The sequence below is a fragment of the Selaginella moellendorffii genome, unplaced genomic scaffold (genome assembly GCF_000143415.4).
Source record: "Selaginella moellendorffii unplaced genomic scaffold, v1.0 SELMOscaffold_42, whole genome shotgun sequence".
In the NCBI taxonomy this organism is placed as follows: Eukaryota; Viridiplantae; Streptophyta; class Lycopodiopsida; order Selaginellales; family Selaginellaceae; genus Selaginella; species Selaginella moellendorffii.
Genome location: NW_003314303.1, coordinates 1,513,946 through 1,650,829, shown reverse-complemented (window position 1 = coordinate 1,650,829; position 136,884 = coordinate 1,513,946). Strand labels below are relative to the sequence as shown.

At 45.9% G+C, this 136,884-nt stretch overlaps 19 protein-coding genes, 1 long non-coding RNA gene and 1 other non-coding gene across 31 annotated transcripts; 11 read left to right on the top strand and 10 right to left on the bottom strand.

The window, feature by feature from the left end:
• The first annotated feature begins 33,089 nt into the window (after window positions 1–33,089).
• Window positions 33,090–34,118, top strand: LOC9635838 (pentatricopeptide repeat-containing protein At2g13600). The gene has a single exon (XM_002979847.2). The coding sequence runs from the start codon at window positions 33,090–33,092 to the stop codon at window positions 34,116–34,118; it is 1,029 nt and encodes a 342-aa protein (XP_002979893.2).
• LOC112349769 lies at window positions 33,977–35,348 on the bottom strand. The gene is made up of 6 exons (XM_024684809.1): window positions 35,080–35,348; window positions 34,892–35,025; window positions 34,701–34,839; window positions 34,495–34,654; window positions 34,270–34,434; window positions 33,977–34,218 (listed from the first exon to the last, which is right to left on the bottom strand). The coding sequence occupies exons 1-6, from the start codon at window positions 35,318–35,320 to the stop codon at window positions 34,140–34,142; spliced, it is 918 nt and encodes a 305-aa protein (XP_024540577.1). The 5' UTR covers window positions 35,321–35,348; the 3' UTR covers window positions 33,977–34,139.
• LOC9635837 (pentatricopeptide repeat-containing protein At3g53700, chloroplastic) lies at window positions 35,282–37,326 on the bottom strand. Its single transcript, XM_024684808.1, has 2 exons — window positions 36,710–37,326; window positions 35,282–36,634 (listed from the first exon to the last, which is right to left on the bottom strand). The coding sequence occupies exons 1-2, from the start codon at window positions 37,322–37,324 to the stop codon at window positions 35,366–35,368; spliced, it is 1,884 nt and encodes a 627-aa protein (XP_024540576.1). The 5' UTR covers window positions 37,325–37,326; the 3' UTR covers window positions 35,282–35,365.
• A 55-nt stretch (window positions 37,327–37,381) lies between these two features.
• Window positions 37,382–37,454, top strand: TRNAA-CGC. The gene has a single exon. It is a non-coding gene; the product is annotated as a tRNA-Ala (tRNA).
• A 427-nt stretch (window positions 37,455–37,881) lies between these two features.
• Window positions 37,882–38,721, bottom strand: LOC112349773 (RNA-binding protein Raly-like). The gene is made up of 4 exons (XM_024684831.1): window positions 38,495–38,721; window positions 38,338–38,441; window positions 38,204–38,276; window positions 37,882–38,122 (listed from the first exon to the last, which is right to left on the bottom strand). The coding sequence occupies exons 1-4, from the start codon at window positions 38,547–38,549 to the stop codon at window positions 37,920–37,922; spliced, it is 435 nt and encodes a 144-aa protein (XP_024540599.1). The 5' UTR covers window positions 38,550–38,721; the 3' UTR covers window positions 37,882–37,919.
• An 87-nt stretch (window positions 38,722–38,808) lies between these two features.
• LOC9649581 (3-oxo-5-alpha-steroid 4-dehydrogenase 2) lies at window positions 38,809–39,911 on the bottom strand. Its single transcript, XM_002979702.2, has 2 exons — window positions 39,423–39,911; window positions 38,809–39,366 (listed from the first exon to the last, which is right to left on the bottom strand). Exons 1-2 carry the CDS (start codon window positions 39,768–39,770, stop codon window positions 38,887–38,889), a joined length of 828 nt encoding a protein of 275 aa, XP_002979748.1. The 5' UTR covers window positions 39,771–39,911; the 3' UTR covers window positions 38,809–38,886.
• Window positions 39,912–39,979: 68 nt separating this feature from the next.
• LOC9649580 (pentatricopeptide repeat-containing protein At4g02750) lies at window positions 39,980–41,377 on the top strand. Its single transcript, XM_002979846.2, has one exon. The coding sequence runs from the start codon at window positions 39,980–39,982 to the stop codon at window positions 41,375–41,377; it is 1,398 nt and encodes a 465-aa protein (XP_002979892.2).
• Window positions 41,378–44,133: 2,756 nt separating this feature from the next.
• LOC9635836 lies at window positions 44,134–47,118 on the top strand. Its single transcript, XM_024684841.1, has 2 exons — window positions 44,134–45,396; window positions 45,462–47,118. Exons 1-2 carry the CDS (start codon window positions 44,326–44,328, stop codon window positions 47,034–47,036), a joined length of 2,646 nt encoding a protein of 881 aa, XP_024540609.1. The 5' UTR covers window positions 44,134–44,325; the 3' UTR covers window positions 47,037–47,118.
• Window positions 47,119–61,936: 14,818 nt separating this feature from the next.
• On the top strand, window positions 61,937–64,199 carry LOC112349777. The gene is made up of 3 exons (XM_024684850.1): window positions 61,937–62,167; window positions 62,225–63,487; window positions 63,550–64,199. Exons 1-3 carry the CDS (start codon window positions 61,985–61,987, stop codon window positions 64,054–64,056), a joined length of 1,953 nt encoding a protein of 650 aa, XP_024540618.1. The 5' UTR covers window positions 61,937–61,984; the 3' UTR covers window positions 64,057–64,199.
• Window positions 64,200–65,360: 1,161 nt separating this feature from the next.
• Window positions 65,361–66,285, bottom strand: LOC112349770. Its single transcript, XM_024684810.1, has 3 exons — window positions 65,974–66,285; window positions 65,764–65,877; window positions 65,361–65,689 (listed from the first exon to the last, which is right to left on the bottom strand). Exons 1-3 carry the CDS (start codon window positions 66,283–66,285, stop codon window positions 65,603–65,605), a joined length of 513 nt encoding a protein of 170 aa, XP_024540578.1. The 3' UTR covers window positions 65,361–65,602.
• Window positions 66,286–66,495: 210 nt separating this feature from the next.
• LOC9635835 (copper chaperone for superoxide dismutase, chloroplastic/cytosolic) lies at window positions 66,496–67,990 on the bottom strand. 4 transcript variants are annotated; one of them, XM_024684854.1, is made up of 6 exons: window positions 67,703–67,990; window positions 67,492–67,524; window positions 67,365–67,433; window positions 67,173–67,307; window positions 66,890–67,107; window positions 66,496–66,837 (listed from the first exon to the last, which is right to left on the bottom strand). In XM_024684854.1, the coding sequence occupies exons 3-6, from the start codon at window positions 67,426–67,428 to the stop codon at window positions 66,604–66,606; spliced, it is 651 nt and encodes a 216-aa protein (XP_024540622.1). In that variant the 5' UTR covers window positions 67,429–67,433; window positions 67,492–67,524; window positions 67,703–67,990; the 3' UTR covers window positions 66,496–66,603. The 4 variants fall into 4 exon arrangements, with proteins under 4 accessions (XP_024540622.1, XP_024540619.1, XP_024540620.1 ...); XM_024684851.1 differs by having other exon boundaries at window positions 67,365–67,437; window positions 67,492–67,560; window positions 67,703–67,989; XM_024684852.1 differs by having other exon boundaries at window positions 67,365–67,437; window positions 67,703–67,989.
• A 1,985-nt stretch (window positions 67,991–69,975) lies between these two features.
• On the bottom strand, window positions 69,976–70,721 carry LOC9635834 (peptidyl-prolyl cis-trans isomerase CYP20-1). Its single transcript, XM_002979700.2, has one exon. It carries the CDS (start codon window positions 70,692–70,694, stop codon window positions 70,080–70,082), a length of 615 nt encoding a protein of 204 aa, XP_002979746.1. The 5' UTR covers window positions 70,695–70,721; the 3' UTR covers window positions 69,976–70,079.
• Window positions 70,722–72,100: 1,379 nt separating this feature from the next.
• On the bottom strand, window positions 72,101–74,107 carry LOC9649579. Its single transcript, XM_002979699.2, has one exon. The coding sequence runs from the start codon at window positions 74,105–74,107 to the stop codon at window positions 72,101–72,103; it is 2,007 nt and encodes a 668-aa protein (XP_002979745.2).
• A 226-nt stretch (window positions 74,108–74,333) lies between these two features.
• On the top strand, window positions 74,334–75,552 carry LOC9635833 (B-box zinc finger protein 18). 5 transcript variants are annotated; one of them, XM_024684859.1, is made up of 5 exons: window positions 74,336–74,669; window positions 74,748–74,844; window positions 74,928–75,043; window positions 75,095–75,319; window positions 75,379–75,552. In XM_024684859.1, exons 1-5 carry the CDS (start codon window positions 74,577–74,579, stop codon window positions 75,457–75,459), a joined length of 612 nt encoding a protein of 203 aa, XP_024540627.1. In that variant the 5' UTR covers window positions 74,336–74,576; the 3' UTR covers window positions 75,460–75,552. The 5 variants fall into 5 exon arrangements, with proteins under 5 accessions (XP_024540623.1, XP_024540626.1, XP_024540627.1 ...); XM_002979844.2 differs by having other exon boundaries at window positions 74,338–74,669; window positions 75,116–75,319; window positions 75,379–75,549; XM_024684857.1 differs by having other exon boundaries at window positions 74,348–74,393; window positions 74,435–74,844.
• Window positions 75,459–78,950, bottom strand: LOC9636205 (phospholipase D delta). Its single transcript, XM_002979698.2, has 8 exons — window positions 77,667–78,950; window positions 77,474–77,590; window positions 77,216–77,410; window positions 76,874–77,110; window positions 76,450–76,815; window positions 76,231–76,389; window positions 75,974–76,174; window positions 75,459–75,890 (listed from the first exon to the last, which is right to left on the bottom strand). The coding sequence occupies exons 1-8, from the start codon at window positions 78,834–78,836 to the stop codon at window positions 75,591–75,593; spliced, it is 2,745 nt and encodes a 914-aa protein (XP_002979744.2). The 5' UTR covers window positions 78,837–78,950; the 3' UTR covers window positions 75,459–75,590.
• On the top strand, window positions 77,029–77,493 carry LOC112349778. The gene is made up of 3 exons (XR_002993510.1): window positions 77,029–77,132; window positions 77,197–77,330; window positions 77,397–77,493. It is a non-coding gene; the product is annotated as an uncharacterized LOC112349778 (long non-coding RNA).
• A 1,378-nt stretch (window positions 78,951–80,328) lies between the features above and the next one.
• On the top strand, window positions 80,329–80,960 carry LOC9636204 (leucine-rich repeat extensin-like protein 3). The gene is made up of 2 exons (XM_024684862.1): window positions 80,329–80,492; window positions 80,552–80,960. Exons 1-2 carry the CDS (start codon window positions 80,329–80,331, stop codon window positions 80,910–80,912), a joined length of 525 nt encoding a protein of 174 aa, XP_024540630.1. The 3' UTR covers window positions 80,913–80,960.
• A 1,939-nt stretch (window positions 80,961–82,899) lies between these two features.
• Window positions 82,900–84,355, bottom strand: LOC112349766. 3 transcript variants are annotated; one of them, XR_002993508.1, is made up of 7 exons: window positions 84,242–84,355; window positions 84,107–84,194; window positions 83,928–84,044; window positions 83,742–83,837; window positions 83,562–83,681; window positions 83,267–83,513; window positions 82,900–83,116 (listed from the first exon to the last, which is right to left on the bottom strand). XR_002993508.1 is itself a non-coding variant. In XM_024684789.1 (6 exons), the coding sequence occupies exons 1-6, from the start codon at window positions 84,274–84,276 to the stop codon at window positions 83,022–83,024; spliced, it is 492 nt and encodes a 163-aa protein (XP_024540557.1). In that variant the 5' UTR covers window positions 84,277–84,355; the 3' UTR covers window positions 82,900–83,021. The 3 variants fall into 3 exon arrangements, 1 of the variants encoding a protein (XP_024540557.1); XR_002993507.1 differs by having other exon boundaries at window positions 83,267–83,492; XM_024684789.1 differs by lacking the exon at window positions 83,267–83,513 and having other exon boundaries at window positions 83,621–83,681.
• LOC9636202 (ent-kaurenoic acid oxidase 1) lies at window positions 84,247–89,021 on the top strand. Of its 2 annotated transcripts, XM_024684788.1 has the most exons (11): window positions 86,329–86,450; window positions 86,514–86,950; window positions 87,011–87,280; window positions 87,341–87,665; window positions 87,733–87,882; window positions 87,937–88,188; window positions 88,235–88,321; window positions 88,380–88,458; window positions 88,514–88,620; window positions 88,674–88,795; window positions 88,842–89,021. In XM_024684788.1, the coding sequence occupies exons 3-11, from the start codon at window positions 87,057–87,059 to the stop codon at window positions 88,933–88,935; spliced, it is 1,440 nt and encodes a 479-aa protein (XP_024540556.1). In that variant the 5' UTR covers window positions 86,329–86,450; window positions 86,514–86,950; window positions 87,011–87,056; the 3' UTR covers window positions 88,936–89,021. The 2 variants fall into 2 exon arrangements, 1 of the variants encoding a protein (XP_024540556.1); XR_002993506.1 differs by lacking the exons at window positions 87,011–87,280; window positions 87,341–87,665; window positions 87,733–87,882; ... (4 more) ...; window positions 88,674–88,795; window positions 88,842–89,021 and adding exons at window positions 84,247–84,467; window positions 84,521–84,737; window positions 84,831–84,997; ... (3 more) ...; window positions 85,533–85,694; window positions 85,746–86,001 and having other exon boundaries at window positions 86,048–86,450; window positions 86,514–86,655.
• Window positions 89,022–120,020: 30,999 nt separating this feature from the next.
• Window positions 120,021–122,132, top strand: LOC9636201 (ETHYLENE INSENSITIVE 3-like 1 protein). Its single transcript, XM_002979840.2, has one exon. The coding sequence runs from the start codon at window positions 120,116–120,118 to the stop codon at window positions 122,063–122,065; it is 1,950 nt and encodes a 649-aa protein (XP_002979886.2). The 5' UTR covers window positions 120,021–120,115; the 3' UTR covers window positions 122,066–122,132.
• A 17-nt stretch (window positions 122,133–122,149) lies between these two features.
• Window positions 122,150–124,860, top strand: LOC9636200 (CSC1-like protein At4g35870). The gene has a single exon (XM_024684804.1). It carries the CDS (start codon window positions 122,222–122,224, stop codon window positions 124,718–124,720), a length of 2,499 nt encoding a protein of 832 aa, XP_024540572.1. The 5' UTR covers window positions 122,150–122,221; the 3' UTR covers window positions 124,721–124,860.
• Window positions 124,861–136,884: the final 12,024 nt, after the last annotated feature.

Here is a 136,884-nt window from a genome sequence, read left to right as displayed (position 1 = left end):
AAATCTATCTCCGATCTCCAATCTTCACAAAAAGCTTCCTCTGGTGGAGGTATCACAGCTGAAGTCCATCCCCCAATGGTTTGGACAATGAAGAGGTATGAAGCTGATGAAGGAGTTGTTGCTACTCTTTCCATGAATTCTTCTGGTTAAGTCAATTCAGCAACTGTTTAGTGAGTTTAAGAGCACGCATTTTGATCTCCGGCGATCCACTGAATTCTTCAACCGTGACTGCTCGTAGCTCGTTTCCCCAAGCTGAGGTTCCTGGATATGTCAGCAAACGATTTCTTCCGTCAACAAAAGATCTGGCTCTGCTTTTAGGGCTACGCAGCAGAAGATAGCCGGTTAGCACGTGCATCTCCGCTGTCGAGACCCTTCCATTGCAGGAAAGCTCCAACTTCGCTCTTCACGAGCACTCTCAGAGATTCTCGTCGCTCGATCACGATGGAAGCGCTTCTCCGATCCAGCATGCAAGCACGCTGATCCCTGCTCGAGCTCTCGCAGCGCCGTACCTCGCGTCATAAACATCGTACTCGTCCACCGCAAAGAGCAAATCGTTGTCTCTCTGCTGCCACCTGTTTTAACTCGTCAAGATCCTCGGCGCAGTAGATCCAGTTCCTGTCCTGCTCGCCCTTCGCAAATGCCACGAGCAGTGCCTCTCTCACAGACGCTACGAGGCTTCTGACTTGCCGAGCCTCTTCTTCGCGCAAGCGCTGCTAGCCCGCGAGATGATCTGCGAGAAGTGCCAAGATCATGGGTCCCGACTAGCTCGATCGTCTGGGGCTGCGATGGACCTGTCGGGAAGCACAAGGTCCAAGTTACTAGCCACATCACATACCGAGCCGTTTCCATAAATCCTACATGGTATCAAAGAGGTAAGATCCTCATGGCTCACCAGTGCCCAAAACAGAACCGTAATGACGAGGATGAGTGAGAATGTTGTAGCGGCCAATAATGAGCCCGTAGAACAAAGTGAGGCAGAACACGTGGGGGGATGACTCCGTAGGGAGATCTGAGGGGTTTGTTACAGAGGATCGGGCGGCGGATCAGTGGGGACTTCTTGGGATGCAGCAGGGCAGCAATAGGCACAATGAACAAAGGCAATCAAGATCTGAGCACAGTAAGGGTGGGATTCCATGCTCCACCCACCTGGAAATTTCTCCCCCCCCCCAAAAAAAACTCCCCTCCCCTTTTTTTTAATGGTTACATGTAACCCCTTTTTTTATATGCCATGTAGGTTTACACATCAGCATTTTTTTTTCCACGTCATAAATGATTAGGGTGCCAATTTTGTTTGCCCTAAATTGAGCACACGGCTTAGTAATTCTTCTTTGGCCATTTCCCATGTTGTAGGGATTGTGATGAGGTATTTAAATTTGGTAGAGTTGTTCTTTCTAGAGGAGGAGGACATGATTTTAGTTCTAGTTTCAAGAAAACTCTTACTCATTCGAATGGTGGAGGAAGTGATTGCTATAATGCTTTCTATGCCATGTCCCGCTACATCTTCATTTGTTGAGAAAGTGATCACTAAAAAGAAGCTCCTAGGGTTATCGATCGATCGAAGCTCCTAGGGGCGTTAGTGTTATTTGTGAAAAAGAAAGATGGTTCTATGCGTATGTGCATAGACTACCGGTTGCTCAACAAGTATACAAAGAAGAACAAAGTACCCTTTGCCAAGAATTGAGGACCTGTTCGATAGGTTGGAAAAGGCAAAATACTTCTTGAGGATTGACCTAAGGTCAGGATACTACCAGATTAGGGTAGCCGAGGAAGATGTCGAGAAGACAACCTGTCGAACGAGGTATGGGAGCTTTGCGTTTCTGGTGATGCCCTTCGGGCTATGCAATGCGCCAGCAACATTTTCAGTGCTAATGAACCACATCTTTGTACCCTATCTAGATCACTTTGTGGTCATTTATATCGACGACATCCTGATCTATAGTGAGACGCTAGAGGAGCATGCTGAACACTTGGCGATGTCCGAAGAATAATTAGGCACCGACCCAAGGTGTTTGAGAAACTAAGGGAACACAAACTGTATGCTAAAGAGAGCAAATGTGACTTTGCTCAATAAAAGGTAAAGTTTCTCGGGCATGTGGTGGGCCAGGACGAGCTCAAGGTGGACTCAGAGAAGGTTCAAGCGATCCAAGAATGAGAGCGACCATCGAATGTAAATGAGTTGAGGGTGTTCTTGGGGCTATGCAACTACTACCGAAAGTTTATCAGACACTATTCGAGAGTAGCCTTGCCCTTAACGGACCAGATAGGAAAAGGGAAGATGGTGTGGACAGCGGAATGCGAGGCGACATTCGTCCACCTCAAAGGGAAGTTGAGGAAGGCTCCCGTGTTGGCATTACCAGACTTTGGTAAAGACTTTGAGGTAGAAACGGATGCTTCAGACTTTGCGTTGGGCGTAGTTTTGAAGCAAGACAACCATCCAGTAGCGTTCTTCTCGAAGAAGTTGGATAAGGCTCAACGGAAGTGGCCTGCCCACGAGAAGGAATTGTTTGTGGTGGTCAAGGCGCTCAAGGAGTGGCAACACTACCTTGGGAGACACTTCAAGGTTTACACGGACAATGTGGCAACGAAACACTTCTTGTCACAGCCCGACCTAAGAGGGAAACAAGGTCGGTGGGCCAATGCCTTGGCCGAGTTTGATTGCGAGATTTTGTACAAGCCTGGGAAGAGCAACATTGTAGCGGATGCGCTAAGTTGAAAAGTGAGCTTAAGGTTGGTGATATCCAGCGCAACAACAACCTTCTAGGACGATGTGCGGACAACATATGAGAACGATGGTCTAGCACAAGAAGTGTTGTTGAGGAATCTAGAGGCACGGGAAGCTCACCAGAGAGGTGAGCTGCCAACGGAAGAGAAAACGGGTTATGCGGAACGCAACAGACTCATCTATTACAAGAAAACAAGGGTGTATGTTCCAGAAGGGGAACTAAGGAAGGTAGCCTTAGAAGAGTGTCATGATGGACCTCTTGAGGGACACGGCGGAGTGCCCAAGACAATGGGCTTACTCAAGAGGAAGTACCATTGGCCAGATATGGCTAAGGACGTCCAAGACTATGTAAAGACATGTCCAACATGTCAGCAGGTCAAAGTCGTGACTAAGGCTAGTGGGGGTTTGTTGCAAAGCATCCCAATTCCAGATCGTCCGTGGAAATGTTTTACGATGGACTTCATCACGGGACTTCCCCCAAGCAAGGGGTTTGATGCGATATTCGTGGTGGTGGACCGATTTTGGAAAAATGGCACATTTCATACCCACAACGGAAGTGGATGCGGAAGGTGTGGCGAAGCTATTCTTCGAACAAGTGGTTCGAGTGCGGGAAAGGCCGGAAGAGATTATCTCAGATTGAGATAAGATCTTCACTAGCAGGTTCTAGAGGACTCTCTTGGAACAGTATCGCACCAAGTTGAAATTCAGCATAGCCTATCACCCACAGACAGGTATGGGGTATTAAGTCAAGTTGGTGGCACTAACACTTCTTGACAGACGAACAAACGGAAAGGGTGAATAGGCAGCTGGAGGATTATTTGCGATGCTATGTCTCGGGAGACCAAACCGATTGGGTAAGTCATTTGGGACTTGCGGAAATGTGTTATAACAACTCACCACATTCGAGTATCGGGGTGAGTCCATAGGAAGTCATCAATGGGCGAGCTATTGAAGGTCTTGTGGAACTCGGCGTGGCCGAGTATCATGGAGAGCTACCCGCAGTGGAGGCATTCATGGCGGAAAGACTCAACATTTGGAATGTAGTGAGGGATTCCTTGGAACGGCCTCAACAAAGGCAAACCAAGTACGTAAACCAGAAGCGCCGGGACATAGAGTTCCAAGCTGGGGAGAAGGTGTGGCTGAACACCAAGAACCTCAGGCTACCAAGTGGGATCAACCGAAAGTTGACCCAAAGGTAAGAACGCATGTATTCCTATAAATGAATTGATCTTGAGTTCCTTAAGCAGGTTCGCGGGGCCTTAAGAGATTGAGGCACGAATCGGTAAAGTGGCTTACCGACTCCGACTTCCTTGAGAGATGGGGAAGATGCACCCAGTGTTCCACGTGAACTTACTCAAGTCGTACTTTGAGGATCCGCTTCGCAAGGACCAAATAAGACCTTTACCTGAAGTTATCCAAGGGGAAGAGGAATACGAAGTCGAGGCCATCCTCAATGCGTGCAAGAGCAAGTGACAAGGACGTGAGGTGAGAGAGTTCCATGTGAAGTGGAAAGGATTTCCACACTGTGAAGAAACATGGGAACCGGAGGAGAACCTAGCGAACGCGCGAGATCTAGTGGAGGAATTTCTGCAAGGCAGAACTTTATGTACTTATGCAAAGTTCAATTAAAGTATCAATTTGTGAAGTTGAGCAATGGCATATGTTGGGAACCGAAGGCGCGCCGAAGGTAAGTTAATTAGCATGGGTTAGCTAGGTCGACCAGGCGTAGGGCACTATGCCTGACTCCCCGCGGGGATGTCGAATCTGTAAACGTATTCTACGGAGGTTGGGTTCAAGTCTCGACCCCATACTAGGGCGTGGTGAGGTGAGGAATATAGGACACCTATACTCCGTTGTCATGGGCTCTTGGCCGGGGAGGCTAACTTAGGCACATCGCTAAGTGGGGGGATGTCCCCGGAGACATGGTCAACAAGTCGTAGGATAAAAAGAGACGTTCGATGTGGGCATCGAACTTCTTCTATGGGTGGTGGAGTTGTAAGGAACCGACTCCTCGAGGTGTCGTAGGCTAAAGGATCCCCGAAAGCATGACCGAAATGACAAAGAGTTCATCGGATGGGACCAAGTCGAAGATCGAGTCCAAGACCGACTCTGAGACCGAGTTCGAGATAGAGTCTGGGATCGAGTCCGAGACCGAATCGGAGACCGAGTTCGAGACTGAGTTCAAGACCGAGTTCGAGACCGAGTTCGAGACCGAGTTCGAGACCGAGTTCGAGACCGAGTCCGAGATCGGGTCCGAGATCGAGTCTGAAATCGAGTCCGAAATCGAGTCCGAGACCGAGTCTGAAGTCGGGTCCGAGATCGAGTCCGAGGGGCCTTGGGTGGGAGTGAGCATGGGCTTGGGTGGTGCCGGAGGGGCCACCCAGGGAAGTGCTCAAGAGCAGCTCCCACTCCCGAAAGGGAAACCAACTACGGTGCTCCTGGCTTATGTGGAGTGGTGCCCCACTTGAGTACCTTGTGGCTCATTGGTCCTCGCCCTTCCTAGGGGCTTGGGCCTTCCCTTCGGGATGGAAGTGGGGGGGTAGAGGTACCCATACCAGGCCATTAGGCCATGGTGTTTCGCCCTGACATCCCGAAGTAAGTGCTACACCCAAGGTTTGGGATTTAGAGGGTCCCATGATCAAGTTTTGTTGTACCAAGGGGTGTTAGGAACTTGGAGGCTTGGTGTGCTTGGCTGCTTGTGCCTGCGGGGAGTGTAGCCGAACCTTAAGTCTAGTCTAACCCGGGGAGGGGGATTGGGAGAGATTTGGGAATCCATAGATGGATGGCTAACACTCTGTTGCCTGTGTAGTGAGTAGCTGAAACTAAGTAGGACCAAGTAGGAACTGGTACCATAGGCGAAAACCTTGGCGAGGGAACTTAGCACAAGCCAAGGCAGTGTTGGGCGGATAGACGAGGTAAACTGGCAAATTGGAAAGGAAAAATTTGTGGCTTACAAAAGGACTGCAGGGGGTTCCAAAAGTATAGTAGGGATAATGAGGTCCAGGAACCAGTCTTGAAGGAACTCTCCAGTGGTGCTTCCAAACTGACTTGTGGTTGAGACTGGGGCCGAGGGGCCTTGGGTGGGAGTGAGCATGGGCTTGGGTGGTGCTGAAGGGGCCACCCAGGGAAGTGCTCAAGAGCAGCTCCCACTCCCGAAAGGGAAACCAACTGCAGTGCTCCTGGCTCATGTGGAGTGGTGCCCCACTTGAGTACCTTGTGGCTCATTGGTCCTCGCCCTTCCTAGGGGCTTGGGCCTTCCCTTCGGGATGGAAGTGGGGGGGTAGAGGTACCCATACCGGGCCGTTAGGCCATGGTGTTTCGCCCCGACGTCCCGAAGTAAGTGCTACACCCAAGGCTTGGGATTTAGAGGGTCCCATGATCAAGTTTTGTTGTACCAAGGGGTGTTAGGAACTTGGAGGCTTGGTGTGCTTGGCTGCTTGTGCCTGCGGGGAGTGTAGCCAAACTTTAAGTATAGTCTAACCCGGGGAGGGGGATTGGGAGAGATTTGGGAATCCGTAGATGGATGGCTAACACTCCGTTGCTCGTGCAGTGAGTAGCTGAAACCAAGTAGGACCAAGTAGGAACTGGTACCATAGGCGAGAACCTTGGCGAGGGAACTTAGCACAAGCCAAGGCAGTGTTGGGCAGATAGACGAGGTAAGCTGGCAAATTGGAAAGGAAAAATTTGTGGCTTACAGAAGGACTAATGATCCATTGGCCGGATGAGGAGGGAATGAAAGAAGTTATAACTGGATTTCAGGGATTGCATGGATTCCCAAACTGTTGTGGTGCAATGGATTGCACTGACATTGCAATCAAGCTCCTAGGATCAGAGGATGCAATATATTGGTATGTTGGGGCAAACAAATACTACTCGATGGTAGTTCAAGCCGTGATAGACTTCATTCCTGACTCTTGCCAGATTCCTGACCTGCAAACCACATTCCTAACTCTCGAGACACTTCCCTATTCCTGACTCTTTGATTTCCTATATGATACTTGAGTCTTGAGCCACATTCCTGATGATGATGTGGCGCTTCCTCGACCTCAGCTATATTTAGGCCGTCCTCGATCCAAGAGTGGTGGAGCTTCATCAACCTATAGTATATATAGGTTAGCCTTGTTCCATTTCTCCACAATCTGAATCAACAGCAGTGTAAGGCCTTTTCTTTGTTTCCACTAGCTTTTCTCTTTGTCTTTTGCATTTTCCAGTCTTGATCTTGTTGGGGGTCTTGATGGTTTGATTCAAATTGTGTTTTTTCATTTTTTGCTTTAGCTCGTTTTGATTGTTTGACTACCTTTGCCTTTTTTCCCCCTTTTTTCTTCCTTCTTGCTAATGGAGTCTCCAAGCCATCCTAATTTCTTTGCCGAAGTCCTTGCAAAAATCTAGTCTGAGAATACCGAGCTGAAGGTGACCCTTCTTCGCATGTAACAGGAGCTTGCTTCACTTTCGGCTCAAGGATCCAGCAAAGTTCCTGAACCGAAAGTGAGTTTCCTGACGAAATATTCAGGCAAGCGTTCAAAGCTTTGCGGATTCCTGAACTAGATGGAGCTGATCTTCGCACTTCAACATTAGCGGTACCCCACTCCTGAGTCTCAAATTAGCGCGATTGGGACGTTGCTCGATAGTGCAGCTTTGTCATGGTTTTCTCCTCTTCTAGAGAAGAGCATGAAAGGGGTCGTGGTTCCGGAGTTGATGGATCTTCAATTGTTCAAAGAGAAGCTCGAAGCATGTTTTGGCGAGACGGATCGGGTTCGGGCTGCTACCACAAAGATGAGATGTCTCTCTCAGGGGTCTCGTCCTGCCTCGATCTACGCTGCAGAGTTCCAACTCCTTGCCTTGGACACTTAGTGGGATGAGCGGGCCTTGATTGACCAATTTCGTTTTGGCCTCAACAATGGTGTCAAGGATTTGTTGCTCACCATGGAGGATCCTAAGGACCTATCGGACGCCATCAACAAAGCTGTTCGATGTGACAATCGTCTCTTTGAACGTCATTAAGAAAGTTGCCGCACCGCTATTTTTCCATCCCAGACTCAAGAATCCCAGCTTGAGTCTTCGGGGCATACTCCTGAACCTACTACTCCGGTCCCGATGGAGATTTTTTGGTACTCCCCGACTCATTAGAGGGAAGTTGAGTCTTGCTAAGAAGCAACGTCGAATATCTTATAATCTTTGCCTCTACTATGCTGATCCTAATCACAAAGCAGCTGTGTGTCCCAAAAAGCCTCCCCGACTGCTCGAGTTCACTCTGCCTCAAAGTCCACCTCTGTTGCAGTCGGGAAACGACCCTGTCCAAATAGAGTAGGAGCTGTCTGTTTGGACTCCCCAAATAAAAATCACTTTTCTTCTTTATCAAGCTCCTCATCACCTTTCATCAAAGCCACCACCAATTCCTGCAACTTCTGCGTCCCATGTCTCCTTTCTTTCACCGGACAATCAGGACTCAAGGTTCTGGCGCTACTGGACTCAGGTGCAACTTCCTGCTTCATAGACATGGACTTTGCTGCCCGACATCACGTTCCTCTTTCTCCTACCATACGGGATCTAAGGTTGAAGGCATCGGTAGCCATTTTGTGTCTCCATCTTTTGGACTTAAGGAAACGTTGCCCGTTCGAGTACACATTGGGTCCACTGTCACCAATATCGCCTTCAACATCATCAACAGCAAGTCCTCCTCTGTGGTGCTTGGTCTTCCTTGGTTCCAACTACATCAGCCTCAAATCTGTTGGAAGGAATTACAGCTCATCTCTCCCACATCACCATCTCCCACGGCTTCCCCTATTGTTCATCAAGTCTGAATCAGGAAAAGTTCCCTAAACTCAAATCAAGGTTCTGTTCTTGACTCTACGAAGTTTTCACCCTCTTCTTTTTCCTCTCTTCCATCTTACACTGGACAGTATCCTTATCTCATCATTCCATTTAGTCGTATGCCTCCTCCTATCTCCACCATCACTATGAAAGAACTCCTTCATGAAGAACTTATTTTCCTTTTTGCTTTGCATGTTTCTCCTGTCAGTCTTCTTGAGAAATATCATGATTTTGGGGATGTGTTTGACAAGAAAAAAGCTAGTGTACTGCCTGTTTATCGGCCTTATGACTGTCCCATTGATTTACAGAAAGGAGCGTCACCTCCGTGGGGGCCTATCTATGGGTTATCCCCGTCCGAGCTTAAGGCCCTCAAAGAGTACATGGATGAGAACCTTGCCTTAGGGTACATTCAGCATTCGCAATCCCCGGCTGGAGCGCCTGTCTTCTTTGTCAAGAAGAAGGATGGGAGTTTACGGCTAGTCATCGACTACCGAGGTTTGAACAAGGTGACTGTTCGGAACTGATATCCGCTGCCCCTGATCTCGGACCTGTTGGAATGCCTCGGCGGTGCCCGCTTCTTCACCAAGATCGACCTCCGTGGAGCATACAACCTGATCCAGATTTGGCCTGGTGATGAATGGAAGACTGTGTTCCGAGTGTGGCCACTTCGAGTACACTGTCATGCCATTTGGCTTGACAAATGCTCTAGCAGTTTTCCAACACATGGCGAACGACGTCTTTTGGGAGTTTCTTGATCAGATAGTGATCGTCTACCTCGATGACATCCTCATCTACTCAAAAACTTAGGAGGAGCACGACGAACATGTACGCAAGGTGCTGGCGAAGCTGCAAGAACACGGCCTATACGTGAAGCTTGAGAAATGTTCCTTCGATTAGCAGTCTGTGGAGTTCTTTGGGTATATTGTCACTCCTGAGGGTATCACAATGGATCCTGCCAAAGTCAAGACTATTCTCGAATGGGAGCCTCCACAATCAATGTTGGACGTTCAGGTTTTCCTTGGCTTTGCCAACTTCTACCGCAAATTCATTGATCACTACTCTGATATTGTCCTTCCTCTTACGCATCTCACTCGCAAGGATGTTCCCTTCTCTTGGTCTGCTGCTGCCCAGTAGGCCTTTGACACACTCAAGATGGCCTTCAATTCTACTCCCGTCTTGATCCACACTGATCCCTCACAACCTTTCTTCATCGAGGCTGACGCCTCCAACTTTGCCATCGGTGCTGTGCTGTCTCAACTCGGAGCGAATCAAGAATTTCATCCGGTCGCTTTCCATTTTTGGAAATTCCAGCCTGCGGAGATCAATTACGAAATCCAGGACAAGGAGCTCCTTGCCATCGTGGATTTCTTTGGAGAGTGGCGCCGTTTCTTGGAGGGGGCGGGCCATCAAACAACAGTCTGGATGGATCACAAAAATCTCAAGTGCTTTGCCACTTCCCGAGTTTTGAGGTGTTGTCAAGCAAGGTGGGCACAATTCTTGAGTCGGTTTGACTTTGTTATCAAGTACAAACCTGGAAAGCTTCAAGGCCTTTCTTATGCTCTTTCAAGGCGCTCCTATCTCAGTCTCAGGCCTGGTAATCCTGCCTTCGATCAACAGGATCAAGTTATCCTCGGTCCTGATCGGCTTCAAGTTATGGCAATTTCCCTAGCCCCTCAGGACTCCTCCTTGATGGATGCGATCAGAAATGATCTTCAATCCGATGATCTCACCAGTATCTTCAGGCTGGACACCCAGTGACTCCCGACTGCTGGCAATTTGACGAGTTTGAGTTCTTAGATGGCTTATTGTACCGTGGGGAGCAGCTTTACGTTCCTGAAGGTGATGCTCGAAGGTTGGTCTTGATGGTGTGCCACGATAGGCTGACTGCTGGTCACTTCGGCATTGCAAAAACCTATGAGCTAGTTGCACGGGACTTTTGGTGGCCTCACATGGACGACTACATCAAAGCTTTTGTTACCTCTTGTGACACTTGCGCCCGGAATAAAGTACCTCGCCACCTTTCTTCAGGTTTGCTTCATTTCCTCGCGGTCCCTTCAGGTCCTTGGGAATCCATCTCCATGGATTTCTTGAGTGATCTTCTGAGTTCTGGAGGCTTCAACAACATTTTAGTCGTGGTGGATCACTTCACAAAGATGGCTCACTTCCTGCCGTGTATCAAGGAGTTTTCGAGCGAGGACATGGCAAAACTGGTATTCAGGGAAATTTTCTGACTTCATGGGATTCCTGCAGATGTGGTTTCGGATCGGGGACCTCAGTTCATCTCTCATTTCTGGCAACGGTTTTTGCAGCTGCTTGGAGTGAAGACCAACCTCTCTTCAGCATATCATCCTCAAACTGATGGACAGTCCGAGTGAACGATTCAGACATTGGAACAATTCTTGAGGTGCTTCATCAACTATCATCAGGATAATTGGTTCAATATCCTTCTCCTTGCTGAGTTCTCCTATAACAACTCTGTTCACTCCTCTCTTCGAATTTCCCCCTTCTTTGCGAACTCTGGCCGAAATCCCCGATTCAATCTCTCATTTCCTTCTCCATCTGAATCCTCTCGTTCAAATCCCTGCTCTGAGGCATTTGTCTCCAACCTCCAGGAAATCCACAACTCCATCTCCTTCCACCTCTATCGTGCTCAGGAATCTCACAAAACATTTGCCAATGTCCATCGTCAGGATTGTCCCTTTTACGATATCGGGGATAAAGTCTGGCTCCTCAGGCAAAATATCTCCACCACTAGGCCCTATCCAAAACTTGATTTCAAATGCCTCGGTCCTTTCCCTATCACTGCCATCATTAATCCTGTCACTTATCGCCTTGCACTTCCCTCCTCATATCAAATTCACCCTGTTTTTCACTCCTCTCTCCTTGAGCCTTATATTCTTATATTTCCAGTCCTATTCCAAGTCGGGTCATTCCTCCGCCTCCACCAGTGCAGCTCGAGGATGGGTCTAAGTACGAGGTTCAAGACATCCTTGATTCCAAGATTTCACGGTCTAAACTCTACTATTTGGTCGACTGGAAGGGTTATGGACCTGAGGAACGCACTTGGGAACCTGCGGACAACCTGATTCATTCTCCTGACCTTGTTCAAGACTTCCACTGCCGCTATCCTTCTCGTCCTAGTCCTCATTCTTTTTATCCATCTCCCATCCCTCGCCGCTCATCTCATCCTCCTCTTCGTTCTCTTTCACGTCCTTGTTCCACTCGTTCTTGAGGAGGGGGTGCTGTCAGGAATCCCCCAATTATTGCCACATTCTTGACTCTCGCCGGATTCTTGACCTGCAGACCACATTCCTAACTCTCAAGACACTTCCCTATTCCTGACTCTCTGATTTCCTATACAATTCCTAAGTCTTGAGCCACATTTCTAATGATGATGTGGTGCCTCCTCGACCTCAGCTATATTTATGCCGTCCTTGATCCAAGAGTGGTGGAGTTTCATCAACCTATAGTATATATAGGTTAGCCTTGTTCCATTTCTCCACAATCTGAATCAATGCCAGTCTAAGGCCTTTTCTTTGTTTCCACTAGCTTTTCTCTTTGTCTTTTGCATTTTCCAATCTTGATCTTGTTGGGAGTCTTGACAACAATAGGGATAGCAGGTAGTGTTCCAGATAGATGAATTTGGAATTCTAGTGGTTTGAAGAAGGCTTGGATTCAGAAGAAGCATTTATGTGGTCTAGTGTACCACACAGAGTTTGGGGACATTCCACAATATATCATTGTAGATGGAGGATATGACTGTGCTTTACTAGTTTTGGTCCCATATCCAAACAGGTTTCATGGCAAAGAGTAGTACAACTTCCTTCATTCTTCTACGAGGATTGTTGTTGAGTGATCTTTTAGAATTTTAAAGAGGCAATGGAAATTGCTAGCTTGGAAAGGATTTAAAGGTCATCTAGGCATCCTTGCAAATAACATCATGGCTTGTTGTGTGCTACATAACTTAATGATCACAGGGAATGATAGGTTCATGGAAGATTTTGACCCCGACAAATTTAACCATGATGCAGGCTACCTTCCACAAAGGTCTCTTCGTTCAGCTAAAGATGGCATAGCATTGAGAGACACAGTGGAAAAGTTTATAGAGAGCTTAAAGTGACAATACTTTTGTACTTTATTTACTTAAGAGTGACAAAAACTAGACATTTTGGTGTTGATCCTCTTTTAAGATCCTGCTGCATGAGACTTGTGCTACAGTAAACTGGCAGCTTAGAAGAACGGTGAACACAACAATGGCGACACACTCTCCAGCTGATGGTTTATGTTGAGCTCCCTCTGGTGATTATCAGTATTGAGGCTGGGTGCTCGCGCTGGAATGTAAACAGTAAACCGGCAACAACAAACGAAAAAAAAAAAAAAACTATTACCTGTTTTGGTTTATGTCAAGCTCTCGCCAATCAATGGAAGAATTCTTTCTTCTGCTTTTTTTTTGTACCTATTCTTGATCCGCGAATTTCTTTTTGTCTATTGATCCCAAATTGACACTCGCCACTGGCGTTGATTGGTCGCTGTTGCTTTCAGCAGATAAAATGCTACTACCATCTTCATCTTCCTTCCTAAGAGATTTGCAAAGATTAGAGAGTGAGCGAGTGGCGGTTGAAGTTAGTTTAATAACAAAGTGAGTGGTGTGGATGAGCCAAAGTGATGATTGATCCAGAAAAACCAGTTGAGCGAGAGTGTAAATACCTTTGTGATTGATTGATCCATCCATCCATCGGTTGCTTCCTTTAGCAAGATCACGAGTGATCACCACCTGTAAGCAGCATAAAAACAATGGAGGAATTCTTTCTCCTGCTTTTCTATTTGTACCTGTTCTTGATCCAGCGTTATAGTGATATCATGGACCAGCTGCAGCGAAACTGTCCATGGTTCTCCTCAAAATGCTTCTTCTTTTAGATCCATTCCAGATCCCTGGCAAGTGACACATCGGCTCATGGCTGTCCGCTTACAAGAATAGAACAAAAATGAAATTGAAATGCAAAGCCTACGTGCAATCGCCCAAGGATCTAAAAATACCTAGTATTCCCAGCGATTAAAGTTGCTCCTCCTCTCGCGCTTCACTGCCTCCACAGTTCCCTGCTCCATGAAAAATGGCATACCCTAGATTGATCCAGCAACGCTCCACCATAATCTTTAGAATCCATGCCTCTTCTCTGTCTGCCGTTCCTGTCCTAGCTTTCTTGGCCACCACCGGCACCGCTGCCTTGGCAAGCTTCACAGCCTTGAATGCCACCGATCCACACAGGGATGCCATAGCCATGAGGAAAACAAGACGTGCGAAACCCCAAAACTCTAAAACACTGTGTTAAATAAGTGTAACTTTAAAATACAAAGTTTGCAATTCTACTTCTCCTTTGTCACAATTGATTCCACAAAAGCTTGCCGCAGCAATCGAAGTTCCTCACACATCATGTGTGTTCCTTGCAACATCATTGCAACTCTCCTATCTGCAGTAGCAATTGAAGCTTGGTGGCGTCGATCATCAGCTGCCTCCATTTTTTCCATCATTTGTATGTTGCTATCTCGAAGTTCTTGCATCATTGCTTTCCTTTACTTGTCACTTCACTCAAAAAGACCATCAGATCCCTTTAGAATGCACTTGCATTTTTTCCCTGTAGCAATTGGAACTTTCTTCCCACTGACTTGTGCTTTTGGAATGTCCTCATTAGCATCTCTAGGATCTTGTGTCTCAAATATAACATCTAGATTTGGATCTGCAGTTGCATTTATTTCTGAAAAAAAGAGAAACAAAAATCAATCAAAAAATCTAAATGAACTTACCATAGCCTGGTGACTTATTTGCAATTGTAGAACCCATAGATGTATTAACTCGGTGGCTATTTGGAACATTAGCTCTCGACCGTGTCATCCACAATGACATCTCATTATAGAGGCCTTCATCAAATGCACGAGGAAGCTTTGTATCCTTCTTCATCCATGTAGTAAACTCACCACTAAAGTAAGATGGTTTCCCTAATAGGATGTTGTTCTCGTAATCGCTAATTTGCCTCCACTTTTTTGCAAGCTCATCCCATTGTGACTTATATTGCTTTTGTGTGCGACGAAATCCCTGTGAATATAAGATGCCAGAAATGTGTCATCACTTCTATGGTCTTTTCATCGATTTTCTACAGCCACCGCCTTCTCAATCCTTCTCTTTTTCCATCTTCTTTGCATACTAAAGAGCCATGTTTTCATTAGTAGACCATTTTCTTTTTTGTTCATCATTCAAAGTTGGTTCATTCTGGGAAAACAAATTATGAAATCAAAAAATAAACATAAATAATATTTATTGTACCTCTGGAATACTTGTTGCTCCATCAAAAGAGATAGTTTTTGGAGGAGGTAGTGATAATAAAGTTGTGAAAGAGGAATTTTCAATTCCCCCACCACATTCAAAACAAAGTAGGAAAACAATTGGAAAAAAATATTTAATTCGATGAATTGAAATTAGCTTATTGTAGGGATACTTGGAACAAATCCAATCATCAGGTTGAATGTAAGAATGCTAGGTTAAAAACCATTGTAAAATTTTACTAAACAAAAGAGAAAATAAAAAATACCTAGATCATAGCTGCATTTAGCATAGATCCCATGCTAGCACTAAAAGAAGAGCCCTCTCCTCCTTGGACATTAAAAAAAACAAACAAAATTCTAGAACTACAAAATTTCATACTTACATGAGTTTGAGCTATTGGTGAATTAAAATAAGAGCCAAATTGTGACCATAGATGAAGTGAGGGTGAGCAATTCTCCATTTCTTACAAACTTCCTTCTCAAATCATTATAAAAATCCCCCCTAAAACCCTCCAAGAACTCACACGTCCACATTGCAGCAAAATTAAGATGGGTCAAATTTTTAAATGATGTAACAATTTAACCACGTGGCATTATTTTATTTGTGCATTTTACTAGGTTCTAGGCTCTAAAAGAAATTTACAGAGGCCCCCTTCCCCCCATTTTTGGTGCCATGTCCTTAGGGTTTTATTTCTCCCCGGAGCATGAAACCCCGCCCTAAGGGCTTTGACCTGGTGTGGACTCTAGTAAACCTTGCCCGGGCTTATGCCCATTTTAGACCCGCTACAACGTGCAAAGGCTCTAGCTGTCTTTACTAGAGTGGAGAAAGAGATCCGCGACCGGAAACGCCACGAGCAGCTTTGCCCACAGTGTAGGCGCGTGTGCAGTGCTTGTGGACGCCCTTTCCCCGCGTCTCACTCCCGTCAATAAAATTTCTGTTTCTAGCACTAACTTTAGATGGCATCTTCTTCCGCTGCCGTAACCCCAGCCAAACTGGGATGTTGGCTGGGACTACACAAATTCACAGGAGAAAACTTCGCAACCTGGAGAACAAAGGTCCAGCTCATCTTGATGGCAAAGGATTGCTGGACAATCGTGGACGGCACCGAAGCTGAACCAGCTGAGCCCGCTCTCCAACCAGCGTGGAAAGCCAAGAATAGAGGAGCCGTCTCTGTCATTGGCTTAGGACTCGGGCGACGAGTTCATCCATCTGCTGGATCTCTCGAAGACCGCTCACGAGAATTGGGAGTCCTTGGTGCAGGTGTTTGCTGCGAAAGCAGCAAATGCCAAGATCATCCTTACCCAGAAGTTCCTTTCTCTCCGGATGCAGCCAACAGACACGATCGCATCGTACATTGGCAAGCTTAAGGGGATGATGCAAGAGCTTAAGGAGGCTGGCGCCCCTGTCTCGGACGATTATGCCAAAGCTTTCCTTCTCTATTTGGTTTCTTCTGAATCAGGAAAGACCCTAGACGAGCTCTATTCCAATCTCTTGGGAGAAGAGCGCAAGCTTCTGGAGCGAAAAGCAGGCACGACCTCCTCAGATTTGATCAGGCTTTGTTCTTCGGCAAGAAGTCAGGAAATGGAAATGCCAAGAAGCGTGGGAATTCTCGCGGCTCCTGCGACACCAACACCTGGCTCCACCACAAATGGAAACAAGAAAAAGAAGGGGCCGTGTACCTACTGCGGGAAGATGGGGCACATAGAGCGAGAATGTCGAGCTAAGAAAGCAAACACCCAATGGATGCTTACTCAAACAGAATCGTTGCTGATGATGGCCGTGGCCTCGTCACCGGTGTCTGGTTTAGACGTCCTCTGGTTGGACAGTGGTGCTTCTTACCACATGACTCTTCGTACAGCATTCCACACTTTCCATGAATTGCTTTCCCCAAAACAGGTCTTTGTTGGAGACAAGCGACCTGTCGACGTTGAAGGCCGTGGCATGGTGCAAGTCAAGTTGCCCGATGGATCTCTCAAGGAAATACATAACATGCACTATGTGCCCGGTGCAGGCCAGACTGTCCTTTCGGTTGGCGTCGCCTCCGATCAAGGGTTCTCGCTCACATTCTTTGCAGAAGGATGTACTATTTTTGGAGCAGAAGGCACCACCGTGGCAACTGGAGTGAGGTACGATACACTCTATCGCCTCAACACAGCTTGTTTATCCAGGGACATACATGCTAGCGCTTCAAGGCCAAGAGACAATTCATCTTTGGCATGCTCGTCTCGGGCATGTAAATGAGAAGGATCTCCAGAACCTTGCTCGCAGCAAGCTAGCTGATGGCATTGCATTTCCATCTGGACATCTGGGACTTTGTGATACTTGCCAACTTGGCAAACATGCACGCCATCCTTTTCCTCCCCGACCCTTGGAAAACCAGGCCACAGCATTGCTTGATCTTATTTGCAGCGATGTCTGCTATCTTCCTGTAAATTCCCTAAGTGGGAAGAGGTATTTTGTTTCATTCATAGATGATCACTCACGATACACAGTGGTGTGTTTAAATCTGAAAACCTTAAAATTTTCAAAAGCTGGGTGTGCTACGCACAGATGGAGGAGGAGAATACATTGCACAAGGATTTCTCGAATTCCTAGCCGAGGCAGGAATTTCTCATCAGTATATGGCTGCTTATACACCACAAGAGAATGGTGTGGCTGAGAGGCTTAACCCAGCCACCAAGGGCAACGCTCGGCCAGGATCTTGTGCGCTTTGGTTGTTAGCTCCTCCTGGAGGAAAATTCTCTGGAGCTGGGAGCACCTCATCCAGAACCAAAGAAAGATCCACAAGATCAGTTGAATGGCTTGAAGTACCTTTGAGGTCTCGATACAGCTTTTGCTCGTTGAAAACACACCAGGTAATGGATCTCCTCCTCACACGCCACTTCTTGCACCTCCAGGAGCCTCTACTGCTTCCACCAGCAGTCCTGCTTCTTCAGCTGAGCCCTTGCATGCTGCCATCGTCGACGACATTTTTGAAGGCGATGAAATATTTCATAAAGCATCCACCCAGACCGTTGACCCCGTGATGACTCTTCCACCTCCACAGGTCTTTGGTCCACGACGCTCTGGACGTGTAACCAGGCCTTCAGTCAAAGCGCTTGAGGCCATTGCCTAGGAACCACGACAGAAAGGATTCTACTGGGCAATGCAAAGCCCTCCTGAGCCTCAAGGATATATGGCCATTCTTGCCAGTCCTGACGCTCAAAAGTGGCAAGAAGCCATGCAAGATGAGTATTCTTTTTTGCTTAAAAATGATACTTGGACTCTCATGCTATTGCCACCAGGAAGGAAAGTCTTGAGCTCCAAGTGGCTCTTTAAAAAGAAGTACAAGGCAGGTGGGAGTGTGGAGCAATTCAAAGCCAGATTTGTCGCTCGTGGCTTCACGCAAATTCAGGGAGTTGACTATTCTGAGACTTACGGTCTGATAGTTAAGCTAACCACCATCCGCTTGCTTCTGGTTTTAGCAGCTGAGCTTGATCTTGAGCTCCATCAACTCAATGTGCGCACAGCATTCCTCAATGGAGGAGGTGTATGTGGCACAGCCTCAAGGTTTTGTCCTTCCAGGCCAAGAACACCTAGTGTGCCAGCTGCATAGAGCTCTCTATGGGCTGAAACAAAGCCCTAGGTCTTGGTATAACAAGATTGATGGTTTTCTAATTTCTCTTGGCTTCATACGCAGCTTAGCCGATGGTAATCTCTACATCTACTTTGAAGGCGAAGGATTTCTCTTCCTAGCGCTTTATGTGGACAATACCATCCTCACTTCTAACCAAGTTTGGCTTATTCACAAGATTAAGACATATCCCTCTGCAAAATTCGAGACGGCGGACCTTGGTGAGCTGCATTACTGCCTTGGAATCCAAGTACGACGCAACAGGAGACATGGGATTCTCGAGCTCTCTCGAGAAAAATACATCCTGGATGTACTTCAGAGGTACTCTATGCTCGACGCTAATCCACTCCTATGCCCGCAGGCCTTAAGCTTTCTCGAGACATATCACACTGCCGAGGAGGAGAAAAGCGCTGGAACTCTCTACCGTTCGATGGTCGGCAGCTTGATATATCTCATAATTTCAACAAGGCCGGATTTAGCCTACCTGGTAGGCTGTGTGGCAAAGTACTTGGAAAATCCATCGCAAGAACACTTTGCTGCTGTTAAGAGAATCCTGAGGTACGTTGCTGGAACTAAGCACTACTCTCTTCAATTCTCCAGAGGAGAGAGCTCCACCATGAGCTTGGTTGGCTTCTCTGATGCCGACTGGGTGGGAGATGTAGATGACAGGAGATCAACGACAGGCTATGTCTTCCTCTTGGATCATTTTGCGTGCTTGGCAAATTTGCTCAACAGGGAAAGGAAAAATGGAGGAAAGCCAAGGATTTAAGAGATATGGTATTCAATTCTGCCATATTAGATAACCATTAAATCTAATTTGAAAATTCTAACGTAAATTTTAAACACATAAGGACAAATCTGATAGGACACTGATTTTTAATATAAATATTGTAAAGGTATTGGAACAATAAAAATAAGCTCTACTTTTAATTTCATGTTATCATGTAGTTTCATTTTTTAAGCAGCTAAATTTAATGACATTTAATATGTGTTATCATAAAATAAAATAAACTTTTAAACTTTAGTTGTGAGTGCATGGAATATAAAAAGGGAATACAGAAAATGTGCATATCAATTACCCCAAAAACCCTATTATCCATCACCACTATGATAGGCCTCTATCCTACCATCGAAAGTTGATAAAAATTTGATTGAAGCATTGCCGGCACGAGGGCCACGTGATTTGACAAGTTACCATGAATCACCGAGAATATGGGCAAGCTTGCATTGGCCTTGAATCTAGTAACTGCATCCCTTCCAGAGGTCAGGACTCTTTGCACGTATTAGCTCTAGAATTACTATGGTTATCCGCTTATATACAGGCGTGAGTGATTTGGATTGAAACCAATCTGACAGCTACCAAAATCCCATTACGCTAATATAAATATATAGTATTATAGCCATACACTTAGCCCTCACATCATCCCCTCCTCTCAGAATAATGGAAGACCATCATAGTTCTCTTGTAGAGAGGCCGAGATTTAGAGGAATGTCAGGAGGAGGCATCAGTGGATTTGTAGATGGTATTAACTGCTTCTGATCCCTTTGTATGAAGTGTTTCAACCTCTGTACATGCACAATCTTTGGAGGATCTACCTGTTGGACGTCATGCTAAACTTCATAAACTTGTGGTCCAACTTGCCGCAACACCCGATATGGTCCATTCTACTGCGCAAGGAGCCCCTTAGATAAACCACGTACCGTAAGATGGGGAAAACGAACTAACACCAAATCATCCACTTTGTACTCCGCAAGTGGATGATGATGCGAGTTGTAGCGCCATTGTTGTCCCACTTGTACGCAGCCTAAGTGTTCGGCAGACTCTACTCAAACAAGTGGAAGAATGCTCGTCAAATATTGATCCTATGACCTAGCATCGGCAGCTCATGGCAATCGTGAAGATAAACCCAACTTCGTTAGTAATATTAAATCATAACTATATAAGAGTTTATATGGTGAAGTACCAATAGAACTCTACACCCTAGTGACATATGCATATTGAAGAGACAGCAAATAACCATCCCAATCCGAATGTTGAAAGTTCACATACTTCACAATCATCCCTTTGAATGTCCAAACGAGCCATTCCACTAGACCATTTGATTGTGGATGATAAACACTTGTGAAAGTGTGGCGTATCCCCAACTAAGATGTCAAAATATGAAATGCCTCAACCATAAATGTAGGACCATTATCCGAAAGAATCAGCTCTGGACAAGAATGTTGAAACACCACTTGATTAAGGAGGAAGTATCCAACAGTAGTTGCAAAGGCACTAGCAAAAGCACCAACTTCCACCCAACGAGTCAAGTAGTCAAAAACAATAATAATATACTCATTGTCAGCAATCAACCGTGGAAAAGGTTCCATAAGATCAAATGCCACCAACTCAAATGGACGGGAAACTGCAATTGACTCCAATCGTCCTTCTGGCATGAGGGGGAGTATTACAAGCTTGGCACCAAACGCAGATATGCACATACCAGATAACATCATGTTGCATCTCCGGCTAATAGAAAGACCTACACAGTTTCTCGGTTACACGACGATGTCCCATATGCCCACCTAGAATAAGAGGATCATGGTAGGCATGAAGAAACTGCAGAATAAAGACAGAAAGCACCACCAGCCGTAAATGATCATTAGGATCTGTCCCACAAAATAAAAAAGGCCATCTTCAAGGCGATATTGAGAATGTAAATGCCAAAAAGGCAAATTATCAGCAAGTGATACAGGATTCTCAAACCCCTCTCAAAGCCTTCAAATCCATGGCTCAAGCTTTTGAGCCTTGCAAACCTCATCAAAAGAAGGTAGATCTTGCTCTGTGCCTTGTGGACACTGAACATCAAGTACAACAACCGCCAATGGCACAGAATCCTTGTATAAAAAATCCATAGATGTTGGAACAATAGGCTTGTCAAAAACATGAGAAAAGAGTGGAAAAGGAAGACGAGCTCAAGAAAGGGCATCAGCATCAGCCATAGAACTCCCTGGGTAATGATCAACATCAAAATCATATATTTGAAGCTTCAAAGCCCACCAAGCAATACGACCAACCAAGTTCTTCCACTTCAATAATGAAGTAACGGCAGTATAATCACCTTCAAGTAACGTCCAAGAACCATGTAGATATGCATGAAGTTTCTCAAAACCCTAGATTGCTGCTAAACACTCCTTCTCTGGTGTGGAGTAGTTAATCTCTGCTAGTTGTAATATACAGGTTATATATGCAATGGGATGGCACTAACCAAGCACGTTGGAGAAGGGTGTTATTTGGAAGTTGCAGAGTCCTTGGGCATGTGAACATCTTGTGACAAAGCCTGATGGGAGTATTCATTTATGCATCGACTATCGTCCATTAAACGAAGTGACAATCCTAGATGTGTACCTTCTTCCTCGCACTGCTAATCTCTTGGATCATCTAGGGCAAAGTCATTGGTTCAATAAGCTAGATCTTGCTTCTGGGTACTGACAAGTATCGATGGCCGAAGAAAATATTCCTAAGACTGCTTTTCGTACACCATTTGGATTGTACGAGGTTTTAGTGATGCTGTTTGGTTTGAACAATGCTCCAACAACTTTCCAGCGGATAATGGATGAGGTTCTTTGCGATATGCCGGAGGTGACTGCTGACTTCATTGATGATGTCTTGATCCACTCGAAGGGGACGTGGGAGGAGCATGTTTGTGATGTTTGTAAAGTGTTGGATCGGCTACAGGACGTTGGTTTAAAGTTGAAGCGGTCAAAGTGCGTATTTGGGTCTAAAGACACAACTTATCTTGGGTACCTTATTTCTCGTGAGGGTTTGCAAGTTGATCCTGAAAAACTTGTGGTTGTTCTAAAGTTCCCTACTCCGAAGTGTGTAAATGATGTGTAGTGCTTCTTGGGCAAGGTGCAGTATTTTGGTTGCTTTGTGGATCATCTTTCTGATTGCACTACACCATTGCGAGCATTGTTGAAGTCATCAATGTCATCTTTCATCTGATCTCCAGATTGTGAGCGGGCATTCGTGGATTTTAAAGAGCTATTGACGACTCCTCCAGTTTTAGCATATCTTGACTACACTCGACCTTTTATTTTGCGCATGGATGCTTTTGACATTAGTGTTGATGCAAGAAAGCTCGAGTGTACATCTCCTTAACGTTTGTACGTAAAAGTTTGATCTCTTTGGGTGACTAACGATGAACAGGAACCTTGATTGGACGAGCACCCCCGGTTGGAATTGGATGACGCAATCTTGGCCCCAGATGATAGGTCAAAGTCAAAGAGATCAGAATACTCCTTCATGAGCCGGCCAACTGCTGCAACACAAAGATTGTCGGAGGGATTGGAAAAGGAGAGAGTAGAACAAAACAGAAATATAGGAGGAAATAGTGGGGGGACAAAAGTAATGAAAGCAGAGGTAGAAGTAGAGGGATGAAGAGGTATAGAAGTGAAAGGAATGGATGAAACAAAAGAAAGTATGAGACAAGGGGGAGAAGCCTCAAAGTCACACTTGGCATGATTGCGCTGCAACCAATTCATACCAAGGATGAGATCAAAAGCTTGACTCGGCACCACTTGCAAGGACTGCAACTCAAGCTTGAGATCGCCCACACGCACAACCAGATCTGCCTCATCCCATGCACATGCATGTGTATGGCTGTTGCCATAAAGAATGAAAACTGGTTCCGCCGCACAACGCAAATGTAAATGGCAACATGTGGCAATAGGTCGAGCAATAGAAGATAAACTCAAACCTGTATCAACTAACACAAAGAGAATAATAAGAGATCTTTTATTATAAAAATGAGCTTGGAAAATAAACATTGGATGAACCGGTGCTGAGTGAACCCCTTGATAATACCCCTGAAAGAAAAATGAAGGGGTCACTGACTTATTCACACAAGATCCCTCCATTACTCGCGCAATTCCTCATTTTCCAAATGCATCGCGGTGTCTAGACCTTCCACTGTAGCAGCACTAACAAGACATTGTTGACGCCAAGGTCTCCACCCAGGAAATGGAGGTTGCCAATCTGGAAAACACCGACAACACTGATAAGTGTGCCCAACTTTAGTGCATGCCCAACAGCAAATGTCACAGCCACGACCACGTCCTCGCCCTTGTCCTTGGACTCGAGCAGCAGTAGCATCAACCTCCATTGGAATATGACCATTGCTTACAGAAAGAGGAGTGGAAGGATGTGCAGTGAGAAGTGGAAGAGGCAACGTCTCATCACGTTGTGCCAAGCGAAGAGCATCGTCAAGGGTGGTTGGAGCAAGTGTATGCACAAGTCCGACAAGATTTTGACGAAGTGCTGGCCATGACATTCCTAGCTTGATCTGCTCTGATATATTTGGCTCCGCACGAAGTAAAAGACTTTGGAAACAAATGCCAAATTGCATCACCAACTTACATAGCCCTTGGCAAAGATGATGCAATTGTTGGAAAGCATCATCACAATTTTTAGCATGTTTAAATGTGTGTTTGAAGACGTCCGAGAGAACCCTCCAATCCCCACAAGTGGCTGCGCTCAAACCATTGTACCACTACAATGCCATCCCTTAGAGACATATGGGAAATTCATGCAAACGTTGAGCATCATCCCAAGAATGATATGTGGCAATCACTGTGAAGTGATCAAACGAATGGTACACATCATCCCCAGGATTCTCATGAAAAAACTCCGGCCGAACGCGAGGATTGGCACCAAGAGTAGGAGTTGTACCACATGCTGTGAACGCTACCATCAACTGAGTTTGGTTATTCAATTACAAGTGCATAGCATCAAGCAATTGTACCAACTACTATTCTAGAGTCAAAGGAGGAGATTGTTAATTTGCCATGAAGATGAATGAAAAGGAAAGAGTGAATGAAGAGGAATGACAAAAGCTAGAAGGAAATAGAGATCTAGACAATGCAAAAAGCTAGATCTAAACCAAAATCTTAAAGGGAAAGAACAAAAAAAAGGAAATGGAAAAAGCTAGATCTAGATGATGCAAAAGCTAGATCTAAACCAAAATCCCAAATCCAAGCACTTCTTAAGGACAATCAAAAGTGCCTCTTGCCTCCACCAATATAAGTGCATGGAATATGGAAAGGGAATAGCATATCAATTAGCCCAAAAACTCTAATTTATATATAAGAGCGAGTGGTCCGGATTGAAACCAATCTAATGGCTACTAAAATCCCACTATGCTAATATTAGTATACAACATCGTAATTGTCACATAGTGAATTAATTATAAATTAATCTATAGTTTTAATGCCAAATAGATAATTTATCTTTTGTTCTCTTAGAATGTTATCTTTTAACAGTAAAAGATATCATCTCAAATTCTGGAGGAACTTCAGTTTGAATAATTTAACTTCTTTGGAAAAGAATTATAAAAAAACAATTAATTTTACAAAAAATTTAAAAATAAAAATTATATTAAATTTTAAATTTCCATACTTTTTTACAAGCTAAAATCAACTTAAAACAATAAAAATATTGTTAAAATCAACTCAAAACTAAATCAAATAAATTGCCACTATGTAATCAACTAGTAACATCTTCCACAATGAAAAACATGCTTCTCTTGTCCAATATCTTAGGTACACTTTTTTTTGGGCAACAGTTTTTTGGTTGTAACATATCATGTATTGCTCAACCCTTTAAATTGATTGGATATATAGTACCAGCATCTGAAACATAATATGCCTTGAGTAAACAGCATGGGTGAGTATAACATTGTACATGCTTAGGTCAACATGAAGTTGATAAGCACATAGATTGCTAGTTTGCTCCAAACCAAAACAAGAGCAAGTTCTGTCCATGAGGATCACGACATAAACATGCTTGTAGTTAAACACCTCCAAACTGGCTAGTTAGATACAATGGAAATAACCATGATTACATACTTCAGTTTCCACAAAAGTCATATCTTCTAAATCCTCAACATCATCTTATGCTTTGGTGCCTTCACACAACTATGCTCAGTAAACCAACCCCTTAACTTCATCCACATAACATCCTTGAAAGCAATATGAGAAACAATTCAAGATTTTGGATTGTTTTGATGTAGTTTGATTTAATGTGGTCTTTTAAAATAACAAAACTTCATAAAGGTATTTTTGTAGATTCTTATACATTTTTAATTTTTATTTTTTAAAAGAAATACCTCAATGATGGGAATGCCCATCAGTCACAACAACCTTTCATGTGGTGGTGATCATTTTGGGCCACTGTCACCACAAACATACATACATACACAGATAGATATGACAAACATCTAGACCTATGTGCAAACTTACACAGGCTTCATTCCAGCTTGAATGAAGCCTGTGTAAGTGACGAGATGGTGGTATCGAGGAGTGGACGCGTTGTGGATCCTCTTTTGCCAACAAGCACCGGCCATCCAAGTGACTCCAGCCAGCAGCTAGCTGACCAGTTCGAGCGCAGAGACCCACCAGGCAGGATCATCGGCCATGTTTTGAAAGCTCCATCCCCACTAGAACACCCCAAGCTGGCCACAAGGACGAAGAACGCTCACAAACGCTGAATGGATCAAACACCACGTTGATGCCGTCATCCTGGCAATGCGACAAGGCCGTGATCAGCGTGTTCCAGGCAATTGGATCTTTCTTCCGCGATGGCAGCAAACATCCGCTTGGCTCCAGTCGTATGCCGGCTCCGGGCATATGCTCAGACGATGGAGGAAACAACTCTCTCGGCTTTGGCATTTAGAAGATAACCAATTCCACGTGATTGATTGAATTCCGGGAAAAAAATGTCATCGAATCAAAGATTAGCTTCGCTTTTATCAAACACCCACACTGGGCATATGCTGTAAGAATGGCAGTCCACTAAACTTATCCGGTATCGCATCAAATTCATTCTCCTTTTACCTGATCATTGTGTTCCAGGCTACAATGTTCTTGTCTCCCGTAACAATTCATTCGCTCCTGATAGCCGTTTTGGCATCGCAGTGATCATGTTGTTCCACAAGGAACGATTCCTTGCTGATCTCTCTCTTGCTTCTTGCAAGCTCCCACATCTTCCCCCAAGCTCCCACAAGCTCCCAAATCTGATTCATGGATAGCTGCTTGCTGCAAATCGTCACTCTGCCAAATTCGTAAATCCCTTTTCCACCGGACAGATCCCTGAGGATCTCGCCATGAACTCTTGCTCCTGTTGGTACTGCACTTCTCAAATGACCATTTCATGGAACAATTCAGCTGAAATGGTGGTTTTGTAGGTTGATGATTATACTTTAGTGTTGGAAAGCTAAACGTGGCTATACGTCACAATCTTTCACATGGGACTGACCGCTATGCCACATGTGGTGTGTCCCCTTGCTCCTTGGACTTTAGTCTGACCAAAAAAAACATTGACTATTGTCATTTGAATACAAATAAATAAAATTAACTGGTAGCTACGTTGTATTTCCCAAACACTAGAATCATATTTATAGAGTGAAAAAATCAGATCCCACCTGAGATAAAACATACAATATGTATTAAAATACATATGACTTGTTGTATATAAACATAAAATGTCTTTTTCTACTAGTGTATTTTGATTTTACTGGTCACTATGACAAGATTATGATTTAAAACGGGTATTTGACCAGAAAAATAAGGCAAAAAACCATGTCCTGGTCTTATGTGCGTCCTTTTGAGTAGCAGGTCCACGAGGAGGCATTACTTGAACCATTTTTAAAACAGTTTTATAAAACTTCGTGCTTCAGTTTAGATCCCACGAGACACAGGCCATAGCCATAACGTTTAAAAAGTGATACTTCGGGAGTATAGATTTCCAAACCCAAAACCCAAACTCGCAAGAAATCATGTCGAGTTCTTCTTTCCTTGTAGCATTGCTTTGCCTATCCATTGGGAGGTTAGTTTCTGTTGCTTCCGCTGGAGAAGAGGACTCGGTTTCTATCTTTCAAGTCACCGGTACGTAACTCAAGTTTAATTGCTGGGCTTACAGTATATCTGCAATGCAGATGGCAAGTTGGGAGGATATCCTCAGTGGGTATCCTTCAAGATCACAAACCTGGGATGAGACACCTTAGAAGTGAAGAACTCCTTCTTATCATATGGAAAGTGGTATAAGTACCCAAATAAGCACAATGATGGCAGCGCACCAGGTGGGATAACCATTGCTGCAGGAGCAACCTCTCCCAACCCGCCATTTGCTGCATGTGGAAGGCAAGGTTCTACACTCTAAGATCATTGAAATGCCAAACAAAATCCATCTCCAATCTCCGATCTTCACAGAAATCGTTGTCCGGTGTTGATATCACAGCTTAAGTCCATGCCCCACTGGTTTGGACAATGAAGAGGTACCTCGCAGACGAAGCTGATGAAGGAGTTGTTGCGACTCTTTCCATGAGTTCTTCTGGTTAAGCTATCTCAAATGTTTAGTGAGTTTAAGAGCGCGCATTTTGATCTCCGCGATCCACTGAATTCTTCAACCATGCCTGCTCGTAGCTCGTTCCCCAGTGCTTCGGTCCAAGCTGAGGTTCCTGGATATGTCAGCAAACGATTTCTTCCGTCAACAAAAGATCTGGCTCTGCTTTTGATATCGATTTCTTTATGACAAAACATGGGTACGTACACGTCGAGGTAGATCCTCACAAGATAGCCGGTTAGCTCGCGCATCTCCGATCCAGCACGCAAGCACGTCGATCCCTGCTCGAGCTCTCGCAACGCCGTACCTCACGTCGTAAACATCGTACTCGTCCACCGCGAAGAGCAAATCGTTGTCTCTCTGCCGCCACCTGTTTCATCTCGTCGAGATCCTCGGCGCAGTAGATCCAGTTCCTGTCCTGCTCGTCCTCCGCAAATGCCACGAGCAGTGCCTCTCTCACAGGCGCTACGAGGATTCTGAGTCGCCGAGCCTCTTGTTCGCGCTAGTGCTGCTAGCACGCGAGAACCCGACTAGCTCGATCGGCCATGGCAATCCATCGCTGTTCAACATATACTTGGTCTGCTCGATCTCACCTCTCCAAGTCGAGCTCCGGCAAGACGTCCCGGGACCAGTCCCTATTGAGCGAAGCTGTAAGCCAGAGCCCCCCAGGAGAGAGCGTCACAGCCGGGCATTCTCTCCAACACCACTCTCGCCAAGTCGGCTCGAGCACAGAAGCTCGTCCACCACACGACGTCTCTCCTGGGCATTCGATGGGAGACCATATTCGCGTCACCGTTCTGCGCGTAGGCCTCGAGCATCACAGTCCAAGACACTGTCGTGGCGTCTTCCAAAACGCATCCTTGACGCTCCGGGCATCGCCTCCTCGTTCCTGGGAAACGTTTGCAGTAGCAAAGTCCGGGACACTAGATCACGACCAAACGGCATTCGATGGAGGTGGTTCAGCGCGCGCTCCAGATCGCTGGACTGGGTGAAAGCGTTGCGAAAGTTACCTCGTCCGCTTCGCATTTCTTCTTTCTCATTGAGAGAAAGTAACAACACCTTGGACCACCGCTGAATTAGATCCTTCCAAAGACATACCATATATACATTATTACGAACATTTAGATCTACGTGCAAACTTAGGTTTCATTCCAGCTTGAAGAAAACAATAACTCCTACAGCAAATTTCTCTTTCAAAGTGCGACTGGTGCCAGGCGCTGCAAAGTCCTTCGTGAGGATAACAAGAGTGAAGAAGAGATGCCTTGGACATTTCAAAGATATTTATATCTTAATTTTTCCAAGAAGCATCAGCATTGAGGATGATCTCTGAACTCCAGGAAAGAACCAATCACTCATAAGTTTTTGTAAAATTATAAAAACTACTTCTACTGAGGTATACGTTGACACAGAGGACCATGTGACGAGCTACGGGCGACCTAGATATGGGAAAGGAGAGCATACGGTGACGAGATGATGGTGTCAAGGAGTGGACGCACTGTGAGCAGCCAGTTCTGCTCATTGTGGATCCTCTTGACTCATCCGGGACGTGCTGGATATGAGATCCTCGGCAGCTAGTTGACCAGATCAAGTGCGGAGATCCACAAGGCAGCACCCAACGCTTGGACTTGGTGATCGTTGGCCATGTTTCGAAAGTAGCTCCATCCCCACTAGAACAGCCCAAGCTGGCCGCAAGCACCAAAAACGCTCACAAACGATCACGGCCTTGTTGTATTGCGAGGATCACGGCAGAGACACCATCAACGTGGCGTTTGAGCGTGATCAGCGTGTTCCAGGCGATGAGATCTTTCTTCCCGGGATGGCAGCAAACATCCGCTCCGCTCCGGTCGTATGTCCGCTCCGGGATATGCTCCGACGATGGAGGAAACAACTCTCTCGGCTCTGGCATTTAGAAGATAACCAATTCCACGTCACGAGGCGTGCTCGAGAATTCGTTCGAAAAGACATCATTGAATTCCGAGGAAAAATGTAATCGAATCAAAGATTAGCTTCGCTTTTACACCGGGACTAAACTATCTGGCATTGCATCAAATTCTCTCTCCTTTTCAGTATCTTTGACCTGAATGTATGCCTGGAGCATTGTGTTCCAGGCTACAATGTTCTTGTGTCCCATAGCACTCCGGATAGCCATTTTGGCATATCCTGCACAGCAATCATGTTGTTCCACAAGAAACGATTCCTTGCAGATCCCATGTGATCTCTCTAATGCTTCTTGCAAGCTCCCACATCTTCCAAACATCTGGATTTTCAAATTCATGGATAGATTGTGCAACTGCTTGCTACACAATTGTCACTCTGCCAAATTCGTAAATTTCTTTTCCATGCGACATGGTTTTGCTGCAAAATTGGAGGATCTCACCGTGAACTCTTGCTCCCGTTGGTACTGCATTTCTTAAACAACGACCATTTCACGGAACAATTCAGCTGAAATGGTGGTTTTGTAGGTGACGATATATCTTTTCAATTTTCTCCTAAATAAAAATTCCCACTCTAGTGCTCGAAAGTTAATACGTCGCAATCTTTCACGTGGGACTGACAATTATGCCACACATTACTCCTTGGACTTTTAGTCTAAACCTTTTGAGTACGAGGAGGCACTAACCTGTTTAAAAAATAGTTCAAGTTTTAAAACTTTGTGCTTACGCATAACCATTTTTAAACATTTAAAAAGTGAGTATAAATTTGCAAGCCCCAAACCCAAATTTGCAAGAAATCATGTCAAGTTCTTCTTTCCTTCTAGCATTGCTTTGCATATCCATTGGGAGCTTAGCTTCTGCTGCTTCAGCTGGAGAAGAGGACTCAGTTTCTATCTTTCAAGTCACCGGTACGTAGCTCAAGTTTAATTTCTGGGCTTACAGTATATCTGCAATGCAGATGGCAAGTTGGGAGGATATCCTCAGTGGGTATCCTTCAAGATCACAAACCTGGGACAAGACACCTTAGAAGTGAAAAACTCCTTAACATTTGGAAAGTGGTACAAGTACCCAGATTAGAACGCCGACGCGAGTGCACCAGCTGGGATAACCATTGCTGCAGGAGAAACCTCTCCCAACCTGCCATTTGCTGCATGTGGAAGGCAAGGTTCTCCATCTGGGACTACAGGTGGATTTGACATCTATACGAAGGGCATCAAAGTTGCCACTATACACTTTGATTGTCCATACATTGGCAGTAATAAGCTGTCTGTCAGCGATTCCTACAAGAATTGTATTGTGCAGCTTCCGTCCTTTTATACTTCCGGTCCGCTGGGAGACCTTGTACTCAAAGTGGTGGCACTAGTTTAAGCCTCCAAGAGTGAAGCGTAGCAAGCTCCATTGCCAGTGGTCACACTGGTGCTACTTTCAAAAGTATATGTGGTGGAATAAAATGCTATGCTCCTGGGTTCTCATAATACTGAAATACACTCTAAGATCATTGAAATGCCAAACAAAATCTATCTCCAATCTTCACAGAAATCTTCATATCATAGCTTAAGTCCATGCCCCAATGGTTTGGACAATGAAGAGGTACCTAGCAGATGAAGCTGATGAAGGAGTTGTTGCGACACTTTCCATGAGTTCTTCTGGTTAAGATATCTCACGATTTGGCAAATGTTTAGTGAGTTTAAGAGCACGCATTTTGATCTCCGCGTCGAGGTAGATGCTCACTACAGCGGAAGATAGCCGGTTAGCGCGCGCATCTCCGCTGTCGAGACCCTTCCATCGCAGGAAAGTTCCAACTTCGCTCTTCGCGAGCACTCTCAGAGATTCTCGTCCCTCGATCGCGATGGAAGCGCTTCTCCGATCCAGCATGCAAGCACGCCGATCGCTGCCCGAGCTCTCGCAACGCCGTACCTCGCGTCGTAAACATCGTACTCGTCCACCGGGAAGAGCAAATCGTTGTCTCTCTGCCGCCACCTGTTTCATCTCGTCAAGATCCTCGGCGCAGTAGATCCAGTTCCTGTCCTGCTCGTCCTCCGCAAATGCCACGAGTAGTGCCTCTATCACAGAAGCTACGAGGCTGCCGAGCCTCTTCTTCGCGCTAGCGCTATTAGCCCGCGAGATGATCCGCGAAGCAGCCACTACGTCATGGCTCCCGACTAGCTCGATCGTCCGGGGCGGCAGCTCCTTGAAAAGCAAGCGCCAAATCTTCCCGCTTATCGATCACGCAGATTTTCGACTCCTTGAAGCGTCACGCGCACATTTCCAGAAAACCGCGATCTTCAAGAACCCTAATGCCGCGATATAAGGGGCCAAAGGCGACCGTTAGTTTGTTCGTCCAGAGATCCAAGTTCCCCATCAGCGACAAATGGAAGGAGCGAAATCTCCTCCACGCCTACCACTTCTGGCCGCGGCGAACCGGCAAGTCCCTCTTCGAGCAGCAATTCCTTGGCGAGAAATGGATCGAGCGCCCCATCCCAGAGATCCAGATCAAGCGCCGCATCCGAACGCGCCGCCTCCGCCGCCAGGGCGCCGCTGAGAAGCTCCGCCAGCTCCTCCGCCGCAACCCCCCAGACGGCCGCGAGACGCTCACCGGCCCGCGCAAGCTCAACCGCGCGGAGTTCGTCCCCGGCGACCTCGCGCGCCACATCCGCGCCAGCGGCGACTCCCGTGATGTCGCGCGCACCCGCGAGCTCCATGATTACGTCCTCGCGAGCGATTTCCACCACAGCACCTTCCTCGCCAACACGATCATCGAGGCCTACGGCAAATGCGAGAGGATCGACGACGCCATCGCTGTCTTCCACGCGATCCAGCTCCCAAATCTCTTCTCCTTCAACATCCTCCTCTCGGCGCTCTTCCAGAACGATCGCGCCGGCCACGCCGCCTCCCTCTTCGCGGGGATGGGCCGCCGCGACATGGTGACGTGGAATACCATGGTCACCGGATATGCCCAGCTCGGGCAACCCGACTCCGCCACCTCGGTCTTCCACCGCATGCCGTACCGGGGCATCGTCTCGTGGACGGCCATGGTTACTTCGTACGCTACCAACGGACGGCTGCATCGCGCGAAGGAGCTCTTCGTTTCCATGCCCGAGAGGAGCGTGGTGTCTTGGAACGCGATGCTCCAAGCATTTGCCCAAAACGGGCATCTTGACGAGGCGAGAGATCTCTTCGTGGGCATGCCGGAGAGGGATGTGATCTCCTGGACAGCGATGATCACTGCGCATGGGAGCTCTCTGCGAGTAAACTCCGCGAGGATCTATTTCGATCGGATGCCCGAGAGGGATACAGTGTCCTGGAACGCGATGATCGAGGCGTATGCCGAGAACCGGCAACCCGATGAGGCGCGGCGGATGTTTGATCGGATGCCACGCCCGGATGATAGCTCCTGGCCGGCGCTCATCCGCGCCTACGGGATCGCGGGCTTTGTGCTCGAGGCCAGGATCATCTTCGAGAAATGCCCGCGCCGGATCGTCTACGCCTGGTCGGCGATGGTGGCGGCCTACGCACAAAACGGCGATCTCGACCGCGCCACCCAGCTCTTCGAGGATATGCCCGTCAAGAACTCGCGAGCCTGGAACGCGATCATCGCCGGCCACGCTCAAAAGGGCGATCTTGTCCGAGCCGAGAGCGCCTTCTCCGTGATGCCGAATCCAAATGCCACCTCCTGGAACGCGCTGATCCATGCCTACGCTCGATCGAGCCAGCAGCACCACGAAGCGATCCATCTCTCACGGAGGATGATCTTGGCCGGGGTCGATCCGGACGACGTCACCTTCGTGGGCCTCTTGAATTCGTGCAACCATGCCGGACTGCTGGAGGCTTCTCGGCAGATCTTTCTCGCAGTCCAGGAGCAGCACTTCGAGGAGCCGACCGTGGATCACTACTGCTGCTTGATCAATGCGCTGGGACGAGCTGGGAGGCTGGGACAGGCCGAGGAGCTCGTCGCTTCGATGCCTTTCTTGCCGGATGCTGTGACTTGGACGACGCTGCTCAACGTTTGCAAGCTTCATGGCGATGTCGAGCTTGGAGCTGTGGCGGCAAGGCACGCTTTTGAGCTGGACCCGAGGTGTCCGTCGCCATATCTGTTGCTCGTCGATCTGGAGACGCCACCGCAAGCGCTTCCGGAGCCTGTGTGCTCGAGATTCACACCCAGGACGAAGACGAAGGCTGTCTACTTTGGAACTGGTCGTAAGGCTAAAAGCTATAAGGAGATAAAGAACAGGAAAGTCCAGGAGCATGACATGAAAAAGCAAAGGATGCAAGACTTACGGGAGGTTCTGAAAAGTTGCAAGAGCTCTGATCCACAGAAACTTCACACCATGCCTTGCTGAGACTGGAGATAGATGAGTGGATCAATTGACTCCACAGAGACTCCACAGCATGCCTTGCTGCGGCCGGAGATAGCTGCCGAGAACCATAAACGATCCATGCCTGCAAATTCCATCTTGTAAAAAGAATAGCTTCACAGGAAAAGAGAGGTACCTGATCAATGGAAGGCCAGCTTCGAGCGCCCATCGCAGCAAAGTTGGATAGAGCTGTCCCAAGATGTATATATGAAGATGAGCTGCTCTCGAGTATAATGCAATGGCAGCTTCTTCGTTTGTAGCAATCACATAGCCACTGCGAACAAAACCCGTCGTGTATCCCCTGAGCCACAAAGACAAAGCTTGAGAATCTGGAAAGGTAAAACTTTGGCACTGTTCTCACACTATAGTTCCGTCTTTGATGACCACTAGAACACTGCCGTTTCCTAATGCTCGAAGCTGCACGTCTCTGATCTGAGCTTCACGGTCGTATCCCAGCGTCTTCTTGAAGAGCTTGGAGCAAGCATCCACGTCGTTCGGCTCCATCTCCCGGACAACATAGCCTGTCAAAGATGTAGTAAGTGTAAATCTTGTATAAAACTGGACTACCAGCTAGTGAGATGCCAGCGATGTTGGCAGCTTTCTCGGCTTGGTCTTTGCTGAGTGAGCCGTGAAAATTACTCCAGAACTCCACGGGACGAAAGCCGAATTTCACGTACAAGGAAAAGCTCTTCGTGTTCGGAGCTCCCTGACGCCCGAGAGAAAACCGTTTTGAGAAGCCAGAGTCAAAAGTTGCGAACCTGAACCAGTCGTATAGATGCTGCGCTTGTGTTGCGGGATTTCTCCAGCAAGCTCAAAGTGATAGCTTTCCCCACACCTTTGTTTGCTGTGCTAGGCATCACCGAGACAAGGGCCAGAGAATTCACCTCTCCTCCTGAAACAAAGGCTTGTGGTTTAGATTCCAGATTCCAGAATTCAGCAACTTAACCAAAAACGATGAATCCCACACCGATGACAGCTCCCCCTTGGACGGCCACAACACCAGCTGAGCTTTCATCTTCCAGTCGACCTCTGACTGCTGCGATGGCTACTTCCACACTTGGAAAATCGACCTCCACAGCAGCAGCATTTGTAGCACTGTTTATCTCCAGAAACGCATTGTATAGAACGGTCGCAGCAGGAACTAGATCTTGCTTCACAGCTTCTCTGATAGTAAAGTCAGTAGCCATGAGAACGAAGAAAGAACAAACCCTTAAAAGTGTACGGGGTCAGCGTCATGCATTTTGATCCTTTCTTCCTGTCACCGAAGAATAGTCTTCCAGGCGGCCCGACTTCTCAAGTCCAATTCTCAGTGTCTCGTGCGTGATATCATTTGGCTCCAAGAAACTGGGGTCTCGAAACAAATCGATGGCTTCGTCGATTCTTCGCGCAGCACAGAGACCTTTGATAACTGTGGTGTAGCTCACCACGTCCGGCTGGATTTCTCTTTCTTGCATCTCCCTGAACAACACCAGCGCGTGCTCCACCCTGAGTGCCTTGCACAACCCTTTGAGCAAAACGTTGTAGCTCACGAGAGTTGGAGCGTATCCTCGGTCCACCATCAGGTTGAAAATCTCGCAGGCCTTTTGAGCAGAGCCTCTGTCGCATAGAGCGTTGAGAAGCTTGGTGTAGCTTTTAACATCCGAGGGAATCCCTGCTCTTGCCATCCAGTCCAGCGTTCCACCAGCATCCTCCAACCTCTTGTCTCGGAGAAACCCGTCCACCAGCGTTGCGAAAGTTACCTCGTCCGCTTCGCATTTCTTCTTCCTCATGTAGAGAAAGACGTCCACTGCTTTCTCCATCTCGCGAGACCGGCAGAGATTCGCGATAACGCAGTTGTAAGTAGAGACGCTGAATGGACACCCCACGCTGATCATCTCGTCCAGCAAAGCCTGAGCTTCTGTATCCTTCCTGGACCTCCAGAGTCCGTTGATGACGGTGTTGTACGTGATCGTGTTTGGAGCTGGCTCCATCTCTCGCATGAGCTGCAAAGCGTCGTCGGCTCTTCGAAGTTTGCAGAGCCCGCTGATCAAAGTGTTGTAAGTGACAACGTCTGGCTTGCATCCGCTATCAATCATCAGCTCTAGAATCCCCTTGGCCTTTCTCACGTTGCACACCTCGCAGAAACTCGCGATGACATTGTTGTAAGTCTCAGCCATCTCCGGAGGACGTCCACTCCTCACCATATGATCCAGGAGCGTTAAGGCCTCGTGGATCTTCTGCCTCTTGCACAGCGACTGTATCAGAGGCTCGTAAGTTGGCACGAGAGGAGGAATCGAGGTCCGTGAAACTAGAACGTTGACAAACTTCCGGAGCTCTCGATCCCTGCCAAGTTTTAGAAACGCAGCGATGAGCGTCGAGTACGTGAAGAGATCCGGCCAGCAACCTCTACCTTTCATCAAGCTCAAGATCTCGAGAGCGCCATCCACATCCCCCGACTTGCAGTGTCCCGAGATGATCGTGTTGTAAGCAACCACGCCGGGACGAATCCCCGAGTCCCACATCTGTTCCAGGAGCTCACGAGCACTGTCAAACCTCTCAAGCTTGTGGAAAACATCGATCAAAGTGTTGTAAGTTACCTCGTCTGGATTACACCCAGCCTTTCTCATCATCCGGAGAGTCCCAAGAGCGCCATCCAAATGCCCGGCTCGGGCAAATCCATTCACGACGCTGTTGAAGATCACCACGTTCGGAGCCACAGCTCCGCCAAGGATCATCTCCTCGAGGAGCTCCAGCGCGGCTTTGAGCCGCCGCGCCTTGCAAAGTCCCTCGATCACCACTCCGTATGTCACGACGTTTGGACGGCAGCCTCCAGCGATGGCGGATTTGAGGAGCTCGTAGGCTTCTCCATATTTCTTGCTCTGGAAGCACCAGTGGATCACAGCGCTGCAAGCTATCACGTCCCTGGCCTGGAATTTCTCTTCCATGAGATCCAAAACCCTGTGAGCGGCGTCTAGATCCCCGCCATTGCACAGCTCTCTCACGACGAGCCTGTACGTGGTCTTCCGGGGCGGATCGCGCGCCCTGGACAGGAGATTGCGCGCTTTCTTGTGAGATTGGAGGCAATCCGCCAGATTCTTGGACTCGTCGGATACGATCTGGAGTGGCAGAGCTGTGCGCTTACCAGGATCGGCAATGACGTGCTCGCGCGCGGCCGCATTCCAGCGCGTGATCGCCTGGACGCACGCCATCATTCCTAGGGTTCTAACGACACCACAAGATGGAGGAATTTAAATTGGTTATCACGATTTGGGGATGTAGCTCAGATGGTAGAGCGATCGCTTCGCATGCGATAGGTAAGGGGATCGATGCCCCTCATCTCCATTATCAACTTTTATTCTTTTAAAAAACCCGAATCGTGCTCTTAAATTTCCAGGTGGCCTTTTTTGTTCTTTACGCTTTTTGAGTAGGAATTTTTTTTTTAAAAATAGCAACAATTTATGACTTTTAAATACTCCCATAAAACAACAACCGACTGAAGAATAATTTTTGTGGGGAAGGACTTTTGTGACACTGATTCATAAAATCCACATACAACTGGCAACTACTAATGTCATTATTACTAAGATTGCAGGTTTTAAATTAGTTGTTTCACCCCATCCATAGCGATCTCAATAGTAGTGACATGACATTGGCAATTGCCAGTTTTATATGGATGTTTTGAATGAGTGTTGCAAGAATCCCTCCCCACAAAAATTAATTTTTTCATTCTTCAGTCACGGATGTTCAAATTTCATCTCCAGACGAACCCTAATTCAAAGAAATATGATCGATTGGAAAAAAAAAAATTTACAATTGTCTTCGCCTTCTCCTCTTCTTGCTGTTCTCCTCGTTGCTCTTTAGAAATCCAAGTAGAAGTAGCACGCCCCAGAAGCACCATCCCCCAGCTCCCCATCCTCCGCCACCGCCGCCACCATCGCCACCACCGTCGTCCCCGCCGCCGGGGCCACCGCCACCGCCATCGTCAAGCTTGGGGACGAAAGCTTCCTTCGCTGGCGATCGAGACACAAAACCATCGATAAGAAGCCCTTCTCTACCATTCGACACGAAGAACACAAAGAACAAACGCTTACATTGCATTGGAGCCGTCTTGGAGACGACAGCCGACTGGTTTTGGATTGTTTGCTGCTGGGCTTCACACGTTGCCTAGAAATCCCAAGAAGTTTAGACAACTTTCGACCAAGAAAAATCGATCAGTCACACATACCCTCATCGCGCTGCAAGTGGTTGTCACTGCTAGAGCCGAGACATCGAATTTGCGGTGACCAACATGAATTATCCTAACGCTACTCCCAGTAATAGCCGCTCCTACTGTAGATTTGGATAGAATTGCAGCTACTGAGGAAATCGAGGAAAAGACTTACCGTCGGGAGCTCGGATTTGCTGCGCAAGAAATGGGGACGCAAGCACGGCCGACATAGCTGCTGGCCCGCCCAATCGAGAAACGAGTGCCACAAATGTAACCGCCCAAATCAGCAAGGAGTGGAGCCGCTGGAAGAAATCATCCCCTCGCCGCGCGCCAAAGCGATTCCTTCCTCTCCTCTGCCTTCTTCCCTAAAATCACCATAAACCCTAAGCGAATATCCTTTCTCCGGGCACCGACAGATTTTACATGTGTTAAGCAAATAGCTTCCTGACGTGGCACCGACAGATTTTACACGTGTTAAACACGTCACCCTAAACGAATATCGCTTCTTGATGTGGCACCGAAAAATCTTACGTGTAAACCACGGCTGACATGTCACTGACACGTCATTTACAGGACAAATGGAATCAAAGCCTTCCTCTCTCTCGGGAAGCCATCGACTTTCTTGAGGTACCATCGCCGGGTGGAAATGCTTCGCGAGGTGAGGTAGAAGGCGACGAGCATCACTGTGGCGGCGCTGATGGCAGTCTGGGAGATCATCCCCAGGCCTATGAAATCGATGATCTCGAACAGATAGTGCGGGCACGCGACGAGATCGAACAATCCGCCGTGAGGAACCACGTATCTCGGCTGCTGCGGGGAGCGGCCACTTCTCAGCTGGGCGAGCAAATCGTGGTGGTAGAAGTTCCCGACGATGCCGACCACGAAGAACACACACCCCAGGAACATCAAGTCGATCTTGGGCGGTGCCAGATCCTCCGCGACTCGCTGCGCGTAGAGGAGATTGGCCGTGGAGGCCGTGTAGAAGAACACGATGCTCAAGCTGGACAGGAGCTCGGCATTGCCGGAGTACTTGTGCACGAACAGCACCTGGATGGATCGAAAGATCGTCAGAAAGTGTGACCAGCTTGGAGAGAATCACTTGCCTCGATGACCCTCTTGGAGAAATGGATGCAAATCGCAGCGGTGAGCACCAGGAACCTGGGACTAGGGTGAGCGTTCTTGAGGAATTCCGGGACGGGCGATGGGAGAATTCCCATGGTGGCGCTCAAAACAGCTCCTGCCAATGCCGCCGAGGGGAAATAGAAGAGAAACATGGCGATTCTGCTGGGGATTTCGCCTAGCGGACTCTTCCCCTCGGCGAATTTGGAGTACCTCAGACCTCCTCCTTTGAGCTCCAGCAATCCCATGGGAAGAAGCGATGCCAATCCGATCACCAAGACGGCGTAGAGGTAGGAATTCGCGGCATACTCCTCGAAGAACAAGAGAGCCATGAAGAGAGAATGAGCGAATGAGGGAATAACCTAGGCTACAGATAAATTTTTTGTTCCTCCCGTGGGAAGCCAAGTGCTGGCCACTTGGCCGCTTGATCGACCACCGTTGATCCTAACAATGGACGATCATCTCGGGCTTTGTTGACCACCGTTGACATTGCGCTGACCATCGTGGACTAACAATGTGAGACTCCATTTTTTCGGCGCCTATGAATGTTGCGCTTCTCGCGAATCGTCTCCGGCAAAGCACGAGTCTCGTGGACACGACTCGGATCCACGCGATCATTCTTGGGGCGGAAGAGTTTAGATCCGATCGTCTCCTTGCGAATTTTCTGATCGAGGCTTATGGGCGGAGCGGAAGCCTGGCACAGGCGCGTGCTGCGTTTGATTCCGTGAAGCAGCGGAATGTTTACTCGTGGAACTTCATGGTGTTGGCTTATGCCCGCAACGGGCATCTTGATGACGCGAGGAGGCAGTTTGATGCAATGCCTTCGCACGGGGTTGTTGCAAGCACAGCACTTTTAGTTGCGTACTCGCAAAACGGTGATCTTCTTCAGTGTAGTCATATTTTCAAGACGATTCAGCAAAGCTGCGTCGTTGCTTGGACCGCTATGCTTTCTGCAAATGCGGTGAATGGGCTTCTCGAAGAAGCAAAGCGTGTTTTTGAGAGAATGCCTGCCCGTGATGCTGTAGCGTGGGACGCAATGTTACAAGCCGCTTCTGAAAACACAAACATTCTGGAAGCAAGATCACTGTTTGAGAAAATACCACAGACCACTCTCGTCTCGTGGACCTCTCTCATTTTCGCAAATGCACAGGCAGGAATGATCAGAGAAGCGGGGGAACTATTCCAGAATATGCCTCAGAGAAACGAAGTCTCGTGGAACGCCATGGTTTCGTCTTACTCAATGCTTGGAGACGCAGATAGAGCTGTGGAATTGCTCAAAACTATGCCCCATATTTCAACCATTGCATGGACGTCGATAATCACAGCAAATGCCGCATCTGGAGACCTTGGAAAAGCTAAAGCCGTGTTTGATTCCATGCCCGAGCACAACCTGGTAGTCTGGAACACCCTCATTGCGGCCTACTGTCGGGCTGGGAATCTCCGAGAGTCGACAAAGATCCTTGGCAGGATGCCGGCGTGGAGCACACTGACATGGAACGCCGTGGTTGCCGCATGTGGTCACCACGGTTACACCGCGGTTGCCGTGGGGCTATACCACAGCATGGAACTGGAGGGGATGAAGCCCGATGCGACCACGTACGCGGGCATTTTGACTGCCCACAGCCATTCTGGGCAGCTCGAGAGCGCTCGATCCCATTTTGTGGGAATGGTTGCCGATCACGGCATTTTGCCGAGCTTGCAGCACTACTGCTGCATGGTTGACATTCTTGGGAGATTGGGGCGGCTGGAAGATGCCCAAGACTTGATCGATTCAATGCCTTATTTGCCTGACCATGCCGTGTGTGTGAGCTTGCTTGCTGCACGCAGGAGCCATGGCGAGATTGGATCCATCAATGCGCCAAAGTGCAATGTGAGCGAAGACAAGAGCGCTCCCTACATGCTCTTATCCACGGCTATGCTTCAGTTGACATTTTCTTGATTAAAAGGAGGCTTCGTCTAACTTTGAACTTTGCATTAACGAAAGCTGGAAGAGAGTCCGATACATTTCTCCAATTACCAGGCAGATATGTAAACTAATTTTTGGAATGTCCTCTTTCATTGCAATATTCAGAAGACAAATATAAATTAGCGTAAAATAAAATGAACATATACCATCTTTAGCCATCAAGATTGCTAAACAAACTGAAAGGCTGATATTTCCTAAATTAAAATTGAAATCCAATATGAATTTTATTCTTAGTTCTTAAACATATTTGTTTTATTTCTTTTTTGAGTACTCACAACTGAAAAATTATAAACTATGATTAATAAACACGTTTTCACTCCAGTCTTAAAAGTGTAAAGCATAACAAACAAAAACATAATGAAATCTACAAAGATTTTTTTTAATATTACTTGTAGTAAAAGTATTTATACAAGAAATTGAATTTGACATTAGTGATTTTGATATTTTAAATGTATTAATAATAAATATTATAGTAAATACAATGGCAAAGGCAATTAATACTATACCAAATACTAAACTTCCAAAAGGTTAAAGTTTACATGGAACTTTAAATGTTGAAAAAAATACCACTAATGCATATGCTGTTTTTATTCTAGGTACAATTAATAATGAAAGTGGTTCAAAAGTAGGAATAACCATAAAAAAAATGTATTATATATGTTACTATGAAATAATTATAGTGATATAGCAACTTTTGTAACTTCATGTATAATTATAAAAAAATTATTTTATATTTACTAATTTATTAGAAAATAATATTCATATAGACCATAAATAATAAAAATCAGTATTAGCTGTAATAGTTTAAAATACATGCTAATAAGTGGTTCATTTAGTATGTCACATCAATATTTATTATATCAGCAATCTTCAGTATTTACAAATAAAAATATCTAATTGATGTTTTTAGATGATTTTAATTATTTAAAAAAATTATTTTATAGTTGTCAAAAATTATAAATAAATGTATTAAGACTACAAGAACATGGAAATTTAGATTTATGTTTCTTTGATGAAGAAATTATTTATGTTTTTTGCATATATCCTAGTATTATCCAGACTTTATATTTAGTTATGCAAAATTATTGAAACTTTTTTACATATCAAAAAACATTAAGAATTAAATCAGCATTAACAAATACTTTTTCTTAATATTAAGTTGATAAATAATTTTAAAATTAGTTTTACCTTAATAAAAATATTGCATATCCTTTTTCAGATGTTGACATAATTCTAGAGCTTGTCACTAATATACCCTTCCAACCAAGTACAAAAGTTTATTTATGTGAAATTAAATGAATCTAAGTTCTTTGAAGGAAAAAAAGTTTTTTAGTCCACTTATTATTAGCCAATCTAAAAGTATATGATTAGGAATTACTCATTTTGTCAACCCCTTGAAAATAAAAAAAAGGGAAAGTTTTCATCTTGAAATAAATTTTGTACTACATAAACAAAGCTTGCACTCAACATTAGGGAAAAAGAGGAATTTAGATGGTGTAAAATTTAAAATCTTTTATTCAGTGGCCATAAAATTTAGAAGTAATTATTTTTATTCAAAGATTTTAAGACCTTGAATTTATGTATTGCAAAGATTATAGTTAGTAAAATTAATTTTTATATTTTATATATCAAAAGACATTAAATATTACACCGAGATCTCTTTCAACAGAAAATAGAAATATAAATTTACATAAGCGGTATCAACTTTTTTATCAACTACTATAATACCCATATTTCAGTCAAAATTCACAATGACTACCACAATCATCAAGGGCTTCAAATAGTTTGGGTTAGTATTATGTTTGTGAGATTTAATATAAATTCATGTACCCAAGAAATTGTATATATAAAATATTTTTATATTGAATATAAAAATCTAGTATTATTTTTGCATGCAAATTTATAGAATATATAGTAAACTTATGATTAAAAACCTTTGGTCTGTAGGCTTATAAAATAATCTTCTTTGTAAATAATATTTAAGCGAACTAAAATTGTTTCAGTATTTTATCATGAATTTATTATTTTGGAATCAAACTAATATGTTAAAGCTGCAAAAAACTTATGTTTTTTTTTTCTGGAATGCGTCTTAAAGCAGAAAAAACAATACAGAAAATGCATCAGACACCAAGATGCAAAAGAGGAAGTGATTTAATATTTGCCTATCCTTGCCATGCTGAGCGTCAAGAACCCAGATCCTCACAATTTCAAGCCCCGTACCTAAACCCATTACATTACCACCCTGTTGGTTTAAATGTTGCAATTGTCCATATGAAGGAGAAATATCTTGCACACAGCAATATATAACACTTATGATCCTATGACTCCGAGCCACCTTGAGACCCAGTACTAATGCTACATGGTCAGCCATATTCAATTGTGAGCTGTATGACCTGGGGCAGAGAAAGAGCGTGGTGTTTGTGTCTAGAATTCGTTGTTCTATGGATGTATGTATGACATGTTTTGTGGTCAAGCCAGAAACGACTAGAGCACTTGATCCATTCGTAAAATTTCCTCTACTGTGAAGAATTCTCAATTTCAACCTGGGAAAGATTCCTTTTACCATCCATCGCTAGTTCCTCTTTGACCATGATAATAACTGACAATCAAAAAATTTCTTCTAGATACTTTACTTTGGCAAAGTCAAACTTGGGTGGCGCATGAGAACGTCCGGACATTACACGGTGGAATAAAATGGCTCCTTTTCATTGACTTGTTTCAACCACTGATCCACCGCAGCCCCTCTCTTTTCTCTCTCGCGAGCGATACCAAGATGGATTTTTGATGTGATGGGCAGCTGGATCCACCCCAGCAATCGCCTTAAATGCCGCGCCACTCGCCGGGAGCGCTCGCTGGATCGCGAATTTGGGCAAATCCTGGTGAGATTCCCTTTGATGCTTTGTGAGTAGCTCCTTGCGCCCATGAATCCCTACGAGGTCTCACAGACCTCCTCCGACACGATCCAGTCGCTCCTAGACACCGCCCAAAAGCTGCGAGGGTGGAGCGATGGCGGCGGCGATGTGGGCGGAGCTGTGGCGGCGGCGGAGAGGCTCCAGCAGAGGCTAGCACAGCTCCACCAGCTCCATTCCAGGTCATGGCACATCCTCCGCCACAACAACGAGCACGCCGCCTTCGTCATGGCGCGCCTGGAGAGCATGGATGTTCTTTGCGCCAGGCTCGTCCCGGCCATGGACGCCGCTCGCGCGATTCTCCATCGCGGCAAGATCATCGCCCCGGAGAAGAGACCATCCTCCTCCATGTGGTACGTTCTTCGCAGGACTTGCTTTTCGCGCGGCGGCGGCGGAGGTGGCGGTGGATTGGCGGCGCCGCTGGAGGCGCTATGCGAGGAGCTGGGCATTTGGCTGGAGTACCAGGAAGGGATCTTGGAGCTCCTCTCGTGTCAGGCATTTGGAGCGGCGCCGCGGCTCCACGCATCCACGCTCGAGGGGTACCAGCCGCTGAGCAAGCTCACGAGAAGGATTCGCGAGGAGCTATCTTCCAGCTCCCAGCACAGCGTGATCATCGTTCACGGGCCATCCGGCGTGGGAAAAACCTCCCTCGCGGCGTACATCGTCGCGAATCCTCCCCAGTGCTTCGCCGATAGCGCAGTGGAGATTCGAGTCGGGAAAATCGCTGGTAGCGATCGCCGGCTGAAGAGCAAGCTAAAGTCACTCCTCCAGGAACTGAACTGCCAGAAGGAGCTTCTCCAGAGAGCTGGGAGCTCCCAGGATTGCTGGGCGCTGCTCGAGGAGGTGGTGGCGGAGTCCTCCTACTTGATCGTGCTGGATGATGTGTGTGACAAGGAGATCGTGGACAGGATCATCCAGTTGAAGCGCCATAGCTCCAAGTTCCTCATCACTTGCCAGGATAGTCCGGTTCCTTGCGTGGAGTCCGGCTCGGTGGCCTCGATCAAGCTCGGCTTCCGCGACACGGCCTCGGTTAGCCGAGGCGTTCTACGGTTCCACAGTGGAATGCCGGAGAAGAATCTCCCAGTAAGTATACACTTCGCCAACTTTCTTTGTGCTTTCTTTCTCACTCTTGTTCTTCTTTCAAACAGGCTGTGGCGAGCAAGCTCTTGCGACACTGCAGCCACCATCCACTGGCAGTGGCGATTCTCGGCGAAGCTCTGCGAGGATCGTGGCGGCGGGCGGAGTGGAACGCGGTGGCGAATCACTTGGAAGTTTGCTCCGGGAACCATCTCAACTGGCTGGCGGGAGTGATGAGCACGATCGAGCTGAGCACAGTGGGACTCAAGCACGACACACACGATCTCTTCACCTCGCTCGCTGCGATCTCCTGGGACGAGCCAGTCCCGGTGGAGTGCCTCCAAGCTCTCTGGTCGGCGCTCGGGAAGGAGAGCCCGTTCTTACTCCATGCTCGAGAGCTCGTCCGCCGGTGCTTGCTCAACCGGACACCTGACTTCCTCTTCTACGACGTCCATGATCTGGTGGTGATGTTCTTGGAGCGGAAGAGATCCAGCGCGGTGGATGCGCTGCTCAATCTCGCCAAGCCACACACCCGGGCAGTGGCGGCTCCCTGGCTGCTACACTTCGGGAGCAAGGAATCCAAGCAGGCCGCCGCTGGAGCTCTCCGCGGGATCCTGGTCCTGGACAGTGATGATCTCCACGCGAGCTCGCTGGCGAGCATCGTGGACGTGGTCAAGGCTTGTTCGAGCAAGGAGGAGATTCGCAGGGAGCTCAACGCGATCGTGGGTGCCGAGATCGTCAACCTCTTGTTCCGTGCTTCGTCACCCTCGGCCTACGCCTCCATAGCCAAGTACATCGCAGCTTGCTTCGTGGAGGCCGACTACGAGGAGTTTGGACGCGGGCTTGTGGCGTCCGGGCTCGTTCACAAGCTCCGGACGCTCCTCTCGAGCAGCGGAGCTCCGGGGATCAACATACTCGTCAAGAAGGACGCGGCGGATGTTCTAGCCAAGCTCGCGAGCGCCGGAGCTGGATCGAGCAGCGGCAGGGACAGATACGTTTGCGAGAGTTTGATCCGAGAGAACGTGATGGGCGAGCTGGTGCTGCTACTCGACGCTCGATCGGGGTGGCTCCACGATGGAGTGCTTAACGCGGTGGTGAAGGTGGCGGGGATTGGAGACGCGGCCATGGCGCAGCTCCTCGAGACGGACATGCTGGACGAGAAGCTGCCGGAGCTGCTGAGGAACCGCAAGGCGGTGGTGAAGTCGCGGGCTCTGGCGGCGCTCGTGGCGCTCATGAAGATTGGTGGAGCTAGAGTGGTGGAGAGAGTGTTGGGCACCGGGATTTTGGAGGAGCTCGAGGCGCTGCTCAATTGCCCATGCGAGGAGGTCCAGATGAGCGCTTGCTTGGTGTGCAAGGAGATCTTCTCCAGGGGATCGTCGTCTCCCGTGATCCTGGAGCAAGTGCTCAGGAGCAAGGTGGTGGAGATTCTCACGGGGTTGCTTGGAGACGAGGTGGTGGTACTGAGGAGCCGAGCGGTGGGAGCCCTCCAGACGCTCGTCCAGGCGAGGGGAAGTGCAGTGGCAGATCGAATTGTGAGAGCTGCGGGTGTGGAGAGCATCCAGAAGGGTCTCGAGGTACTGCCCAACGAGGACATGGGCGTGTACAAAAGCTTGCTCAGGTCGATCGTGGGATCCAGAAAGAGCTGAAGTTTGCTTCATCGTGTAAATCAATTCTTAATACTTTTTGTTTTCTGAGAGTGAATATTTAAATTATTAACATTTTTAAATATCTCTAAATTTGAGTATAAAAGGTGCATCTGCTCAAAGAATTTTAAAGCATTACATTGCTTGCACAAACATAATTACTTGGCATTTTTATTTAAGAACACTTTCACCATTATATGGTATGAAGTTAAATGTTTTTTTTAACAAAATTTGCTTTCATCATTATATGGCATGGAATCAAATGTTTCTTTAACAAAATTTAAATGTTTTTGTGTTTGGCTTTCTGTGAGTGCTATTCACAATTTCAAAGGGCTTTATAAAAGTAAATATTCATATTCTTTAATTTTTAGACTTATTAATATATAATTAGTTGTTGGAATGTTCAAACTAAACAACATCACTAAGAACTCGTACAAATTAAATAGTGTATGAAAAATAATTTTAAGAACATCCTCCTTAATCATTGACATTTGTTAATATGTAAAAACCAAATTTAACTTAGTGAACTAATGACTTTTCCTAAATGATTTAGATTTAACTTAGTGAATTGATAACTTCTTCTAGATGATCTAGAAAATTGGTAATATGAAGTAGAGGGTACACATCTAAAATAGTCATTATAAACTCTTGAATCTGAACTTCCTAGAAAATCATTTAGCTCAATATTATTTGAATTTAAAGATGTTTAACCCTAAGTATCCCAAAACCTTTAATCGATTACAAAAAAGATGCATTTTTATTCATGGGCTATTTTTTTATATATTTGAACTTTTATAAATCATTTCTTGAATTATTCTCTTTAGTTGCATACAATCATATTGTTTAATAGACAATAGTCAATGTGAAATTAAATATTCCTATTAAAATTATCACAAAATAAAATTCACACATTCAAAAACTCTAAAACTTTTGGATAGCACCCTTCTCCAATATTTCTTTAACATTTGTTTATAAAATTTTGATCTCCTTTAGTGTACACCAATTCTAAGGGCAACCAACCAAAACATGCAAAATGAGAATAAGGTGATTTTAGTTAGAGTTTCCAAGGAATACAAACATCTCTAATTAGAATAGAATGACATATTTCAATCTTGGCCCTAGATGATAGATCAAAGTCAACATATTCTTTTATAAGTTAGTCAACCACTGTAACATAAAGACTATATAATAGATCTAAAAAGGGAATAAAAGAGCAAAAGGTAAACACAATAAAAATGATGAAACCAAAGGTAACAGTAGAAGAAAGAAGTGGAATATAAGTGAAAAGACTATAATGATAAGTTCATATTTGGTATTTCATATTCCCTCATTTCTTTTTTATTCCTCTCACTTATGTTCCATTTATTCTTTTTAAGAAATGAAAGAGTAAGAAATAAGGGGGAAAAACTTCAAAATTATACTTGCCATAATTACACTATAATCAATTCATACTAAAGATGAGATCAAAAGCTTAACTTAGCACTACCCTAATGATTGAAATTGATCATCCATATACATAGTTAGGTTTACTTTATCTTACACACAACTATGTGTATAGCTATTGTCTTTGAGAAAGAAAATTGGCTCTACCATATAACACAATTATGGATGGCAATATGATAACAGGTTGAGTGATACTATATTGACTAATATAGAAAAAATAATAAGGGGCCTTCTATTATAAAAATGAGTTTAAAAAATGAATATTAGATGAACTAATGCCAAATGAACTTATTAATGATACGAGGTCATTAATTTATTTGTGCAAGGACCCTTCACTATTTATGCAACTTCTTGTTTCCCAAAAACATTTCTATGTCAATACTTTCAATCACAACAACACCAACAAGTTCTTAATACCAAGGCTTCCACTCAAGAAATAAAAGACATTAATCTAGAAAATACTAATAATGCTAATACATATAGCTAACCTTATTATATGCCTAATAATAAATATCACAACCATAACCACATCTTCACCTTTGTCCTTAAATATATGCAACAACAATGTGAACCTTCATCAGAACAAAATTACCTCCCACAAGAAATGGAGATAAAGTATATATAAGGTGATATTTAATAGTGTTATACTAGTTAAAAAGCATTGTTAAGAGTGGTTGAGACAATCAAATCTCACAAAATGTTAATTAAGTGTTGGCCACAACATTTTTAACTTGATTCATTTTGACATATTTAGCTCTACATGAGGTAAGAAACTAGAAGTAAATACAAAATTGCATAATTGACTATAATATATGCCACAAATAACGACAAGGGACTTGATAACTTATATATGTCTACTTAATTTAAAATAAATTTTATTTAATTAAAATTTATATAGTATAATTCTGATTAAATAAGTAAGCTTTGATTTTATCAACTTTAATATAAAAATAAACTTAAATTTTAAGAAAATAGTATGACTTCACACAAACCCTATAAAATCCTAGTAAATCCTCTTCTTTATAACTATTTACATTTTATAATTACGAACACATTGCATACATCAATGCTTAATTTGCTTAATAGTAGTATTATTCTTTTTTGTATTATTATTAATCCATTTTATTATTTTGTAATATAATTGCTACTATAGAAGTTGATATAAAGCTAGATGAATATTCTAGGTATAAAGACAAACTATATTTTTCTTATATGCTGAAATAAAGTTTCATAAAAGCTCCAAATAGTGCCTATAGCTTTTCCCTCTCTCATGGCTGTACCATATATTTCAAGATTCAAATTTATTTTACCTACTATACCTTGACCTAATGGCATTGTTGTATGACCAGAAATTTTAACATTTATTATTAAAAGTAAATTTGTAGTAATCCTAGTTGTAGTATTTGAATTTATAAGATCTATATCCTCTGGTCTAAAACCAATTTCAGGTGCATTAACTAAAGCTGCATATAAGAATGACCTTGTATTAAACTCTATAATAAGCTCTTTGATTAACTGATTATGTTTCTTGTCCTAACTATGTTATAATATTTACAATCCAGCTGTACTCTTTCATACTTTGAAACTCAACTTAAAAGCTGTGCCTCATCATATTTATGTCAAAAGTTTATAAGTATAAGCATGTTTAAAACAAGATTAGTTGTATTGCATTAATAAAATAAACAAGAATATACTAGGAAGTGTTTAGAAAAGTTTATGAATTATAAATATGTTTATAAATTATAAATACAAGATTAATCTGAATAAAACCGTAAATTGGTAGAATATCCTAAAATATTCAAGCATATTCTAAGTATAGTCCCTTCCACCTATATTTTTTGATTGAGCAACAACTAAAGATAGAAACTTTATGCTTTAATCATTAAACATGGCAATAATAACCCAACTTCTAAGAATATATTTGCTTTTAAAAATGTTTATCTATGCAGGCTATACTTATTTTTATTGTCAGAAGTTTCCATTAAGCTTTGCCACATGGGATTTTTTTTTTTTTGCTCTTGTTTTCATTCTCTCGACTTCTTCACTCAATGCCGCTAATGTTGCTTATAATTTCACTCACTTTCACTCTAATTTTTTTCTTGTGCTTTGGGTGAGATGATATTACATCACACATGACAAACTTTTATGGAATTAATTTGAGCATTAAGTGAAGGTTTGAGACTCAAAAGGCCAAGATTATTGTGTATGGATTTTATGTGTTTTATAGCAAACAATGTCTTCCAATGTGTAACCTTAAGTGTCATAAAAATGAATGGAGGCAATACAGTTCTACCCAGCCAAACAATTTTCTTATGGAGAATTTATGGTGTTGAATTTCTTTATATTCTCAAAATTAAATTCATTTAAATAAACCTTTTGTATTTATGTAGCGCATGTGATCATGGGATGAAATTTGGATATACTATCACCGTGGATCCTTGGAACCTTGGGGGATAAATGGGGATAAAATAGTCACTAATGGCTCTCTCATTAAGCAATTGCCCCTTTTCTAGTTAACTTAAGGGGAAAGAGATAGGGTGTGCTGCAGTTGGTATTGGAGCAAATGGCATAAGTGTGAGACACAAAATCCCTAGGCCCCAAAGTGGAGCCGGAAAGGGTGCCACGTGGTAGTGGCTGAAGCGAGAGCCAAACGAGCGTAACACGTTTGGACCAAAAGCTCCGACTTGAAAAGTCAAGAGCGGGAGTGGAACTCCCAACGAAGTGCTCGAGGAACGAGCACGAAGCGAGCAAAAGGCGAGGCTCCAAAAAGGGACCCGAGTTGGAGTCCAAAGTGGAGTCCGAGATGGACTCGAGTTGGAGTCCGAAGTGGAGTCCGAGATGGACCCGAGTTGGAGTCCAAAGTGGAGTCCGAGATGGACCCGAGTTGGAGTCCGAAGTGGAGTCCGAGATGGACCCGAGTTGGAGTCCAAAGTGGAGTCCGAGATGGACCCGAGTTGGAGTCCGAAGTAGACTCCGAGATGGACCCGAGTTGGAGTCCGAAGTAGAGTCCGAAGTGGAGTCCGAGGTGGACCCGAGATGGACCTGAGTTGGAGTCCGAAGTTTAGTCCGAGGTGGACCTGAGATGGACCCAAGTTGGAGTCCGAAGTGGAGTCCGAGATGGACCCGAGATGGAGTCCGAGATGGAGTCCGAGATGGAGTCCGAGGTGGACCCGAGATGGACTCGAAATGGAGTCCGAGATGGAGTCCGAGATGGACCCGAGATGGAGTCCGAGATGGACCTGAGATGAACCCGAGATGGAGTCCGAGATGGAGTCCGAGATGGAGTCCGAAGTCGAGACCGAGACTGAGACCGGGACCGAGACCGGGACCGAGACCGAGACCGAGACCGAGATCGGGACCGAGACCGAGACCGAGGCCGAGGCCGAGACCAAGCCCGAGCCCGAGTCCAAGTCCGAATCCGAGTCCGAGTCCGAGTCCGAGTCCGAGTCCGAGTCCGAGTCCGAGTCCGAGTCCGAGTCCGAGTCCGAGTCCGAGTCCGGAGCCTGAGAGGGTGAAAGCCCAAAGCGTTCGTCTCCCAGACCCTGGGGGGTTTGGTGAGCTCCAAAAGTATAGTAGGGGGAGGACTGCAGTGGAGCCAGTTTGGCCAGGAAAGGCCAGTTTGGCCCAGGAAGGCCGGACCCAGTGTTGGGTGATGAGCTGCCCACTGGGAAGTCCAAGACTAGGGTGAACACGGACCGACAAGCGGGGTAGCTTGGTGAAGTGTTCAAGAGCCGGCTCTAGTTCCCCCGGGAGATCGACTGGCCGATGCTCCCAGTCCAAGTGTGGGTGGCACTACCTACTTGGATACCAGGCGTGGCTCAACGGAACCTCGCTCTAAGCCCATGGATAGAGCACCTAAAGGCGATAGGTGGGGAGAGTACCCAGGTGGCTCGCGTAAGGCCACAGTGTTCCGAAATGTCGTCCCAAAGGCCCAGACTGTGGAAAGGAAGAGGAGCAGTCCTCTGGGGTAGTGACCAAGGACACAGTCGTGTGGTGAGGAAGTCCCAGAGGATTGTGGGACTTAGTGGTCGGGCCTGTGGGTCTCGATCCAGTGGCAGTGTTGGCAAACACGACCAGGGGCAGAAAGGGACTTAGTGGGGACTGACAGAGGGATATTGGGGAAGGCTATTCCCCTTGTCGGTGGGCATCCTAAGGATGCTAAGGAGTGGATTTGAGATGACCACTCACGGATGGTTTGCCTAGTCTTGGGGAGCCAAGACTGTGATGCAAGTGGTATTGGACTACCAGTGTGGCAAAGGTGATTGGGCATGGCCTTAGCGTAACGGGTTGCTATGTCGGTGGTACCTTTGAGTGTCGGTCATGGGATCGGACACATGGAGCACTTGGACCAAGTGCAAATGTTGAGTGGCATGGATGCCATTCTCGGGGCTAGCAAGTCCCAAGTCCTGGATTGGACTTATGGAGGTTGTGAATGAGACTCCTCCAAGTGGTCAGAGGTGTGGTTAAGTGACTAAAGTAGAATGGAAAATTTAGTCGCTTACAATTTGGTATCAGAGCTGTTCCTTAGTCCGACTTTTATTGGTGCTCAAGTATATCACCACTAGTGTTGGCATCGGAAGGTCTGAGGAGTGGGCCTATCCTTGAGGAGTAGCAAGTCAGGAAGACATGGCTCTCCATTACAGTTCATGTGTGAACTTGTAGACGAGGTGGTGGATAGAAAAGGGCCAATAATGGAACTACTTTGGGATCTTGGGAACAGTGCAAGGTTTTCCTCATTGAGTTGAGGATGTGATCCGGATGAGCATTTGTCTCAGCAAATTGGCTAAGTTTGTTGTGGTAAACAACTAAAGTTGGGATCACGGGAAAGATAGAGACTCCAAAACAATAAAGGAGTCACAAGATTATCCTTATATAGTTGAGGTTGGTGCTCATGAATGTGAGACCAAAAGTAATGACCGTGGAAGGTCAAATACGGAAGAGGACTCAAGTCTTTGAAATGGTAGTCGGGGCTACCTCTAATAGATGCTGGAACAACCCCAGGAGTTGGGGGTGTATTAAGTGGATGAGTTGGTGTTCTCATCACATGGACAAGTAGTCCTAAGGGGCAAAGGTTGCCCCCAGAGAACAAAATCAAGTGTCGGAGTAACACTTGTGAAAATAGTCCTTTTGAGTAGGACAGGAATGCAAGAAGTGTATTCCAATGAGCTAGTGCCTCACAAGTAGAACCTTACGGGTCTGTGGATTAACCAAGTCGAAAACTGCTGGATGACTCAAGTAGAGTCAACGGGTGGTCCTAAAAGGACTGATGGAAGCATTTGGACTGAGGTGTGTTGTACCCCACAAAGGATGGGGGGGGATCATAGGATCCAAGGATGAGAACAGAGGGTATCTCATCAATGGCAGAATGTGCCATGCTAAAGTTATGGGAAAGGTGTTCCCAGAAGAAAACAACTTTGACATAAAGTTGTGTGTGACCTCTATGGTGTAGTGCTAACGAATGGTTGGCATAAGAAAGAGCGGTGTTGGTCTTGGCAAAGACTTAGACACGAAGTTGAAATGTCATAGAGGTAGGCTCGTGGAGCCGATGGTGTGGAGACACCAAATGTGCCAAGGTGTGATACCTTGAGGCTATGTTGGTGGGTTCATGAGAACCCCTTGCCAAAGGAATCCCAATGGAAATGGGAATAGCATAGCCTAAGTTGCAGAGCATGCAGTTGGAGTGTGGTGACCCAGATAATGATGGAGGTGTGAAAGCACCAAGCAATGAGTTGTAGGACTTGACAACTATGAGGCAACTAAGCAAGAGGTGCAAAATAACTGGTTAAACGGGTAGAAGGTAGCTACCCAAGACTTCTTAATAGCATAGGGAAGTTGGATATACCCTTACGAGGGATAAGTTGCTTGTGTTGCGATATAGTAAGTCAATGTCATAAAAGGAAATACTCATTGTCAAGAAAGCCATCATTGGGACACCCGGACACTCTAGAACACCAGAAGGTGGTGTTTGATGTCGCGAGGGCAATGGATAAAGCCCAAGGGACTAAGTCCCTAGCGAATGATGGATAGAAGGTGCTATCCAAATGTCCAAGGTTGCGGAGACAGGAGAGGACTGTCTACCCGAGTTGGACAAAGCCAAAAATGGAATTTTGGCAAGGCTAGTGATGGGCATGTAAAGGCCCATAAGCAACAATGTAATCCCAGTGTGTAGGATTATAAGGTGAGCATACCCGGATTGAGGAACCACTCCCTAGGCTATTGGGTAGGTTCATCCCTAAGAATACTTGCTAAAGCATGATAGAAAGTGCAAAGCTATCCTCCTGGTCTGGAGGAGAATGACCGAAGGAAAGGTGTGAAGCCAAAGGCAAGTAGTATTGGGATGGAACTGAACCATAGAAATCAAAGGGCATATCCAACAGTGGTTATGAATGTTGGGAGTGGAGAATCAAGAGGGTGCTCGAGAATGTTGTTGCTAGCAACCGTGATGCCATGGAGAGTCTAAAATATGGAATTGTCCATGTTAGACTATATGGCAACTATAAAGTTTGCGAAAGGGGAGGCCTTAGCAAGCTAAGGGACAGAGTTCCTTCAAGGTTCCCAAAGACAATTCTAGGTAGCGTAGTACCTAGAAAGGCCAAGTGTAAATGGTTCATGGAACGCGCGAAATCAGAGTGGCGCAGCAGAAGCGTGGTCTTGAAGCTTGCCATGAGGCAAGGTTATCAAAGTTAGGGAAGTAGTTCCCGAGTGTTCAAAGAGAGGGCTTTGAAAGAAAGTCGATGGTCAAGGACTTTCACGCTTATGCAAGAACCATGTTACAATGGTCGGAGGACTTGCCAAGTGAGATTGGCACGTCGGGGGAACAAAGACCCTAGTTGAAGGTGATAACTTCAAAAAGGGTGGGCCATGGGGCCGAGCATGGAGGAGTCCATGCATGATCACAGACATGTCAAGTGAGAGGACTTGGCAGTGTGGAGGAACTAGGTTCCTAAGCTGTGATCTTTAGCGCGCTTTAAAAATAAGTTGGTGCACCGGCGTGGGGAGTCACGCCAGGCATCTTGTGTGATGCCGTCCGTAGATGCATATACGGAGGTTGGGTTCGAGTCCCGACCCTCTAGTGCTTGGGTTCGAGTCCCAAATCACTAGGGCGTGGTGATGGTTTGGAATATGAGGACACTCATATTTCGGTGGTCATGGACTCTCAGTGGGGAGACTGGTTTGGGCACACCGCCAAGCGAGGGATGCCTCGGAGTCATGATGCACGGTTAGATTGCTTAGTGTGAAAGCTCAGCATATCTAACTTGAACGCTTTGGTGCAAGTGGCACCAAGGTCGTGGTGAGTGAGATGGGGACACCTAATCTCAGTTGCTATGAACCCTTGGCCGTAAGGGCTGGCTTGGGTGCACCGCCAAGTGTGGGGGATGCCCCCGGGGTTATAATCAACAACTTGGAGGTCTAGAAGACCAAATACCTCTTGGCAACTCTGTTAAGGTGCCAAGGTGAGATCACTAGGTGATCTTATGGCCAGATAAGGACAAGGTCCTTGGTTGGCTAAGGAATGAAGTTCCTAGTTCAAAATGTTGAAATTGAACTGTTTAAGGTGGTGTGGCTTGGTCGTGGTGACCAAGTGGGAAGAGCACCTAAGGGAAATAAACTATGTCCGTGAGATGGCATAGTGAGTCTGAGGAAAGTAGTCTCTATAAAAGACCATGGGAGGGTCACGAAGTTGGGCCGTGGATAGAGCCCATAGCAGAAGATGCTAAAGAGACGTATTAGGGGTGAACATCCTCCGGACTTGGCAAAGAAGAGTCTTTGCTATGGAACCAAAACAATACCTCAAGGAGGGAGGTAGAGATTCGATGTTGCTTGGTGCAACAATCAACGGATAGGAGCAAAAGATGAGTGGCCAAGATAAGGCCGTGGAATCCCTTGGAAGGAATCCAAGTGACAAAGTTAGGCGAGGAACACTAATGTGTTGGACGCTAACAAGTTGCGGGAAAGGAAATGTGTTTCTAAGGAGGGATTCCGAAATGCTCCGATTTGGCGAAAGTGGAAACTCCAAGGGAGGGAGCGGTAAGGTAGCCAAATGATAGGGCCATGAACAGCCCTACCACAAAGTATGATAACTGGAACTTTGGCACGAAATAGAAGAGAGGATGATGGTGCCCTCGAGTAGAGAACTTCCTAGGATGGGAAGTGGAGTTGCACAAAAGGTGCAAGGCAAGGTGTCGGAGACACCTAGGAAATTGACTCCAAGAAGTCAAAATTCAAAGTTCCAAAGTGCGAAAGTTATATCGATGGAAATTGAGACTACTCGAGAAGGAGTAGTGGGATTGACTTAGAGAAGGGTCTCTAAGAGGTTTAGCGAGAACTAAACCAATAAAAGGAGAGAACCACTACATGTGGTCCAATCAGTCTCTAAGTTGGAGAGACTACGCTCCTTAAAGGATGGACAAGGCATGGTGAGCCTTTGGTGTCAAACCATAGACAAAGATTGGCTAGGTGCCAAGGATGGAAATGGTAACACGTGTGGGTGTTACTTTATGAAAGGGTTTACCGTTCGATGAGGACATCGAACTTCGTCTATGGGTGGTGGAGTTGTGAGACACAAAATCCCTAGGCCCCAAAGTGGAGCCGGAAAGGGTGCCACGTGGTAGTGGCTGAAGCGAGAGCCAAACGAGCGTAACACGTTTGGACCAAAAGCTCCGACTTGAAAAGTCAAGAGCGGGAGTGGAACTCCCAATGAAGTGCTCGAGGAACGAGCACGAAGCGAGCAAAAGGCGAGGCTCCAAAAAGGGACCCGAGTTGGAGTCCAAAGTGGAGTCCGAGATGGACTCGAGTTGGAGTCCGAAGTGGAGTCCGAGATGGACCCGAGTTGGAGTCCAAAGTGGAGTCCGAGATGGACCCGAGTTGGAGTCCGAAGTGGAGTCCGAGATGGACCCGAGTTGGAGTCCAAAGTGGAGTCCGAGATGGACCCGAGTTGGAGTCCGAAGTAGAGTCCGAGATGGACCCGAGATGGAGTCCGAGATGGCGTCCGAAGTGGAGTCCGAGGTGGACCCGAGATGGACCCGAGTTGGAGTCCGAAGTGGAGTCCGAGGTGGACCCGAGATGGACCCAAGTTGGAGTCCGAAGTGGAGTCCGAGATGGACCCGAGATGGAGTCCGAGATGGAGTCCGAGATGGAGTCCGAGGTGGACCCGAGATGGACCCGAAATGGAGTCCGAGATGGAGTCCGAGATGGACCCGAGATGGAGTCCGAGATGGAGTCCGAGATGGACCTGAGATGGACCCGAGATGGAGTCCGAGATGGAGTCCGAAGTCGAGACCGAGACTGAGACCGGGACCGAGACCGGGACTGAGACCGAGACCAAGACCGAGATCGGGACCGAGACCGAGACCGAGGCCGAGGCCGAGACCAAGCCCGAGCCCGAGTCCGAGTCCGAATCCGAGTCCGAGTCCGAGTCCGAGTCCGAGTCCGAGTCCGAGTCCGGAGCCTGAGAGGGTGAAAGCCCAAAGCGTTCGTCTCCCAGACCCTGGGGGGTTTGGTGAGCTCCAAAAGTATAGTAGGGGGAGGACTGCAGTGGAGCCAGTTTGGCCAGGAAAGGCCAGTTTGGCCCAGGAAGGCCGGACCCAGTGTTGGGTGATGAGCTGCCCACTGGGAAGTCCAAGACTAGGGTGAACACGGACCGACAAGCGGGGTAGCTTGGTGAAGTGTTCAAGAGCCGGCTCTAGTTCCCCCGGGAGATCGACTGGCCGATGCTCCCAGTCCAAGTGTGGGTGGCACTACCTACTTGGATACCAGGCGTGGCTCAACGGAACCTCGCTCTAAGCCCATGGCTAGAGCACCTAAAGGCGATAGGTGGGGAGAGTACCCAGGTGGCTCGCGTAAGGCCACGGTGTTCCGAAATGTCGTCCCAAAGGCCCAGACTGTGGAAAGGAAGAGGAGCAGTCCTCTGGGGTAGTGACCAAGGACACAGTCGTGTGGTGAGGAAGTCCCAGAGGATTGTGGGACTTAGTGGTCGGGCCTGTGGGTCTCGATCCAGTGGCAGTGTTGGCAAACACGACCAGGGGCAGAAAGGGACTTAGTGGGGACTGACAGAGGGATATTGGGGAAGGCTATTCCCCTTGTCGGTGGGCATCCTAAGGATGCTAAGGAGTGGATTTGAGATGACCACTCACGGATGGTTTGCCTAGTCTTGGGGAGCCAAGACTGTGATGCAAGTGGTATTGGACTACCAGTGTGGCAAAGGTGATTGGGCATGGCCTTAGCGTAACGGGTTGCTATGTCGGTGGTACCTTTGAGTGTCGGTCATGGGATCGGACACATGGAGCACTTGGACCAAGTGCAAATGTTGAGTGGCATGGATGCCATTCTCGGGGCTAGCAAGTCCCAAGTCCTGGATTGGACTTATGGAGGTTGTGAATGAGACTCCTCCAAGTGGTCAAAGGTGTGGTTAAGTGACTAAAGTAGAATGGAAAATTTAGTCGCTTACATGTTGTCCCAAAGGCCCAGACTGTGGAAAGGAAGAGGAGCAGTCCTCTAGGGTAGTGACCAAGGACATAGTCGTGGGGAGAGGAAGTCCCAGAGGACCGTGGGACTTAGTGGTTGGGCCGGTGGGCCTCAATCCAGTGGCAGTGTTGGCAAACACAGCCAGGGGCAGAAAGGGACTTAGTGGGGACTGACAGAGGGATATTGGGGAAGGCTGTTCCCCTTATCGGTGGGCATCTTAAGGATGCTAAGGAGTGGATCTGAGATGACCACTCACGAATGGTTTGCCTAGTCTTGGAGAGCCAAGATTGTGATGCAAGTGGTATTGGACTACCAGTGTGGCAAAGGTGATTAAGCATGGCCTTAGCGTAACAGGCTATTATATTGGTGGTACCTTTGAGTGTCGGTCATGGGATCGGACACGTGGAGCACTTGGACTAGGTGCAAGGGTTGAGTGGCATGGATGCCATTCTTGGGGCTAGCAAGTCCCAAGTCCTGGATTGGACTTATGGAGGTTGTGAATGAGACTCCTCCAAGTGGTCGGAGGTGTGGTTAAGTGACTAAAGTAGAATGGAAAATTTAGTCGCTTACAATAAGTTCGATTCCCATTGATTAATAGCTACTTAAAAATATAATATACCCTTGAGCAAGGTATATTTCTACCCCTAAATTTAAAATTATACATATTAAGCATCTATACGTATGTCCTTCCTCTTGTGTGGAGTATCCATGGATGAAGGAATCTACCGTGGGACTGCAGTACAGATAGATGATTAATTGCCTCACATGGAATAGTTAATCTACACAATGGAAAAATTGGTAGATTTTGTGCAGAAATGAAGGTGTTAGTTCCCTTTGGCTCAGTAGGGGTTGTTAGTTAATAGTCTATAAGAACATTGACATCTCTGAAAGGGGGGTGTAGTGTATGTGATCATGGGATGAGATTTGGATATACTGTCACTGTGAAGCTTTGGAACTTTAGGGGATAAATGGGGATAAAATAGCCACTAAGGGCTCTCTCATCAAACAATTGCCCCTTTTCCAATTGGCTTAAGGGGAAAGAGATAAAGTGCGTTATAGAGGGTAAGTATAGCACATGTGATCATGGGATGAAATTTAGATATACTTTCACCGTGGATTCTTGGAATTTTGAGGGATAAATGGGGATAAAATAGCCACTAAGGGCTTTTTTATCAAGCAATTGCCCCTTTTCCAGTTGCCTTAAGGGAAGAGAGATAGAGTGCGCTACAATTTAGCTAAGAAGATTCTAGTATATTTTTTATTATTCCTAATATTTCTTATTAACTAAGGAACTTTATATTAAGGGTAATATTCATTATTAACTAAGGCTTCAAGTGATAAAATAATATCAAATTCAGTCAAGCTAAATAAATCATGACTTAGATTATTACTAGAAGAAAATTTTAAATTATGGAATATCATTGGTTTATTTTTATTAATATAAAATCACGTTCTTATAGTAAACAATAATAGTTAAAATTTCTGATTGCAGGTTTTGGAGGGATGTATTCCAAAGGGAAATGGGTGGCCTGACAAAAAAATGTATTACCATGCAAAATTTATGATATTAAAACATATGTATATTCAAATTGTTGTAACATATATGTGTGACTTAAAAAATAATTTTTTCAGCATAACATTTTTTCAAGGCATGTATATATTAGATTTATTCACATATAAAATTTCAATCCACATCACTTTATTGCCATATCAGCATCCTCTTCATTTTTAAGTTTGGCAAAAATTGCAATAAGATGATTAATCTATCAACTTGGTGACTAAAAGCCCACCTAAAATAAATGTCATGCCAAAAAAGTGTTGGCTATAAAACTCTATGCTATAGATGATGTTCACTACCCATTATACTGATGTTATTATTGCATTAGAGCTCTCAATTATGTCCTGGGGCATTATGGGTGTTAATTTAGAGTCTATTATTAAACTTTTATAGTTTTTCCATGTTAGCATGTGAATTCCATATTATCAAAGAGTGATGACTAATCTCTACCTCAGAATTACAAATGCCACATCATGGCACTCAAGGTCTTGACCAAAAACCATGCCAAACTTTTTAAGCCACTAAATGTAGCCAATTGCAACCGTTGATTGCAGAATAACCTGGTAAATATCAATTTCTTCCTACTGAAATATTTTTGCAAGGTTTGGGCCGGCCAGTGGTGTGAGTGACACCTGTCTGCTTGTGCATCCCGCCCATGAGCTCCCGGGTTTGTGGAGAAGCAGAGCCGGCTACTGACCAGCAGCAACAAGGAGAGGGGATTGTGAGCAGCAGGCTGGCAATGACATTGGAGGTGGAGGAGGAAGCTATGTGCTCAAAACATAGCTTGGGGAGGAGGATGTGTCCAGGGTTTGGGAATGCAAGCGAGGAGCTTGATGATCACTGGGAGTTTCTTCAAGCAAGTTTTTCTTCCTCAACAAGAAGAGGTGATCATAAAAAGAGAGGCAGCAACAGGGATCTTTGTGGGATCTTTGTGGCATGGGGATGTTCGTGGTGGTCAGTGGCCACCCAGCACCAGAGATGGAGACCCAAGAGCTCCAGGGTTTGTGGAGAAGCGGGAGAGGAGCGACCAACATGGCGGGGAAGCTGTAAGTTAGTTCTTTCTCCTCTTTGTAGAGATGCTTGAGAGTGCTTTAGCCACAGCATGTAGCTCTTTAGAGACTGGTGGTCTAAGTGTTTGTTTTCTATTGGCCTTACAGATTGGAGTGGGGTCATGGAGCAGGTTGTGTAACTGGAATCACTCCTTGCATAACCTTTGGACGCCTGGCCGAGACCGTGTATAACAATCTAAAATGTAAGCTCTTGAGTTTTCTTCCTTGCTTCTTGCTTTCTTAACGCGAGTTTAGTTTTCTCAACCTGACTGTTTAACAGGTATGTACTTGAATATTAATTTGAATAACTATTGTTTCATGGTCTTGATCGATACTTCTAGTAGTTTCGGGTAGTTTTTCGTCGACGTCTTTTTGCTGGGGCGTGTCAGCGTTGGCACGGCTCTTTTAGGGTTCATTGGGGTGCAAGGGAGGCACCAATGGATTTCGAGCTCAAGGCCGCCAAGGCCAAATGGGAGAGGGAGCAAGCGGAGAAGAAAGAGAGGGCTAGGGCGCGGCTGGAGAGGGAGCGGAGAGCTCGCGAGGCGGCGGCTAGGCAGCACGAGGCGATCGAGGAAGCTCGGCGCCGGGCCCGGATCGAAGCGGCGGAAGCTGCGCTTGCGGTAAGTCCTCTTCTTGATCTCTTCGGATTTCTCATTGCGATCGATGCCTGGTACTAGGCCCAGCGGCAAGACGAGGAGGATCGAGAATTGGGGGATGGGGTTCGATACAGCAGGGTTCTTCGAGCTTTCAAGATTCCTGGCGATGGCGACAAGATCACGCTGCCTGCCGCGGATTTTGAGGTACTGGCGTCCCAGAATGCCATCGACAAGGGCCCGATGTTCTTCGAGATTTCGAACAATGCGAGTTCCAGCCAGATCGCGACGACGCACGGCGGGGTTTTGGAATTCACCGCGGAGGAGGGATTCGTGGGGCTGCCTTGGCACGTCTGGAGCAACGCGGGTTTGCTCGAGGGTGACGAGCAAAGCAGTGTGAGAGTTCGCTACGTAAGGCTTCCCAAAGGAAGATATGCCAAGCTCCAGCCGGAGAGCCCCGACTTTGGCGACGTCCCCAATCACAAGGCCGTGCTGGAGACGAAGCTCCGCCATCACGCAGCTCTATCGTGTGGAGACGTCCTGAGCGTCAGCTTTGGGGGCGTGGATCACAGGCTCCTGGTGCTGGAGCTCAAGCCGGCCTCGGCAGTGTCGGTGCTCGAGACGGACATGGAAGTGGACGTGGATGCGCCGCTAAAGGAGAGCTTTCCTGGGAAGATTGTGCCACTTCTCATAGGCAAAGCCGAGAGTGGTGTAGTGGAAGAAGGCCAGTACAGGTACTACAAGTTCAGCGTCGATCAAAAGCTGGCGGATGCTGCGAGCAAAGACGAGTTGGAGCTCTTGATCCGGCTGCAAGTTGGTGGCGGTGGTGGCGATGCCGACGTCTATGTTGCTGCTCATCCGGTGATTTTTCCCTCGCGAGATGAGCATCAGTGGTCGTCACACGACACGGGGACGAAAGTTATCAGTCTAGCAGGCGCGTCGGTGCTTCCAGGAGTTTACAGCATCGCGGTGTTTGGATTTAGAGGCGTGTCCAGCTTCACGCTGGCTGTGGAGGGGAGGGAATCCAGAGAAAAGCCAGCGGCAGGTCACAGAGTTGGAGGTGCTGAGGCGAAGATGGTCCAGGATGGCTACGAGACTTGTGGCAATTGCAAGCAGATGATACCATCGCGTACGCTTCCGCTACACGAGGCCTACTGCATCCGTCACAACGTCCCGTGCGGCTATCCGGGCTGTGGGATCGTTCTTCGGCGGGAGGAGGCGGGCCAGCACGTCCATTGCCCGGGTTGCGGTGAAGCTTTCCGGCAGGAGGAGCTCCAGAAACACTTAGAGGTGTTCCATGTCGCTCACAGCTGCGACTGTGGAGTCGTCTTGGAAATGCAGGCCATGGTAAGCACGAGAACTTTTCTGTTTCTCTTTTGCTCACTTTGAGAATCTTCTTCCAATCTCAGGTGAAACACAAGGCTACCGATTGTCCACTGCGAAAGATTACGTGTAGATTTTGCGGGGACGTGGTACAAGCCGGGGGCGATGCCAAGGATTTGCGAGACAGGCTAAACGGGTTGAGCCAGCACGAGAGCAGCTGTGGCTCGCGGACGGACGAGTGTGACGTTTGCCACCGGGCCGTGATGCTGAAGGCCATGAATTTGCATCGAGCAGCAGTCCACGGTGGTGCTGGAAGTCTTAGCAGCGGCCCAAGAGAAGAAGAAGAAGAAGAAGAAGAATCCACCAGTGAGAAGTGTCCGATTTGCGACAAGATCTTCGACGGGGTGACCGCGATCAACCGGCATTTTGAGAGCGACCACTTTGGTCCGAGCAGCATTCCAGCAAAGAGCTCGCCGCCGCCGCCATCGATCCCCTCCAGTTTCCGGCAGTCTCTCTCGGTTTTGTGCCCGATTTGTGGGATGGCCGTGCACAGCGAGCGGGATTTGAGTTCTCACATCGACATGGTTCACTGAGAGCTAAGATGGTGGGAAAATACGTCGATTCTTTATAAAAGGAGTGTACCTAGTTAATGACAAGATTATAGGACTGCTTTGTGGTGACAAACTTAGAAGATATCCTTTTGATCTATTGAAATAATGACGCATTCTCATCATCAGGACAACGTTGTATACATAAACATACAAGTATACAGGTAGTGGACAAGTATACATACACATTATAAAATATATACCAAGAATATACTTAATTAATTTCAGCTTAAGACAAACTATGGATATACCAGATTATTTTAATTTAATTAAGCTTGATTATTGAGCTTGAAGCTATCTATTCTTGGCGTTTCTCTTCTATATGTAAAGCGCATTACGAATAGTATAGAGTAGTATGACTCGCGGGATCGTTTTCAGGGCTCCCGACTGGGCGAAGGAGCATTTACAAGCTCGCCGAAAAGCACTCTTCAAGAAGAAGAAAGAGGGGGAAGCAAAGGTTTTGAAGGGCGAAGAGCAGCAGCAGGAGGAAGTTGAGGTTTCAGAGGAGGAGGAAGAAGAAGATTGTTATGACTATGTCAGCATGGGGAGCAGCGACTACTGGTCATGCTACTTGCGCTTCATGTTCATCGCTGCCCACAAGATGGTTCAGCAGGCTGAGTGGGAAGCAAGCGAGGAGGAGAAACTCAGCCCTGTGAGGCCCCCCAAGGCGTTGGTGCTGAGCACCATTCTTCGAGTGTGCTCTCCAGACTCACGCTCCATCCCGATCTCATCACAGACGAAGCTAGTCCTCAAGTTGCTGCCTATGTCTTTCCCTCGCTCTCCATCGGACAGCCACGGTGACGTGGATTTGGAGCTCTGTTGCAGCAACGAGGAGGTGATCAGCCTCCTTGCCGCGGCTGGGCTTGGTCCCTTGGTGGAGTGTTGCCGAGATCACCAGCGGTTTGTGAACGTGATGGACAGTGGGCTGATTAGCAGGATGGCTGCTCTCCTCAACAAGCTGGCGCCTTTCTTCCCTGTGGTTAAACAGGACCTGGAGGGAACTCCGTATGTGGGGCACGACGACGACTTGAACCTGGATGCATTTAAGACTCTTGAAGAGGTTCGCGAGGCGTTCAATTTTCAGTCCGAACTCGGCATCGGCTCTACTGCCCAAGTTGAGTAGGCTTTGATCAGATAGATTCTAAGCTTTGAGCTTGTTTGTTGCTTTTCTTTTTAGAACTTAATTCGATTTGCGCAATAGATGTTTGCAAAGAGGCTATGGAGGCAAGGAAAGAAAAGGTGGCGGGGTATATATTAGGGTTCATAGATTCTTTTGTCTTGGCTTTTGGTGGAAGAAAGATGCTTGATTATCGAGATCGCAAGGAACAAAGTTTTCCTTTCTCTTCCGCGCTTTTCCAAAGCGACAGGAGAAAGCGTGGAACCCTCAAAATGGTCGCGAGATGCGACTCTACGCAAGAGAGAGAGAGAGAGAGGAAAGAAAGAAAGAGAATTTTTTCTTCTCCTCTCTTAACTCACGAGATTCGACCCTACGCAAGAGAGAGAAAGAAAGGAATTTTTCTTCTCTCTTAACTCACGAGTGAGAACTCCTCGGCCTCTTTCTCCCAAGAATTCCAATGCAAGAGCCGCGCGATCTCACCTCCACGCCCCGGCACGCTGCCTGTATGAAAATCGCGCGTTAGTTTCTTGCTGGAAATCGCTCGATCCGATCGCGAGAGGGTACCAAAAACGTACCACGCAAGCGCTGGTGTAGGTGTGGCCATCGATTCCACACACCGGCGCGCGCGAGGAATCGGCGCACACGCACGCCACCGGCCTCCTGATCAATCCCACCGAGATCCTCTCATCCTGCCAGAGAAAGACCGAAAGAAAGAACCAAGAAATGGAACTTTCCAGAGATTTAGCCGCTGCATGGCGCTCGATCGCTAGCCAGAATCCCCATACCTGGACGAGCGCATCGCAGCGCGTGGACAGCAGCGCGAGCGCCATCACCAGCTGGATCGCGCTCCACCGCATTGCCCTCCCCCTACACGCGCATCGCTCCGCCAAAATCCTTCCAAGAATTCGAGAGATGCGTGGGGGATTCGCGGAGCTCGGATTCTTCCCGTGAGATCTAGCAGCGAATGCGGTGCCGCGCCGACGATCGAAGAAGGGGAAGAAAAAAAGAGTGAAGAACAAGGTAGCTGTCATGTCCAAATAGACGGCATATTCTACACTCGCCACGGAATAAACTGTCGCCGGAGAATATGCCGTCATCTCCTCGCGCGCGCGCCCGTACAGCCGTGAAGGCAAGAAGGTGTCGTACTGGGTTAGTTAAGATCTTGTCCCCCGGAAGCACGGAATCCAAATTACTATAGCCAAGGTACCACTCGATCATAGCTAAAGTAACACTATCTCCAATTTTTTCGATTCACTTAGCAAGAACTTCACGATTCCCAGATGATAGTTCTATCGCAAGATCATAGCTACGAGAATTTTTCTTCTTTCACGATTCAAATGATAGTTCCATCGCAAGAGCACAGGTTCCTGTACTAGTCGATCATAGCTACAAGAATTTTTTTGTTTGCAAGAACTTCACGATTCCCAGATGATGGTTCCATCGCAAGAGCACAGCTTCTTGTAGTTCTCCCCGACTCCAGCGCTTCGAGCAATTACGGCGGCGGCGATGCCGTGGACGGATTTGTCAGCGGTGGCGTAGATGGCGAGAGCTCGGCCGATCAAGTCCGTGACTCGCAAGCCGGTCTTTGTTCCTGCGAAGTCCGCCCGCCCGGTTTCGTCAGCTACAAGAGCTCCAAGATCTCCAAGAGGCTGGGACAAGTTTCCAAATGAGTCGAGACGAAAAAAATATGTTTTTGTGTACCTCGGTGTCTTGCTGCTGAGGATTGAAAATGGCTCCGGTGCTCGCAGCGCCTCTGGTGAGATCACCATATGTGTTGATCGACCAGCCGTGAGCGCCGGGAGTCAAGCCGGTAAAAGTAGCTTCGATGCGAGCAAGCTCCATGGAGACTTGAGCGAAACGAACCACGCCATGGATCTCGGGGCCCTTGAACTCTACGACCGCAGCAGAGACTCCAAAATCTACACAAAGAAAGAAAAAATCTCACGAGGAAATCCACTAACAACAGCTCGAAAGCAAACTTCACCTTCCAAGCTTCCTTGTCCGATGAGCCTGGCACTGCGGCCGGTTTCTTCGAGTGCCGCGGAGATGGCTTTCACTGGAGCCGTGCCGAGAACACGGACAACCTGATTAGACAGATCCACGGTCACAGCTTTCACGCCTGTACTGCGAAGAAAACGAGCCACTTTAGAGAAAAAAAGAGAGAATTCCAGACGACCTTCCAGAGGCTCCAGCTTGCCGCGAACCGACTTGACACAGCCCTCGCATTTCATGTCCACCATATACTCTGTCTAAGCAAAGATCAACCAATTTCCATCCCCTGATCGATCAAAAACCTCTCTCACCAGGAGCTCCGGCAAAGTTTCTCCTCCTGTGGCCTGTGACAATCGCGGGGCGAGTGAGAAATGGATGATTTAGGAAGGCCATGCAAAGAGTAGTACAATGAGAAATCACGACACAGTCGTAGTGGTACTACTACGAGCTACTTTGTACTACACGCTAATGTCGACATCGTGTCGAGGATAAATTGCGAAAAGAAATGCGATAGAATCTTACCCCTGATACCGAAGCGTGCACTGCCTCTTCCACGGGCGAGCCCGCCGCCATAGCCAGAGCTACCTTGGAAACCCTCGCCTCGATTCTACTGCCAGCGCCAGCGCCAGCTTTCCCCACTAGATTCGCCGGCGCGAGATTCCCAGGCGGTGAGCTCGCCACTCGCGGTGCTAGGGTTAGGGAACCCCCGAGAGCAGCGGCCATAGCCAACGATCTTTCCTTCTTTCTTCCGCGAAAGCACAAGAGTTGTAAAATTTCAAGAATATTTCTAAGCATCTTGACTTTCTTTGACTTTAAATGTAAAATTCAATATTGGTGTTTACTTGGCAATGAACTAATGAATTAATGTATGATAAGATAAGAAATTAATGAAAAAGGGATTAAGAAATGTGGTAATGTATTTCCTGTTTTCCACAATTTATATAATCAAAGACTTTTTTTAAATAATAGTAATAATTTGCTACAGGTTGCATGTAGCAAATGTTTGGTTTGCTTAATAGTAGTATTATTCTTATTAATTAATCTAATTGATCAAATAAAGTTTACAATTATAAACATGTTTGTAATTTATAAACACAAGATTAATCTTCTGGCAATTAAATTGTAGAATAAAAAAGAATATACTAGAACAGGTTTAAGAAAGTTTATAAATTATAAATACAAGGTTAATCTAAATGAATAACAACCGTTAGATGGTAGAATATCCTAAAATAATTAAGCATATTTTAGGTATATTCACTACCAACAGGTTTGCTTAAGCAAACCAACAAGTTGCACTAGTTAAAGATAGATATTTAGTAGAAAAATAAATAATAGTAATTTAAGTTTCCAAAAAAAAAAATATTTATATGATATGCTACAAAACAATTGTATGTGACACTACTGTTAATACTTGTGATATATAATATAGTTGAATTTTTATTCAACAATTTTTGAATTGATCATATGTGACAATTAGTTTTATAAATTGTATTTTATAAGATATAAAAATAGTTATTTATGATAAACTGCCAGGAAATAAGTAATCCATACAAATGTTTTTAGCTACATTTCCTCTTTATTCATTTCTATATGTTAAAAACTTTTATAAAAAGTAAATTTTAAATAATAAGTGGTATAGCTTAAAATATGTGATTTTGTTTTGAATAGTGATTGAGAAGAACTTTCCAAATAGTAATTATATTTACACAAATAAATTAGGGATTATTTTAAAAAAACTATTTAACACTCTTTTTAATAAATATTAGTTTGAAATCAGTTTTTTTAAAGTATAGATGTTCCCTCCAAGATTTATTATCATGACTTGTGACTCTATAAAATACTTAAATGAAATAGTTTTTTTTCTATCTCCTCATTTGAAATTGACTTTGAAAAAATATGAGAATAAATCTAAATTTGAAAATTTGTTGTAAATTACTTCATAGTTTCCTTCTGTATTTTATAAGGTTGTTATTGAGTGAATATTTATATCTATTTTTATTTGATTGAAATTAGATAATAATGAATTTTCAAAATTTTGTGTTCAATTTGGTAAATTTGATAAATTCTAGAAATATAATATACCCATTAGTAATGTATTTTGTCCAGTTCACCCGCTTATTGACTGACATTGTCTTTACACAGATTTATTCAGAAAAACCAGAGTACCTTCTTCCATGCTAAGTGTGAGCTCCAACCATGCTTCAAGATGGTGGATCTCGGCCCTGCTCATTTTTGCTTAGGCATCGAGATCTGGCAAGATAGGCAGCACAGCTCAATTCCGCTCTCCCAGCAGAGAAAGGGGAGAGATCCTAGCTAAGTTTGGTTAGTTGAGCTGAACAAGGCTGCTACCCCTATGGAAGTTGTGCTCCATCTCAGCAAGACACAAGACACTCAGACACCTGAGGAACAACAGATGCATCACATTCCTTATTGCCAGATGGTGGGAAGTCTTCTGTATGTGTGGACGGCTTGAAGTTTGAAAACAAATGAGATTGGTATTTGCATAATCTGGCTTTTTTGAGTGTCGCAAAAGTGGTGCATACTTTCTTTTTAAATTCTAGCTCATTGAAAGTGTTAAAAGTGTGACATTTTTCACATGGATCTTGAAGCACAATTTTTGCATGGCTTTGGGTGTACTGAGGCCAAGAGCACATTTTTCACATGCGAATGGATGTCCTGAGCAAAATTATGTTATCTAGGATCATAAGTATTTTAGCAATTCACCTCATACTCATTCATTCCTGCATACCGTTGTTTATACAAGGCCTCAGACTCATCCATGACACCAGACTGTAAACACAACTTAAAATGTTAAACATGAATTAATAGTTACTAATAAATCTTACAAAACATTCGAGGGATGATTCCCAATTTTTATATCAAAGAAGAGAAGAGCTTATCACAGTGGAAGCTCGCCACTGTCGGCTATGGTGACTTTGGATTTGGGGGCGCCGCTTTGCGACCCCTCCGCCTCGACCTTGTAGACAATGTCCATGCCGCTAATCACCTTGCCAAACACGACGTGCTTGCCGTCGAGCCAGCTCGTCTTGACGGTGGTGATGAAGAACTGGGATCCATTCGTGTTGGATCCGGCGTTGGCCATGGACAGAACCCCCGGCCCCGTGTGCTTGAGCTTGAAATTCTCGTCCGCGAACTTGGTGCCGTAGATCGACTCCCCGCCCATGCCATTGCCGTGCGTGAAATCGCCCCCCTGGATCATGAAGCTGGGGATGATCCGATGGAACGCGGAGCCCTTGAAGTGGAGCGCCTTGCCCTGCGATCCAGTACCTTTCTCGCCCGTGCACAGCGCCCGGAAATTCTCCGCTGTCTTGGGCACCGCCTTGCCGTAGAGCCCCATGACGACGCGCCCCGCCGGCTTGCCGCCGATCTCCACATCGAAGAACACCTTGTGCGTGATCTCCTCGAGATTCTTCTCCTGCTTCTTCGCGGCGGCGGGGGAGATCCACAGCGCCGACAATGCGAGCGCCAGCGACACGATCTTGAGAGCCTCCATCGCCGGAAAGCCCTCCGACCTAGCGGTAGAGCCCTAAAAGAGCTCCAGCCACGTCTGTAACCAATAACAACGCGCCACGTGGACGGCCTGGCAAATCATTGCCCACCACGCGAGCATACTGTAGACGGCCGGATGCGCGCCACGTGCACGGTAAGGATATGCGAACCTCCCCCCAGAGATGCTTTCGTGCACCGTTTGGAAGGGCCGTCTTCGCATTTAACGGGGAGATCTCTGTCGTCCAAGCGCCTGGAAAGAACTCCTGGCTGGATCGATCCACCAGGGTGGTTGCCGGGAATCGCAGCGCTCGCGCCCCTCGGCGCGATCGATCGCGCTTTCGCGACAGATCATCGGATTGGATTGGTTCCAGAGCTTTCGATCGACAGGGCAAAGGGCGTTGAGAATTTCTAGAGAGGAGAAAGAGGGGAAGAGGAGAGCCGAGCGCTTGGAGCAAGATCATGGCAGTAGCAATGTCACAGGGGGGAAGTAACAACAGGAACACTTTCTATGATCCATTCTACAAGACGAGCCCGACGAGGAGGAGCGCCGCCAAGCCGCCCACCGCCACCGCCACCGCCACCAATTGCTACGACGATTTCAGCGTCTTCAACCATCTCCACTTCCCCAAGCCTCTCAGCCCACCGCGGCCGCCACACCCATCGCCCTCCTCCTCCTCGACCTCCACGGCTCCTCCTCCTCGCCCAGCATCGTCCGGGACGGCCATCGCCGCCGCCACCATCGCCAAAACCGAGACTTTGATCGAGCAGCAGCACGAGATGGTGGTGTGCCGGGTCTCGTCCGCGGTGATTTCCAGTGGTGTGGTGGTGGCCAAGGCAAGCGAGGAAGGCAAGTGAATCGAGGCTGGAGTGATCTTTGACTTTGGTTTGGTTCTAAAGTTTGTGTTCTATCTCTCGCCGCTCGCTACGCTCATACGAGTTTGAGATTCGTTGTTACTGCTGCTGTTGCTGCTCGAGTAGATTGGAGAGCCGTAGTGTAAAATCTTCCACGAAATTTATATCAAAATCGCTTTTTTCTTCCTAGAATTTGGTTCTAAAGTCTGTGTTCTATCTCTCGCCGCTCGCTACGGTCATACGAGTTTGAGATTCGTTGTTACTGCTGCTATTGCTGCTCGAGTAGATTGGAGAGCCGTCCACGGCAGCCCAGTGTAAAATCTTCCACCAAATTTATGTCAAAATCGCTTTTTTCTTCCTCGTTTGTCCAAGTTCTTGTAGAATTGTCAAGCTCGGCTCCTTTCCAGGAACTTGGGTTTGTCAAATTCTCATTCATCTCGCGGTTTTCTCCGAGATTCTCTTGCCTTGTCTTCTCAAATCGCGCTGTTGTTCTCGGACATTCCTTTACGGGAAGGTTCTTTCTTCCAAAGTTCTCGGGATTCTGTGAACAGTTGTTTCTCAGGTTCTCAGGATGTCAAAGTCGGCCCCCTTGAGGAGCTCGTCCACGAACACGTCCAAAAACTCGCGCTTTTGCTCCCCGAGCACGCAAAGGAACTCTTTCTCGATGAGCAATCGCGACTTCTCCGAGATGGCTTCCATGCCCGGCGATGGCAGCGCGCTCTTGGCGAGAGCAACCATCTCCCGGACAATCCCATACCCGGGACACGTCGCATGCAACGCGGCCATCATCTGGTACGCGCTCACTCGCGAGCTCAACTTCGCCGGACTGTCCGACGATCTCTCGAGAAGACCGGCCCTGTAAGCCAAGTAGTACGACGTTCTCACCCAGTCTCTCTCCACCGGAGAAGCCAAGGTGGCGATTTGATCCTCCACTTCCACTGCAATCCTTCGCAGCTCCTCCAGAGCCTCCGCTCGATCTTTCCTCTTGGCTGCTTCTCTCATTCTTGCGTGGAAGCACGGGAACTCCGGCCTCTGAGCGTGCAGCCGAGCTTCCACCCGACACCGGAGACACTTGCAAGTGAATCCCCAGCGGCTGTCCGTCCAGTACATGCGCTCGTCCAGCGGCTTCTTCACGTCCATGTAAGGGAGCGTGAGTTCTTCCTCGGCTCGGATGTTCCTGGCGGCTCTCACGAACAGCGCGGTTCCAACCATCTGCTGCGACACGTTAGGGACGCAGGAATGGTTGATGAGCGCCGGGAGTGTCCACAGTCCCATCGGACTCTCGGGCTTGTCCTCGATCTGGAAGGCGTAGCTCGAGCAAAGCTTGGCAATGGCGGGCACGGCGTCGAACCAGATGTAGTCTTGCTGCTGGTCGTGGATGAGAACGTTTGTCGGCTTGAACAATCCCATCTCCATCGCCAGCTCGCTGTCTAGTCCCAAGAACTGGAACAAGCTCTTCCTCGACGTCAAGCACTTCCTCATCAACTTTGCCGGCAAATCCTCCCGCGGTGCCACTGCCGCCGCGTTCCAGACGAGCAGAAGCTGCCCGGCTTTGATCTCCTCGGTCGCGAACAAGCCCCGGCCTTTCTCCTCGTCGGCCGCCATTCCCATCCTCACGGGGCCGAGATAGTCGCCAACTTCGGGAGCTTTGCTCTTGCCGAGGATGAACTCTCGCAGCTCGTAGTTGCCAGTGTCTCGCTGCTCGATCAACCGAGCACACCGCTTCATGGTGTCGTCATCCGCGAGGCCCGATCGGTAGAAGCTGTCCAGCGCTGCTCGGAACTTCTGGAGGCCGAGAAAAAGTTGGCCTTTGAGGAGGTACGTGTGCCTGTGAGTGGAATCCACGACGTGTGCTCGCTTGGCGTCTTCGAACGCTCTCTCGTAGCAGTTTAATCCCAGCCATGCCTGGCAGCGCTTGGAAAGAGCTTCCACCTTGTTCTTGTATCCCTCCTCGTCGATACACCTCGTGAGGAGGTGGATCGCTCGGACGTAATCCTTCTTCTCTAGAGCAGCCGACGCTTCTTCCCAGATCTTCTCCACGGTGAGACCATCTGGAACTTCGATCCCCAAGAAGTCGATGTACATGGGGTTGTGGATCTCGATGATCACTCTCCCTTTGGCCGTGCACAGCGCTCGCGGGTGCTTGATCTTCACTCTGGCGCCCTTGGGGAAATGCATCCTCACCTCCTCCACCGTGGTCGATGACAGCGCGAAGTTACTCACCAGCAAGTAGACGAAATCGCCATCGCTCCTCTCGGCGATGGCGCTCGACACCCGCATTCCATCCTTGATGATCCCGGCGTCGCGGGAGAGCGTCCCCAGCAAGCTCCGGCCACTGAATTCCACCTTGTTCTCGCCATTCTTGACCTTGGCCGCCTCCTCGGCATTCTCCCGGAGCGATTTCTGGATCTCCGCAAAATCGATCGGCCGAAACTTGAGAAGATCTAGAATCTTTTGCTTGCCTAGAGCAGGCGGACCAAGCACTGGCACTGGATCTTTCGACCTGTGCGGCGCCATTCCCGCCTGGGAGGCGTAGAACCTCCATATCCTCCCGCGAGCTCTCATCCCCGCCCTAAAACCCAGAACCCTAGTATACCCTAACCGTCCACGTGTCAGGTGGAGAATCGCTTAAGGGTAAAAGATATCCGTTTCAAATCAATGGATAAGAGCAAAGATACCTACATTTTATGCCTACGTCAGCTGCCACTTGGCGGGTCCGTGACCACAGATTCGCGATGCCCACGTGGGACCTATACTGGTGGCCGAAAAGCAGCCTGGGGAGATTAGGCGGTAAATAAAGTTTCGCGAGTAACAAAGAGTAGGGTTTGGAGATCCGGGCAAGCGCTGCGAGGTACGATCGATCGATGCTCTTCGCGGCATTACCATTTCCAGGTCGAGATCGTGGCGACGAGGAGCGCTACCGCGAGCTAGAAACGCTGTGAAGAATGGCAGGGATTTTGATTTGCCGCAAGAATGTAGCGAGAATCCATTGAGATTGAGTGGATTCTCGCGGCTAGAGAGCTGTAGAAGAATAATGCGGACCTTGTGCGATGTCTGCGAATCAGCTCCAGCCAGGCTCTTTTGTGCGGCAGACGAGGCTGCGCTGTGCTCCAAGTGCGATGAAAAGGTGCCTCTTTTTCTTTCTTGCTTTCCTCGCTCACTCTCGCGATTGGAAGAAACTAATCTCTTGGTTTCTTTCTTTCAGGTGCACGGATGTAACAAGCTAGCTAGCCGCCACGTTCGTTTGCAGCTCGCGGAGGCACGAGCGGTGCCTCGGTGTGATATCTGCGAGAGCGCTCCTGGTAAAGTCATCGAAAGCCTCACTTTTTCGTTTTTTCTTTGGGGTTTTGCCTTTTGTTTCTGGCTAAAGTGACTTGGCTCGTAGCTTTTTTCTACTGTGGCATTGATGGAACGTCACTGTGCTTGCAATGCGACATGGATGTACATACCGGAGGGAAGAAAACGCACGAAAGATACCTCATGCTGGGACAGAGGGTGGAGGTAATCACCGGACTTTTAGCTTCGCGGTAGTTGTTTGACAGTTTCTTACAGCTTGCTACTTGTAAATCTCAGCCTGAAGATGCTGGTGTACAATCAAACGATCACCGCGGACAAAACCATTACCACCCGACTAAGAGGATCGCGTTGACGAAATCAAACAACAGTGATGCTCCCGCCGTTGCTATAGCCGTCGGCGATGCCGATCAATCCAAGGGCGACACGCACATGATTGATCTTAACTCCAGGCCTTTGCATTTGCAAGGCCAACCGGCAAAGGTAAGCCCGCTAGTTTTTGCGTAAGTCTTACGAGTTTCTATCTTGTGTGCTCCATCCAGAGCACGAAAAGTAGAGATTCCGGAAGCAGCGACGACTGCGCTGGAGTAGTTCCTGAGATCACATCAACGGCCAAGTCGTGAGACGTTTTCTAAAGTTGTGTATTTGTATGACATGGCAGCTGTGCAACATTTCAGTACAGGAAAGAAATCAAAAGAAGTCGTCGAACGGTACAAGCTATTCACAAAAATGTTTCACATTTGAGACCAGTTTCTCATCCAGTCAAGTTGTCGGGCAAGTTGATGGAGTGCTGGCCGAGAACTTGACCAGCAACGTCGGGAAAGCTCTCGTTGCCGGCGATGGGCTTGATCTCGCCGTTCACCTGGACGCTCATGGGATAGCTCATAAGGTGGCCCTTCATGTCGGACGGCTCCTCGGACACAAACTGCTTCCAGTTACCTTGAGCAATCTCGTTCACTTTGTGGACGCATCTTATATCAGAGGGATCGTTGAACAAAGCTGGATCGAAGTCTCCGAGGTGCTCGGCCCAGAGAGAAGCTCGGTATCCATAAACCTGGACAGAGAATACAAGAAGAACAGGAGGAACAGGGAGCGTTGCAGTGACAAGCAAGCAATGAGAAAGAACTTCAAAGCTACCTGGCCGAAAGGATGGGAGTGTTTCTTGTGAGCCCAAGTATAGTGGGGCTGATAAGCTCCCATGGCAAGCTCGGTGTCCCTGGAACCGTCCATGGAACGCTGGTTGATGTTGGCCGAGCCGATGATCACGTACTCGTCGTCGACGATCATTCCTTTGGAGTGGATGTAGATCATGAAGCGCTTGTACTTTTGAGCGTACCACTGGACGAGGAGGCGCAAAGTTCTCAAGAGTTTTTCGGGGAAGAAAGAAGTGTTACCTGTGTGGATTTCTCGGCTGGTGCCATGGTTCCTGGTTCGCTTCGCTCCTCCCGGTTTGCAAGGCAGTAGAAGTTGAGATAGTCCGTGGGATGGTTGCCACTGCCAACTTCGTTCAAGGCCTGTGCGATGATCTTGTACATCATCTTCATCGTTTGGCTCTGATCCAGCATCCAAGTCAGTGACAACGTGAAGAACACTCGAGAATGGGATTGTTTTACCTGGAAGTAGAGGATTTCCTGGACGGTGGCACTGTCAGGGACGCCCTCCGGCCACATTGGAATGACAACATAGACGGCGAACGGGTCGCCACTTCTGATCTTGGAGGCCACCTTGAGAGCGAGCTCCATGGGGATCATATGAGTCGCGCCACCCTTCTTATAGTCTGGCCAGGCATACGACGAGCCCAGGAAGTACTGGTTCTCGATGTAGATAAAGTGCTGGGCCGAGCGAATGCGCTCCACGTACGCCGTGTGGATGCTCGTGTCGATGGCAACGTTTTTGAGCGTCACCAAGTTTTGCTTCTGGCAGTCTGCTGGTTCTTTGGGAAATCCTTTCACGGATCCAGAGTCGATGGAGCGAAAGACCTGCATCACACGACGTGTAAGTTCGTTCTTTCTCTAAAGCCTTCTCTTTGTCACTTACCTGGACGTTCCATGTTTCAGGATCGTTCAGCTCCGTGACCATCAAGGCCTGGTCGCCATCGTTTGGGCTGAGAATCCAGGAAATCCTGTCGATCTCGATCATAGCATCCTCGTGCCATGTCGCGGCCTTTCTCCAGCGCTGAGCAAAGTTTGTGAGCACGTCGTACGCTGCCGGGCCGTCTATCCGGCAGTGGAGGTCGTGCCACGGCTGCCTTGGACCACCATGATCGATCGTTCCCTGGTTTTCCAGCTCAACCAACGTAAGCATCGAGCAACAAAGAAGCAAAAAAAGTATGCTTTTCTGCTAACACTACTGTAAAGAAGGATGTGTTCTTTTGCTTACAGTGAAAGTCGGGTTGTGGTAGTCGTCCCTGTGGATGCTGCCAAGCGTTTTGAACAACGGATGCTCAGGCGTGTCGTATCGTCCTTGCGCGAGGTCCAGCCCACCTATGAAAGACGTAAGCTTACGATTGTTTCCTCGTCCTTGGCTGTCGACAATAACGAGCTTTTGGTGGTGCGTGTAGAACGTTCCGACAACCTGGGAAAAGATCGAGACGAAGAGTCAAAAGGAAAGAAAAAGACAAAAGCCGCGAAGTCTCACCCTTTGCTTGAGCCAACTCATTTTGGAATCGCCATAGCGAGGGGAGAGCACGCATCGCACCGCCGAGTGCCGGAAGAACTTCTTCGTCTCCTCGTCATAGGTACCCATCACTCCTTCCTGCAACTCACAGCGACGTTAACTTCCAGCAATCTCGCAAGAACAAAGAGAAAAAAAAGAGATTTTTCTTTCTTACCGTCGTGAACAACGGAGTGTGATGCGAGGTCTTATCGTCCCACACCAGCAGCAACACGCGAACTCCCTCGGCGGCCTTCCTCTTGAGCAGCTCCCCGAGTGTGAGATTCGCGATGTCATTGCTAAACTTCTTGTGATTCTCAGGCTCCCGGACGATCTTCACCTTGTGGAAGACCGACCAGCCCGCGATATACACAAGGTGGTGAGCCTCGAGAATGGCCTGGCAGATATCCTCCCAGCACTTGCCATGCTCGTAAGCTCCGCCACCCTCGAGCGTGATCTCCGGAAGACCACCGTCCGGGCAGTGCGCGTCCTGGTAGAGCTTGACCGAGCAGCCCTTGCGAAGCGGGAAGTAAGTCCGAGGAACCGCGCCCTCGGCTCCAACTCCGTGCTGGTAGTTCTTGTCTTGCTCCACTGGAGTATACTTGATCGAGATCTTGAGCTGCGCGCCTTGCTTCACAGGCTTGCCACCCGATCCAACGACGTCAAACCACGTCTCCACGATCGCGGGGCCGCTGGCGATGCGGTGAGCCGGGATCTTGACGCCGCCGATCACTTGCGCGCCAAACACATCGTTGTCTTTGACCGTGAGCAACACCTCGGGGACCGAGTGAGCGACGTGGAGCTGGAAGCGCTCGCCCCAGTGTGGAATTTGGCTGTTGCTGATCACCTTGGTCTTGGCGAGGATGGCGTCGCCCAGGCTGAAAACCACGTATGGATCGCTCGTGATCTTGTGGCGATGGTGGGCGAGCTTGTCCTTGGGCTTGGCACACATTGTCTGGAGGCCGCCCAGGATGGAGAAGCACTGGCTGGCCCTCTCCGAGAACCAATCCATGTTGGGCAGCGACTTGGCCTCGATGATCTCCAGCTCCACCGTGCCGTAGAGGAGGCAGACCTTCGGGGAGCTGGCGCCCAAGGAGACGTCCTCCATCTTGCCCAGATCGCTGGAAGGGAAGGAGGCGAAGTGATCGCCACCGCCGGCGGGTGGGCGTTGCTGTTCTTGCTGGTGCTGCTCCACATTCTCGTGCTTTACCTCGAATTCGCCATCGCTGGTGCCCGCGTCCTTGAATCGCACTGCCCGGGAGTTGATCGCGCCGTCTCCCTCGTCCGGGTGCGCGGGAATGCTCCATCCCAGCGGCTTGCCGTCGTCATCGCGGATCTGGTCGCCCATCGCGCCCGCCCTAGATCCGGAATTGGAGGCCCAATCGAGCACCTCCTATATTCTTGGCATTTGACCGAGTCGATCGAAGAGGAATCGATGGGATCGATCCGACCCACGTCGGGATCGGCGGGAATGCGACGTGGGTTTCTCCCAGAATCGCCGGAAGAGGGCGCCCAAGCGCCGCAATCGAGCTAGCTTTTCTTGCCACTCTTTGCACGTATTAGCTCCAGAATTGCTGCCAGGAAGCAAAACTGCGATGGAATCGATCGAGCCCACGTCGAGGGAGGCGGGAATGCGTAGTGGGCTCTTGCCGGATCGCCGAGAGATCGCCCAAGTCGAGAATTTTGGGAGTGAGCAAGTGAATGGAAGTACTTCTAGAGCCCGGAATCTTGGAGGGCCATCAGCACACACTTGGAATGCTTGGTGGCTGGCAGGCGTGTGGTGGGGGCATGAGGAAGACATGAAGAGCGCCAGTCGCTTTGTCCTTGGCTCTCACAAGATCATCGCCATTAAAGATGGTACAAAATATCATCCATCTGGAGAGAGGATCGGCCAAAGGGAATCTCTGGAATCTTGGATTGGAACGTACCCGATCGCTCTGGCTGCCTTTTGTTTGAATTAAAGCACAAGCTTTCACGCACCAAGCATTGCACCTTTCATATCAACGAATCCAAGAAGAAAAAGAAGGAAGTTACTCTTGGCACAAAACTCATTTTACTCTTTGTAGATTTCTTTCCCAAACAATCTTCACAAGCTTTGATTTCTTGGTAGAGCACACACTGATTTCTCTTGTAAATCTCTTGGAGTGGTTTTCTAAAGCTTTTATTCGTTGATACTTTATGATGAGAACACTTACACAGCTCTGCAGCTAGAGAGTGGGATGATTCCAAATGCAAGGGTGGTGTTTGCTATGGGATTACATTCCGTTGTGGTTTGTGTGAGCACGCTACTTCCATTGCCAAAAGAGCAAGCCAGTGTGGAGTAGAGGATCCCTGGCTCCTTGTCAAAGATAAACTTGTAGCCAAACGCTGGTGGTGCTGGGAAGCACTGTGCAGGCTGGGAGAAATTGGTGGCGGTGTTTAGATCCAAGTTACAAGCTCCAGGTGCTAGATAGATCTTGAAATAGCTCTCGCTCTTGACCATTGCAATGTAGCCAAATGAGAAGATTACAAGCATGAGCAGCGTTGGAAACAGGGAAGACCTCTTTGACATCTTTAAAGACAATGAGATGAAGATCACTGCTCTGGCAAACTTATATATGCGCAAAATGATAAGATCCAATCTTGCAAGGTTAACCAACAATCTTGACGATTGTTTGTGGAAAGGAAGTGATCACCAATAATTGTTTTTTAATCAAATCAACTAGTTGCTTGTTCTAGGTGCATCATAGCATCAAATCAAGAAGAAAAAATTAAGCTTGTAGCTAGACCAGTCTCAAAGTTTCCAGCTATAAAAACCTCTTAAAAAGACCTCAATCTTAGCATTGAGTAGAAAAGAAGAGATGGCCACATGGAGCACTTTTATCACCTTGTTTCTTGCAATATCTACTGGTTTGGCTGCTGCTAGCACGTATGAAATCTATGGAGACCCAACATGCACCACAGTGCTGACAAATTTCTCAACTCCAGCACAGTGCTTTCCTGTTCTTCCTGTCTTTGGATATAAGTGAGAACAAATGTATTCTCTTGTGAGATGGATGATAAAAAAATTTGTGTTTTGGGCAGCTTTATTTTCACAGAGGAGCCTGGAATCACATTCTTTGGAGCTGCCTGTTCCATGTCCATAAACGGTTCCACAATTCTCACCAAGAACACTACTGTTTGTGGCCCATCAACAGTCCTCTCGTTTGGAATTCTCCCTCTGGTGGATTGCAACTTGCCGCCTAGACGATCACCCCCACCTCCACCGCCTAGACGATCACCGCCACCTCCACCGCCAAGACGATCACTGCCACCCCCGCCGCCGCCACCCCCGCCGCCAAGACGATCACCGCCACCCCCACCGCCGAGACGATCACCGCCACCCCCGCCGCCGAGACGATCACCACCACCTCCACCGCCTCCATGTAAGAAAGGTAAATGTTAGTTGTGTTCTTCCCTTGGAAATAAAGTTTTTCTACAAATATGAGAAAAATGTAGAAATTTTAGCTTGGTCTCTGTTCTTGATGTTTCCAGCGACTTAATGTAACATTGTTTGACTAGTCCTTCAGACATGATGCATTTTCACTTGCAGCAGCTCTCTCGATATGCTTGTCTCTGCTGCTCCAGAATTCATACCTTTAATAATCAGGATTAGTTTTTTGGACGAACAAAGAATAGCTTTAAGGCTTTTCTAATTAAATTTTACTAGAAATAAACTGAAATATAAAAGGAACACCACACTTAATATTATTGAATTCAATTTTATTATCACATCATTTTGTAATCTTTGGTTTGTGTCTATATCTTTTAGTCTTCTCTTTTTAATTCTTTTTGGTTTGCTAGTGATCTATGGTGATGCTCGTAATTTTGAAAAGCAAATATATCCAAGTGCAATCTTTCTGATTCACTTTCTGATACTGGTAATTGTAATCTTGAAACATTAGCAGCACATCAATATAGTCCTGGAAATTTACTGTATGGAGTAACACTTGGAAATCCCACTGGAAGATAAAGTGATGGATATATATTTTAGCTCACAATTTTAAACTTGGTGATATTGAGCTTCCAAGTCTCTTATAATGGTACTTATTTTACAAGTTTGAATTTTGGTTATGCTGGAGCAACTGGTCATCTAGCTAATGTTTATGATAATACTTTTGCTACTCCTCATATATTATCTGTTTAAATTTTAGAATTTATATGGCATAAATAACAAGTTAAAGATCATCAAGATGATAAGAAAATATTATATGAAAAAGCACTTTATTATATTGAGATTGGTGGCAATGATCTTGGTTATGGTATGCCAGATTTTGCATATGTATTAAATATTACAATTCCGATTAAGGGTATATCTAATATTTTGGATTTATATAATTCTGATGCAAAATATTTTTTAATAATGAATCTTCCTCGTTTTGATTGTGCTTTAAGTTATTTACAACTATTTTCAAATGCTACTGATATGCATTATGACAAGTTTGGATGTGTTATTGAAACTACTAATGTTATTAATTTATTTAAATAATAAACTATTAAGTATGATAAATTATATTAATAATAAAAAATGAGGTTTTCTGCAAGCAATGAAAATAATTCAAAATATGGATAGCTATGGATTCAAAACTTATAAAGAATCTTGTTGTGGTGTTCCTGATGGTGATTTTCGTTGTAATAATTCTATATTATGTGGTTGCGGAAACTAGTGGTACTGTATGTGAGAATCCAAGTGAATTATGGTCTGATGGTACTCATTTCACTCAACATTTTTATGAGGCTTCAGCTAAACTTATTCCTAATTATCTTACTCCGACTGTGACCTTTTGTCTGGTTGAATGGCAATGCCACCCTCTCAGAATTGATTGATGCGAATTCTCAATTTTCAATAAAAGACAATTGCTCTCGATGAGGCAGGAATTCAACGGTGTAATGCGACAGTGGAATGCATGCCAAGTGCTGGAGCATATGAGATGTTCACTCTTGGATAGATGAAGCGCGTTGTGGATCTTTTTGCAGTAATGCAAGCAAAGCACTGGAGAAGAGCCGGCCATTACGTGTTTGTCCATCCAACAGAGATGAGAGGCATTTCTTCGTGAAATTCCCTTGCTTCCCTGTTCTTGTTGGTTTAGGAGAGAGGACTCGGTGTCACAAGGTAGCAAAGAGGAACTTTTACAAAGCAACTTGATTTTTCTTCTTGTCCAGTCGAGGATCAAAGCTAGCATGAAACTTAGTCCGAGAACCGCATCATCAAAGATGAACTTGGAGAATCCGAGCAGGAGAATGAGGAGGCAAGGACAGGTCTCTTGTCTCTGTCACCAGATCCAGAAATATGCCAGGTTGATGGGACTCCGGACTGAAACGATCTCTAAAGTGGAATTTTCTTGATGATGTTTCCACCTGATCAGCACATCTGAAAACTCCGGATCATGAACTTTGATCATGGAAGAAACTAAAATGCATTCCAAGTTTGAAGGAAAGCTTAACAACATATTGAGCTTCATTTCCAGCTCCTGTCGTAACTCTACTTTGTGTACAGAATAACACACTTAGGAACTCAGGCCTTCTTGGTTTTCAGCATTATCGACAAATTGCTCTGCTTTGTGGTGTCACTGCTTGTCTCAAGTTCAGGTTCCAGACTGCATTTGTCACCTGAAAATAGGAAACAAAGAAACAAAATCAAACCATCAGTGAAGATTGCTTCGCAGGCAGCAAAGTGAAACGAAAAAAAAAAGAAGAGAAAACTTCTTTTTGGTCCATGATCTCACTCACGGAGGCCATTTCTTGCATATAAATACCAACCTCCATCACGAGAAAGGCTGTCTCATCATCACTCCACAGGAAACTGGAAACCCCTCCTCTTTCACAAAACCTTTTGACTTCACACCTCCTTCAAATGGCTAGACAATGCGAGCTTGCCTTCATCGCCAAAAGAAACTTGGTAATGTAAGCAAAAGCCTCGGATGAGAATCCCTCTCCACCTCGACATCCAGTTCAATGGTGTCGAGAGTGGCTTTTGGATCAAGTCCTTTTGGATTCAACGCCATATCTGGATGTTAGTCAGTCTCAAGAACCATATTGAGACACAAGAACTTACTGTCGATACTTGCATCAAGCAGTCAAGTAAGCTGGATCGAGAGAAAGGCTTACACATACCGCGGGTGTGCTTTGCAAAAGACTTGACGGATCGTAAGAGGCTCTTTTGAGCCTGCAACACCTATAACCAAAAAATGTGAATTTTTTTTGCGTTGTTCTTGTAGAGATCGATGAAAATTACCTCCGGTTGCATGCTAATGACCATCTCTTTCAGCGTTTGCTCGCCTACAATGTCTTTGAAAACACGCACGAGTGTGTCACGAGAAATCTTCCCTTGCTGCAAAAAAAGATTGCTTCGTGTTAGATCAAGAACCAAAAAAGAAAAAATGAAAAATCGAAAGTAAAACTAGAAATAAAAAAGGCTTGCCTTAAAGACTGTGTACTGCTCCACCAGATAAATAAAATCCTGGAACGATAGCTTCTCCTTAAGCACTTTAAGAACTCTTACAAACGAAACCCATGGTGTTTTGGGCACACTCATTCGCTAAGGGCGAAAGAGAAATAAAAATGTGTCAAGAGAGATCGCGAGAGAGAGGAATCCCAGACCTGGAAAGAGTGGCAAACGCTTCCGTTGCCACTGGAAATGCAAGAGGATGAGACATCATTTGGGGTTTCATCCGATTCCTCTTTGGGCCTACATCTTGGATTTGGCACTGAGAATCCAGCTGAGAGGAGCTTTACCTGTGAGGAATTCCATCCGGGAGCTGGAGATCCATCTAGTAGGAGGAGATAGAGGCCATGATTTTTTCTCTCGCTGGAGGATGTGGGCGCAAAAACCTAGAAATAAGAGTGGAAAGCTTTAGGGCAGACGATACACTAGGGTTTTTTCTAATGGCTTGGCGATGGCGCGTGATTGGGATTCTCGTCCTCGTCGCTTGTTGCGCGGCTTTTGGAGGCGCGATCGAAGGTACTGTGGCTGCGCAGCTATGGCGGTAGCTTAGAGGTTGTCTTTATTGACAGGCGATGGCGGCGACCCGGACGCTCTCCAGGCGCCGCTTTTGGACGATTCTTTCATGAGCTCTTCGCCGGGGATGAGCACTGGCAGCGTCCTTAGCTGCAAGCGCTACGTCGTCCCGGCGTTGTCGCGATTGGAGAGCTTCCTCAAGCTCGCTCACGTCCGGCGCGTGAATGTTTCGGCTCCTTTCACTCTATCGAAGATCGAGGCTTGCCTTCATGGGTATGCATGAAGCTCTTTGGGGAAGAACTCTGTGGCGGTTCTAACACTCTTGTTTTTGTTGGTTTGGTTGGTTTGGTTTGCGTTTCTTCGCAGCAACGCGACCCTGGACTTGTGCCAGTGCTCGAAAGAAAAGTGGAAGGCTCTGGAAAAGAATAAGTGGTTTGCGAGCATGTCACCGTTCGAAACCATGTACGTTGATATCCGGTCAGATCGGAAAGCCTCGATTAAAGACACTCCTGTCACTGTGCTCGTCAAAGAAGGTACGAGTTTTTTTTCTTTTCTTCTTGGACAAGTTGCTGATCATTGCGTGTTACAGAGTTTTGCTCCTACCGAGTGTTTCTCTTCGTACTAGGCATCGCTTTACTCATTTCGGCGCCCATCGTGAGCGAATGGGTTCCCTTTTACTACAGCAGTGGCATGACTCTGGGCATCGTTTTAGTGGTGCTCATCATTTTGTTTCAGGTACAAATTGTAGAGCTGACTGTCCTTCGTTAACAGCTAACTGCAGGCGATGAAACTTCTGCCATTTGGCAGGAAAAGCAGTATCTACATACTTCTATATGGCTCTCTTGTAAGCATTTTTTTTTTTGTTTCTTTTTTTCCTTCTCGGCCAGCTTTTCGTTCTGACATGTAGCACGATTTTCAGGTGGGTTTTGGAGCTCTTTTACTCCGACAGATCTCGATTCTTTTGACCCCAATGTTGATGGATATGGGAGTGGGGGAAGACATGGTTAAGCCGGTAAGATATATATAGTACTTTTTTTTCCAATGCCTTCTTTAACCGTTCCCTTGCAGATCGCCATCTTTTGTTTGATGGGAGTTCTCACAGTCGGTGCATACATGGGATATTGGGGAGTTCGTAAGTTTATTCTCACGAATGAGGGAGATGTGGACTCTGGGACAGCAACGTTCGTCAAGTGGGCTATCCGGCTTTTTGGCGCTACAATGCTCTTACAAGTGAGTAAACAAGCTTTATTCTTCCTGCGGAGCTTACACCCCGTTTTTCAGACTTCGACTGATCCGGTGTTCAGCGTTCTGTCATTGATCGTCGGGATATTGATTTCTCTGGTACCCAAGCATTTTAAAGGCCTGGGAAGTCTGGTCGATTTCTCGTGGCCATTCTCCAGGGGAGATTCCTCTTCTTCTGCCTTCGGCGCGTGGAGGTATCGCAAAAAGTATGTGAAGATGTGGAAGAAGAAGCAAGTCGCCACATCCCCCTTTGGAGTTCCGTCAAGCTCCTATCACACTCCAGTCACCATTTCAGGTAAATTATATCGTCTTGTTTAGCTCTAAACTGCGTGTTTATGCAGGAAAGCGCGTCTTCGTGTCGCCTCCAGCAACTTTCAAGGTGACACCCGAGCGAACCTTCTACTCAACTTTCCACCACACACCTGAGCGCAACAAGATGTCCCGGGCAGAGAGAGAGGCCCTGGCGAGGGAATACACGCACAACTCCATGAAAGAACTACTTTCTTCGCCAAAGTTCGCCGAGTGGGCCATTGAAAACACCGACAGAATTGCCGTGCTGCCACACGACGCGCGTGAAGAAAGGCCGGAAGAGGAGATTGAGTTGACGGCGAGCCTGTCCTCATAGGTAGTTCACTTTGGTGGGTTGAAGCTGAGCAAAACATCAGCTCGCGATTGTACTATTACCTTTGTGCTTTTTTGTCCATTTTTTTGTATCTAGCCTCGTTCTTCTTCAGCCAAACTCAGGTGTGCTTCTTTCGAAGTTTTCTTACTCTGTTCTTAAAAAGCTAAGCCTGTTATTCTTTACAGGAACTCAGCTACTGTGGATTTCTGTTTCTTTTATTGAATCACTCACGCTTGTAGTTTTGCAGTGAGAAGGTAGAATTAAAAGTCACTTTCTCAGGTGATGGTATTACAGGAATGCAATGCTAAAGATTTGTTATTTGGCGGATCCGAATTGTCCCTGTGCAGCTTTTGGTGATTGTTAACAGGCTATGCAATGGGTATGGTCTTGCTTTACGAAGATGAAACTCCGACCAGGTAATCTCTGTCCTTTCAATTCTTTTTTGATATCTATCTGCCAACCTCTACGGAAAAAGCAGCGCTCTTGGAATCTCTGCAGCTGGAATCGTTACTGTTGAGATAATGGACACAGACTACAGTTTTCCGCGGCTCTTTTAAATGGTGAAGGCATCCTGTTAAGAAAAGACAAGCGTTTTTATTTGGAGCTAATGGAAGCTTTGAAGGTAAGTCTGATTCCTTTTGTCTTATGGGCGCTAATGGCTTGCAAGCAAAATGTTATGCAGGAAGGGAGATCAGAGGTTTTTGCGGTGCCCGTCAAGCAAAAAAACGATGGAGGTTGCCATGATTCTTGGCGTTGCGGTGGTGGCAGTCACTGCCTTGTTGACATTCTCGAGTTTTTTCAACAAATGGTACTATGAGCCGGTGCTCAAGCCGGGGCAGCCTCCACTTCCACCAGGTTCGCTTGGATGGCCCGTCTTTGGCAACATGGCTGCTTTTCTCAGAGCCTTCAAGTCTGGAAGACCGGACACTTTCATGGCTCACTACGTTGCAAAGTTGGGTACTGTCGTAGTTTTCTCTCGCTTGTCTAACCGTCGCTTCTTCTTGGTTTCCAGGTACAATCGAGTGGGTTTTTACAAGGCGTTTCTGTTCTGGCAGCCCACCGTCCTGGCTGCCACACCAGAGGCATGCAAATTCGTGCTCTCCAAAGACAGCTTTGAGACAGGATGGCCGGAGAGCGCTGTTGAGCTCATGGGACGAAATTCGTTTGCGGGATTAACTGGAGAGAGCCACTTCAAGCTCCGGAAGCTTACCGAGCCCGCTGTGAACAGTCCCAAAGCTCTAGAGCAGTATGTGCCTCTCATCGTCAACAACATAAAAGCGTGCCTTGCGAGGTGGTCTGCGCAGGATAAGATCGTTCTTCTTACCGAGATGAGAAGGGTAAGCGATGTTTACTTCCTCTTTGTCGTAGTTTTCTTGTTGACACTGGGTTTTTCTGATATGACAGTTCACGTTTCTAACTGTCCTCCACATTTTATATGGGAAAGACTCCAGTCTCGACGTGGATGAGACTTTCTCCTTGTACTACATTGTCAACCAAGGCATTCGTGCTCTTCCCATCAACTTCCCTGGGACTGCCTACAACAAAGCCTTGAAGGTAAAAGCCACATGCGTTGTCCTACACAGCTTTGTGACGTTTTCCCATTCTCAGGCGAGGCGAAAGCTCATCAAGCTTATCCAGGACGTGATCAACCAGCGAAGAGCTTCTGGAAAGCCACAGGAAACAAACATTCTTTCGTTGCTCATGGATCAGCTAGATGACAAAGGAGAGGCTCTGGAAGACGCTCAAATCATAGACGTGCTCAACATGTACATGAACGCTGGTCACGACTCGACGGCTCATGTCATCATGTGGCTGATGATTTTCCTGAAGCAAAATCCTGATGTGCTCGAGAAAGTGAAGGTAAACCTTGGCAGTTTCATACAAACATACAATCTTTCTTATTCAGACCGAGCAAGATGGCATTGCTAAATGCATTTCAGAAGGGGAAATGCTCAACCTTTCAGACATCAAAAGAATGCGCTACCTTTCTAGTGTCAGTGCTGGCCATTTTTCCTTGTTTTCATTCCTGATTTTGTCTCTTCTTTTCCCAGGTTGTCGACGAAACACTGCGACTTGCAAATATCTCGCCAATGGTCTTCAGAAGAGCCTTGGTAGATGTCGAGTTTAATGGTGAGTGTGCTTTTCATCTTTCAAGTGATTTTCTCACATTGCATTCCATGCATAGGCTTTACCATTCCCAAAGGGTGGCATGCGGAAGCGTGGCTAAGACAAGTACACATGGATCCACACGTCCACCCCGACCCGGAAAAATTCGATCCAGAGCGCTGGGAGGTACTAAATTCTCAAAGCCTTCCTCTGTAACTCTGGCTGGGGTTTTCCACTAGAAATATGGAGCATCTCCATTCACGTTCATACCCTTTGGGATGGGAAATCGAACTTGTCCTGGTAACGAGCTTGCCAAGCTTCAAATCTTCATTGTCGTCCATTACTTCGTTACTGGCTACAGGTGAAGATGTATTATTTGTGCGTCTTACTTTACATGGGCTTTGTAGGTGGACTGCCTTGAATCCCAACAGCAAAGTTTCTTACTTGCCACATCCAAGGCCACGAGACTTCTATTCGGTAAGAGTTTCAAAACTCCTGTAATTATAAAAGATCATACAAACACTTTTGAATTGTTGATTATTCCAAATAATTATGTTGGATTTAAATGCAATTGATCAAATTTGTTATTTAAATAATCAAGGTTATGAAACAAAACCAGTTTTATATTATTTTGGCATTTTTTAAAATCTGCTACAAATATCCAAACATGTTTGAATAATTATCGTAATTATAGTAGTATAGCATATAAACTATCTATTTAGAATTGTATTTTTTATATTTGATAATCATTGTTAAACTTGAAATTATAACATCAAATTTACCAAATTCATAATAAATATTTTAGGACAAACATTTCCCACCATGTTTATTAATTTAACAGAATAAAAAATATTTTATTATCTCAAGTCCATCTTAGACTCTTTCTTTAACTCCTTTTCAGACTCATTCTTGACACTTCTATGTTCGTCCATTTAGGATTGAATCTAGTCCATCCATTCTTGTATATAAGTAGGGGTTTAAACCTCACAAATATATATTAATAATATTTAAATAAATTAAAATTTTCAATATGTTATAATACTATAATTAGTGTATTACTTGGCCAGAGTAATACATATATATACATATATGTATTTACAAACCTTACATTAGCCTTCCCTCCAGAAGATGAAAAAGTGATAATAATAAGGTAAGTGGAATATCTAGAGCTAGTGTGCTAGGCAATTATAAATCACCACAAAAATTTGAAATTTCTACAAAACCATCAACAAAGTTGTTGATAACCATGACTTAAATAAAACCCAAAGCTATGGCATAAACATCAGCCGATTACAGAATTCTAGTGAATCAGTTACACCTCTATATGCAACTCCTAAATGCTCAAATCAACCACACAATTATAACTTTGAACCTAAGTAAAGGATTTTGAGAGCCACTACAATCCATAAAGTACTATTGTAACAAACAATACATCATGTCACTAAGTTTACTAGAGAATGAAAAGACATTGTCACGAACCCTTTTGTTAACAATGACATTTTTCTAGAGAGATATATCTTGTTTCTCTGAGCCATCTTCTTCATCGGCTTCAATATGTCCTCACCTCTAAAGTGATATGCCGGATAATGTTCCAATCCTAGTGTAAATCTTGATATTAATTAAATTTCTGATCAGGAAAACAATGAGAAGAGATTCACGGGCATTCCTGTATCCGAGACTTACGAACCCTCGATGCAAACCAAGCTTGACACAATGGCATAGAAATACTGGAGAAGCATAGATGAGTGCATAAAGCTGTTATAGTGTGTTCTAAATATAATAGTTTTGCTTAATTCTCTACAGCCTCTGTGGCTCTCGAGCTTGCTGGAAGCGCTACAAGACTTTGATCTTGCAATTGAAAATAACGACCTCCTTATCATCATATGTCGACGATCCTCCAAGACCATTATTAACTCAAATATAGAATTATAAGCAAAACCATTGTCCTTGTTTAGCACTGCATATGGGAAGTCAGACCCACTCCGTTCATCCTTCACATCCTCTTTATCCCCTCTTTAAAGGAAAAAAAGTTTTAAAGCATTAACTCCATTTGGACTTGTTATGTTTCTCTTCACTTTGCTATTTATGTTTGACCTTACTCCACTATTACATTCATTCAGCCTCACTACATCAAGGTTAGATGTTCCATTTGGATTCATTATGCTCATCTTCACTTTATAATCCATGTCGTTTGTCCTCACTTCACTACCATATTCACTCATCCTCAATTTATCGTCGGGGCTGAACTCCCATCCATCCCCTCTACCCCCTCCTCCGAAGAAGAAAAAGTTTGAAGTGTTGGGGCAGAAAGGAAAAAATGAAACAAATTAAGGAATTTTTTTTTTGCAATAGTTGGCAATAAGCTCTATTTCGTTAAAGTGGGAATTGTCATTATCCCACTTGTAAAATAAGGTTTCCAAACCTTTATATAGTATATAAATATAACAAAATTCAATTGCATTGAGGCACATGCCATTTTATTTTAAACAAGGAAATGTCTACTCAATCACTTCTCCTCCCCCTGCCACTGCTTCACCTCTCTCTTCTCCTTGTCATCGTCATCCAATTTCTTTCCATCCTTTTAATATTGGCTCAGTTGCTCCGAGTCTAGGTGGAGCCCAAGTCCCCATTCAATCTTTACTTTCCCATTATTAATAAAACAACTTCGTAGACTTCCAATAACATGCTGTAACACTTCTAGTATAATGCAAATCCTCTCAAAGAATTGTCTTTTAATATTAATACAATGGCATGGAACCCCATGCCATAATAAGTTACATTTTTAAATAAATACATGCCATCTCAGACTGTTATTTTTTGCCTCCAACGCCTATACAATAATCTTGGAATTTCATCACTCTCCACACTATCAGGATTTAAACCCAATAGTAATGCCATCTCTTCTCTAATACGTCCACGCTCATGTTCAGTGGTCGAAGAACCCATCCGGTTGAGCAGATTATGGAGATGCGGATAGTGCTTGGCTAGACAATATACATGCCATAAATGATGACTGGTGTCTGTCCGATCAAATGGCTTCTGATATACCGTTCCATCTGCCATTTGGTTGATTTCTGCAGCCACCTCCTGGACTGGCCGGTTCTCTATCACCATCGCTCCAAGCCGTTTTGCAAGGTCCCCCAGAACATACGGTTTCTTCTCCCTAGTTTCCATACTGCAAGAGATGGGGTGCACTGCATATGTGTGCGTGTTCGCTGCAGTTTTAATCGGCGAGTCATCGATGATGAGGATTTCACTTGAGCTAGCAGTCCGGTTCATCACTACAGCCTCTGGCTTGACGAAGATGGGCTTGCTACCCCTCACATGGACCATAGTCAAGCAATCCTCCTGCGTTAGGAGAAAGTCAAATGGTAATATTACTCGCGTCTGATCGTGCATCATCTGTAGCAACGTTAATGCATTGTGGCGCATCATGGATGTCTAAACTCCCAATTGCAAATTGAACCCGACCCTCTGTTTTAAGTGTCGCATGGTCATTATTAGATCCCGCAGTTTCTCCCGTGTGATTAATGTGAATCTGTCTCTTTTGACCAACTTGCGACCGCAGGCTTTGGAGGGTGCAATGACATTCGAGGACGAGCCACGCTCATGGGAGAAAAGGACACCGTTCAGATCAAAAACGATACAGTACCTTCGCCGTGACTCTGAAATGAAATGCGTCAGCATAAAAAATGGTACAAGTCAATTTTACCATCTACAATATTAGCGAATGTTGCTCCCGATGGTCGTTGAGAGGGTTTTGGTCGAGGAAATGTGAAGGGCGGAAATACTCTCCTCTGCAATGTGGGGTCAATCGCATCCGATGGCATGTGGGCACATGCCATTTTAGCTGTAGACTCTGGTACAACTGGCTCAACAGTGGCATGGGGTGGTTCCGATGGCGTGTGATCACACGCCATTTCAGCTGGTGCCTCCGTTGGCAAAGTGGACATGACCGAACAGGCAGCAGGGGCGGTGTAGGGAGGTTCCAACGGCGCGTAGTCAGACGATTGGGCACACGTTGAGTCCGTTGGAAATGAGGATACGACCGGCTCGGCGGCTGGGGCGGCCTCATGTGGGTCCAATGGCGCCTGGTCACCGTCAGTTGGATACGTGGACAAGATTGACTCAGTGGTATGGGCAGCATCAAGTGGAGCGTGGTCAGCTTGCTTGGCGTTGATATGGATAGTAGCCTCCACCAGCTCTGATGACTCTTGCAGCCAAGTAGAGTCCACTGGCGGATCCATATGCATGTCCAAATATCTCCCTTCGATTGAGATGGTATCCTCCCGTGCTACTAAAAACAAACTCATTAGCACATTGAATCGACTATACTGTATTTACCATCAACTGCTATTGAGGAACTAGGACCGATATCACTTGGGCGCACTGCTGATTCTGAAGGATTGGACATACGTTTCGACCCTTGCTTGGCACTATCCTTCCTTGACACTAAAGGTTAGAGTTTGTAAATTCAACTGAATAATCTCTACTTACCATTTGCTCTGCGACCTACATGAATAATGTTAGAAATGGTAAAAGGTTAGGAATGGATGTATTATTATTTACCTGATGGTTTGTCTTGTATGACCTTCCTCCGCTGCTCTTTGGCCACCTCAGGCTGGCCATCGTCGTCATCATCGTCGTCGTCGTTATTGTGATCGTCACCATTGTGAGGACCATCCAAGTCCTCTTCGTCCTCCTCTTCTTCGTCCTCCTCTTCTTTGTCCTCCTCTTCGTCCTTCTGCTCTTCCTGCTCATTATCTTTCTCTGGCTCCTCATCCCCCTCCTGCATTTCTTCCATAGGCTGCTCAGGCTGGATGGCTTGTTCTTCCAGGACCATCTTGGGAAAATCATCTGGCCGAGTCTCCATCTCAAAATACAAGACATCCATAGCCTGTTTTAGTGCGTGACCTAGGACCGTATCCTCACCCGACTGTCTTAACATGGTTTCTGCACGTTCTTGCACCCTTCGAAGACGACGAGATGAGAAAAATGTGGCCCTGACTTGAAAAGCTTCCCTCATCCATTGTACCTCTCCATTGAGATTGGGGAAGGGGAGTCCGCCATAGGAATCTGAGTCATGAGGTGGTGACTGCCTGCTTTCACTCAGCCCTTGATCTGCAATGAATGGCATGAGCACACACGCCATAACCGCGAGGCATTACCTATCATCTTTTCGTTGCCCTTCTTCCTTTTCGAATCAAACGCCTCTGATCTCGACGACTGTCCAACGTGCTTTTGCTTTTTATGACCACTGTCAGTTTGAGCTTGGCTGGTGCTTGCCTGTTTTGCCTTTGAAGAAGTTTCTCCTGCAAGGAATGGCATGAGACCACACGCCATTGCAAATATAATTTGTACCTCCTTTTTTCCTATTGCTTGTCTGTTTGTCCTTCTTCGATGCGCCACCAGTGCGCTTTTCAGTCCTCGTGTCTGAATATTCACAACGATCTATAATCAAAATGGCGTGAGGCCTCACGTGACCTTACCTTGTGCAGGTTGTGAGCTCGGCCCAACATGGGTATCTTCAACAGTAGCTGTTAACGCCATTTCAGCATCTGGGGGTGGCCACGCTCCTGCATACAGAGCTTGTGAGATAACATTTAAACTTAAAGTGCGTACTCACCAGGTTTGCAGAGAAGATACTGTTTTTCTTTGGCAACTGTAATTATATGCTCCATTGAAGTCACCTCTTCAATGGAGTTTGTCACCGCAACACACGGGACACCCTTGAGTAGTGCGGCTCGAAAGAATAGTCCGCCGCAGTTGTACTCGACAACGCATTTGCCCTTGGAGTCGGAAGCAGGTGACCCACCCGCTATTGCGTTGAAGACTCAGCTGAGCATTTCCCATGCTGCACCTGGAGCTTTCTTTGGATTCGAAAGCTCCATAGCCGTCTTCAGTTCCTCAGGCACGGGTAAATTGACCTCCCTCAGATCAATTCGATTGGCCTTGTCGAACGAAGCTGGGAAGTCACTCCAGTCCCACTCTGCTGCAGGACCAATAACAAGGGCGAGTGTGAAGATGCGGACATTCGTCGGTATCTTCTTCTTAGCCATTATCCCATGGATCTCCCGCATCTCCTTGCCTTTCAACCGAGCCTTCACCTCGTTCAAGGCCTTCCAGAACTTGTGATAGGATTTGGAGTCATAGATCATATAGTGGACTGAAGATTCCACCTCCGCAAGTCCCACCATTAAGTCAATGATGGAGCTGACTTCGTCTGCATGAGTGATCTCCTCGTTTGTGAAGTCCATCACACAAAAGATGTTCTTGACCTGCTCATCTCCGCGGGAAACGATGCTCCTCCACCTTTGATCCTCATCCGAATTCAAGTATACCCGGTAAGGTTCTCGATAGGCCTCTGCTGCGGGGTCGAGCTGTTTCTGAAGCCGGCGGTCGACATCAATCTTAATGAAATTTGGATACTGATCCAACTTCTCAGCTTTACTTTTCGTGGCATCCCGCAGCAGATCGATGAACTTGGGGGCCCCCTTCACGTACTCGTCGATGTCTTCATTTGACAACTCCAGCGCTTCCATCATCTCTTGCGTGGTGTCGATGCTCACCCTCTCCACGGCCACTTGCTCGAAGATCCAATCCTTCAATAGCACACGAGCTCTCAGAGTCGTGCACAAGTCCTCGTATGTCACAATATGGCCGGGAGTCATTTTGGTTTTGTTGAAGACTACCTCACCACGTAGAAGAGCATTAGCCACTGTCAGAAGGTCGTCGTCGTCTAGAGACCGCGAGAAACGCAAGGCGTTGAGCTTCAAATCATTGGGCTTCCGGCCGTCCTCCACACCCATTGAGTTTGGCAACTCCCCGTCATGGTACCTCCTCAGCACATCTACCCATTTGTCAAAAACAACTTTTGTCGCGAGTAGAATGTTATGGATGCTGAGTGTGTCATTGACCCCCAGTGTTTTCGAGAGAAGACTCGAGAATTCCTGCAATGGAAATGGCGTGAGGCCACATGCTATGCCACATACAACGAGGCTTACCTGCCAGGCGCTAGTTGCTAGTGCACGTCCTTGTCCTGGTTTTTGTGGCTTCTTCAGTTGAACCCAGAGCTTCCGTGTTCGTGCCAATGTCTCGTGCAGACCCGATTTGTAGCACGTTTCTTGCTTGACATTCTGCGCGTGGGAGATGTATATGATAGATCGGAGGGGCGAGTTGCCTTTTATCAGGCGGAGAACTCTTGTCTTGAAGACTTTCTTCACCTCCTCGCCCACCATAATATCCACAACTATCTCTTGCATCGCCAAGCTAGAATGCTGCCCGGAGACGGCATAGAACCGGATGTTCTGATCGTCCAACACCTTCCTATTGATCAAGTCTGGAAACCTCATCTCGCCCTTCATTTTTTGGTAGTAGGGGATCACGTCTGCGATGTCGGGTGTTACTGGACTTGCCAGCATCTTCTGCTTCAATTTCTCCACCCACTCATCAGATACTAGCCTGTGGTTGTATTTGCTTTGGATGTCGATACGGCTCACGTCGATTGTATATACTTTGTTGGAATAGTAACAAGTACTATTATCTGCGACGATTTTTGCTGCCTCTTCTTGCTCTTTCTGCTCTTTGCGGCTCTTCTTTTTGGTGGGTGTAGTGTTCGAACCCAAGGCAATGGCATCACTGAGTTGCTTCTTTTTTGGAGCAGGAGAGTCGGACGTCGGCTTGAGCTTGACCACCCTTTTCTGCTTCGAGGTAGTTTCCAGATCGACCCCCTTCCCCTTTGCTTCGCGAACTGGAGTCACTCTCAACGGCTCAATGTTGGAATATAGTTTTTGAACATCGCCGTAGGTGAGGTCCGTGGATTCCATGTGATCTTCATAGACCCGCAGCGTCTTTGAAATTGTGGGCCTCCTGGGCAACCTCTCCCTAGCTCCCTCTAGGAATTCCTCATAGCCGCTGCCCCCCTCCGGGAAGCTGCTAGGATGTGCAAGGTGGATCTTGAAGGCAGATGCTGTCTCTACCACAAGTGCCAGTCCATATTCTTGCATGGAACTGCATGGAGTGTCTGTCACTTGGATGAGGATCCCCATGCATTCTTTTCTCCCACCATCTGTGTTGTACAGCCTCAGATCCTCGCCTTCCATCCCGAAAGTCCAACTGGTGAGCTCCTCCCCCTTCTCTGCATCCACATTGACAGTGGCTGGAAGAAGAATGCAATTCCTCGCCTGTTCAGAAATGCACAACAATTAGAGCTGACAGATGAAAAGCTAGTAGCTGGAAATAACGTGAGGCCACACGCCATTCACCACTGCATCAGATGTCTTGAGGCTGCATCCTAAGATGGCGTGAGGCTACACGCCATCTGTAACCGGACTGCACTCGAGAGCCCAATCGGTGCATGCCAATGTTGCTACTGAATGGCATGTGGCCTCATGCCATTTTCTACTTGGCCTAGAAGACTTACCATTTGAAGCTGAATGGAGGCGTGACAACCGGACTCGCTAGCGAATGTGCACTGTGTGTGCAGCGGATCGTAGCAGCAAGGCTACTCTGCCACTTACAGTTGGAGAGTGGCGCTGAAATCTCCCGGGACGCCAAGTGGGCTGCGTGTGGGTGGCGGAGTGGGCGGCGGAGTTGGCGGTGAAGTTACAAACTGGGTGTGTCTTGAAATGGACGCCGATGCACATGAGCGCGATGCGAGCGCGATGCGAGCGCGAGTGTGATGCAAGGGCGAGTGGACGCCGATGCACACGAGAAACCTGTAGAGAAGTGGGAGCGCGAGTGGGAGCGCGATGCGAGCGCGAGTACGAAGCAAAATGCAAAACCTAACCTCACACGCGCGAAATGTCACGACGGTTGGTAATCCCGCCACGTCATCATTCCTCGGACTTGGGCGCCACCATTAATTTCTGGATCGGCGCGCGCATGCGTGAAATCCAAAAGAAATCCGCAACGTCATCATTCCTCGGACTGCATGCACGCGAAATCCAAAAGAAAGATCATGATTGGGATATCATTTAATACCCTCGCTATATTTATACTATGCATGATTGGATATTCCAAAGCATCTTGTATTTCCAAAAATGCCAGATGTTCAGCTAAATAAATTGTTAGAGGATTTGATGTGACGTTCAAGCGTGTGGGCTCATGCAATTTTGATCCCAGAAAATGCACCAAAAAATGCTCGGCGTCATCTGGCGTTATCTCTTGAATGGCGTGGGGCCGCATGCCATTTTCAGGAGCACATAGGAGTATATTCCTAGAATATTCTGACACGCGCGAGATTGTTTTGAGTTTCCTAGAGATCCAACCGTTAGATCGCAACTAGATTTTACAGAATGGTATACAATGTCCTTCTTGATGACTCTGCAAAGAAGCATCTCGATCGGACACCACATGAGACCACACGAGCCTTACAATGTTTCAGGGGCATTTGCCATAGATCCGACCGTTATTTTGCTCCAAGATTCTACAGTTTGGTGTGCATTGACCTTTCCATCGACACTGCAAAGGGACATCACAATTAGATGCGGGATCACAAGAAACCAACTTCACTAACTCTGGTTTCACCAAGATCTATGTAAGGAGTTATGAAATGAAAGGACCCTCTCTATTGAAATGTGTTTATGGTCCTAGGGGCATTGTGACATATCAAAGGATTTTGCATCAAGTTCTGTATTTGCATGTTTATCAAGCTACTGAATTGCTAAACCCTAAACCCTAAACCCTAACCCTAAACATGTGGCAAATGCTGCGTGAAGAAAGATGCCCTTTCTGGGCAAATGCTGTAAGAGGCAGATTCCGAGCAGATGTATCTCAGGCCAGCGAAGGGGACAAACGAAAGCTAGCTATAAACATGACGGGATGCAAATAGATTACTAGGCTGGTCCTGCGAAAATCAAAAACCATAATTGAAAATATTGAAAATGCAAAAAGAAAGGTTTATAATATTTTTGAATTTTAAGCAACCAAATGAATGTAAGTAGGGCATGTGTTTGTAAGTTTAAAAATGCCTCAACCACTTAAATTCCCAAGTAAATAAAGCTGTTTCTATTTTTGGTACAGGTAAACTTTATAGCGTGTGGGCTCATGCAATTTTGAACCCAAAAATGCACCAAAAAATGCTCGACTAGCATTATTCTTTGAATGGCGTGTGGCCTTATATTGCCATAAATGGACGTACACACATAGCATAATTATTCCTTTACATGGCGAATAATCTTGGCGCGGAGCGCTGACATGGCATGGCAAAGTTCGAATCACTGACATGGCACAGCTGGATCGAGGCAAGGACATGATGTGACAAAGTTCAACCTCCGACAGCAAAGTCTAGAAGCTACTCAGTTTGAAATTTGTCAGAGGAATCATAAGATCTGGTTTGTCAGAGGATTTGATGTGACTTTCAAGCGTGTGTTATTTTTGAATTCTCGAACTCATTCCTAGGTCTATCATTTTTGTGCACCGTGTTCTTGGTTCCGCTGAGCGCAGTGAGCGCTGCTTGTGTAAGCGGCGTTGTGAGCTGTGGTTTATGCGTCTACAAGCGGTTGCGGCATTGCGAGCGCCATTGCGAGCGGCAGTTTATGCGAGTGGCAGTTTGTGCGAGCGGCGCTACGAGCAGTTGCGGTGTTGCGAGCGGCACTACGAGTAGTTGCGGTGTTGCGAGCGGCACTGTCTTTGGTGTGGCTACCGCTTCCTCTTGATATTCGGCACTTGTGCTTCCTGGTATGTTCACCATGGAATGGTTTAGGACCACATTTAGAAATGGCATGAGGCCACATGCCATCTTGGGCCCTTGCAATTTCATGGCTAGCGTATTGTCATGTATGTTTTTACTTGCCTGCAGCTGTGTGTATATCAAGATGGCATGAGGCCTCATGCCAATTTTGTGAATGCGAAATTTCACGTGGGTGTCAATAGCATGTTTGAATAATGGCATGTGGCCTCATGCTATTGAGGTTGTTTGGTATGTTATGATTTAGGCCATTCTCCAATCATTTTTTGTATGGTATTAACTTCTTTTCTGCACTTTCAGAATGGCCTTCAGGGTTGGGGAAAAGGTTTACATTTTGAATGGTGGGAAGAGAGTTGCAAAAGGGACCCTTGTGTCTATGGATCGGAACTTTGTTATACACTGTCAAAGGCTTGGGGAAGGCAATGCTGCTGTATCAGTAAAGACTGTTTTCGATGGGAATGTGGTCGCTATTGAACGAGGAGAGATGGTCGTCGGGGTAAATGTTGTTGTTGCCTTGAAAAATCTGTAGAAGAAAGCAGATGTTGGGGACAGCGCAAGTGCGACGCATGTTCCCTCCGTGGATCTTAAGAACCGTGCTACATGGATTCAGGCAAAGGTGTTTCTAAACAACCCCGAGGGGGAGGTGGTAACTGAGGGCTTAGCCACAGTTGTCGATCCAAGAGATGCGGTTGCTAATCAAGAATTGGGCTGGGATGATATTGGAGTTGCGATTTTAGAGGTTGTTGACACAGAAGAAAACAGTCTGACTATTGGAAGCATTGTGCGGTGGAAATTGAGGCATTTAGTGTTTGAGAATGTGAAGGATTCACAATCAAACACCACTACAACTGATGACAGAACATCTCTTCATGGGAAAAGAAAGTACACCTTCCTACAGCGCAGCCAAAGGGATCTGAGCAACGAACCGAAAAGGCAGAAAATGGCGATGGAGGTTCGAATGGTCTCGACAGTTGCTTGTTGCAAGAGGAGGTGCTGTCAACATGCTGATTGGGATGCTATTGAAGAGGAGAGAGCAAGATACAAGACATTGTCCTGGAAGGCAGCTCGCAATTTTGTGTATGAGGCATTACGGTCATCTGTTGATGCTTCAGAACATCAGGTGGGGGGCATGGTCTTCCAGAGGGGTTTGGTCTGCATGAAGGCATGGAGAATCATTTATGGAGTCCCTCAAACCACATTCTACAGAATCAAAACTGAGTTCGAGGAACAAAGGGTTCAACAGGCAGTCCATGGGAACGACGGTACGCACAAAACCAGGGGTCATGTTGTATATGGAGAGGCAATCTTCAAGAGGTTTGTCGAGACATGTAGCGAGCAGCAACCACATAAAACCCACCTCTTGGAAGATGGAACACGAGACACCCAACGAGTTCTCCCTTCCATGTATACCAAGGGGGCCATATTGGAAGATGTGAATCGGGAACTCCAGAGTAATGGCTACAGGAAGCTGAGCCAATCTAGATTTAGTAGATTGTAGAGCAACAGGTTCAGGGATGTGAGTATAGGAAAGTACTCCAGCTTTTCAAAGTGTGACGAGTGCATTGCTATCAAAATGGCTTTGTGGAAGAATTCTTGCAGCGCTCAAGAGCGAGAGATGTTGGTTAGAAGGCGGCTCGACCACAACATCGAGCAGAGAAGCTGCAGGACTGCATATTATCATAACAGGATTCTCTCCATGGAGAGACCTGACTCTTACCTCTGCATCATCCACGACAAAATGGACCAGAAAAAGACGTGCTTACCTCGACTCAATCCTGCCCCCAAGGCAATCTCTTCATCCATGCAGCTGCCTGTGTCTCTGTTTGGCATAATCGCTCATGGGCATGGTGCCCAGAACTATGGGAACTTCTTTGTACCTCTATGGGGTGGCGGGGGTGCAAACATGATGATTGCGTCCCTAGCAAAACACTTAAGGTCTCTGCAAAGTGCGCAGACTGAGTTGAACAGCCAACCCTTGCATAAGGCCCTTGTCGATCGAACCCCATACAGGGTTCAGCTGGAGGAGGAGCAAAGGCTTGCAGTATCGCATGGGGCCCCATGCCATCCCAGTGAATATGTTGGCCGTCAGATTGTAGGGTTATCACGTGAGGCCTCATGCCATTCCGACGAGGCTGGTCGCCCGGTGAATGCACAACCTCATCCAAACGAAGCAGAATCTCAAGGAAGTTCTTGTGGCCGATGTCGCCTTCCACCCCATCTTCTACTCCAAACAGACAATGCTGGCAGTGAGAACAAAAACATGTATGTCTTCGCGTACTTAGCGATGCTTGTTGCCAAAGGCATATTTGAAACGGTTACACTTGGCTTTCTCATGGTTGGGCACACTCATGAAGACGTCGATGCCATGTTCAGTCACCTGGCAGAGTCCCTCTGGCGATCCAATGTCCTCACCCTCCCACAACTCTACGATGAATTCCAAAATTGCATCAAAGGCACTGTTGAAGCTGCACTTGTGACAGAGGTTCCAGACTTTAAGGGGTTTGTAAGAGGCTACATCAGGGACGGATCCGAAACGCTGATTGGCCACTCCAAGCCTCTTCAGTTTCATTTCAGCATGCGTGACGGTGCTCCAGTGATGAGGTACAAGATGAGAGAATGGGACACAGTGTGGCTGCCAGTGGACGGCATTGAACTCTTCAAGAGAGATCCCATAACTGGGGAACCTATGATTCCTCAGGGTTCCCCACGGCCGATGCACCCGGATGGACTCAAAGACCAGGAAAGTATAGTGGCCGGGATTAGACAGCATATTGCCTTCTGGAAGAGGGGGTTGGTGTTTGGTGGAGAATCCTATTTTAAGAGGTGCAAGCCTTTGCTCGAATACTGGGAGAAGATTATATCTGCTATCCAAAATGGGCCGGTTGTATATGAAGAATTGGAAGAGTCCTTTTGGCCAGAACCCAGAGCACCAGATAGTAGCGGAACAATGTCCTCTGGAAATGCAGTGACAGATAACGATGTTGAGGATCACTATTGTGGGCCGAGGAACAAGAAGCCGGATTCAGCATTCAATCCAGTACAGGTCTGCAAAGGAATGGTCGTGCTTGTCAGACCCAGTAATAAAAAACAAATGATATGGGTGGGGCGCTGCATCACTGATGCAGAGGAGGACGCGGAAACTAACTCCTTCAATGTAACTGTGGAGTGGTTCAAGCCAAGTTCCGGATATACGAAGGATTGCCTAGAAAAGAGATGGGTGCTGAATCCAAGGGATCCCAGTATGAGCATATCGGTGGATAATGTTGTGCATGGTTGGATGCGAAAGCAGAGTGCCACCATCACCTTGCCAGACCATGCAAGAGATGCAGCAAGAGCATTCATAACCCGGGTTCAAGGTGAGATTCATTAATATTCCTTTACTAAGTTTCTAATGTATTTTATTTCAAGGTGAACAATCCGAATCTGAATCAGAGGAGGCGTGATGGCATGTGGCCCTTTGCACTAGTATATCTTAATACCGGTCTGAGAAATAGAATGGCATGTGCCCTCAGGCCTTTTACTAAATCACCTTTGAAAGAAATGCAAGCCTCTATGTCGTAAAAAAAAGGTACTAGAGAAATTCCTTAATAATATGAATGTTATTTAGTTTCATGAAAATACACTAAGGGTCAAATGAGTTAAATGACTTCTCCAGACTAGCAATGCCTCTTGCTACACCTTCACAATTAGATTCGTTAGAAAAAGATAACATTGAATAATATCTAAATGTTCTCACCATTAAGTTATATGTCTGGCTAATAGGAATGACGTTCATCTTGGAAAGCTCACCACACGCTCAATGAACAAACAAATAGTGTGTGCGCGCATGCCATCGCTCTTCTTTAGCTTCAGATTCGGCTTGTTCACCTTGACAATGAGATTTATTATACAACCAGATGGACTCAGTCTGGACACAAAGTCACCGCGCTAGTCACCATGCCCCAGATATGTCTAGCCCCTGGACAAAAAACATATAATTTCACATCATTTTCAAATACTTGAAAATTTGTACCTAGTCCTATTTTACTGAATAAATCCCACTTTAACGAAATAGAGCTTCAATGTAGAAATGAGGAAATTAAAAGAAGGACATATGCTCAAAGCTTAAAAAATAGAGGACTTTCTATTATAAAATACCTCGATCACCACACTATAAGCAAAAGATTTATATCGCTCAACCTCCTTAATACACAATTGTAGCACATGTGGTTTTTACCTTTTATCCTATTGTGATTTATTATAGGATAATCACAAAGTAGAAACCTTACATGTCACATGCCATGTGCCACATGCCACATGTCCAAAGATAGTGGAGTGGAACTTGAATTTCATAGCCTTAAGCCACTAAATGAAGGAATGGAACCAAACTCCTAAATATGGAGCGAACGAGCAAAGGTATTGGAACATGGAGCAACTTTTGAGCAAAGAGCCTAAGGAGTAGAGGGACAAGAGCATAGAGTGACTTGAAATAGTCCTAGAGCATCTAACATCCCAATACTAGGACTAACAGACAAAATGGAGCTAAATAGAGTTTGACACTATTTCAATATACTAATGGTATAATGCAAGAATATGGGTATTCCATCAGCTAGTATAGAATAGAACTTAGGCTTAAACCTAAGTCGGACATAGAACAAGGATAAGCACACAAACAGAAGCTAAACTATGCTTTAGGTTAGTCGGCTATACTCAACCTATCCACTATCCTTATTATACATTTGGACCCCCCACCCCTTAAGGAATGCGCACTTTGGGTTTTCACCCTTATCTATCCTTAGTACCAGGAGTTAGTCTTTGGGACTAACTTGAAATTTACTAAATATGGAATGGTGCTAGATTGCAAATTTGGGCATGAGATAAACACTATCATGTTCAGGATAATCTCTATATTCCATAAATGTGCCAAATTAGCAAATCTAGACACTTTCCATAAATAGCAATTAGGACCAAATGGAACTAACACAAAGTGCATGATAACAAAGGTGTTTGGCAGACATGGTAAGGTATTATTTAACAATATTGAGGGATTAGTCTCAATATGCGAGGGTTCTTGTCACTAACTAGTGCAAAACATAATGAGATAAGAACTCCTTACCAGGCTAAGTATGCTTAGCTAATAGCGCATAAGAATTCCGTTTTTATGTCCATTTGGTCTCAATACACTCAAAATGGCCAATTAACTCCACTAGCACAAAAGGGACTAATAAAGAGTCTAACAATACCGACCTTTTGTTGTTGTGGCAGTAAGGAAAGAATATTCAAAAGCACTAACCAACAAGTAACTTTTGATACCCGTAGTCATATTTGTGACAACAATTTAACATTTGAGATGGGAAAATTAATAACAACATTTACACTCTCAAGGGAATACATAAACTCCTCAATAACAATAGTAAAGCAAAACCTATCAACAGCGCTCATAAGTGGGGATATGTATTCAACTTGAAACTCTAACCAAAGTGACTCAACCCTTAAAACAGGGGAATACTCAACACCAGAATTGATCAAAAACTTTATCAATGAAACAAAAGCAAGATTTTTAACTTCATGCACACACTTAACATCCAGATTAGTATGAGGAGGATAGAAAACACTCAACTCAACATTGAACTGAGAGACGTGATCAACATACTAGGAGGAGAAAATGTAGCACACATGAATTTGGAGCCGAACTCCAAGCCCGTTGCACTACGAAATGAGGGTCCAGTACAATCCCATGAGCACCAACTCCCCGTATCTAGCACCTGCACGCAAAATGGTGTCAAACGGAGTTTGGCACAATTTTGGCATACCGATGGCCTAACACGAGGAGGAGGGTACCCCACTAACTAGAGCAGTGTGGAGCTTGGGCTTAAACCCAAGCCGGATGCAAAACAAGGAGCGACACAGCCTAGCAAGAGCCAAATTAATATCTCAGATGGTTAAACATGCATTCCAACCATTATCCCTGCTATACATTTGGAACCCTTTTGGAAGCCTCCCTTAGTACCAGGAGTTAGTCTCTGGGATAAGTTTGAAACTTATTAAATATGGAATGCTCCTAGATTGTGAATTTGGACACTGGACAAACACCATTGTGTTTAAGCCAATCTCTACATTCCGTAGATATGCCAAATGAGCGAATCTAGACACTTTCTATAATTAGCATTTGGGACCGAAATAAGACTAACACAAAAGGCATGATAGCGAGGGTGTTTGGCAAACACAGTAAGCTATTATCCAGGGATATTGAGGGACTAGTCTCAATATGCGAGGGTTCTTGCCAAGCCAGTGCAAGACAGAGCAAAAGAAAACTAAAAAGCCGGGCCAAGTGTGCTTGGCCAAATAGACACTTAGAAATTCTGTCCTTATGCTCATCCGGCTAAGTATAGATGCTAAGTCTAGTTTACTAACACTTGGACAAAAGGAGCCAATAAAGGGAATTAGCAATGTCAACCTCCTGCTGTCATGGTAGTAAGGAGAGAGTGTCTATAAGGACTAGCCGACAAGTATCTTTTGATACCCGAAGTCACATTTGCGACTCTCCCCCCTTTAGGGAAGATTGACGTCCTTGTCGATGCATACCCAAGTCTAGCAAACCGTCAAGGAAATAACTCCGAAAGTTAACAGAAAGCACACTATGTGGGAAACACACCAACTTAAATGAGTTATGGAATGACCTCTCCTCTACGTCCAAAGACGTTAAGACTCAGACACCCTCTGGCCGTCACTAACAAGGAAATGACTAACAAAGTTAGCCACCCTTGCTGCTTCGAGTACCACTCGGCTTACAAAGGAATGATACATCCCTGCCCGCAGGGACATAGGGAGAAGGCTAGAGGCCAAACTGCCCCTGAGCAAGAAATAAACCTCGTCGGGAAGATTTAGACAACTATTATAAACTGGCAGATTAAGTTGTTTACACGGCCATGCCCTTTTTCAAAAGTGAGTCATCGAGAGAGAGGCGGGGACTTGTGATCAATCTATAATAGTTATCCTCATAGTTATGGATTAGACCCATGCACCAAAGTGCCGAAGTCAGCCTGCCAAAACTGACCCAAGTACTAACGAACAAGAGGAATGACACTTTGATTTATAGAAATATATTACTTTATTAATTTGCAAGATTTATTATAAAGGTTACAAAAGCTAGTCTTTATTACTATTCTCATACTCCATGACAAGCTCATGAGCATGGGTAAGATTACTAAGAGGCTCCCAAGTTGATTCACAAGTTGGGTAACCTTTCCACTTAACTAGATACTCTCGACGTTTGGCACGTTTAAGCCAACGTGAATCCAAAATAGCCTCTATTTCATATTCAGGTTCACCATCTACAATGTCTGGTAGTGGACGAATCTCTCGTTGACGTGCAACATCCATAGTGTAAGGAGCTAATAAATTGGCATGAAATACATTATGAACATTGGACATCTCTGCAGGCAAATCCAATCGATAGGATACATCACCAAAACGATTTAACACCCGATAGGGTCCAACATATCTCGATAACAACTTCTGAGATAAACATCCCATAATGTTCAAGTTCTGAGAAGATAGCCACACCTGATCTCCCACTTGATAGGATAGATCTCGATGATATTGATCCTTATCACGTCGATACCTATCTTGAGCTTTGCCCATCGCCTCATTAGCTCTAGACCAACCTTGGTGTAGCTGCTCTGCATATGTCTCAACGGCCAAGATTGTCAAGACCCCCAACAAGATCAAGACTGGAAAATGCAAAAGACAAAGAGAAAAGCTAGTGAAAACAAAGAAGAGGCCTTAGACTAGTGTTGATTCAGATTGTGGAGAAATGGAACAAGGCTAACCTATATATACTATAGGTTGATGAAGCTCCACCACTCTTGGATCGAGGACGGCCTAAATATAGCTGAGGTCGAGGAGGTGCCACATCATCATCAGGAATGTGGCTCAGGACTCAGGAATCGTATAGGAAATCAAAGAGTCAGGAATAGGGAAGAGTCTCGAGAGTCAGGAATAGGGAAGTGTCTCGAGAATTAGGAATGTGGTCTGCAGGTCAGGAATCCAATGAGATTCAGGAATGTGGTATAAATTTGGGGATTTCTGACAACAACCCCTCCTCAAGAACAAGTGGAATGAGGACGTGAATGAGAACGAAGAGGAGGATGAGATGGGTGGCGAGGGATGGGAGATGGAGAAAAAGAATGAGGATTGGGATAAGAAGGATAGCAACAGTGGAAGTCCTGAACAAGGTCAGGAGAATGAGTCAGGTTGTCCACATGTTCCCAAGTGCGTTCTTCAGGTCCATAACCCTTCCAGTCGACCAGATAGTAGAGTTTAGACCGGGAGATCTTGGAATCAAGGATGTCCTGAACCTCGTACTCAGACCCATCCTCGAGCTGCACTGGTGGAGGTGGAGGAATGACCCGATTTGGAATAGGACTGGGAATATAAGGCTCAAGGAGAGAGGAGTGAAAAACGGGGTGAATTTGATAGGAGGGAAGTGCAAGGCGATAAGTAACAGGATTAATGATAGCAGTGATAGGGAAAGGACCGAGGCGTTTGAAATCGAGTTTGGGACATGGTCTGGTGGTGGAGATATTTCACCTGAGGAGCTAGACTTTATCCCCAATATTGTAAGGGGGACAATCCTGACGATGGGCATTGGCAAATGTTTTGTGAGATTTCTGAGCACGATAGAGGTGGAAGGAGATGGAGTTGTGGATTTCCTGGAGGTTGGAGACAAATGTCTCAGAGCGGGGATTTGAATGAGAGGATTCGGATGGAGAAGGAAGTGAGAGATTGAATCGGGGATTTCGGCCAGAGTTCGCAAAGAAGGGGGAAACTCGAAGAGAGGAGTGAACAGAGTTGTTATAGGAGAACTCAGCAAGGGGAAGGATATCGAACCAGTCATCCTAATGATAGTTGATGAAGCATCTCAGGAATGTGTTCTAACGTCTGAATCGTTCGCTTGGACTGTCCATCAGTTTGAGGATGATATGCCGAAGAGAGGTTGGCCTTCACTCCAAGCAGCTGCAAAAACCGTTGCCAAAAATGAGAGATGAACTGAGGTCCCCGATCCGAAACCACATCTACAAGAATCCTATGAAGTCGGAAAATTTCCCTGAATACCAGTTTTGCCATGTCCTCGCTCGAAAACTCCTTGGTACATGGCAGGAAGTGCACCATCTTTGTGAAGCGATTCAACATGACTAAAATGCTGTTGAAGCCTCCAGAACTCGGAAGATCACTCAAGAAATACATGGAGATGGATTCCCAAGGACCTGAAGGGCTCGGGAGGGAACAAAGCAAACCTGAAGGAAGGTGGCGAGGTACCTTATTTCAGGTGCAAGTGTCACAGGAGGTAACAAAAGTTTTTATGTAGTCATCCATGTGAGGCCACCAAAAGTCCCGTGCAACCAGCTCATAGGTCTTTGCGATATCGAAGTGACCAGAAGTCGGGCTATCGTGGCACGCCATCAGGACCAACCTTCGAGCATCACCTTCAGGAACATAAAGCTGCTCCGCACGGTACAACAAGCCATCTAAGAACTTGAACTCGTCAAATCGCCGGCAGTCGGGAGTCACTGGGTGTCCAGCCTGAAGATGGGGGAAAATGTCGCTAGTGAGGTCATCGAATTGAAGATCGTTTCTGATTGCATCCATTAAGGAGGAGTCCTGAGGGGCCAGGGAAATTGCCATAACTTGAAGCCGATCAGGACCGAGGATAACTTGATCCTGTTGATCGAAGGTAGGATTACCAGGCCTGAGACTAAGATAGGAGCACCTTGAAAGAGCATCAGGAAGGCCTTGAAGCTTTCCAGGTCTGTACTTGATAACAAAGTCAAACCGACTCAGGAATTGTGCCCACCTTGCTTGACGACGGCTCAAAACTCGAGAAGTGGCAAAGTACTTGAGATTTTTGTGATCCGTCTAGACTATTGTTTGATGGCCCGCCCCCTCCAAGAAACGGCGCCACTCTCCAAAGGAATCCACGATGGCAAGGAGCTCCATGTCGTGGATTTCGTAATTGATCTCTGCAAGCTGGAATTTCCGAGAATGGAAAGCGACCGGATGAAGTTCTTGATCCGCTCCAAGTTGAGACAACACAGCACCGATGGCAAAGTCGGAGGTGTCAACCTCGATGAAGAAAGGTTGTGAAGGATCAGCGTGGATCAAGACGGGAGCAGAATTGAAGGCCTCCTTGAGTGTGTTGAAGGCCTACTGGGTAGCAGCAGACCAAGAGAAGGGAACATCCTTGCGAGTGAGATGCGTGAGAGGAAGGACAATGTCAGAGTAGTGATCAATGAATTTGCGGTAGAAGTTGGCGAAGCCAAGGAAAACCTGAATGTCCTACATTGATTGTGGAGGCTCCAATTCGAGAATAGTCTTGACTTTGGTAGGATCCATCGTGATACCCTCAGGAGTGACAATGTACCCAAGGAACTCCACAGACTGCCGATCGAAGGAACATTTCTCAAGCTTTGCGTATAGGCCGTGGTCTCGCAGCTTTGCCAGCACCTTGCGTACATGTTCGTCATGCTCTTCCTGAGTTTTTGAGTAGATGAGGATGTCATCGAGGTAGACAATCACCATCTGATCAAGAAACTCCCGAAAGACGTCGTTCGCCATGTGTTGGAAAACTGCTGGAGCATTTGTCAAGCCAAATGGCATGACAGTGTATTCGAAGTGGCCATAGCGGGTTCGGAACGCAGTCTTCCATTCATCACCAGGCCGGATCCGGATCAGGTTATATGCTCCACGGAGGTCGATCTTGGTGAAGAAGTGGGCACCGCTGAGGCGTTCCAACAGGTCCGAGATCAGGGGCAGCGGATAACCGTTCCGAACAGTCACCTTGTTCAAACCTCGGTAGTCGATGACTAGCCGCAAACTCCCATCCTTCTTCTTGACAAAGAAGACAGGTGCTCCAGCCGGGGACTGCGAATGTTGAATGTACCCTGAGGCAAGGTTCTCATCCACGTACTCTTTGAGGGCCTTAAGCTCGGACAGGGATAACCCGTAGATAGGCCCCCACGGAGGTGATGCTCCTTCCTGTAAATCAATAGGACAGTCATAAGGCTGATGAACAGGCAATACACTAGCTTTTTTCTTGTCAAACACATCCCCAAAATCACAATACTTCTCAGGAAGACTGACAGGAGAAACATGCAAAGCAAAAAGGAAAATAGGTTCTTTATGAAGGAGTTCTTTTATAGTGATTGTGGAGATAGGAGGAGGCGTATGACTAAATGGAATGATGAGACAAGGATACTGTCCAGTGTAAGATGGAAGAGAGGAAAAAGAAGAGGGTGAAAACTTCGTAGAGTCAAGAACAGAACCCCGATTTGAGTTTAGGGAACTTTTCCTGATTCGGACTCGATGAATAGTAGGGGAAGCCGTGGGAGAGATGAGCTGTAATTCCTTCCAACAGATCTGAGGCTGATGTAGTTGGAACCAAGGAAGACCAAGCACCATAGAGGAGGACTTGCTGTTGATGATGTTGAAGGTGATATTGGTGATGGTGGACCCAATGTGTACTCGAACAGGCAACATTTCCCTAAGTCCAGAAGATGGAGACACAAAATGCCCGCTGATGCCTTCAACCCTCAGATCCCGTATGGTAGGAGAAAGAGGAACGTGATGTCGGGTAGCAAAGTCCATGTCCATGAAGTAGGAAGTTGCACCCGAGTCCAGTAGCACCAGAGCCTTGAGTCCTAATTGTCCGGTGAAAGAAAGTAGACATGGGACGCGGAAGTTGCGGGAATTGGTGGTGGCTTTAATGAAAGGTGGTGAGGAGCTTGATAAAGAAGAAAAGTGATTTTTATTCGGGGAGTCTAAACAGACAGCTCCTACTCTATTTGGATAGGGTCGTTTCCTGACTGTAACAAAGGTGGATTTTGAGGTAGAGTGAACTCGAGCAGTCGGGGAGGCTTCTTGGGACACATAGCTACTTTGTGATTAGGATCAGCATAATAGAGGCAAAGATTATGAGATATTCGACATTGCTTCTCAGTAGGACTTAACTTCCCTTTGATGAGTCAGGGAGTACCAGAGATATCCATCGGGACCGGAGCAGTAGGTTTAGGAGTATGCCCCAAAGACTCAAGCTGGGATTCCTGAGTCTGGGACGGAAAAACAGTGGCGCGGTGACTTTCCTAACGACGCTCAAAGAGACAATTGTCACATCGAATAGCTTAGTTGATGGCGTCCGACAAGTCCTTGGGATCCTCCATGGTGAGCAACAAATCCTTGACACCGTTGTTGAGGCCGAAACGAAATTGGTCAATTAGGGCCCGCTCATCCCACTGAGTGTCCAAGGCAAGGAGTTGGAACTCTACAGTGTAGATCGAGGTAGGATGAGACCCCTTAAAGAGACGTTTCATCTTTGTGGTAGCAGCCCGAACCCGATCTGTCTTGCCAAAACATGCTTCGAGCTTCTCTTTGAACAATTGAAGATCCATCAGCTCCGGAACCACGACCCCTTTCATGCTCTTCTCCAGAAGGGGAGAAAACCATGACAAAGCTGCACCTTCGAGCAACGTCCCAATTGCACCAATTTGAGACTCGGGAGTGGGGTACCACCAATGTTGAAGTGCGAAGATCAGCTCCATTCAGTTCAGGAATCCGCGAAGCTCCGAACACTTGCCTGAAAATTTCGCCGGGAAACTCACCTTCGGTTTAGGAACTTTGCTGGATCCTTGAGCTGAAAGTGAGGCAAGCTCCTGCTTTATGCGAAGAAGGGTCGCCTTCAGCTCAATATTCTCAGACTGGATTTTTGCAAGGACTTCGGCAAAGAAATCAGGATGGCTTGGAGACTCCATCGGCAGAAAGAAAGAAAAAGGGGGAAAAAAAGGCAAAGGCAATCAAACAATCAAAATAAGCTAAATTAAAAAAAACAATCTGAATCAAACTGTCAAGACCCCCAACAAGATCAAGACTGGAAAATGCAAAAGACAAAGAGAAAAGCTAGTGAAAACAAAGAAGAGGCTTTAGACTGGTGTTGATTCAGATTGTGGAGAAATGGAACAAGGCTAACCTATATATATTATAGGTTGATGAAGCTCCACCACTTTTGGATTGAGGACAGCCTAAATATAGCTAAGGTCGAGGAGGCACCACATCATCATCAGGAATATGGCTCAGGACTCAGGAATCGCACAGGAAATCAGAGAGTCAGGAATAGGGAAGAGTCTCGAGAGTCAAGAATAAGGAAGTGTCTCGAGAATTAGGAATGTGGTCTGCAGGTCAGGAATCCAGCAAGATTCAGAAATGTGGTATAAATTGGGGAATTCCTGACAGGGACCTACACTTTGGTCATTAGTTTCGGTACAACAATTTGTTGAGGAACCTCATGAGCATTCCCTTGCAGCATCTCCCATGGAGAACAACTTATAGAGTTGTGAAATGTGTTGTTATAATAGATTTCTGTTGTGTCCAAATGCTCAACCCAATCGCATTGGTCTACTGCGACATAGTACCGTAGATAATCCTCAACTTCAGCATTCATACGTTCAGTTTGCCCATCAGTTTGAGGATGATAAGCCATACTAAACTTCAACTTGGTACCGAACAACTGGAACAGTGTGCCCCAAAACTTCCTCGTAAACCTTGAATCTCTATCCGAGATCATCTCTTCGGGAAGACCACGAACTCACACTACTTCATGGAAAAAGAACTTTGCTGCTTGTTTTGCATTTACTATTCCCACAGTTGGAATGAAGTGTGCAATCTTCGACAACCAATCCACAACCACCATCAAAGTATCATAACCTTTAGACTTCAGCAAGCAAGTGACGAAATCAAGTGTTACACTCTGAAATGGCTTTGCCGATGCTGGAATGCACTACAACTTTCTAGCCTGCTTCTCAGTTCTGCGCTTACATTGCTGGCATATAGGGTAGGAATGGATATAGTCCGCTACATCACTTCCCATACCAGACCAAAAATCCCCTTTTTTAATGAAGCTAGAGTCTTTTGCTTTCCACCATGTCTTGTTGCTAGAACATCATGATGTTCCCACAGAAACAACTGCTACAAATCCTAAGAGGGAAGATACAATCTTTCTTGCTTATAGAATATAAGCCCATCCCGAACTGAGAAGTGAAGCTTCACATTGGTTCGACTAGCAACTTTCGCCACTTTGCTACCAACGTCTTGCTTTGACAACTCCGCATGGTGCAAGATTGCCTTCGCCAATAGATCACTTCCATACGAAGCTTGAATGTCCTCTAACCAGTCCGAACTGATTGCCGATATTTCCCGAAACTGAGCCTGATGACTCAACGCATCTGGAACAATATTGTCTTTACTAGATTTATATATGATCTCAATATCATATCTAGCAAGTATCTCTTGCCAACAAGCCTACTTCAACATAAGTTTAAACTATGTAGCAAAGTAGCTTAGTGTGTTAATATTTGTATAAACCTTGGTGTGTCCACCCAAGTAGTACCTCCAGTGTTTTAGGGCTGACACTATAGCAAACATCTCTTTCTCATGCATTGGCCATCTTTGTTGAGTTTCATCCAATTTTTTGAAATAGAACACAATGGGACAACTATGTTGCCTTAGCGTAACACCAACCACTTTGTTACAATCTTGCTACAACACAGCACCAATAGCATAGCCAGATCCATCACAATGCACTTCGAAGGGTTTATCAAGATTTAGGATCCTAAGAACATGAACCGTAGTCAAGATCTCCTTCAATCGTACAAAAGCACGCTGACAAGTTGGTGTCCAATAAAACGGAATATTACTCTTCGTCAACTTAGTCAATGGAAGAGCAATTCTTGCAAAATTGCAGACAAACTTACAGTAGTATCCCACAAAACCAAGAAAGGAACAAACATCTAATATAATGGTTGGGTTCCTAGGACTTCATTGCTTCCACCTTCTTTAGATCGACCTTAATTACGCCACCACCAACTATATGTCCGAGAAAGTTTACGCGCAATTGTCTAAAAGCGCATTCACTTTCCTTAGCATACAATTTGTGTTCGCGCAACTTTTGAAACACCAGCTCCAAGTGTTTCAAATGATCCTCTAATGTTTCATTGAAGACTAGAACATCATCGATATATAGGACAACAAATGTGTCTAAATAATCTTCGAATATTCTATCCATCATAGTGCTAAATGTTGCCGGAGCATTGTATAACTCAAACGGCATGACAAGGAACTCATAAGATCCATACCGAGTCTTAAAGGCTGTCTTCTCCACATCTTGATCTGCCACTTGTATCTGATGATACTCGGACCGCAAATCAAGTCGCGTAAAATACTTAGCCTTTAAGTGTTAGTCAAACAAGTCATCAATGCGAGGCAAAGGATAACTATTTTTGACCGTGATCTTGTTGAGTGCATGATAGTCGATACACATCCTCATGGTTCCATCCTTTTTCATAACAAAAAGGATTAGTGCTCCATAAGGTGACTTGCTTGGTCGGATATGACCTTTGTCAAGAAGCTCTATGAGTTGCTTCTTGAGTTCAACCATCTCCTTGATATTCAAATGATACAGAGCTTTTGTAGGTGGTTTAGAACCCAAAATAACCTTAATTCGATGATCAACCTCACGGCTAGGAGGTAGCCCTAGCAGCAAATCCTTTGGGAAGATATCCTGATTCCTCACCAACAACTCCAATATCTTCTTTGGTACAAGATCAACTCCATCGCCAATTTGAACTGAGTCACCCACACTATCAACTTCCATCATTTGAACCCAAAAGGTCTGACATCCCTTTTTAGCTGCTTTTCAAGCGGCCCTCGCAGTCGAGAACTTTACATCCCAATCCTTTGAGGAGTGCTTTTGCAACTAGAAGGACACACGGGACATCCTTCTGACTTCAACATGATACAACTTTGTCCAGCACCATAAATCCTTTTTATATATTTTTTGAAAAAGTCCATACCAAACACCATCTGAAAATCTGGTATCTTCAACACTACGAAGTCCACTTGGATATTTTTATTGGAAAATCACTCATAAACTTTCTAGCTACTTGCCCACCTTCCGCAAACCAGAAGTGCATAGGCAACATTTGCTCAGCATTCAATCCTAACAACTTAACTAAGTCTTCAGATATCACGCTGTGCATAGCTCCCATATCAATCATCACTCGGATTCGGTGTCCCCGGACAAAGCCTACTAGATAAATCAACGGATTAGTGTTTGCATTGATTGCGAGAAAAGCTTGAGGAAAGCAACGAAAGTAACTCACCTCCTCTTCCTCATAGTTTGCATTGACCAACTCGTCAACCGTTTTAGCTTCACTACCACTGTCTTCCCTCATGACATTCACATGAGACCTTGTCTTATACTTGTTAGGACATTCCGAGGACCTATGTTCTGACTCCCCACAATGGAAGCAATGACCCACACTACCTGTTCTGCTAGGAGTAGGTTTTGCAAGTTGTTGGTGCTTGTACCCACCAGAAGGAGGAACAGAGGGCCTAGGACCATAAGAAGTTGTTGGTGGTCTCCAACCACCACCACCTTTGTTAACCGTTGCTTGTGAGCCTCTAGGGTGGAACCTGCCTTCCACCCTCTGTTTCCAATCACCTTGTTTATTTCCCGAATTCTTATTTTTGTCTAAGGTACCAGCATATGGCTGTTGATACTGTTCCATGAGTGAGAGACTAAAGGCAACTTACTGTGCTGCCTCCTTACACTCCGGGTATGTCTTCGGCTTAAACTTCAAATCTCATTGCGAGAAAGTGAACTTAAACCCTTCAAGAAATAACTTCGAGCATCTTTGTCACTCATATTTGCAATCATAATACACTTCTGAGCAAACGCATTAACGTAATGCATGAGGTCCCCTCATTGCTTTAATCGCCGTAGCTTCGTGCGAAGTCTCAAACCAAGATCATTTGGCAAGTATTCTTTATGGATATAAGACCGCATCTTGGTCCAACTTCTAGTCCGCCCTTTTTCAACACACACTTGGCGCCACTAAGTTTTGGCATGATCAGTGAGAAAGGATTGTGCACATGCAACTTTCGTATGATCATCTACATCTGCCACTATAAAGTAGTTTTCTATATCGTAGACCCAGTCTTTCAAAACCTAATAGTCCCACATGCCTATGAAATTGGGTAGTTTTGGAGGCTTGAACTTTGAAACTCGTGCAACCAGGGGCGGTTGTAGAACTTCATCGTCCTCAGAACTTGAAGAGGAATCTGGTTGCTTAGATTTAACTAGTTTAGTTGCCTTAGCTTCTTTCTTCTTCTTCTTGATCTCCTTCTTCAATTTGCGAATCTCCCTTCGCAAATTCTCAATCTCGACTTCCTAAGTCGTACGCTGCAATGCCGCAGCATCTGACTCTTCCTCTTCTAACTCAGCCTCAACCTCTTCCGTAGCATCTCTAGCAGGAGTTTCCTCCTCTCGATTTGCCTGTCTAAAGGTTTTAACATCATTAGCACGGTTCCTTTTCACCATCCCGCTCGCTACATACATGCCTCCGTCAGTAACTACAACATTCTTACCGAATGGTGCAATCAACTAATCCTACACAGGTCGCTTTGGATCTACTACAAAAGTCTCTATGTATGCAACTTGAGTCAAAAAATCTGACAAAAGTTGGATAGGAATCGCTGAGACAATTCTTCTGATACCAAATGTAATGCATTTGAATTTGGAGCCGAACTCCAAGCCCATTGCACTATGAAACGAGGGTCCAGTACAATCTCATGAGCACCAACTCCCCGTATCCAGCACTTGCATGCAAAATGGTGTCAGACAGAGTCTAGCACAATTTTGGCATACTGGTGGCCTAATGGGAGGAGGAGGGTACCCCACTGACTAGAGCAACATGGAGTTTGGGCTTAGATCCAAGTCGGACGCAGAAAAAGGAGCGACACAACCCAGCAAGAGCCAAACTAATGTCTCAGGTGGTCGGACATGCATTCCAACCACTATCTCTACTATACATATAGAACCCCCCCTCCCCCCCCCTTCCTTTGAGGAACACACGCTTTGGGCTTTCACCCCAAGCCTCCCTTAGTACCAAGAGTTAGTCTCTGGGACAAGTTCGAAATTTACTAAATATGAAATATTCTTAAATTGCGAATTTGGACACAAAACGAACACCATTATGTTTAGGCCGATCTCTACATTTCGTAGATATGCCAAATGAGCGAATCTAGACACTTTCTATAATTAGCATTTGGGACCGAAATGAGACGAATACAAAGGGCATGATAGCGAGGGTGTTTGGCAAACACAATAAGCTATTATCTAGCGATATTGAGGGATTAATCTCAATATGCAAAAGTTCTTGCTAAGCCAGTGCAAGACATAACAAAAGAGAACTAAAAAGCCAGGCCAAGTATGCTTAGCCAAAATAAACACTTAAGAATTCCATCTTTATGCTCATCTGGCTAAGTATAGATGCTAAGTCCAGTTTACTAACACTTAGACAAGAGGGGCCAATAAAGGAAACCAGCAATACCGACTTCCTGCCGTCATGGCAGTAAGGAGAGAGTGTTCGTAAAGAATGGTTGACAAGTATCTTTCGATACCCAAAGTTATATTCGCGATAAAAAATACTGCAGATGAGGAAGAAATACTAGAAACATGAAATGGTGGCTCAAGCCAAAAAATAAGAAAAGGCTAAGAAAGAACAGAACGTAAAGATAAATGATCAGATGGCAAATTAAAAGATTGACACCTACTTTGTGAACTCTCCACTTCATCTCGAAAGTTATTTGTAAACTCCTAAATTTGAACTTCCCAGCCCAGTACTATTCAAACCTAAAAATGTTTAACCCCAAGTATTTTAAGGCCCTTAACTAATTGGAAAAGAGGTGCACTTTTATTCATGGGCCCTTTCCCTCTATATTTAAACCCCATAAACCGTCTCTTGAGTCGTTCTCTTTGATTGCTTACAATCCACCTTCCCTACAAGTTCACGCCCTCGTGAATGGAAGTTAAGAGCCGCAGCTCTCTCAAGAGCCCCCCTTTGTTGACACTCTACCCTCAGGTTGAGCCTAGCCGGAGCAAATTGGATTTGCCAGATGTCAATCAACATGTGGTGCGATTCCTTTATCCAACTAACAAAGTTAGACTTGAGACCGCTTTGATACCAAATGTAAGCTCCTGAATTTAGACTTCTCGGGAGGTCACTCAACATAGTACTATTCAAACCCAAGGATGTTACCCTAAGTATCCCAAGACCCTTAACCGATTAGAAAAGGGGGTGCACTCTTATTCATGGGCTCTTTCCTTTTATATTTGAACTCTATGAATTGTTTCTTGAGTCATTCTTTTTGGTTGCTTACACTATCTCCATAATAAGCAAGCTCTTCATCACAATCTAGAATCCATTGAGCTTGTACACATTGTCTTCCCATAAACTCGATCTTTAAACATTCTTCAAGAATCCAAACTACATCATCCATAGCTCCCCAATTGATGTCATGATCACGCTACATATTAACAGGAGATGACAAAACACCAAGAAGAGAACAAATTGTGTAATCACGTTTTATAGAAGTTGGAGACGGCAACACATCAAAGATGGGCACAGCACCAATATGAACACATCCCACAGCACTAAAAATTCAATCTAACAAAGCAACATTAGTATCCTTAATTGATAATAGCATGGCATGGTAAAAAAAGAGAATGCAATGAAGATAAATTTAAACACAACAATAGTTAGAGTTTTAGATCTTGAAAAAGTTAATACAAATCTAGATCTAAAAGAGAATGAAGAAATAAAAATAAAAAACACAATCCTAAATACTAGAGTAAAGCACTACAAAAAAACTTTGTTCTTTAGAGATAAATTGCAATATCAATATGAGTGTTCGGGATATAGGAATGGTATATTAATTGGGGTTTAAACTTTTACTTATATACAAGAATGAATGGATCAGATTTAATCCCAAATGAACGGTCCATATGCTATAGTATTATAATATAGTATTATAATTAGTGTATTATTTAGCAAGGGTAATACATGTATATATATATATATATATATATATATATATATATATATATATATATATAAAATATTATAGACTAAAATTTTGATAATTTTACTTTTAGATGATTTTTTATTTAAACACTACAATAAGATAAATATTTATTACATTATATATTATTTTTAATTTTTATAGATTTTATTCTGTTCTAATAGTAATTAGTTCATATAAATTACTCTAGAAATGTTGTATAGTAGTTCTTTCTCATAATAATATATTAGTTTATTATTTAAGTGATTATGAAAATTATAATTTTATTTTAAAAAAAGAAAATCATCCTATGGAAGAGTGGTTTAGTAATTCATGAGAGTGATATGTAAAGATAAACCTTAAGTCTCTTGCAGTTAAAAATGTATATACAGACTAATTTTTTAAATTTTTTTATAATATCATTAAGTAAAATTTTTTAATTATAAATATTTTTATGCTAGCATTTCTTGAATATCTTATATTTTATTATTTAGTATATCAAAATCTCTCACAAAACTATTAAATGATTTTTCTTCACTTAACTAGTTAAATCTATTACTAAGATTTTTTGTATTTATTAAATATGTAAATATGTTCCATAAAAATACTCTTTTAATACCTAATTTAATTTATAATCATCAATCTAGGAAATTTTTTTAAATTATTTTTGAATCATTTCACTAAATACCTGAAATAAATTTATATATCCTTTAAAACCTTTAATGTTTAGATTAAATTTTGGTACCATTATATTACTAAACACTTGGTATACTTAAAATTTATTTAATTTTTCTAAAAACTTATTCAATAAAATTTTTCTATATTATTTATAATTTTTTATTTACTTTATAAGAAATAAATTACTCTCTTAAATAGCAAGAGTTCGGCCAGGTATGTCGATGGACGGCTGGGATTGCGTTAAAGGTTAAGCCAAAAGTTTGGCTGGAGACTCGAAGAACCCTAAAAATGCAGAGGAGTCCGGGGGGATGAATCGGGACGCGTTGGCACTGGAGCGAAGGATTCTCTCAGGTAATCTACGAGATCTATAGCCCGCCGCAGCGAATGGAGGAGGACGTGGCGGATTACGAGGTGGAGCTGAGCGATGGCGACGACGTGGACGACGATGGCGGCGAGACGGACATTGACGAGCTGGAGAAGCGGATATGGATGGACAAGCTCCGCCTCAAGCGCGCCAAGGAGCAGCTCAAGGCCAGGGGCGCCGGCGGCGGCAAGGATCGGGCCAAGCAGAAGCAATCGCCCGAGCAAGCGCGGCGCAAGAAGATGGCTCGAGCACAGGATGGGATCCTCAAGTACATGCTCAAGATGGTGGAGGTTTGCCACGCGCAGGGATTCGTCTATGGGATCGTCCCCGAGAAGGGCAAACCCGTGAGTGGCTCCTCGGATAATCTCCGGGCGTGGTGGAAGGACAAGGTGAGATTCGACAAGAACGCGCCAGTGGCGATTGGGAAGTTCCAGGCTGAGAACTCCGGCGAAGACAGCGGCAGGGATTCTTCCAGGAGGAAGAACTGGAGCACGGCTAGGGCATTGCAGGAGCTCCAGGACACGACGCTGGGATCGCTCCTCTCGGCTCTAATGCAGCACTGCGATCCTCCGCAAAGGAAATACCCGCTGGAGAAGCTGGTTCCTCCGCCGTGGTGGCCGACTGGGAACGAGGAGTGGTGGTCAGAGATTGGGTCGCAGGTGAGAGGAGCCAAGGACGTGCCGCCGCCGTATAAGAAGCCTCACGATCTCAAGAAGGCCTGGAAGGTTGGAGTGCTGCTGGCGGTGATCAAGCACTTGTCGCCGGACATCGCCAAGATCAGGACGCTGGTGAGGAGCTCCAAGTGCCTCCAGGACAAGATGACTGCCAAGGAGAGCGCGACTTGGATCGCGGTGCTAGCTCACGAGGAGTCGCTGGTGGTGTCCTCGTCAACTTCCAACGCCGCCACCACCACCACCACCACCAAGGTCAGCAACGTTTGCAACTCAGGCAGCAGCTCTAGCAATGACAGAGCTCGATCACAGCCTGCGGGGACTACTTCCAGCGATGACGATCCAGCTCCTCCACCGAGTTCTAAGCAGCCCAAGAACAAGAACAAGTCTAAGCAAGCGAAGAAGGTCGCTAGTGCTAGTGTGACGCCACCGCCGCCACCGCCGCCACCGCCGCCACCGCCGCCACCAGTTCGTCCCGGAAGCTCGGAAGTTAGTGCCATGGACGAGGAGGAAGAGGATCCACCACAGCAACGAGTGGAAACCGGACGAAGATCTCGGGAGAAGAGACCGATCGCCGAGCCGCGTATAGAGCCGGAGGAGAGAAGCTTTCGGTGCCGCTACGAGCAGTGCTTCCACCACGATCTGGGGAACGCATTCAAGGACTACAACTCGAGGAACAACCACGAAGGAAGCTGCAGCTACAGGCCAGTGGCGGAGGCTGGAAATGGTTTGATCCAATCGGGAGTGGCTCCTTACAACCAGGTGGCGATGGTGGCGGCGGTAGCGGCGGCTCCTCCAGGCGGTGGTGGCAAGGGACTATTCCAGCCGACGCCGCCTCTCGTGGTGGAAGCTTGGGGCTATCCAGCTGCTGCGATGGGATCGAACTTTAGCGTGTTCCAGCAGCAGGGCCGCAGCCTGGATCTAAACGAGCAAGAACAGCGACAAGATCGTCACCACCACCACCTAGAACAGCCGCAGGAGCAACTAGATCGTCCTGGAGAGCAGGGAGATCAAGGCTCAAGGCCCGAAGAAGAGCGCGATCGCCATCGTCACGATCACCACCATGAGCGGCAGCAAAGTGGAGGATTGGCGGACCCCTTCTATCTCAACGAGCTCGCGATGGAGGAGGAGAGAAACGATGGGCAGCACCATGAATTTGGAGCTCCCGGAGAGGAGGAAGTCCACTCCGACTATGGATTCCCAGCTGGAGAATACGATCTCGCGCTGGGCAGCCCCGAGCCCATCATGGGAGGCTTCGAGTTCCTCGATTCCAACGATATCTGGTACTTTGGAGCTTAGAAGCATTCAAACTCCAGGAAAGATTCCTTTGGCATATGTTTATTTTGTTATATAGAACTTTAGGGTTCTTGGTTCTTTGGGATTTTAGGGTTCTTGGAGCTGGAGTTCCGTTCGAGGTATGATTCACAGCAGCGACAGCGACAGTAGCATCGATCCATGGCTGGATTCGAGGCGCCAGCTGCAGCGCCGGCGCCGGGCAACGATTCCTTCGATTGGCTCATCCCCAAACAGCAGGACGCATGGTATGGAAATATCCAGTACCTGAGCAACATCTCCATCATCGGCGCCGTGTGCTGCGTGATCCTCTTCCTCGTCGTCAAGGTGAGGAGCGATCACAAGCTCCCCGGGCCGGCATCGCTGGTGACGAAGCTCCTGGCGGTGTGGCACACGACCAGCCAGCAGATCGCGAGGCTGTGCGGCGCCAATTCGGCACAGTATCTGTGGGTGGAGGGCTACACTTTCGTCACGCTCGCGATCGTCTCGGTGGTGGCACTGCTGGTCATCCTGCCCGTGAATTTGTATGGGGGCACGGTTCCAATCGAGGACCAGTTTGCAAAGGCGACGGTGGCTCACGTCAAGGAGGGATCGCCATGGCTGTGGGCTCACACTGTGTTCATGGTGGCTCTCACCGCCGCCGTCCACCTTTGCACGAGTAGCCTGGAGAAGCATCTCCAGGCGACGCAGTTCCACGATGGAGACTCGGCCGACTCGGTGGCGATTTTCACGCTGATGGTGAGAGGAGTTCCTCGGGTTCTCGCCATGGACAAGCGGCCGCTGGAGGACTACTTTGAGCACCGGTATCCAGGGAAAGTCTACTCCATTGTCGTCCCTCACGATCTGGACGCGTTCTATCGGCTAAAGTCCGAGCTGCTCAAGACGAGGGAGAGGATTGTGGCAGCGGAGGCTCAGGCTCGCGCACGACAGCAAGTGTTCTACGAGGATGATTACTTTTTCAGTGGCAACGATAGGGATTTTTTCGTGGATTTGTCATCGTCCAGCAGGAGCCACAGGAGGGTGTCTTGGTTCCGGGAGAAGTGGTCTTGGATCAAGCACGAGGTGACGAGGTGCTGGAACTGTATATTAGTTTTGTGCCGCTTGACTCCCGAGGATAGGCTGAGGAGGCTGGCTGCTCGACGCGAGGAGCTCGAGAGCTCTCTCGGTGCTTACAGGGATGGGATGGCCGCAGGTGCTGGGATTGCTTTCGTGGTCTTCAAGGACGTATTCACGGCGAGCAGGGCTCTACAGGACGCTAGGATGAATTCTACCAGGAGCGATAGATTAGTAGGAGGTTTTTCGATGGTGGAGGCGCAGCTCTCGAGGGGGTGCTGGAAAGTTGGCAGGGCTCCTCCGCCTCGCGATATCTATTGGCACCACCTCGGCAGGAGCTCACTCCAGAGACGCTTGCGAACGGTTGCTGTGAATCTCCTGCTGCTGCTGGTGCTCTTCTTTTGTAGCTCGCCACTGGCAGCCATCACCGCGATTCACAACGCCAGCCGTTTCATCGGGCGAGATACCATGGAGCACTTGCAAGTTTGGCTCGCCTGGGCTCGCTCCTCCAACTGGTTCTCCACTTTCATCCTCCAGTTCTTGCCGAACGTGCTCATCTTCGTCACCATGTACGTACTGGTTCCCGCGGTGCTGGCACACCTATCCAAGTTTGAGTCGCATCTCACGGTCTCGGGCGAGCAGCAGGCCGTGTTAGTCAAGACAGTGTGCTTCTTCCTCGTCAACCTCATCCTCCTCAAGGCACTGGTGGAGACGACACTGGAAGCCGCGATCCTCCACATCGGGCAGTGCTACATCGACAAGCAGGACTGCAAGAGCATCCAGCAGCTCATGAGCGCGACGTTCCTGGCGACGTCGTGCCTCTCGGCTCTGGCGTTCATGATCACGAGCTCCTTCCTCGGCGTCTCGTTCGACTTGCTGGCCCCAATCCCCTGGATCAAGCGGAAGTTCATGATGAGGAAGAGCCGGAGCACGGCGGCCATGGAGAATGGATCCCCCGGCCACGACGAGAACGGCTTGCACGAAGCGCTGCTGCCCGAGAATGGAGCTCACAGCGAGGAGGACGACACGGTTCCGCGGCAGGCCTCCGAGACGATGAACGACGGCTTCGACCTCCAGGGGCGGGACTTAACGGTGTACCCGCTCGTCAAGGATCTCCGCTGGGGGATCCAGCGCTTCGACCACGCGCAGTACTACGCCTTCAACCTCACCATCTTCGCGCTGGTGATCGTCTACTCGACGTTTGCTCCGGTGATGATCCCGTTCGGCGCCTTGTACTTCGGCTACCGCTACATGGTGGACAAGTACAACTTCCTCTTCGTCTACCGGGTGAGAGGCGCGGCCGCGGCCAACGATGGCAAGCTCATGGGGACGGTGCTGCGAGTAATGAGGCTCTCGCTCTGCCTCTACCTCGTCGCCATGCTGCTCTTCTTCTACGTCCGCGGCGATGGCGAGAGGCTCCAGGTGCTCACGACGCTTGCGCTGCTCATGGTGGTGTGTGCCAAGTATGGGATCGAGAAGCTCGTGTCGCCGCCAAAGGATGGCTTTGATCTCTCCGTGATCCAGGGGCTGAGGACGGTGGACGAAGCTGTGGAGGGGGCGGAGGTGGAGTACGAGGTTCTAGCACGGCCGAATTTCCAAGGGATTTGAATGGAGCTCTCTCTCGTGTGTGTAAGTTATGATCCAGAAAAGTTCTTTCGATCAGTCATTCTTTTCTCTTGAGAAATTTTTCTTCCTTGTAAATGGTGGCTCGAAAAGAATTAATGATCTTCTTCTATGGTTATGGTAAATGGTGACGATTGAGGGGTGTTGGAGGTGAAGCTTAAGGATTCTATTGTTGTGAGCGTGTCGAGACATCTCAGCTTGCTGCTCACAAAGTAGGCGTGGCTGCTTAAGTCCATTTGAGACCTTGCCATGGATGTCTTCTTCATCATCACCTCATACCGTTTTTTATCCTCTCTGGCTTTTCTTCTCTGCTCCTTGGCAAAAGTCTTTATCAATTAGCTTGCTTCTTTACCTCTTTTGCTGGCTTTTGATCCAACTGTTCTTTCAAAGATCTGACTTGTGCTATACTTGACTGTGAGTTGTTTTTAAAAATTCCTTTACTCCTGAACTAATTGAAACTGTAGGTGCAACTAATCACTCAATAAGCATTAGCCACAACTTCAAGGTAAGCACTCTCATCTGCACCATTTTCCTGGTTTTCTTCAGCATTTTGCATCTGAGTGTTCTTAAGCTTCTAGCTACATCCTCCTTCCCTGCTTGAGAAAGCATTATATTTGATTTATACTTTATATCTATAGCAGCTTTATCAAGCTACTAGCACTTGCTAGCATATGCTGCCTAGTTAGCAAAATATATGTTTTTATATTAAAAACTAAATTGGAATAGTATGACAAAAATAAATATTGCATTCCACTTTGAAAGAAGAATTAGGTGAATATAAAAATAAATTCTTGTAAACTTGATAATATAAATATTTAGAATAAAATATATTCTTAGGCATAAGTAAGAATACATATTCATAATAAAATATTAGATAAAAATTATTATTTGGAAATATGAATATATTTGGAAAAATACCCAATCCAGAAAAAGTAAAAATGAAATTTCTATTATTAATAATATGTTATATGTAAATTATATTTTAGTTGGGATCAAGATTTTATCAAACAAAAGAGAATAATTACTAATGTGAGTGCATGGAATATGGAAAGGGAATACAAAAAATGTGCATATCAATTAGCCCAAAAACCCTAACTTATATAGAGGAGTGAGTAGTTCGGATTGAAATTAATTCAACGGCTACCAAAATCCCATTATGCTAATATTAATATACAACATCGTAACTTTACCCTTGAACCCCACTCCTTTCAAAATAATGGAAGACCATCAAGGTTCTCTTGTAGATGGGCCGAGATCTAGAGGAATATCAGGAGGAGGCATTAGTGGATCTATAGGTAGTCTCAGTTGTCATTATCCCTTTGTATGAAGCGTTTTAACCGTTGCACATGCATAATTTCTAGAGGATCGGCCTGTTGGACGTCATGCTGAACCTCATAAACTTGTAGTCCAACTTGCTGTAACACCTGATATAGTCCTTTCCATTGAATAAGGAGCCCCTTAGATAAACCATGTATCGTAAAATAGGGAAAATGGACTAACACCAAGTCATCCACTTTGTACACTACAAGTGGTCAATGATGAGAGTTGTAGTGCCGTTGTTGTCCCACTTGTACATGGCCTAAGTGTTTGGCAAACTCTGTTGGGACAAGTGGAAGAATGCTTATCAAATACTGATCCTACGACTTAGTATTAGCAGTTCATAGCAACTGCGAAAGTAAACCCAACTTCGTTGGTAATATTGGATCATGACTATATAGAAGTTTATATGGTGAAACACCAATAGAACTCTACACCCTTGTGACATATTGTAAGCGACTAATTTTTCCATTCTACTTTAGTCACTTAACCACACCTCCGACCTCTTGGAGGAGTCTCATTCACAACCTCCATAAGCCCAACTCAGGACTTGGGGTTTGCTAGCCCCGAGAATGGCATCCATGCCACTCAACCTTAGCACTTGGTCCAAGTGCTCCACGTGTCCGATCCCATGATCGACACCCCAAGGTACCACCGACATATCGGCCCGTTACGCTAAGGCCATGCCCATTTACCTCGGTCACACTGGTGGTCTAACACCACCTACATTTCAATCCCGTCTCTCAAAGACTGGGTCATCCATCCATGAGTGATCATCCCAAATCCACTCCTTAACATCCTTAGGATGCCTACAGACATGGGGAATAGCCTTCCCCAATATCTTTGTTCCGGTCCCCACCAAGTCCGTTTCTGTCCTTGGCTGTGTTCGCCAACACTGCCACTGGATCGAGGCCCACCGGCCCGACCACTAAGTCCCACTATCCTCTAGGACTTCCTCACTGTATGACTGTGTCCTTGGTCACTACCCCAGAGGACTGCTCCTCTTCCTTTCCATAGTCTGGGCCTTTGGGACAACATTTCGGAACACCGTGGCCTTACGCGAGCCACCTGGGTACTCTCCTCGCCTTCTGCCCTTGGGTGCTCTAGCCATGGGCTTAGAGCGGGTTCCGTTGAGCCACACCAGGTATCCAAGTAGGTAGTGCCACCCACACTTGGACTGGGAGCATTGGCCAGTCGATCTCCCGGGGGAACTAGAGCCGGCTCTTGAACACTTCACTAAGCTACCCCGCTTGTCAGTCCGTGTTCACTCTAGTCTTGGACTTCCCAGTGGGCAGCTCATCACCCAACACTGTGTCCGGCCTTCCTGGGCCAAACTGGCCTTTCCTGGCCAAATTGGCTCCACTGCAGTCCTCCCCCTTACTATACTTTTGGAGCTCACCAAACCCCCTAGGGTCTGGGAGACGAACGCTTTGGGCTTTCACCCTCTCAGGCTCCGGACTCGGACTCAGACTCAGACTCGGACTCGGACTCGGACTCGGACTCGGATTCGGACTCGGACTCGGGCTCGGGCTCGGTCTCGGCCTCGACTTCGGACTCCATCTCGGACTCCATCTCGGACTCCATCTCGGACTCCATCTCGGGTCCATCTCGGGTCCATCTCGGACTCCATCTCGGACTCCATCTCGGGTCCATCTCGGACTCCATCTCGGACTCCATTTCGGGTCCATCTCGGGTCCACCTCGGACTCCATCTCGGACTCCATCTCGGGTCCATCTCGGACTCCACTTCGGACTCCAACTCGGGTCCATCTCGGGTCCACCTCGGACTCCACTTCGGACTCCATCTCGGACTCCATCTCGGGTCCATCTCGGACTCCACTTCGGACTCCAACTCGGGTCCATCTCGGACTCCACTTTGGACTCCAACTCGGGTCCATCTCGGACTCCACTTCAGACTCCAACTCGAGTCCATCTCAGACTCCACTTCGGACTCCAACTCGAGTCCATCTCGGACACTCCCACGTGTCATGTGTTGGTCCTTTTGGGTCCCTTTTTGGAGCCTCGCCTTTTGCTTGCTTCGTGCTCGTTCCTCGAGCACTTCGTTGGGAGTTCCACTCCCGCTCTTGACTTTTCAAGTCGGAGCTTTTGGTCCAAACGTGTTACGCTCGTTTGGCTCTCGCTTCGGCCACTACTATGTGGCACCCTTCCGGCTCCACTTTGGGGCCTAGGGATTTTGTGTCTCACACATATGCATACCAAAGAGACGGCAAATGTAGTGCACTTGAATTTGGAGCCGAACTCCAAGCCTATTGTGCTACAAAATGAGGGTTCGGTATAATCTCATGAGCACCAGCTCCCCATATCCAGCATCTACATACAAAATGGTGTCAGACGGAGTCTGGCACAATTTTGGCATACCGATGGCCTAACGCGAGAAGGAAGATACCCCACTGATTAGAGCAACGTGGAGCTTGGGCTTAGACCCAAGCTGGACACAAAACAAAGAGCGACACAACCCAGTAAGAGCCAAACTAATGTCTCAAGTGGTCAGACATGCATTCCAACCACTATCCCTACTATACATTTGGAACCCCTCACAGGTGCTCATAATGGTGCAATGCAATCAAAAACATGATCCACAAAATGACCGAGATACTACACTTTGCCTAGGAAGCGTTGCATATCATTCACACATTTTGGAGTAGAGAACTTTAGAACAGCCATAAGTTTGTTAGAATCAACTTGCAAACCCTCACAAAAAATATGGTACCCAAGATAAATCGTGTCTTTGGACCCAAACATGCACTTTGATTACTTCAGCTTTAAACCAACATCTTGTAGCTGATTCAACACTTTACAAACATCACAAATGTGCTCCTCTCACTTCTTCGAGTGAATCAAGACATCATCAATGAAGTCAACAGTCACCTCTGGCATATCGCAAAGAACTTTGTCCATCATCTGTTGGAAAGTTGTTTGAGAGTTCTAGCGCCAGCTCGGGTTGCCCGTTTTCGACATACCCGAGTATGAGCGTGCTGCACGAGACCATGTCCGGCTGGAAGATCTTGTCAAACACTCACCGAGTGTCATTGTTTAAACCAAATGGCATTACCAAAAACTCTTACAAACCAAATAGTGTATGAAAAATAGTTTTAGGAATATCTTTTTCAGCCATCGGTACTTGCTAGTACCTAAAAGCAAGATCTAGCTTGGTGAACCAATGACTTCACCCCCAGACGATCCAAAGGATTGGTAATGTGAGTAAGTGGGTACACATATAAAATTGTCACTTCATTTAATAGATAATAGTTGATGCAGAAACGAATACTCCCATTAGGTTTTGTCACAAGATGAGGTTCACATGCCCAAGAACTCCACGACTTTTGAATAACACCCTTCTTCAACATCTCCTTGATGTTTGCATATAAAGTCTTGATCTCTTTGAGTGATTGATGATGAACAGGAACCTTGATTGGACGCACATCCCTAGTTGGAATAGGATGATATGTGGCAATCTTAGCCCCAAATGATAGGTCAAATTCAAAGAGATTAGAATACTCCTTCATGAGTCGGTCAACTGTTGCAACACAAAGATTGTCAAAAGGATCGGAAAAGGGAAGAGCAGAACAAGACAAATACATAGGAGGAAGGAGTGGGAGACAAAAGTAATAAAAGCGTACATAGAAGAAAAAGGATAAAGAGGTACTAAAGTGAGAGGAATAAATGAAATATAAGGAAGTATAAAATAAAAGGAAGAAGTCTCAAAGTCACACTTGGCATGATTGCACTGCAACCAATCCATACCAAAGATGAGGTCAAAAGTTTGACTCAAGACCACCCACAATGATCAACTAGGTCTGCCTCATCCCGTGCACATGTATGTGTATGGCCGTTGCCATAAAGAATGAAAATTGGCTTCACCGCACGATGCAAGTGTAAACAGCAACGTATGGCAATGGGTCGAGTAATAGAAGATAAACTCAAACTTATATCAACCAACATGGAGAGAATAATAGAAAACCACTTGTTATGTAAATGAGCTTGGAAAGTAAACACTAGATGAACAGGTGATGAGTGAACCCCTTGATGATGCTTCCGAAAGGAAGATGAAGCAGTTATGGACTTATTCACGCAAGATCCCTCTATTACTCGCATGACTCCTTGTTTCCCGGATGCATCTTAATGTCCAGACCTTCCACTGCAACAACACCAACAAGACAAGGTCTCCACCCAGGAAATGGTGGCTGCCAATTTGGAAAATGCCGAAAACGCCAATAAGTGTGACCAACTTCATCACACGCTCAGCAACGAACATCACAGCCACGACCACGGCTTCGCCCTGGTCCTTGAACTCGAGCAGTAGCAACATCAACCTCCATTGGAACAAGACCACCACCCATAAGAAGTGGAGTTGAAAAACGGGTAGCAAAAAGTGGAAGAGGTGATATTTCATAACGTTGTGCTAAGCAAAGAGCATCGTCAAGGGTCATAGGAGCCAACTTTGACAAGATCTTAACAAAGTGCTAGCCACAACATTCCTAGCTTGATCCGCTTTGACATATTTGGTTTTGCATGAAGCAAAAAACTTTGGAAATGAATGCTAAATTGTATCACCAACTCAAATGGCCTTTGGCGAAGACGATGCAATTGTTGGAAGGCATCATCACAATCATTGGCATATCCGAATGTGCATTTGAAGACATCCAAGAGAACACTCTAATCCCCACGAGTGGCTACTCTCAAACCATTGTACCACTACAATGCTGTCCTATGGAGACACGTGGGAAACTCACGTAAACATTGAGCATCATCCCAAGAATGATATGTGGCAATCACCGTGAAGTGATCAAACCAATGGTACACATTATCACCAGGATTCCCGTGAAAGAACTCCGGCCAAACATGAGGATTGGCACCAAGAGTAGGAGGAGTTGTACTATATGCCGTGAACATTACCATCAACTAAGTTTGGTTATTCAATTACACATAGCATCAAGCAATTGTACCAACTGCTACTCTAGAGTTAAAGGAGGAGATTGCTGATCTGCCATGAAGATGAATGAAAAGGAAAGAGCAAAAGAAGAGAAATGACAAAAAACTAGAAGGAAATGGAGATCTAGACAATACAAAAAACTATATCTAAACCAAAATCCTAAAAGGAAAGAACAAAAGAAAAGAAATGGAAAAAGCTAGATCTAAACCAAAATCCCAAATCCAGGCATTCCTTAGGGACAATCAAAGGTGCCCCTAAACTCCACTAATATGAGTGCATGGAATATGGAAAGGGGATACAGAAAATGTGCATATCAATTAGCCAAAAAACCCTAACTTATATATAGGAGTAAATGGTCCAGATTAAAACCAATTCGACGGCTACCAAAATCCCACTATTGTAAACTCTTGAGTTTGAACTTCCCGGGAGGTCACCCAGCCCAGTACTATTCAAACCCAAAGACGTTTAACCTCAAATATCCCAAGACCTTTAGCCGATTGGAAAAAGGGGTGCACTCTTGTTCATGAGCCCTTTCCCTTTATATTTGAACCCGATGGATTATCTCTCAAGTCATTTTCTTTAGTTGCTTACAATCCACCAAACTTCCTTGCAAGTTCACACCCTTGTAAACGAAAGCTAAAAGCCACAGCTCTCTCGAGAGCCCTGCTCTCTTGACACCCTACCCCTCAGGTCAACCCCAGCCGGAGCAAATTAGACTTGCCAGATGTCAATCAATATGTGGTGTGATTCCCCTAGCCAATCAACAAAGTCAAACCTGAGACCTCTTTAATACCAAATGTAAGCTCATGAGTTTAGACTTCTTAGGAGGTCACTTAGTCCAATACTATTCAAACCCAAGGATGCTTAACCCCAAATATCCCAAAACCCTTAACCAATTGGAAAAAGGGGTGCACTCTTGTTCATGAGCCCTTTCCCTTTATATTTGAACCCAATGGAGCGTCTCTTGAGTCGTTTTCTTTGGTTGCTTACAACTATGTTAATATTAGTATACGACATCGTAGTCGTACACCTAAACCTCACACTAAAAATAATTATTACTCATTTTTATTAGTAAAACATTACTTAATTATGCTTTTTACTTAGAATATATAAAACAATAAGTTTACATTAATATATTACTACCTAGATCCAGTCAAGAAACTAATTACTAACAAAAATATTTTGTAAATATGTATGCTATAGAAATTGTAATTCCATAGTATTATGTACTAATAAACTATCTTTACAGTTAGGAAAAAGAATTTAAAATATTACTGCTTAATCAGATACTGCATACATTATCTTAGTTTTTCTGATAATGAGTTAAATTGTAAATAGCTAAGGTTACATATAAAAATATAATATATACTCCTATTGTTGAAATTGTTTAATTTTTTTATATATTAATGCTTGAAGCTTTAATCATGATCCTACACATTCATAAAACTAAGTCAATCCACATTTGATATACTATCATTTGGTGTTGGGTTTCATATGTTATTGTAATATTTAAATAGGCCATCTAGTATATTCTAGCTTACAAAATAAGATTATTCTAGAATACAGTTTTCTTATTATATTTATAAATACTGTTAAATTAAATTATAAAATTTAATTGTGACCTAAAATATTCAAAGATTATAATAATTTATAAAACAGAATAAGTTTAGGAAAAGTTGATTATTTTATTAGTAAAGCATTAAAAAGTTCACTTAAAAATAAATATTCACTCTCTTAACCTGTTAAATAGAATTCAAATCTCTAGCAGTTTTGAATTTTGATCTAGTAATGCCACCAAAGACATACATAATTTATAACCTCATGAGTACAATTTATCATTGGTTAGATTAGCAAGAGCACTATATATTGCCATTTGGATAACTTAAAATCTTTTGATACCACACTTCTATCACCATAGCAAAAGACAAAACCTATTGTTGAAGTTTAGCCACCACTCAACACCCAGTGTCATGATCTCTACACTCATGAATTCACCTAGTAAAGAAAGTAAAAAACTTACCATTCTGATGACCATACAAATCTACCACAATGAGAAGCATATAAGCTGCTCCTCTAATATAAGTGGCTGAGAAACTATATACCAAGTAATTCTTCAATGTGATGCCCAACATAATCCTCCCAATGGAAAGATCATAAAGAATGTCACTATCCAAGCATAAATCTCACTCCTTCACTTTTTCATTCTCTAGAGCTTATGCCACCACCTAAAGAACATAAAAGAAATCATAGGAGAATAGTTTACTTCGTTGATTGCTTTTTTGTGGTTTAGACATGTTGCTAGAATCATCACACCACCATACTGTCGAAGCAACTTTGCCCTGAATCCAAAGAAACAAAACAAAATAGAAATGAAGAAGAGAGAAAAAAAGTACTTGCAATCTCAATGACTCTCCCTAATGACTTGATAAGAAGTTTGAGAAAATGCAATCTCACTACAAGAAAATCAACTTATAATAGCAGCTCCAGTGGTATCATAGCTCATCTCAATTCTCAAAACAAGCAACAAGACAAACTACAACAAGAAAAGAAGGGTGTTGTGCAGGAATTTGCACATTTGGGATGAATATGAGGTGCCATTGCTAGGGATTGGCAAGAGCATGTGCCATAGCTCACAAAATCCTGAATCAAGGGAAAGAGATTCAGATATGAGCTTGAATCACAATTTGAAGGCACCAATAGTTAGGCATGCTGTCATGGCAAACACTCTCTACTAAACCTTAGAATTTACCCTCTCAATTTCAGAGGGTCTTCATTGCAAAAAATTGAGTGTTAATGCTAGTTAATACTTTGCATGTGAGATGTTGCCCAGCAAATGCTACATGAGTACAAAAATCAATCCTTCTGATATCTTTATATACACATATAATACTATACAATATAGACCATTAATTTAGACTACTAATATTCCCAAAGTGAAAAAATAATTAATAACTAAATATTAGTGATAAAGATAATATATGCAAAGTACTACTTAGGAATATGAATATATTTATAATATTAAAATTTTAAGAAACTTAATATCCAACCCAAAGTAAAGTAAAATAAAAATTGTTAAGAATAATTTTTATATAGTTATTAGATTATAAATATATTTAGTACACTCCCAATAAAAAGTAAATAAAAAATTACTAAAAAATAATTTTCTTAATTAGATGTTACATGTAAAGTATTTTTTTACTTGGGATACAAACAAAATTAGAATCCTAAAATGGTTAAAAAAACTAATATATTACTACCCAAACTCAAACAAAAGTAAATAAAAATTATTAAGATTAATTATTAATGATTTAGGGAAAGTATTCTTTAGTTATTATGTGTTTACCTGGAATATGAATAAATATATAACTAAGATTTTAAGAAAATTAATATATTACCATGAAGAGCAAGCATTTAAAGCGTCAAATCAGCCTTAGAGGAGGAAGGATATTCTGTTCCAGCTATTTTCCAAAGGGATACCATTTTATGCACCGAAATGGGATCTGAACCGTTGGCATAGAGAACAAGCGGTCAGGATGCACCGGCAGAAGTAGGAAAAGGATGAAGAGGAAAAAGCTAAGTCGGTCATTAGGGTTCAAAGAGCACAGCTAGTAGTTGCCCAAATCACCGATTCAGCATGATGGGCACGATCAACGTGAGCCAGTTTGACATCAGCCTGAAGAAGTAGGAGGTGAAATTCCAAAAGGGATCGGTGGACTACCAATGGTTCAACACTCGACAGTTTGAAGGTAATTTTCTACTTCTCAAGGATGCGCCACCAACAAAGGAGCACCTGTTCTACACGTGGATGGTCCTCGCCATGGACGCCCACTGGAAATCCATCTAGCTAATGGGCTATGAGTTTCGACTCACAGCCAAACTCTTCAGCCAGGCGTTTGAACTTCCGGAAGCAGACTTGCGGATGGAAAAGCCACCTAGGAAGATCACAACTCCTCAAAGTCAGCATGGAGGAGCACATGTGCAGGAGACTCAAGGCCAAGGGCTTGCAGTTGGCTGAGTTCAACGACAAAGTTTAGAGGGTCCTGACTTAAACGATGCCTGGATAAGCTGAAGAGTGTGCACATTCCAATCATATGGGCATATCTCACAGTGGAAAAGGGGATCATAAGGAGAAATCCTCATATCATCTTTCTTCAGGATTGTCGAAACACTCCAGCGCGCAAATCAGTGGGTAGCTCTGACCCCAGTTCGATCTCGACAGAGGAGTGCCGCAGAAGGATTGGAGGGCGAGCGAGAAGATGCGACGACTAATGAACAATGCCTCCAACAAATCCGACTGCATTCAGTTGATCACTGGAGAGACTGCCAAAGAGCTTCTCTCGGATGTCGAGGAGGATGAAGACAATGAAGAGGAGGAAACCGACAGTGAACAGTCACCGGGGGAGACGTTGGAGCAGGTCACCACACTGCGCCAACCGAGAAGTAAGACCAAGGAGGTACGGAAGGGTACGGAAGCCACCTACAAAGTAGCCCGAGTCGTGAGTTAGATCAAGATGTACCAACCAACTTCACCCGTACGCACCTCCAAGACTACAAGAGACAATGGAATTGATGGGGATCACCCACGTCAGTAAACCCACCAAGAAGACGCCATGCCCAAGACTCATCCACAGCCTACAAGTACCAACACCGTGCGGTGGGAGCCCCAGAAGGACAAGGCTAAGGCGGCGCCCCAGACTGACATGGAGTACCACAGCAGTAACAGGAACAACAAAAGCAACAGCAACAGCCGCCAACACAGCAGCTGCAGCATCAAAGGGAGGGAGCAGCCTACTTGCCATGGAAACAGCAGCAGCGACCGCCACTTTTGGGACGATCATGGTCACCAACCGGCCACAGCAGCTGAGGGATCCAAGTCCCACGGTCGTCAGGGCCTATGCCACAGCTGAACAACAACTACCACCACCAACAGGGAGTGCGGGAGTGGGACCATCTACCATCCACCCACCCAACAACGCTCCAACACCAGGTATGGGTCGGATGCCACTCAGCGCTCTGCCCGAGAGTGGAACCTTGACCATGGAGATCAACCGTACTACGGTACGGCACGGAGATTCCGAGTGGAAGCAGACTCGGGAGCAGTCACCACCAGCCGAGGGCCGAGGAGACAACGGTGACACCCGGGAGCTCCGACACTCGATGGGAAGCACGCTGAGTCATCCAGGAAGTGGTGCAATGTGGTGCTCTGTGAAGTGGCGAACTACCTCAACTCCATAGCCCAAGAGCAGGAGATGGAGCCAAAGCTTGAACATTGACTCAAGTCAATCGAGGAGCAGCAGCAGAAGATAGAGCACCGGATGAAGTCCCACGAAGCCAACACAACACAGGTGGTGCAGCAGTTGAACACCCTCATAACCCAGAACGACAAGTACCATCTCAAGGTGTTGGAGGGGATATAGAAGCTCCACCAGAACCTGCAGCATACCGTTGTCGAAACACCACCCAAAGTCCAGACTGAGCTGAACCGACTGAGAGAGGAGATCCAACAGTACCAGAACTACATCTGCAGCATTCAGAGTCAGCACCCACCTCTCCCAGCCAACTTCGCTCCATAGGATCATTCTGTCCTTCGAAGCACTCAAGTTCTATCAGGTTCAAGTTTCTGCTCTAACAATAAGAACTAAGAAAATTTATCACTTGAGAAAATGAGGATCATATAAAAAATAAAAATTACAAAGTGGTAACAAGTCAACACAGCAATCAAATAAGAAAACAATTCAGACACTAGTGCAGTTTAAGTCTGGAAGTGTGTCATAAAGCAGGAAATTGCCCAAGTTAGAAGAATGGAATATTCACCCCGCCACATAGAATAGGAATGGAGCTCCAACCACTAAATCTCCAACACAAAGAGGTCAACAGTT

Coding starts and splice junctions, on each gene's coding strand:
- LOC9635837 (XM_024684808.1), bottom strand. CDS start 37,324: ATGATGGCGTGCGTCCAGGCGATCACGCGCTGGAATGCGGCCGCGCGC. Junction 36,635..36,709: donor CTGGGTGTAATCCAGACGAG/GTAACTTACAAC, acceptor CTCCTGGAACAG/ATGTGGGACTCGGGGATTCG.
- LOC112349770 (XM_024684810.1), bottom strand. CDS start 66,285: ATGACGGCATATTCTCCGGCGACAGTTTATTCCGTGGCGAGTGTAGAA. Junction 65,878..65,973: donor GCTGCGATGCGCTCGTCCAG/GTATGGGGATTC, acceptor TTTCTCTGGCAG/GATGAGAGGATCTCGGTGGG. Junction 65,690..65,763: donor CCTACACCAGCGCTTGCGTG/GTACGTTTTTGG, acceptor ATTTTCATACAG/GCAGCGTGCCGGGGCGTGGA.
- LOC112349777 (XM_024684850.1), top strand. CDS start 61,985: ATGGATTTCGAGCTCAAGGCCGCCAAGGCCAAATGGGAGAGGGAGCAA. Junction 62,168..62,224: donor CGGCGGAAGCTGCGCTTGCG/GTAAGTCCTCTT, acceptor GCCTGGTACTAG/GCCCAGCGGCAAGACGAGGA. Junction 63,488..63,549: donor TCTTGGAAATGCAGGCCATG/GTAAGCACGAGA, acceptor TTCCAATCTCAG/GTGAAACACAAGGCTACCGA.
- LOC9635834 (XM_002979700.2), bottom strand. CDS start 70,694: ATGGAGGCTCTCAAGATCGTGTCGCTGGCGCTCGCATTGTCGGCGCTG.
- LOC9635835 (XM_024684851.1), bottom strand. CDS start 67,975: ATGCTTAGAAATATTCTTGAAATTTTACAACTCTTGTGCTTTCGCGGA. Junction 67,561..67,702: donor TGCACGCTTCGGTATCAGGG/GTAAGATTCTAT, acceptor TGGCCTTCCTAA/ATCATCCATTTCTCACTCGC. Junction 67,308..67,364: donor CAAGCTGGAGCCTCTGGAAG/GTCGTCTGGAAT, acceptor TTCGCAGTACAG/GCGTGAAAGCTGTGACCGTG.
- LOC9636201 (XM_002979840.2), top strand. CDS start 120,116: ATGGAGGAGGACGTGGCGGATTACGAGGTGGAGCTGAGCGATGGCGAC.
- LOC9635836 (XM_024684841.1), top strand. CDS start 44,326: ATGAATCCCTACGAGGTCTCACAGACCTCCTCCGACACGATCCAGTCG. Junction 45,397..45,461: donor TGCCGGAGAAGAATCTCCCA/GTAAGTATACAC, acceptor TCTTTCAAACAG/GCTGTGGCGAGCAAGCTCTT.
- LOC9636202 (XM_024684788.1), top strand. CDS start 87,057: ATGGAGGTTGCCATGATTCTTGGCGTTGCGGTGGTGGCAGTCACTGCC. Junction 87,281..87,340: donor ATGGCTCACTACGTTGCAAA/GTTGGGTACTGT, acceptor CTTGGTTTCCAG/GTACAATCGAGTGGGTTTTT. Junction 87,666..87,732: donor TTCTTACCGAGATGAGAAGG/GTAAGCGATGTT, acceptor CTGATATGACAG/TTCACGTTTCTAACTGTCCT.
- LOC9635833 (XM_024684855.1), top strand. CDS start 74,577: ATGCGGACCTTGTGCGATGTCTGCGAATCAGCTCCAGCCAGGCTCTTT. Junction 74,845..74,927: donor TATCTGCGAGAGCGCTCCTG/GTAAAGTCATCG, acceptor CTTGGCTCGTAG/CTTTTTTCTACTGTGGCATT. Junction 75,044..75,094: donor TGCTGGGACAGAGGGTGGAG/GTAATCACCGGA, acceptor AGTTTCTTACAG/CTTGCTACTTGTAAATCTCA.
- LOC112349773 (XM_024684831.1), bottom strand. CDS start 38,549: ATGTCGGCCGTGCTTGCGTCCCCATTTCTTGCGCAGCAAATCCGAGCT. Junction 38,442..38,494: donor GCAAATCCGAGCTCCCGACG/GTAAGTCTTTTC, acceptor CCAAATCTACAG/TAGGAGCGGCTATTACTGGG. Junction 38,277..38,337: donor CCACTTGCAGCGCGATGAGG/GTATGTGTGACT, acceptor TGGGATTTCTAG/GCAACGTGTGAAGCCCAGCA.
- LOC9649581 (XM_002979702.2), bottom strand. CDS start 39,770: ATGGCTCTCTTGTTCTTCGAGGAGTATGCCGCGAATTCCTACCTCTAC. Junction 39,367..39,422: donor TCTCCAAGAGGGTCATCGAG/GCAAGTGATTCT, acceptor CGATCCATCCAG/GTGCTGTTCGTGCACAAGTA.
- LOC9636205 (XM_002979698.2), bottom strand. CDS start 78,836: ATGGGCGACCAGATCCGCGATGACGACGGCAAGCCGCTGGGATGGAGC. Junction 76,175..76,230: donor CAGCCGAGAAATCCACACAG/GTAACACTTCTT, acceptor CTCCTCGTCCAG/TGGTACGCTCAAAAGTACAA. Junction 75,891..75,973: donor ACTCCCATCCTTTCGGCCAG/GTAGCTTTGAAG, acceptor TTCTCTGTCCAG/GTTTATGGATACCGAGCTTC.
- LOC112349769 (XM_024684809.1), bottom strand. CDS start 35,320: ATGGCTACTGACTTTACTATCAGAGAAGCTGTGAAGCAAGATCTAGTT. Junction 35,026..35,079: donor TGTGGGATTCATCGTTTTTG/GTTAAGTTGCTG, acceptor CCTTTGTTTCAG/GAGGAGAGGTGAATTCTCTG. Junction 34,219..34,269: donor GCTGGCCTTCCATTGATCAG/GTACCTCTCTTT, acceptor TGGAATTTGCAG/GCATGGATCGTTTATGGTTC.
- LOC9635838 (XM_002979847.2), top strand. CDS start 33,090: ATGATCGAGGCGTATGCCGAGAACCGGCAACCCGATGAGGCGCGGCGG.
- LOC9636200 (XM_024684804.1), top strand. CDS start 122,222: ATGGCTGGATTCGAGGCGCCAGCTGCAGCGCCGGCGCCGGGCAACGAT.
- LOC9649579 (XM_002979699.2), bottom strand. CDS start 74,107: ATGAGAGCTCGCGGGAGGATATGGAGGTTCTACGCCTCCCAGGCGGGA.
- LOC112349766 (XM_024684789.1), bottom strand. CDS start 84,276: ATGGATCTCCAGCTCCCGGATGGAATTCCTCACAG. Junction 84,195..84,241: donor CCGGATGGAATTCCTCACAG/GTAAAGCTCCTC, acceptor TCCAAGATGTAG/GCCCAAAGAGGAATCGGATG. Junction 83,682..83,741: donor TCATTAGCATGCAACCGGAG/GTAATTTTCATC, acceptor TTTTGGTTATAG/GTGTTGCAGGCTCAAAAGAG.
- LOC9649580 (XM_002979846.2), top strand. CDS start 39,980: ATGAATGTTGCGCTTCTCGCGAATCGTCTCCGGCAAAGCACGAGTCTC.
- LOC9636204 (XM_024684862.1), top strand. CDS start 80,329: ATGGCCACATGGAGCACTTTTATCACCTTGTTTCTTGCAATATCTACT. Junction 80,493..80,551: donor CTTCCTGTCTTTGGATATAA/GTGAGAACAAAT, acceptor TGTTTTGGGCAG/CTTTATTTTCACAGAGGAGC.